Source organism: Sciurus carolinensis, chromosome 1 (assembly GCF_902686445.1).
Source record: "Sciurus carolinensis chromosome 1, mSciCar1.2, whole genome shotgun sequence".
Lineage (NCBI taxonomy): Eukaryota > Metazoa > Chordata > Mammalia > Rodentia > Sciuridae > Sciurus > Sciurus carolinensis.
The window spans coordinates 157,589,901-157,719,330 of NC_062213.1; the positions used below are offsets into that span (position 1 = coordinate 157,589,901).

At 43.0% G+C, this 129,430-nt stretch overlaps 1 protein-coding gene across 2 annotated transcripts; it reads right to left on the minus strand.

Annotated features, from left to right (window-relative positions):
- Positions 1 to 54,282: 54,282 nt before the first annotated feature.
- Positions 54,283 to 118,415, minus strand: Pgm1 (phosphoglucomutase 1). Of its 2 annotated transcripts, none has more exons than XM_047555551.1 (11): positions 117,981 to 118,415; positions 81,600 to 81,762; positions 81,128 to 81,274; positions 79,544 to 79,669; positions 77,488 to 77,678; positions 75,572 to 75,726; positions 72,564 to 72,679; positions 64,673 to 64,808; positions 61,812 to 61,995; positions 59,621 to 59,755; positions 54,283 to 54,928 (listed from the first exon to the last, which is right to left on the minus strand). In XM_047555551.1, the coding sequence occupies exons 1-11, from the start codon at positions 118,224 to 118,226 to the stop codon at positions 54,839 to 54,841; spliced, it is 1,689 nt and encodes a 562-aa protein (XP_047411507.1). In that variant the 5' UTR covers positions 118,227 to 118,415; the 3' UTR covers positions 54,283 to 54,838. The 2 variants fall into 2 exon arrangements, with proteins under 2 accessions (XP_047411507.1, XP_047411500.1); XM_047555544.1 differs by lacking the exon at positions 117,981 to 118,415 and adding an exon at positions 88,293 to 89,011.
- Between the last annotated feature and the right edge of the window lie 11,015 nt (positions 118,416 to 129,430).

A 129,430-nucleotide genomic window follows, 5' to 3' on the forward strand; every position in this document is an offset into this window, starting at 1 on the left:
AGGAGAAAAAAGAAAATCTACACTATAACAGTCATATAGTAATGAAACCTCCCAGTGTTCAGTAGCCTGATGCATGAGAGGTACCTGACAATGAGCTTCAAGCCTCCAGCAGGCGTCGCAGGATGGGATTTGCCCCACCTAAAGATCGGAGCTCCGGCTTCCAGGATTATACAAGATGGCTGCTCTGGCTTCCAAACGTGTTGGCAAATGGGGAGCTGCAGCTCAGGGTGTGGCTGTGGTCAGCTGGAGGTCCTGGAGGCGGGATGCGGTTGGTCAGGTAGGGTTCCTGGAGGTCGGGTGTGTTTGGTGTGGTTGTGGGATCCTGGAGGCTGGGTGCAATCAGTCGGTCTGAGGTCCTGGTGATAGGGCGCAGTCAGTTGGTGTGGGGGTCCTGGCGGCAGGGAGTAGTCAGTCAATGTGAGGGTCCCCGAGGCAGGGAGTGATCAGTCGGGCTGAGGGATCCTGCAGGTACTGTGACAGAGAACTTCCAGGCAACAGCAGGCAGCTGGTGCTCCACTGGCGGTTGGCGATCAGTTTGCTGACTGTTGTTGGAAGGATCGGGAGGTGAACCTCATGCGTTGGGTGATGGATAGGTGTAAGGCAGGAGATGGACAGGCGAGAGGCAGGCAAATGACAGATGATAGGTGCCTTTAAATAGTCATTATGGAACTGAAGTTAAGCCTTTGACAAAATCGTCTAGGAGAAAAGTTGGCTTGCACATGAGACTGGATGGTCTTCTGTTCCTCGTAGAGCTGCTGAATCCTGTCATTCCCTCCAGTCCCTCCCATGTCTCCAAGTTGTAATCTCAAAATTTCTTGATGATGACAATAAGCCAGGAATTGTACTAAGTCCTTTTGTGGATCATCTCATTAATCCTTGGAATACATTAGTTATTGTTCCTGTTCTTATATGTGAGGAAATTTAGGCTTAGAGAAGCTACGTGACTTGTCCAAGGTCACATAGCTACTGAGGGAAGGAGGTGGAATATGGACCTAGAAGCCTCACTCCAGAGCAGAGTTCCCAACCATTGTCCTATGCCACCTCCCATGTGATTTACTCAGTGTCTACTATGTACCAGGCCTTGCCCTGGGCCTTTGACATGGCTTTCCCTAGTCCTAAACTACCCTGCAGGGAGGTAGTATTGCCTGTTAGTAAAGAACCTTCTGGAGTCAAATGAACTTCACCTGAAATCTTTCAGATTTGGCCAAGGCAGCCACGTTGGATTTTGTGCCTTTCTCCTGTTCTGCCTTAATATGCTGCATTGAACATGGAGACAGGGGTGGGATACACCTGTGTTTGAATCTCAGCTCTTCCACATAGCAGCTTGCTGATCTCAAGCCTCAGGTTCTTCATCCATAAAACAGAGGTAAATAAAACCTTCCTAAGAGGGTTGTTGGCAACTGGAGTTAATTGAGATAATGTAAGTGAAGTGTAATACCTGGTAATAAAAGGCAAAGGTTGGTAGAAATGAATAATGAGTATGAGAGCCATGATATATAGTGAAGACTTTTTGGTTCCAAACGCCAGAATCTCTTCTACTTTGCCAGGTACATCGTACTCCTGGGGTCACTGCATGTGTCCCAGTGATACATCCAGAATTCCTAATTCAAAACTTTTTTTTTTTTTTTTTTTTTTGGTGCTGAGTCTTCCCCATTTTAGGCAAGTGCTCTGCCACTGAGCTATGTCCCTGGCCCCAAATTCTGTGTCTTTTGAAAGTCTTGTTAGAGAGCACACCTGCAGTGCCAAGGAGCATGGGCCTTTTGAGCTTTTCATAAAGAATAAACTTCCAGTTAGTCACAATTTTGCTGCAGAAGTTCAATAAATCGGGCTCAGGATGTGTTAGAAGTGAATTTAGTGATACTTAATCCAACATACCTCAAGCTATAAGGATAAAAGTTTATTATGGGTTTTGCTCTTTGCCAACTTGTTCCTTTAAGCCCTTTGAGTCACACTGACCACTTACAAAATGAGAATGATAATAGGCCTATTCAATTTGCCTGATGATAAGCTTCCTTTACTAAGGAAAAATAGTCAGTGATACTTGTTAAAGAACAATTAGAAAGACTATTCAGGATTATTGTTATAGGCAGAGGGAGCACCATAATGGAATTTTTCAGAGGGAGACAGAAACTGGGATCGATTCCAAATTCAGCAAGAACATTTGGGACTTCATGGCCAAGGAGCAGGGTGGGAGTTGGTGGAGAGAAAAAACTAAGAGGTAGCATCAGGGATAAGGAAGAGTCTGGCTAAATAGACCTACCAAGATTCTGGACTGGGGGTTGACAGAAGACATGGAAATTGATCAGACTTGAGGGTGGGGGTCCAGGCTAAAACTGGATTTATAAGGAAGTGTGCAGATGCGCTGGGGGAGGGTACAGAAGCCTGTCTAAAGTTTAGTCAACCAAAGAATCCTTGTCACCTAACACTGCTCTCTCTCTCTCTCTTCCTCAATTTCCACAAAACAGGTCTCTTTTGTTTTGTTGTTTTGTTTTCCCTGGAGGTACTCTCAGGAGGAAAGCAAACTGGTTGAGCCAGCACACAAATTTCAGGACTATTTGCATTTAAAAGGAAGTATAACATTTGCAAAAGGTTAGGCATTGGTAGGAGTATTTTGAATAGCGACAGTGGCAATGCAAAAGCAACCATTTCTCTTGCGCTGTCACAGTCCTTATGAAGTAAAACTGACTGCAAGTAGCTCCTAGCTGTGGTGCAAAGAAAAGTGCTGGATCTAGCACCCACTAACCTGCCTCTGAACTTCAGCCTCGTCATCTACTAGCTAGTACCCTCTGGACAAGCGAATTGATTCCTCTAAGCCTCAGTTTCTCTCTGTATAAAAAAAAAAAAAAAAAAAAAGTTGGGGGGCGCGAATAATACCCACAGCCTGAGCAGCAGCGAGTACCAAAGAAAGCAATGGACATGCAAACGCTTTGAAAACCCAAGGTAGCCACAGAGATGCAAGATGCTGCTGTGAATGTTAATAATTAAAAACTGGGTCGTTGTTGTTATTACACTTAATACTAATGTTAACCTCAGTTTGGGTTAATTCCTGGTAAAAAGCACTTTCCAGAATGGCATCTAGCTTTGGTCTGTGGTCAGATAGTTTACTGGTGAATACTTGTGTATGGGTGGCCAGTAATGTCCCCAGACACATCTAAAGCCAACTGTCATCAGCTCAGTGTCTGTCCCTTCTCTCTGAAAAACAAAACACCGGATTATAACAAATGTCATCCATTTGTCTTGCTTGAAGAGTGGCAAGGAAGCCAGTAGGGCCAGAGAGGATGAGTAAGGGAAAAGATGTATAAAAAATGGTTCAGAGAAGCAACAAGAGCCAAGGGCTGGTCAGGCCATTAGGAGGGTGTGTTCTCCCTCTGAGAGGGAGGGAGGCCACTGTGGGGCGCTGCACAGACCGTGAGGTGATCTCCCGGAGGCCGGGGAGGAGACTGGGAATACTGACAAGGGCATGCTGGCTTGGGCCAGGGAATCAGTGGTGCATTGGTGAACAGGGACAAGTCTCCAGATACAAGAAGAGATGTGTAGGAAAGAATTGTATCAAGGATCCCTCAAGATTTTGGTCTGAACAACTGGAAAAAAAGGCCATGGAGCAGGTCTTGGGAAGACCAATAGATCTGCTTGCAGTTTTGTTTTGTTTTTTTTAAAATATTTCATACAATTATACCTTTGAGGGTTATTAATGAATTTTTTTCAATATGTGATTTTTTTTTTTTTAAAGCATGCATACGCATAATCTGCATTGTAATTTTTGTAGCAATTTAAAGCAAACTTGTGGGCTGGGGTTGTGGCTCAGAGGTAGAGCACTCGCCTAGTATGTGTGAGGCACTGGGTTTGATTCTCAGCACCATATATAACTAAATAAAATAAAGGTCCATTAACAACTAAAAAAATTTAAAAAAAAAAAAAAAGCAACCTTGTGAGGTTGTGGCTACTGCCCCCGCTGTGTCAGTTAGAGCTTGGATGGAGCAGAGAAGCAGATTCCCTCTGCTAGAGAACACAGGATCTAATGAAGAAATTAGGCCTCATGCAGTGGTGTGGGCTGCTGGAGAAGTTTCTGCCGGGTGTTGTACTCAAACTTGACACAGGTCAGCCAGACTGGAAATCAGGAAGGAAAGGTGGGCATAAATTGATGGGGTGCAAGGAGAAACCAGAAGCCATCCGGAAAAGACAAACTGGATCTTGCATCTGTCTCCCACCACCTCCAGTGGCAGCGCTGGGAATGACCTGGGGAGATGCAATCCCTTTGCCTGCAACACACACACCTTGGACAAGGACTTGGAAAAGCTAAAGGATGTAGCAGAAGCTGAAGCAGCCTGGGCCTGGGTGCAGCCCACACCAACAAGCAGAGTTGGCAGATCAGTGTCCTGCCACTGAGGCTGCTGTAGCATAAAAATGGCTGCTTCTTCATTCACCTTCCAACTCTAGCACAAATCTGTCTTGTGGCCAGCTTGAAAACACATCCACACAGGGAAGGGAGTTCTGGAAAACATGACTCTAGCTTAGCTAAGTTGGCCTGGTATAAACTACCACACCTACTTTATAGATGAAGAAAATGAAAATCCAGAGAAGTTAAGTGACTCACCCAGTGTCTTGCAGACATTTATAGCAGACTCCTTATTAGGACTCAGTGTTAGGAATGATCTGGAATGTCCCTCAAAGGCTCAAGTGTGGAAAGCTAGGTCCCCACCTGATGGTGCTATTGGGAGTTGGTGGAAACTGTAGGAGGTGGGGCCTAGATGGAGGAAGTAGGGAACTGGGGTCCTGCCCTGTGTGGGGATACTTTGTCCCTGGGTCCTTTCTCCTCCCCTCCCCTCCCAACACCTCCCCTTCTTTTCCCTCCCTTCTCTCCCCGACACCCACCCTCTCTGCACATCTCTCTGCTTCCTGGTTGCCCAGAGCTGAAAGCTTCCCTTTGCCACGACCCTTCCACCACAATGTTCAGCACCAAAGGCCCAAGGCAATGAAATCAGCCAACCATGGGCTGAAACCTCTGAAACCATGAGCCAAAAAAAAGACTTTTCCCCTTTAAGTTGATTTTCTGAGGTATTTTTTCACAGTGGTGAAGACTGATCTAATGCACCCAGGTTGGCTGACTTCTAGCCCAGTGACTTCAGTTAGCATTTTTTGAAAACTTGCTATGTGCTAGACACCGAATCACCTTATCCATAATGACACTATGGAGTGAGTCTATCATCTCCCATTTAGAGATAAAGAAATGGAGCGTAAAAAGATAAAGTCAACATCACTCAGCTACGGAAAGATGAAACCGAGATTCAAAGACAGGTTGGTCAGACCCCAGCCCCACGTTCCACCTGCCTGGTGTGAGGTAGACCCATGTCTCTCAGGGCCCCAGAGTGGGGGATCAGACAACAGCTCATGCTAAAAGAGCCTTGGTCCCCTAGTTTCTTCTTTGTAGTCTGCGATGCTGGCCTGAGGCCAGACAGGGACAATGTAAGCACCTGGGGTAGGGGATGCCTGATTGCTGCCCTCAGAAGCTGTGCTGACGGGAACATTCCACATGTGACATGGAAAAGGTACCAGCGCACAGGCCCTGCCCTGGGCAAAGTCATCTAGCTCTCAGTCAGAAGTAGGAAAGGCAAGCAAGTGCCTTCCTTGACACTGAGAAATCCACCATCACTGCAGAGAGACCAAGAAGTAGAGGTCCAGCCACATCACTGGGTGTGGGCAAGGGAGGGCCTGTTGTTTTTGTAATGAAACCTAAGATTTGTGACTTTATAGTTATCAAACAACTCTACATTCATTTAATCATTGTAATAGTAATGATATTTATAATCCATAGTCAATATTACTTATTGTAATTAATTGCTTATGTTGTGCCAGGCACTGTTCTAAGTTTTTCACATAAAACAGTTCAGCTAACCCTCCCAACAAGCAGGGATGGCAGGAAGTATCCTTGTCCCCACTTTACATAGGGGGGAAAGGGCGGCACAGAAAGGTTAGGTAACTTGCCCACAATTGCAGCCTGCTCCAGAGCCTAATCACCAGTGGTATAAGGAAAGGGGATAGGAAGGGAAGGCGGCAGGATTCCCATTTTGCTGGAAGGAAACTGAGGCTGGGATTGTTTATTAAGTTGCTTAAAACCCCCTTACCAAGCCCAGACTCGAAGCGAGAGCCATTGAGCTCCAAGACCTGCGGTCTTTCAATTCTCCCACTCAGCCCTGCTAAGTTAGTGGCACGTTCAACACTTGAAACCAAGTCTTCTAACAGCTACTGAAGCCCAACCGCATGTGCCCACGGTTTGCTACAAAGACTTGTTGCTGTGAATACCCAGGTGGGCAATTGGATCACGGAGGTCAGCCCAGAAGTCAGAAGCCATCTGCCTGGTGAACAGAGGGTCCTCTCACATTTGCAGGCAGGAGAGAACCAGCTTTGACCTTCCCACCTTGGAACCAGGAGAACAAACATAGTTTCATTCTGGAGATTAGGCGAACCCAGCGCCAATCTGTGGCCATAATTATAGTCACTGCAGGGTACAGTCCCTTGGAGGCAACAGTGTAATCACCCATCTGTGATTCAACAAACTCATTTGCCCAGCATCAATTTATTAGGCATCCCTCCATAGGCGCGCATTGGGGGGGGTCTCCTACACTAGGGAGCACACGCAGAGTTCCAGCCTTCAGCCATTTTAGGGGGTACTGGGAAAACTTCAGTCCCTTCCCACACCTCCTCCAACACACATATCTCAATAGAACCCAGAAACAGCCCCAAGAACAGGGAAAGCTCGTAGGAAAACAGCCAATCAAAGTTTCTTTCATCATTCACTCAATTAACTGAAGATGTGTTGAGTTCCTACTACTGGTCAGACACCGTGCTAGCATCTCTGGGTGTGAATCACACAGTCTTCCTAATACTCCAGTGTGGCAGGTGTTATTATCTTTATTTTACAGTTAAGAGAACTCAAGATACACGAAACAAAATGACTTGTTCAAGATCATCCTGTGAGACAGTGTTAATAATTCTAAAACCCAGATCTTCAGGCTTACAGTTTTTTTTAAACACATCATCCTAGAAAGGAACTCAGAAGATCTTTGAATAACATATGCAAGCTAAACAAAGATACAGAAAGGAAGGAACAGGGATATCAGTGGGAGCTGATGAAAGCCTTTCACCTCCCAATGAAAGGCACATGTCACAAAGATGGGTAGCTGTCCAACAAGAGTCCCTGTTCCCTTTCCACAGGGGAACTGACTGCTGCTTAGTGGGAAGTCACTGCCACACCAAGATCTCCCTCCACTTTGCCTCTTGGTATGGCCAGGTGACTTGTTGTCACCAATGGAATGAGAACAGACGTGATGCATGTCACCTCTGGACTAGAGTGTGTTCTTCTCTGCTCCTGCTTTCCCAAGCACCTGGCCAAAAGCAGAGGATCCTTCAAACACTGGGCCCCAACATCCCTGCTCAGAGAAGAGCAGCTTGACAAACACACTTGGACTTGAAGTTAGCAAGACTTGAACTTCTACTCTGTTGGTTCATTATACCTTTGGGGGTGTTGTTAAAACATCTAGGATTACCCTCGCTAAATACAGCAGCTGTGGAATGTGATTTATCCCACCTTACAGAGAGTCAGGTACGTACAGGTCAAACAACTTTTGAATGGGTACCTACAAGTGAATCAGCCTTTAAACAGGTACCTACAGGTTAACCATCCTGTCTGAGAACAGGAAAGGCCTAGAGCAGAGGTGAGGTCTTGGATGGGCTGTGTGCACCTCCAGGGCTGAGACCCATATCCTTCCCCTCTAGCCCAGCGACCAGCTTGAGGCGGACGCTCAATGTGTGATCCAACAGGAGATGGTCCAGGTCCTCCCTGCCACCTGAACACAGTGACTGCGAGGCCAAAACTCAGGGGCAAACACCCTGTCATCAGAAACACGGAGTATTCCTAGAACGTGCAGGGGAGAATCTGAACTAAGCCTGAGCCACTCCCAGCCAGCAAGACGAGACGAACACTACGGCAGATGGCAACACGGAAATATTTTGCTTAAAGCAGAGTGACGCTTAGAATACAAAAGTTGAACTGGGAGTGATGACACACGCCTGTAATTCCAGCAGCTAGGGAGGCTGAGGCAGGAGGATCACAGGTTTAAGGGCAGCCTCAGCAACTTAGTGAGGCCCTGTCAATAAATAAATAAATAAATAAATGGGCTGGGGATGTGGCTCAGTGGTTAAGAACCTCTGGGTTCAATCCCCAGGACCAACCAATAAATAAATATATAAACACATATTTTTTTAAAAAAGTTGAAATCTCCCCATAAAATACCCTGTGAAAGCCTCACCAGAAAGGTTCCTACCTGATGAATCGGAGTGTTTGGATCCCTCTTCTAATCCATGACTATCGCTCGGATTCCCAAGAGGTTTTTCTGGCGAGGAAGTTTTATGGGGAAGGCCTTGAGATACCCTGAGGGAGGGTGGATGGTAAATGTTTTAACAGGGTACAGTAGCCAAAATCCGATACTTGATGTAGAAAGAAACCCAGATGGTGGCTGAGATGTCAGGAAATGCAATTTTCTACTTTACCTGGGGAAAAGGTTTTCCCTGAATTTCAGAATCTACAGTGATCTGGCCTCACAGAGTCTCTGGTTAGACGTCTCAACACAAAAGGATCTTTCTCCACGTTAGGGAGAGAAAGCTGGACCGTTATCTCTGGGGCCACTCAGCTACTGGACTGTTTCAACAAGCTTCAAATTCTTCAGCCAAGAAAGAAACTCATCATTTGAAAATTCACGGGCTGATAAATACTAATAAAATGGCGAGAACCTGTACTAGATGACGAGAGTGCTGCACACCTTACTTCTGTGCCACGGGTGCTTGGTGAGTGATTATCTTCCCAGCAACCATGAAAAGCAGGGTCGTTACTATCACTTTACAGATTTGAACTGATGCCTGCCAGTCGCCTGTTGGGGGATGGCAGACCCCGGCTTCAAATTCAAGTCTAAATAGATGATGCCAAAACCACCATGCACGACACATACTGTTCAGGTCACAGTCCTCCTGGCTCCCCATCCAACAAGCATCCTAGCATGTCACCATTGCTCAGAGGAAATGGAAAGACATTTTTGCTTAAATGACCACAGGGCCTCTCTACCTCAGGATTTTGCTTTGCTGAAGGGACAGAGATACACCATCTATAATTTAAAGAGTCAGGAGGTGCCCTATGGGCTTGCCCCTTCAGGAGCGCTTGCTTTGGGGCCTAGTCAATTCAGCTGCCACCACCAAAAGCAATAACAGAGATCCCTTCTGTTTTGCCTCCATTCTTAGGAGTACAGTACTAACTGTTCTGTAACCTTCATTTACGATGAGGTGCCTGAAATACAACACTGTCAGCAGTTTAGAGCACAAAACTGATTTTAACACATTATAGTACCTTTGGGGATTTAAACCCTGTGGAAACGGGTTGCACGCAGGTACGGGGCTTTGCTGTAGACTTCAGCCAGCAGAGTGGGACACATAAAGCCGCCTTTGCATTCCAACCTGTTCCACCTCTAAGCCCAGCCAGACCATTTCCCCAATCCCCAGTGCTCGGGATGCCAAGCTCATTCTGGCTGGAAACCAAGTACCGCTTCCTGAGTTCAGACCAAAATTGTTTGTTCCAGAACCTCTTGACATGCCTGTGTCACCTGCCTCCCTTTCTGGGCCCCTCCAAATTCCTCTCTTGCTGGACCAGCTGCGCTTGTTCTTCACCCGACACCCACCACAAGATCTCCCCTACCTGTTTTTTCTATCTTTGCTCTGTAGTGTAGTTATTTTTAAAATTTTACAGTGCTCAGGCGTTTAAAATGCATGCCTACTTATCTAAAAAGTATGACAAAAAGTTCATCCATGGTCCGCTTGTCCCCAGCTTGTTCATTTACAGGTACAGAGCTATGGATTTGGCACCATCGTACTACGACACTGTTTTGGCTGTTGCTATATTTTGTATGGTTGGGATGGCAAATGGGTCTCATCTCTTGCTCTGACTCTGGCCAATCTGCCTGAGGTGCTGACTTGATAAAGAACCCAGGCTTAGTGGGTAAGTTGTGCTGTAAGCAACCTGTGGTTTCTGCACACAACCAAGGGAGAAGGGATCATGGGGACACACAGACAGGCAAGCTTCACTCCAGTGTTAATGCTCATGGTATACTGTCTGAAAACACAGCCTCCAAAAATCCCCGCATCCCTGGACAGGCATGAAGATCAGGTCTCCCTCCAGAGAGGCTTGGCTGCCCTTTTGTTTGGATTTGACCAGTGAAATGCAGTGGAAATGATACTGTGACTTCCAGTCCTTAAGAGACCCTGCAGCCTGGTGAAGTGTGGTGCCACATACCTGTAATCCTAGCTGTTCAGGCGGCTAGGGCAGGAGGATCACAAGTTCAAGGTCAGCCTTGGCAATATAGTAAGACCCTTGGCAACTTAGTGATCTATCTAAAAATATAAAATGAAAAGGTCTAGGAATGTAGCTCAGTGGTGAGTGGTGATGGGCTGATGAAAGTGGCTCCATGGAAATGTTATAGGCCAGGCTATATGGGCAATAACTAAACAGACTCCATTTTGCTCTGAGACTCCATGTTATGTAGGAAATGTTTCTCCCCTGGGAACACCCCGCCTCCATACCCATCATCAGTTGCTTAGCATGACATGTTTTGGCAACACAAAATGGCAATTCTTGTATAATGAAAAATTGTTCTCTTTTTGATTTCTATTTTCCTGAACAATGTATCATGTCAACAGTGATTGTCTAGTTGTTAGTAACCATTTTTTAATTTGTACCTAAGTAAGTTCATTTTGACCCACTCCCCCCTTCTGCTAATGATTTTAGATCTCATGATGTTAGTTTGTGATTTTAAATCATGCAACAGACACTTATGATTGATGTACTGACTGATGGTATAAAAACCCCTGCAACCTGTAGTCAGGGATGTTCTCCCAGTAGCCATTTTTGGGTCATTGTGTGAGACAGTCAGTCGGCCAGCTAATAAAGACTCTAAAGACTCTCAAATTCGGACTTCTCAGTGGTGATCGGTCTGTTCTTAAGTTGTACCCCACAACAAAGTGCGCCTGGGATCAATCCCCAATACCAGGGAAAAAGAGAGAAACAGAGAGACAGACTTTGCAGCCTTTATTTACTCTTGAATTCCAGATAAAACGTAAAGAAGTTCAGATGACAAGAGATCTCAGAGGAGATGGGGCATGGTCCAGTCAGCCCCAGATGTCCCAGCCAGCCCAGTGAGACAGCAGACTTGAGAAACCATGAATGAAGCCGAGTATCCTGCCACATCCTCAGCTGAATGCCCCTACACAAATGACCTGGTCAAGACCACATGCATCTGAAGAATTGTCCGGCAGAGCCCAGTCAATCCACAGAATCACAAGAGATAATAAAATTTGGTCTTAAGTCACAATTTTTTGTTATACAGCAATAGATAATACATACACTTTTATCTTTTTTTAACTTTATTTTATTTATTTATTTATGTGGTGCTGAGGATAGAACCCAGGGCCATACACGTGCTAGGCAAGCACTCTACCACTGAGCCCCAGCCCCAGCCCTATACTTGTATCTTGATAGCTAATTTTCTTAATTTCCACTTTATATCATCAGCCTATTATATAACATCTTCTTTGACTCTTTTCCATCCAGAAGAAAACTATGACTCTTTTTTTTGTGTGTGTCTCCTTGACTCCTATCTTTTCATTGTCCTTATTGGCTGCAGGTCTGTCCCTCCTACTGCTCTGGAGACCGCTGGAGGCTGCTGTCTGGGTTTCATTCACGTTTGTGTCACCAACTCTGTAAGAGAGTGCCTGGCATCGTGTTAAAAGCTTAATGGGAATTTTTTTTTTTTCCGGCATGGAGGATTGAACTCAGGGCCTTGTGAATGCTAGGCAAGCATTCTATCACTGAGCAGTATCTCCAGCCCTTTCATTAAATTTTTTTGAGACAAGGTCTCACTAAGTTGTTCAGTCTGGTTTTGAACTTTCGATCCTCCTGCCTCAGCCTCCTGAGTAGCAGGGATTACAGGCGTGCCCAACCTCTATAAATGTTTGATGAATGAATGAATTGACCATTCAATGAGTCTTCATTTTGTCTATAATATCACCCCCCTACCCAATGTATCAGCATGTCAGTCTCATTTTATAAAGTTTCTTATTAGCAAGAACTTCTACTACCACATCCAAACTAGCAACTTTTTCTATCCCTCTATCCTTTAGCCCTCTTATTTTCTTTCATAGCACAAATAAACATCTGACAATTTATACACATATTATTGTTTTTCCTTCCCCAGTGGAATATAAGCTCCTGGCATGAGGGATTTTTAAAATTCACTGCTGTGCCCTAGGACCTAGCGCAATGCTTGACACCTGGTGTGTGTTCTACAAATATTCAATGCTTAGCACCTAGTAGGTGCTCAGCAAATATTCATTGGGTGAATAAATACACGATCATGTTTCACAACAAGAACATCAAACTTTGGTAATGTCCCCACTTTTAATCTGTTCTCTCTTACATTTCATGTTTTATGATAGGCAAGATCACTATGCACCAATATCCAGTCCTCCCTGCTTTCCTGGGCACAATGAAACTGCTCTCCCCGGCAATCTTGTGGTTGAATATGGCCATGTGACTCAGCCACAGGGCTCTGGGGAGAAGTGACAGGAAGCACTTCTGAGCTGAAGGACAGCTGAGAGGGTGGTGGCCTCCACCAGCTCCTGCCCTCCCTTGTGTTGAGATGATGGAGCCACCAAATCAAAGGAGTCTGGGATCACCAAGCCACTGTATGGAGAACAGCTGTCCTGGAGAGCCGCCCACAACCACAGGGGACATTGCATGAGTCAGAAATAAACTTTTGTTAAGTTAAGCCGCTGAGATTTTAGAGTGAACTGTTATAAAACACAACCTAACCCAACCTGATCCAAAAAAGCTTAATTGCTTGGAATTTCTGTACACTTGAGAAACAGGAGAGGCAAAGGCAGAGGGAAAAAGGAAAGAATGAAATCTTTCCATCACCCAAATACCGATTTGCCATTTCCAAGTACCAAAGTGTCAACTCTGAGCCAGGCCTGGTGCCAGATATAGAGCTGGGCCCTGAGGGAATAGGGAGGGATCTTCTCACAGAGCTCACAGGCCAGTGAGAGGGACAGGCATGCTATCGACACACGGTGGATTCTGGAGGGTTAGAGTTACTTTGTGTATTAAGTGCTGGGGGCACAAGGGGGTGGGACACTTTGTTCTGAATGATTAGACCCTGTTTCCATGTTAAGGTCGCTCTGGGTTCAGCCAGACAGGTTCACTCCTAGATTACTCACAAGTGTGAGGCTACGTCAGACTGATTAGGTGTTGGCTAAAGATGGCAAATGAAGAAAGAGGAACACATGCTGGTTCCTCTTTCCCAGTATGGGAGTCTTCTCCTGACTCTGCAGGTGCTCCCTGAGGCCTGCCTTCTAAAATCAGAACCTGAAACTGGTGACATTTGTCCTGCCTGCTTTTCCATTGAGTCAGTCAGCCCACCTTTGGAAGCAGAAAGGAGAGGAAAATAATTCAATAGACAAATACACAATCATGACAAAACACAACACTCATGAATCTAGAGGTTACTAAGAGTCAGACATGTTAGACATTCTCTTTAATCCTTAAAATAACTCTGCTTCACGGGAAGAACTAACCCCATCTACAGACAAAGAATTTTAAGATCAGAGAGGTTAGGTACCTGGCTCAAAGTCATATTCAAAGTAAATTACACTGTTTGACAATGGCTCCTAGGGGGTCTCTGTAGCAAGGGCCTCCTCTTCTAATTCCTGCCCTGTAACCACATTCTGACTTTAATGTCTAATTTTTTTCTGCCTGCTCCCAACACTTTGAGTTTTTGTTTCCTTCCTATGTGTTTGCAATGACAAAGTAAGAACTCTCAGCTACCTGCCTTTTAATAAGAAGGACATGGCCACGGCCATAGGCATCAGATCAGCTGATTGCAAGGACCTCACAAACCCCTGTCACATCTTTCCTCACCAACCTCATCTTGCTGCCTCTGCATGAGGAAACAGGTTATGACTCTGAAGAGCCACCAAGGACAATTCTGAAGCAGGTCACTGATGGTAAGGTGTCCTCTAGATCTCCTGTCCCTGAGACTGAAGACTACTACCACATCCTCTCGTGGGTTGGTTTTAAAATTTCTTGAGAACCCAATCCTTCAATGTGGCACCTTGCCTTTTATTCAATTGGTCAGTCCAAGCATGTGATCCAATTGCTTCTCCAATCAGGATCAAGTAAGGAGGAGGGGAAGTCTGCCATCTGGGTACATTTCCCAGAAAGTCAGAGAGCTGCTGCCATTGCAGCTGTGGTTAGCAAGTAAGTTAGGAAAGCCCAAGGAATCAGGAGGCAAGCATCAAAGGACAGAAGATCTTTAGAAACAGGTGTTTTCAATTCTCAACTTCTACTGAGACATTCCTAGCTCAAGAACTAGGATGTTTTCTTGGTCACAAATTCAACTTTATTAGGGTAGGGACAAGACAGACATGATGTTCTAAGAGTTTCCAAGAACAAATGCCAGTTATGTGTTTGTGAATGTGTGTGTTAAAGTAGGTCTTACCTACAATTATAATGACCCAAGATTTGTGCCCAAATCACCCTTACTCCAAAATCCACACAAAACCATGCATTCTCCATGTTATATGTTGAGCATGATAAAATACTTATTCTTCCAATCTGTGTCACAGGCTCCTGGATTTTCACAGGAACCTTGAGGTCAATGGTTTAACCAGTTATTTTAACCTATCTTGTATTATTGTAACAAAATGCCTGATGCTAGATAATATAAACAGAAAAGAGGTTTATTTGGCTCATGATTTGGTGGCTGAAAAGTCTGAACAGAAGGACATCAGCATTTGGTGAGGGTCCCTCGTTGCACCACAGCAAGGTGGATAGCATCACATGGCAGGAGTGCATGTAAGAGAGCTCATGTGAGCAAGGAAGCAAGAGACCAAGGAAGGGTCAGGCTCACTCTCTGATAACAACCAACTCTTGAAGAAACTAATGCACTCATGAAAGACCTAACTTGAAAGATCTAGCCCATCTTTCAGTATCATCAGCATTAATCCTTTCACAAGGTTGGTCATGACCCACTCACCTTCCTCTAGTCCCCACCTCTTAATGATCTCACCATTTCTCAATACTGCTGCATTGGGGACCAAGTTTCTAGTATTTGAAACTTTGGAGAACAAATGATATCCAAAGCATGGCACCAGTGATCTTCAGTCTTTGGTTTTGACTACAAACAAATCACCATGTCATAGGCATAGAGTGAAAGGTGGGGATGGTACCTTGCACTCAAGTTCTCTCTGATTCATGGTTGCCATATCTTGATCTGCTTTCCTCTACCATAACCTTCCGCCATGATGTTCTGCCTCATCTTGGGCCCAGAGCAATGGAGTCAGTCAACCATGGATTGAACTTTTGAAAGCATGAGCCAAAATAAACTTTTCCTCCTCTAAGTTGTTCTTGTTGGGTATATTGGTCACAGCAGTGCCAAACTGAGTAACACAGAAATTGGTATTAGGAGTGGGGCTGTGATTGTGACTGACCTGACTATGTGGTTCAGAGGCATTTGGAATTAGTTTGTGGGAAGAGTTTGGAAAAGTTTGGAGATTCAGGCTGGAAAAGATTTAGAATGTGGTAAGCAGAACTTAACACTAGTGGGAGCTCAGAAAACTTGAATGCCAATAGGACTGCAGACAGTAAGACTTCAGAGGGGAAGAAGAAATTGGAGTAGAGTTTATTCATGTTACATTCTGGCAAAGAAGGTGTCTACAGTTTGCATGTCCTGAGATTTTTGTGGGGCTGAATTTAAAGGTGATGGACTAATTAATTAATCTATTGGAGGAAAACTTAAGGCAACACAGAATTCAGAGGGTAGCATGGATGTTGCTGGTGTCTCTTAGCCAAATTTACTGTGATAATCAGGAATAGAAATTAGTGGAAAACTTTGAAAAACTTGGAACTTGGACATAAAAATGCATATAAAACTAGGACCAAAATGGCATGGCCATTAAAGAGATTAGAGCCACTGCAGAGATGCTAAGCACTTTACATTACACAGAGTCAATAGGAAAGAAGGCTTGAGGGCAACTCAGGAATTGACAGGACCATACCTATCACAGGCTCAAGGGTGTAAAAATAAAAATTTATTTGAGACGAGATCATAGGGGCACCCTGCTTGCACAGGTGGCCTAGAAAGTCATTTCACTGTGCTCAGCTGTCCAGGCATTCAGAGACTGCTGCAGCTGTGACCCCAGAAGGTCCTGCTACTGCTTGAGCCAGAGGGAAACCTTGGCATTGTTCAAATGGTGCTGGTTCTGCAGAAATGCAGGGTGCTAGAGTTAGGAGGGTTATGAAAGTTTACACTGAAATATCAGAGGAAGACCTGGGAGGTCAGGCAAAATATATCAAGGTTGGAATCTCTGAAGGCAGCCCCTGAGAGGGCTATTAATGAAGGTGTGTAAAGGAAGCTAAAGTTTCAGTGAAGACATTCAAGATTAAGAGACATCAGAAATATGGAATGTCTGCTGAAGAAGGTTATAGAAATCAGGCAGAAACAAGTCAAGAGAGAGGACTTGTGGGCTGCAATCAGCAAGGCCATAGTGGGTGGAGCTACACAAGTCATTTGGAGAGAATGTCATGATGCCACGTGCCCCCAATGATCTTGCTTTGGTTCCATCCCTTCTTTCCATGCCCCAATTTCTCCCTTTTGGAATGGAAATGTTTACTGTGTGCCATCATATATTGGAAATATATATATACAATATATATAAAATAAATATATGTGCACATGTGTGTGTGTGTGTATCACTTGCTTTTGATCTTTACAAGGGCTTACAGCCAAGAGTTTGTCTTGAGTCTCAGATGAAATTTTTGACTTGGACTTTGGGGCAGTGCTGGAACTATTTAAACTCTGGGAACACTTGTACATGTATTAAATGCATTTGTGCTGAGAAATGGGCATGAGATTTTGGGGGCTGAGGATAGAATGTCACGGTTTGGGTATGAGGTATCCCCCAAAAGTTCTTGTAAGAGACAATACAGGAATGTTCAGAAGTGAAATGATTAGAGTATGAGAGTTATAACCTAATCAGTAAATTAATCCATTTGATAGCTTAATAATTTGAATGAATTAATGGATGATAACTGTAAGCAGGTAGGGTGTGGCTGGAGGAAATAGGTCACTGGGGGTTTACCCTTGGGGATTATATTATCCCTGGCTCCTTGAACTCAAGCTCTCTCTCCTGATCTGTTTTCCTGTACCACACTCTTGTGCCATGATGTTCTCTGCCTCAGCTTTGGCCCAGAGCAAGAGTCAGTTGACCATAGACTGAACCTCTGAAACCATGAGCCAAAATAAACTTTTTCTCCATTAAGTTGTTATCATGAGGTATATTTGGTCACAGCTATGCAGAGCTGACTAACACAGTTGGGATGAGGAGGCTGGTTTGATTTTTATGCATTTGCTAAACATTGGTTGCTGACTGCCCTTAGGAAAAGGTATGCTCAGCTCCTCAAAAAGTCTCAAGACAAGAAAGAGGAGAAAAATGGAGCCACAGCCTGAGGATGTTTTATGGCTAAGGAAAGATTTCTTTAAATGAAAGAGACTTTAACAGTCTTTAAGCTAACTGGACGAAACTGGAGGAGCATTTCAGCCTTGAGGCTGTCTGAGGTCTGGCAATGGCTGAGGTGTGGGGGAGGTGATGAAGGAGAATAACACATACCCTCCTGCCTTTGCTGAGAACTGGCCACACCATGAGAGAAGCAGCCCTGACAATGACGGACCTTTCAGGAAAAGGTCTGTGTGTGAGCACAGATGTGTGTGTTTAAAAGCTACTCATCATCACACTATCGTGAGAATGGTGAGGGATGCCTGAAATGCACACAGATGGGGAGATCTTGAGGGGAACCAGACCTGGAGGAGAATCTACACTTTGAGAATATTTGCAATTAAAACAATCTGTTCAACTTATTGATTCAGTATTTCCCAAACTTGCATGACCATGGAGCTTTTAAACTTTTCTGAAATACCCATTGACAAACTTCAGAACATGCCTCAAAACAGTTCAGCAAAGGAAAGGCTAGGTAATAACCTCAAGGTTAATCAATCTCACAATGGCCCATTCTTAATCAGAACTTTGCTCATTGATTTCTGTTGATAGTCAGGAAATGGAATGAAATAGGAGATTGACAAAAACCTTCTTATTCAACAGTGTTCCAACTGGGAAAACATTTACAGAGTGACATCTACTATGTGGTAGATTCTGTTCTTGGGTCTAGGGACATAGATGACAAAGGCAAGGCACTGTCCTCAGCTGGTCACCTGTGAGGGGATTCAGAGGCTCTGCGGGGAACTATGATACTAAGTAGTAGGCTCACTGAGAGGGAGAGGTGCTGGGTGAGTGGTCTGTTCAACCACGGCCTGAACGCCTTTCTCTTTCTGAGAATGACCCTGAGAAAAAAGGCAGAAGGTGGGCCTGGGACTCTGAGAGGGACAGAAAGATTCGGAGTAGGGGCAGGATTCAGGGCAAGGAATGGCCAGGAGGGACTCATGGCCAGTACATGCTGACCTAATCTTAGCCCAGGACAGTCTTTCACTCTCTGAGCTTCTGTCTCATTTGCAAAACAAGGATAACAATCATCCACACCTCACAGGACTCTGAAAATCACACAGGAGAAAAGGACTGTAAAACAATTATGCAAACAGCAAAGCTCTCCACAAAGAGGGATCTTATGACTTACTTATTCCTTCACAAAGTACATTTCAAAGAAAGCTAAACAAACTCCCCCAAACTTTCCACTCTCAGGGCTATTTTTATTTTGCGATTTTCCAAGCCTCAAAATGAAATTGAAAAAAAAAAAAAAAAAAAAAACCTTCAGCGGCTGCTTTTTATATGGTAGTTTATAAGAGTCAGGATGAAATAGAAATCATGATAGCACGAGGCCCCAAGTTTACATTCTCCAAGGGAGGCCGAGGGCTGGGGCGCTGATGACTTTAGGGAGGGCAGCTGAAATCACTAACGCCAGCCTGCCTCTAACTAGCCTGTGTAGTTTTAAGTGGTCTAATCAGCCCTGCTTTTCACAAACACAAATAAATAAAAATTGACATTACATCGGGCAATAATATGGCATGCCCCGTGCAATTAGAACCAGCTGAGTTTATGCACCCACGGTTTACAGAGAAGGCAGCCATGCACTGCACTCTGGGGACAGATGTCTCTGTGGCTTCTTAACACACACGTTCCAGGGCAGCGGTTCCCAACCCCTTGAGCCCCTCCGGGGGATGCAGAGTTCTTTCAGATGGCTCCGGGGATCCATATGTTACCGCAGCCCTGCCCGCGGATGGGTTAAATACCGGCTTCCACAGTCTGCGCACTTCGACGTCCACCGGAGGCTTTGTTCTTTAAGTCTTTTCTCAATTAGCAGATACTAAAACCCAGCGACGGTGACGTGGGGTGAAGGCTTTTACGTTCACAAAAGGTTCTTGCGTTCGCAAGGGTTGGATCCCATTGTTCTAAGGCGACGAAAGCTCCAGACTTTATCGGGATCACGTTTGAGAACGCCATAGTGGCATGGAAGAGAAGAAAAGGGGCTTGGGAAAGAACAGGAGCCAAAATATGTTCTAAAGTTCCAAAACCTGCACCTGATCGTGGAGCCAAACTGTTCTCTTGCCCAGACTCCAGGCTCTGGCTTTCCAGCCTGGTCTTCCACCAGGCGCTGCTCCACACTCTGCAGCTCAGGAGATCTTCCTAAAACATTAAGCTGAACGTGGTCCTCCAGATCCAGTGATCCCCGCCACCCCGGGCACAAAGCCCAAACACCTCAAGTGGCTTGCACGATGGTGAGACCTGGCCTGCCCTGTTCCTCTCTGGCATCATCTCTGCACCCTCTTACTTGACTCCAGCTGGGCTCTCTGCCTTCTATGGCAACACCCACCCTTCCCTGCCCCAGCCTCCCCCTCCCTCTGCCTGGCCTCTGCATTTACACACATTTTACCCTCAGCCTGGAACACTTTCTCCCTCCTTTCCTTCCCGTCTCCCAATGTCAGATCTTGGTTTAGATACCATTCACTCGGAAAGATTTGCCAGACGTTTCCCCTCCAGACTGAGGTTGGTGTTGGTTACCCCTCCTGTGGATATAGCACCCCTAAGTTGTGTCACAGGAGCATGAAATGTGGCTGACTCCTTAACCATCTGTCTCTATCACCCACTGTGCCTTAAGCTTCAGGAGGCTGGGCTGAGATTCGTGTCTCTGTAAGAAGCTCAACACATAGTCGCTGGATAAATGTGTTTGGCGAAGGCCTTCCCATGCTGTGATTCCAGAAGCAAGAGAGGAGCCTCTCAGCTTCCACTTCCCCTCATATATTGTTCTGGACGCAGGTACTAGCTCTTGTTAAAGAACACAGCAAAAGCCCTCCGAAGCCTCTGGCTTTAGTTACAAGCTCCCTGAAAAAGAGATGCTTGAAATTGAGGATAAGAACAAAGGAAAGAGGTCACTCAATGGAACAGACAGAAGAAGGAAGGGATAGTTAAGTTAAAATACTCACAATGTCCTCCACCCATCCTCTCTACCTCTGAGCCATTTGCTGACTCATTTGCTTACCCGGAAGTCATTGGTATTCTTTCATATTCTCTCTCTCTCCTTCCTGTCTTGAACTCATAGGATGCTAAGGACAAAAGGGTCCAGAGAGAATGATTAGTTTCCCAAATTTGCACAGCAAGCAAGGGACACAGCTCAAACAGAACCCTGGTCCCCAATGCCAGGTTGCCTCCTCTTTTCGGAATGTCCTGCTGCTCAGGCAGACCTGTGTGCACACTTCCCTGGAGGGATTGTGCCACTTCCCAGAAGCAGCATATATGCCCTTCAGTCAGACATGGCCTCAGTAAATGCATATTGCTTCTTGACTTGCAAAGCAAATATTTACTCAAAACCCACAGCGTGGTGCATGAGTTCCTAACAGCCCCAGGCACTTTCTAACTCACTTATCGTTTATTTTTAATTTGCTTTTTAGTGCATATATATTCTGCATTAGACCTGGAATAAACAAAGTTCAGAGTAGAGGCTGGTGAAGGGAAAAGTGGTCTGTACTAAATGAACAAGCAAACATAAAACCAAACCCTAGTCTCTATATTAGCTCTAAATTCCAATTTCTCACAAGTCTAGGAGCCAAATCCATCAAGCTTAAATGGAGTCAGTGCTCCATTGAAGGACAGTCTTTCAGACAATGTGATGTGCTGTCCCTTGGGAAATGGGCTGAAGAACTATGTCTCACAGCACATGCATCTTAGTGTGGTTCAGGCTATCTGGCCTCCGGTTAGGACCTTATCCTTAACCAGTTGGGGACCCTGGGCAAGTCAACCTCCCCGAATTTCACTTTTCTCATCTGTACAATATGATTCATGATAGCTTCCTACCTCATTCCCTATTTATTACCAACAGACCAAATTAAAGGGCAAACCCGATATCTAACCACCAATTATTTACTGAAGGCCTAGCAAAGGCCTGGCTGTTCTAGGAACCCAGTAGACAGCAGTGGACAAAACAAAATCCCATATTCTTGGAGCTTTCCTTCCAGAGGGGGCCAGGCAGATGAGGAGCAAAAAACAAGTCATAAGTCTGATACTAAGCTCTAGAGAGAAGTTGCCATGAAAAGGAAATAGAGGGTAGGTCACCATTTTCTAGAGAGCGCTCAGTGAGAGTCTTCCTGGAAAGGGTCCTGAAGGAAATGATGAAAGAGGGTCCCGGGCAGGAGGAAGAAGGGGAACCAAAACTGCAGGTGGGATTGCTTGGAGTATTACAGTATGAAGACCAGGGTGACGAGCAGAGTGAGTGAGTGGAGAGGGACAGGAGGTGAAATCGAGGAGGAAGGATGACATTCCCAAAATTTAACATACGTTAATGCACCCTGGAAAAGGCGATCCCCCTTTATAATGAACACTAGCCTAGGCCTTACATGTGAAAGGTTCCCACAGTAAACCCCATCCCAACCCGACTTAAGAATGTAGGACAGCTTCTTGAGCAGGCTTGGGTTCTTCATGGGAAGTCTGGCAGAGGCTCCCATCCTTCATCCCTTACCTGTCAGTCTCTTGCCCGCTGTTCTTTTCAAGAATCAGAAGAATACATCTATTGGGCCTGGGTCCTGTTCATAGCATAGGATCATAGCCCCTGCCTGGTGGGCTGGTGCCCTCAGTTGGCTCACCCAGGACATGTGTAGAAGCCCGTGCCTCGTGAGCAGGCTGGCCAGGTGTTATACTGCAGGGCTGTCCAGGACCTCACAGGCTTAAGCATGAGAAAGCATTGGGTAGGGATTAGGAGAAAGGGAAGGGAACATTTAAACTAAATACCTACTGCTTTCTGAACAATGTCTCACTCAATCCTCACTAACCTGCAAAATAGAATTATTATGGCAATTGTATAAAAGAGGAAACCGAGGTCCAGAGATGCTGAATGAATTGCCTAAGTGCACTTAGAACCCACTGACACCAAAACCCAGCCTATTCCCATGACACCATGGCTGTTGCTTTGAAACAAGTGACATCTTCATGAGACAGGCCACAGTACTATCTGGAGTTGGGTTATTGAGGCAATTTATCCTCTTTGTCACCTCAGGAGCATGGAGAAATGACCAGATTCTCCAAAAGAATTGAGGTTCAGGTAGGGGTTGGGGGGGTGCTTTGTTCCCTGAGAACTCCTTTAATCTGATCCTTTGAAGATGATACCCATCTCCTTGCCACTAGAGCCCTCATCTTAATAGGCCTAGTTACCCTGAGCAGGCTGGTAGGGCTCCTGGCACTGGGACCCCCACCCCTTGACGTTCACTGAGCACCCTGCTATCCCACCGGCTGCCCTGCACCAGGCTGAGCAGGTGGAATTTGACAGCCCAGCCCCATGTCTGCACAGGTCTGCGACACAGGTCTGGCTCATTTTACAAGCGTCTGCCTGCTTCCTTGTTCCTTCTTGGGCTTGTTGACACCCTCTCTCTTTGGCGGGCACTCTTATTCATGAAATATCATCTGCAAATAAGGGAATCTCTGCACCAGCCCCACATTGTTGATAGCTCTGGAGTTGTTTATAAAAATATCCCTGGCATTCCCTGCCCAACATGGTTCCACGTCACGCTCCGTTGCAGGCCAGCTTTGCCAGCCCGATAAGGAGCCCTTTATTTGCCCTTTAGGGAAGTTATGACTCATATCACCAGATTTCCTTCCTTTTCTAGAGTTCATGATATCCATAAAAAGAGCCATTATAAAACTCACGGAAAAGATTAATCCCAGTCTTGGGTTTTAAATATTCTCAGCAGAACACAGTTGAATCTGTGGTACTTTGTGGCCAGTTGTTTTGATTAGGAACTAGTTAGATTAACTGGCAGACTGGTTTGCTTGATTAGTGACTTGTCTATTCATCTTGGTACTGGCTAGTTTCACAGGGGGTTGGCAAGTTCAGGTAGGTTCTGGTTAGCAAAATCAAGGGTGGGTTATCTCATACTTGGGTTGGAAATTGTAGTTGCTAATGTACTTGTTGGATGATTAGCTCAACTTCCTATAGCCCTGGGCCTTGGAAGAAAGACCCTGATCATTATCTCCCTAAGAACAAATCAGTATTACTCTGCCAGGTTCCCTAATCGCAGATTTTAGGTCTAACCCCAGGCAGCAAATAGACAGGTGTAGAGATTTTGCATGGATGCCCACATCATATCAGCAGGAAGAATAGTTAGTTCTAAGCATAAGCTCAACCTTTATCTGATATTAAGGACATTAGGTTTGATGTCATCTTTGAAGGTCAAAGCAGGGCACCAGTAGAGAGTATAATGGTAAGGAGTAAATTAAATCATGTTCATCTATGTATTTATTTAATAGTGGTTACTGAACATACATTTTAGACATCATGTCAGGTGCTAAGGATGCAGACCAGATAGTGTTGTGCACAGTTTGATGATACTTCCAAGACTCCCTTGCATTAGGAATGGTCATGTGACTGATGCTTAGCCTTGAAGCATGGACAAAAGTAAGGTGGATTATAAGATGCCCTCCGTGATCCTCCAGAGTTTTCCCCTTTTACTGCATTTGCCAAGGGGTTCAAAAGATACAGAAAAGAACTCTGAGATCCCACAGGATGAGGGAGCCATGAAACGGATGGGTCCTGGTCCTTGATCAGAGCAGAGCCCCTCCCAACCTCATGCTGTCTGGACTTAACCTCAAAAGAAATAAACTGTCACTATAGTGAGCCTCTAGATCTCGAGGACTCTTAGCATTACTTGCCTCTTACTCTTCCAAGAAAGACAGACCATCCAGAGGCCCTTGGATTTCATTCAACGACACCCCTGGCTTGTCTTCGTATCTTCACCCTTGCTTTCTCCATCCACAGCACCCACCAGGACAAATCCTCCACTTGGGTCTTGGATCCCATCCCCCATGTTTCCATCTGCATTCTGTTGACTGTCCTCTGTCCAATATATATGTATACATACTCAACTGTCCTCTCTCCTTAAGTAAAAGGAAGTCCCATGCAAGAGTTGGGTAGTTGAGATGGGTCAACCTCCTGGCATCCCAGGAGTCTGGAAAGATGACCAGATTCTCCAGATAGATTTGAGGTTTAGGCAGGGGTCTGTGTTCTCCTAGAGTTCCATTGATCTGACCCTTGGAAGAGGAGGTCCCATCAACTTAAATAAAGTATGTGAGAATGTGTTTACTGATCTTGAATACCCCTAAAGCAACCCACTTATTTGTCTCTGACCCTTCATTTCTTACTCTTTTCAGGTTGCTATCACAAAACACCACCATCTGAGTAGCAGCATATAAGCAAAAACTTGTTTAACACAGCTCTGGAGACTGGAAAGTTCAAGATCAAGGCTGATTCTGTGTTAGGCGAGGATTCAGTTTCTGATTCATAGATGTCACCTTTTTGCTGTGTCCTCACATGGGGCAGGGAGTCTCTCTCTCCAACCTCTTTTTTAAAATTTTTATTTCTTTTATTGTTTGTTCTATTTAGTTATACATGAGAGCAGAATGCATTTTGATTCATCATATGCAAATGGAGTACAAGTTTTCATTTCTCTGGTTATACGTGGTACAGAGTCACACCATTTGTGTAATCATACATGTACACAGGGTAATGCAGTTCATCTCATTCCTTCATCTTTCCTTCCCCCTACCCTCACCCCTCCCCTCATTTCCCTCTACGTAATCCAAAGTTCCTCCATTCGTTTCTTACCCTACCCCTATTATGTATCAGCATCCACTTATCAGAGAAAATATTTGGTCTTTGTTTTTTGGGGATTGGTTTATCTCACTTAGCATGATATTCTCCAACTCCATTCATTTACTTGCAAATGTCATAATTTTATTCTTCTTTATGGTTGAGTAATAATCCATTGTATATATATATACCACAGTTTCTTTATCCATTCATCTCTTGAAGGGCATCTAGGTTGGTTCCACAATCTAGCTATTGTGAAGTGAGCTGCTATAAACATTGATGTGGCTGTATCTCTGAAGTATGCTGATTTTAAGTCCTTTGGGTATAAACCAAGGAGTGGGATAACTGGGTCAAATGGCAGTTCCATTCCACCTTTTCTAAGGTATCTCCATACTGCTTTCCAGAGTGGCTGCACTAATTTGCAATTCCACCAGCAATGTATGAGTGTACCTTTTTCCCCACATCCTCGCCAACACCTATTGTTGCTTATATTCTTAATAATAGACGTTCTAATTGGGGTGAGATGGAATCGTAGGGTAGTTTTGATTTTCCAGCCTCCTTTTCAGGGCACTAATCCCATTCATGGAGCCCCACCCCATGACATAATCCCTTTCCAAGGCCCACCTTCTGCTGCCATCACCTCGGATGTCAGGATTTCACAGCATATGAATCTGGGGCACATGAACAGACCAGAGTGCTCCAAAATCTAATTTCTGAAGAAGAGCCACCGTTACTATTTCCACCTTATCACCCACTGACTCCTTGATCTTCAGCAATTGGACTTCCTCTCCCACGGCCAGCAGGACACTTTTCATTCTAAGGTCACTCATGATGGCTTACTGTCAAACCTAAGGCCTCTTCCAGGTTAACCCTTCAGAAACGCCTGGCCCTCGACCAGCCTTTCCTCTACCTCGCTCTTGCCCTGTGTCTCCAGTCCTGCCTCTCCTGGTTCCTGCTGTAAGCTCTAACTGGAGGCATGCCCCGCACAGTCTATTCTCAGCCAACTCTTTGCTCTCTGAATTCTCTTTGTTAGCAAATAGGACGATTATTCTACTGATAATAATAAATAGTATATTTGAATACATGTCTGAGACAAGTGCCTACCTTCAACCAACCCACTCTGACAAGAGTCCTTTGAGGAGGGCTCTAGCCTCATCTGCAGATGGGAAGTCAAGGCCAAAAGTGGGTGTGAGTAACTTTTGCAAGGCTACACAGCTGGCAAGGGGCAGAGCTGGCTAAGATCCGTGTTTGCCCATAGGGTGGAGCCCCATTTAGAGTGCTTGGCTTGGCCAAAAAAGGGAAAATCCAGCTCTGCTTGCCCCCTTAGCTAAGCCCCTTCTTGCAGGGCACAAAATACGGGAGTGTACAATGAACGTCTGGTGCCAAAATCCAAACCCTGGCCTCTCTGACTCTAGAGATATTATCTCTCACCAAACTCCGAGGCCCCCACCTCACTGTGCATCATGAGGATTAAAACTAAACAGATCAGAGATGTACAGCACTTGGCTCCGAGTTTGGCATGTAAGAAGTACATGATATAAGGTAGTCGCGATTAATGTCATTATTATTCACATCATCATCCTGATTCACTTCCAAAGCTTCAGTGAACTCATTCATCATAAACATAAACTCTCTCACATGCCAAGCAGTATGCTAAGCGCTGAGGTTACAAAGATGAACGAAACACAGTTCCTGCTTCACTGAATTGAAAGCCGAGCAGAACAGAAATCCACGCCAACGATGAACTAAAGTAGTGACAGATACAGGGTCAGAGGTGGCAGGAAGCACCGTGGGAGCACAAGGGAGGAGCAGTGCGCTGGCAGGGGGTATGATGGGACCAAGACAGGTCCAGTGACCGCTGCAGAGAGGAAGAGACATTTCAGAAAGCGTCTGGACTATTAGATGTTGGCTGGTCTGGATCACTGGGATGGACAACCGGAGCGGGGAAGCTGCATGGACTATAGCAAGGAGGCCGGGGAGTACCTTGGGCACGAGGCCTGGAGTCTGCACTTGGCAATTGGTCAGCTTTTGTGCTGCTGTGACCAAATGACCCAACCAGCACAACTGTAGAGGAGGAAAGGTTTATTTGAGGGCTCATGGTTTCAGAGTTCCGTGTCCATAGAAGACCAGCTCCATTCTCATGGCTCGAGGTGAGGCTGAACATCATGGTGGAAGAGCGTGGCAGAGGGAAGCAGCTCACATCATTAGGAAGCAGAGAGAGAGAGAGAGAGAGAGGAGAGACTCCACTCTCCAGATACCAAATATATACCCCAGAGCCATGCCCCAATTCACACCTCCTCCAGCCACGCCCTGCCATTTCAATTAATCTTATCAGGGAGTAATTCACTGACTAAGTTAAGACTCTTAAAACCCAATCATAAAAAATGGCAGAATGAATCAAACAACATTACCCTATGTAAATTTATGATTACACAAATGGTATGCCTTTACGCCATGTACAGGCAGAGAAACAACATGTATCCCATTTGTTTACAATTAAAAAACAAAAACAAAAACAAAAAAAACCCAATCATTTCTCCTCTGAACTTCCCTGCATTGTCTCACATGTGAGTTTTTGGGGGACACATCACATCTAATCTACAACAAAGATCATGGAAAATAACCAAGCAGCACAGGGATGTGGTCAGGCCTTAGATTTAGAATGCAAGTCCTGGTATCTAGAACTGTATTTGGTACACAGTAGGTGCTTCATAAATGTTTGGTGGCTGAAAGATGGAAGAATGAAAGAATGGATGACTGGAAGGAAACTTCTGTCTCCAGCTGTAAGCACGGGGACACTCACATGTGAATTTCAAAAACCTCTGGGGTTGTATAAACATGCACACTCATCCGTTTATCTTAATCCACTGTGGAACAAACTTGGGCTTAGATGGAGAATGTTAGTGCTGAAAGAGTCCTTGGTCAAGAACCATCGCTCCCCAGCCCTACAGATCCAGGATCTGGGGCCCAGATGGGGAAGTGGCTTGTTGAAGCAGTTTGTGTCATGACAGCCACAATCTAGACTGTGATAGGTGACCATCCTTGAGTCTAGTGGGCTTTCTAGGTTTCTGATTTGAGCAGGTGCTTCACCCCTGATTCCACCTTCTCTGGAGCATGCCTTTCCTATTTTGACCTCCATGCCTCACTTGTCTGTCCAGGCCACAACTAGACTGTCTCCTTCCAGATTCTTCCCAAAGACTGTTCATCCTTCAGATCTCTTTCCCTGCAGGAAGCCTCCCCTGATGACCCTGGCATGAGGTGCTGGGTCTCTTCTGCTAGCACTTGTTCTGGATACTCTCATGCCAAGAACTGTGCCTGGCAACTTCCATTCTTTATTCCCTACACTTCGGCCTTCGAACAGCCCCATGAAATGTGAATCGTCATTACCCCCAGTTTACTGAAGAAGGAACTGAGGCACTACCAGCATAATAAGAGTTAATCGCCACTGGACAGTGGACTCAACCCTCTTCATGGTTACACGATCATCCTCATAACCCCATTAAATTAATACTGTAGCTTCAATTTCCACATGATTGATAAGAAAATTGAGCTTCAGAGCAGAGAACTTATACAAGTCTCCAAAGGCATGGGGTGCTGATTCCAGGATCAAACCCAGCATTCTGTCTCTAGAGCCCCACAGGCTTCCTGGTGAAGGTGATGACTTGCCTGGGTCCACCTTCCAGTACAGGAGAGCCATGGTACCAGCTGTCCTGAAAACCCATCTTCATCCCCTGTGTTAGATAACCTTCCGTCACTGGACTGTCCACTCAAACCACCACCTGGCTCTTTTTGTGGTTAATCGATAATGTGTTTTTTACCATTTGACTTCTCTAATTGGTTTGCAATTTTCTTCTGGACAGAGTTGTGCTTTCATGATCTTAGTACCCCCAGGATGCCAACCAAGAACTACAAACACATAGATGCTTATGCATCATTGATTAATTGATAAATTAATGAGATAACTATGGAAATAATCTTGCATTTTCTTGAGTGTGGACATGTTTGCATAAATCAGTGACTCAAAATTGTATTGTAGAAGCAATAACTGCAGATCTCATTCACTGTTTATAGCCTATAAGGTAGATCCCAGAATAAAAAGTGTTAAATTCAACAAAACAAAGACAAACAAACAAAAAGGAAAAAACCCTTGACATATTTCTCTTGAAGGAGGGTTGCCTTCTTTAAAGTCCCCTGAATCCCTAGAATACCACCAAGTAGTTGCTCTATAAATACTGCCGATCACTCGACTCATAAAGACACATTATATCTTAACACTAAGAAATATTTTTGTTAGGTTTTTGATCCCTTGACTCTTGTTATTTTAGCCTAAATCCCATTGATTTTACATTGGACCTGATTTTTTTATGTGAATTTCCTCCCTCACTAGTAGAAGGACCTACTCCCTAAGAACAGACTGTAAAGTTTTGAAACAACTTTCTGCAAGAGGGGGGAAAAAAAAAGAATTTACTGCCAGACTATTTTTCCAACTCCTTCACAGGAGTTTAGATGTTTCCTGGAGGTTGAAACGTGGGCAAGAACCAGCTTCACGCCTTTGTGTTGTCGCCCCCTACTGGTGACAATGGAAAGTGCCTTGCTCTGTAAGTTCAGGACAGGGGCAGTTTTGCCTTGAAAACATCAGAGACTGTAGCTGCTAAGAACATTTTGTTTTTAGTAGTAAATCTGCCAGCCAGCTGCAGACACGCTTTATTCACCTAAATAAAAAGCTTTCCTCAGTTCTCAGAGCCCTATAGCACTAACCGTACTATAACTTACTTTCATGGTTATCACAATCCTATCCTGCAATTGCTTCCTCTCAGACCCCCCTCCCTAGGAGTTTTATCTTGTTCATTTTTGTTTCCTCTGCATCTAGCATTGGTCTTGAGACGTAGCAAGTGCTCATTAGATGATCACTGAATACAGGCATAACAGGGAGGAAGGAAAGAAGGAAGGTTTTTTTTAATATGTCCCTCAGTTCATAGCAAACTATAGCCACATTTGTTTACAGAGTCGTTTGGTTATCAAAAAGTATCTCAAAGCTTTTTCTAACAGATTAAAAAATAAGTACCTCCCACCTCTGGCCTCTTTCTCCCTTTTTTTCTGTAGCAGAGTAGAAGAAAAGTCCTGGCGCTATTTCAGTGGGGGTCATTAGGCTCTCAGACTAAGTTGTACTTTTCACGTTTTCCTTTGAGGTTCTCAGTAATTGCAGGGCAGTTGAGTTATTTTCTCTTTTCTAGAAGGCAGAATAAAGGAGGCTAGCTGTGCATAGCTGCAGGGGACATCTTCAGGCTGGGCTATCCAGCACTATCAACTTTTCTCCTAGAGGAGTGTCCTGGACAGGTGACCTGCAAGGGACAGTGTGCTCTTCCTCCTTCTCCTGGTCTTCTGGTGGCTAGGGACCAGGCATGTAACTCCAAATCAGCCAACTGAAATTCTTGCTTTAGACATGGGCTCATTAAGGGGTAATGAACCATGGAAGGTCATTAGGATTCTTTGATAGTAATAGTTATGAGGCTGAAGTGGCCATGTTTGAACCCAGAGGAAGTGTCCCGGTCACAGCTCCTGCTAGAGGATGATAGTTTTGGTTCCAGCTCTTGACCCTTTGGAGCGGTCTTGGTTCTAGTCTCTCTTCCAAGCAGGATCCTCCAGGGTATCTGGAAATTCCGTGACTTCCAATCAATTCCTCTTTGACTCGGTGAGATAAAGAAAGAAAGAGGGAAGTGAAGAGGGAGGAAGAAAGGACAGAGGAGGAGAAGGGAAGGAAGGAAAAGAACCTGGAGTTCTCCTTTGGTTGGCAAATAGGTGCCTAGCACATGCTCAATGCAGAGTAGGAGCTCAATAAAGTTGGATGAGAGGAAAGTCCCTTTATTAAAAAATAAAGTGCAGAATACTTTCTTGGTAGTCTCCTTACCTGATCCCTGTCTCAATGCTAGGGGCCCTCTCGGGGTCAGATAAATCCAAATCAACAGCTCAAAGTGTGTGGTCCGCAGACCAGCCAGAATCAGCTGGGAACTTGCAGAAATAGACTATCAGCACCTTCTCAGACCTACTGCATCGGAACCTGCACTTTAATAAGGTCCCCAGTGATTCCCATGCACATTACAGTTTGAGAAGCCCTGGTCTATGAGACCGGGGTTAGGTTACTTCCCTCTCAAGTTTTAGATTTTTTTTTCATCTGTACAATGAGAATAATAAGACCCAACCCATGTGTAGGGCAGAAGCATATGAAATTGTTAATATTTAACTATTTTGACCTATAGAAATTGCAAGTCCATATAGTTCACCCTAATACTTGTTTTTAGAATAAAATAAAATTCTCCATAGAAAGTGTCTACCATAATGCTGGCACAAAGATGAGATGAATAAATATTTTCCCAGTCTGGTCTCTAGCAGAATATTTTTCAACCCAAGTTCTACATGTTCAGGACATTGGAATTGAACCCCAATATATCTTGGGTAGAAGGGGAGAAGGTGATGAGCTGATTGACAGACTCAACTCAAGTTGACATTCTTTCTCACGCATCTACTCTTCGCCCATTGCTGTGTAGGCATGGGGGGTACTGAGAACCCAGCAGACCTGTTACCACCAGATGGTGGAAAGGCTTTGCATCTCTTCTTTCATGTCATTCTCACTTCACAAAGCCTTGAGGTCAGGACGAGCCTTCTGCATCATAAGAGAACAAAGGCTGAGCTTACAACCCCCAAGGCCAGCAGCTAGCAGATAATGAAAGCAGACTTAGAATCCAGACAGAGTTGGCTCACCATTGTGCTCAATTGCCACCATATGGCCTCATAGCACTTTGGAAGCTTCCTGAAGGCCACAGAGCTTGGAAGTTTTCTTTCTCTCAAACTCTTTCCTCTTCTGACCCCATCCTCTCCTCACCTCTCCTGACATCCAGTTCTAATTTGGTAAGCACTGCCTCCTACACCAAATGAATCCGTTCCCAAACAAGGGGCTGCTTGTCATTCTGGGTGTAGGATGCAGAGACATCTGTCTGGCAGTGTTTCCTGGATGGCTATAGAAAGCATTCTGGACCTTGGTGAGTGGTCCTGTTGCCACTCCAACTGTAGCTGGTTTAAGAATTTTTTAAAGTCCTGTCTTCATCTCCATCACAGTTCCAAGCCCCAACTCAAAGCTGTGCTATAGTTATATCCCAAAGCCTCGGGCATGGAGAAGGTCCACACTTGGTGCCCTGCCATTGCTTGTCGCAACCATGGGTTACCTCTTCTCCATTTGCTGTGGCCACTCCAAGATGGAGGCAGCTGTGGATTCATTCATACAGTAGAAGATACGGAGTGCCTGGTTGTGCTCCTCAGCAATTGTGCAGGGTATTGGAGGCTGCTGTGTCCCCCAGAATTCCAGCTGCAGGGTGAACTGGCCCCTGTTCAGCATCTGTATCTCTTTGCCTTAAGACCTTTTTTCTCTCTTGCTTCTTTTTTGAATGGAGAACCTCCTCTGAGCATGTAGCAGGCAAGACAGACAGATCTTTGAATCAACACCCCCTGGGGCAGCCCTCCACTGGTGATTCATGGAAGCTGGTGTGTAAAAGCCTCCCCCTCGCTGCTCAGGCAGGTTGACCCTAAGACAGGTATGTTAGCTCCCAGAGTTTCCCCACTGGAGCCAACTTCCCACAGAGGTAAAGTGATTCAATTTGTGTCCTTTCTAAGTCACCTCCCATCCCTGTTTTCTCTCCCCCATCCCCACTTGAGCTGCCTGAGATGCCTCCCATCTGCACTTGGGTCTGAGTTGGAGTCTGCCCCCAGGGAAACCCCATCAGGAAGGCTGGGTAAAAAGCATCCATCCCTGCTTGCCAGGGGCACACCCAGTAGCAATCACTTGCTGGGTCTTCAAATCATTCTTCTTTAATTATTTATTCAACAGTTATTAGGTGGGGCTTAGGATTTCCTTTGCATAAATATTATGAATAAATACTGACTTCCTATGAATAAATACTGTTTATAGAAATAGCCTAATTACAGATTCTTGTCTATTGGCTAAAGCAAAATAAATGTACAGGAAAAAATCTGACAATATTGCTACCCTTCCTGGGGTTCTGGTTCTCCCATTATCTTTGCTGACTTCTAGAAGTAGACTTCTTAAAGAATCACTTAAAAGATTTTTAAAATTAGATGATAAAATAAGTTGTCAATTTCCAATCAGTGGCTCTAACCAGGCATTCATTCCACAGCTTTCAGAACTTCAGCAGATTATGACTCTCATAAACTGTCAGTTTCACAGAAACTCAACAGAGATGGGCCTGGGCTAGCAAGTGTTTTTCATTCCCACTGACAGATACTATCTCTTTCGGTAGAAGTAGGACCGATTTCTGTTTTGCCAGTTGAGTCCAGTGATGCTTTAGTCCCTGTGTAGGGCTGCTCCCTGGCCTGCCCCTCCTCCACCAGCTTGGTGCTCAGTCTGACTTCTTTAGTTTTGGCATTAAAAGACACTGAGGAGGCTGGGGGTGTAGCTCAGTAGTAGAGTGCAAGAAGAAGAAGAAGAAGAAGAAGAAGAGGAGGAGGAGGAGGAGGAGGAGGAGGAGGAGGAGGAGGAGGAAGAAGAAAAAGGAGGAGGAGGAGGGAGAGAGAGACTGACGGACAAGAGATTTAGGATTCTAGGTGACGTTTATTCAGGACATGGCTTCTGCAGTTGCTTTCCTTCTCACTTGGCCTTTATCCTTTCCCCACACCTTGGGGGAAGCTACTACTGCCAGACCAACCTGGCAAGAGTCATCACGATGAAGAGGATCCCGGGGTAATCTTGCTGGGGCTTTAGAACTAGCAGGCACGTGGGAGCCCCAACCTGCACAGGGGCCTTGAGGACCTCCTAAGCAGATTCCTGGCTCCTTTGTTTCTTGACAACCAAAGGAAGTGGTTACATTTGACATGACAACTGTTGAGGGGGCATCTACTCTGCCATCTCCCTTGATATAAATCCCCACACACGGAGAAAGATGTGTAAGACGTGGCTTATGTATTTGAGGAACTGATAGTCTTCTTACCAGGGAGGTGATCTATGCTTGTTAAATAATTAATCATCTGGATATGAGTCAGTTGGTCCTCTTTTTGGAAAGGGAAGATGCATCAGAAAGAAAGAAGGAAATAATGTTTATTAAGCATCCACCACTTGCTACTTTACATTCATGTTCTTAATCTTCCAACCATATTTGAGATTGCTATTATCATTATTACTGTTTTCATTATTATTTTTATTATTTCCATTTTATACATGAAGAAAACAGAGGTTGAGAAAGAGCAGTTTGTTATACAGCTGTGGAGGGGGCAGAGATGGAATGTGAAGTCAAATCTGTCAAATTCTAAGACTTACATTCTTTTTTTTTCCAGTTTTTTAAAATTAAAAAAAATTTTAAAGATTTTTACAGCCTTATTTTGATTCATTGTACACAAATGGGGTACATCATTTCGTTTCTATGGTTGTACATGACGTAGATTCATACCGTTTGTGAAATTATACATGGACATAGGGTAATGATGTCTGTCTCATTCCACCATTTTTCATATCCCCCTCCCACTCATTTCCCCCTGTGTAATCTAAAGATCCTCCATTCTTCTCTTATCCCCCAACTCCACCCCTATTATATATCATCACCGCGCATCAGGGAAAGCATTCAGCTTTTGGTTTTTTGGGATTGGCTTATTTCACTAAACGTGATATTCTCCAATTCCATCCATTTATCTGCAAATGCCATAATATTATTCTTAATAGTACATTCAATATGCAGTTAGATTGTGCTTATTTTGGGTTAATATAGTAAGAGAAGACTTCGAAGAAGATGAGGAATTTGAGCTAGCCGACTTGTTTGGTTGGACAGAGAAGCAGCAAATTGTTCTGAGTGTGGGACCTGACAAGAAAGATGGTGTGTTATGGGAATGGTTGTGAGATGACGGTCACCTGGCATAGGGCTGACACGTGGAGGGCTGTAGGACGGACACATGGACGGATACATGCATGGCTGTGCGGGTGGATGGAGGAATGGGTGGATGATTCCACTGCCTAGACAGCATGACAGTCGCTTATAAAACACGAACACAAAAACAGAAGAATTTTTTATTAAGCATATCAAGATCTTAGCTTGGTGTCCCTCAAATGCATCAGCTACAAAAGTCTGTGGAAATTTTGCTGGGAGGTTTTACCTGCCTTTAAAGGTAATATTTTACAATAGTTAAGATTAAATACTTATTTGAATCTGTTCTTCACCAATTCCTAGCAACGTGATCTGGGGCAAGTTTCTTACCCTCTATGGACCTTGCTTTCTTCATCTGTATAAAGCAAATAAAATCTTACAACCTTCTTCAGAGGGTTAAAACAACATGCAACTCTTAACCCAGTGCCTGGCACACAACAAATTGTATGTAAACTTTAAAAACAAATAAATAATGTGGAGTTGATTCATCCAACGCCTTTTTGTGGCCAAGAGGCTATCTAACAAGCATAATCAATCGGTTGTAGAAGCCAATTCTAGCAGACAGAAGTCATCTAGATTAAAGTGTGTTGATTAAGCATCTAAATAAACACAGTAAAACCCAGAAAATGGAATTTAGAGCCATTCAGATTCTAAAATCCAAAAGATAATTTTCGTACAGCTGAGTCAGTTCAAGGACTGGAAAGAGAGAGTCATTTTGAAATCTGAACGTACTGGTTGCTTACTTGCATGACAAATCAGTGGGCAGTGAAAGAATTTCACTTTTCCATGTGAACCTTCAGGCTATGGCCACTGCAGCTGGATGCAGCCACAGTGTGAAGCTACTGTGAATTTACTCAGGACACAGGACAATGCTAGGGGCACAGTCAGGCTTGAATAGCCTGGGGAACTTCATCCAGTAAGAAATTATATAGTAGTCTCCCCGTTATGCATAGTTTCACTGTTCAGCATTTCAGTTACCCAAGGTAATATTAAATGAAAAATTTCAGAAGTGAAATAAATTTTAGATTGCTCACAATTCTGAGAAGCATGATATAATCTCATACTGTCCCGCTCTGTCCTTCAGGGATGTAAATAGATTCTTGGTCCAGCAAATCCATGCTGCATACATTACCTACCTGTTATTGACTTAATAGCCACCTCAGTTATCCAATCAACTGTCATGGTATGGAAGTGATGAAGGGTTTGGCACTATCTGCAGTTTCAGGTGTCCACTGGGAATCTTGAAACATTTCCCCCATAGATAAGGGAGGGATACTTCATTATGATTGTGCATTTTACAAAAGCAGATATGCACATTGCTAAGACCCTTCCCAGATCCTTAGAGGACCAGAGTGAGTGAAGCTTAGTTCTCACTAACTTCATAGTACATCTGCCTCTGGGTTGAGGGGTGGGTGTGTGTCCCCACCTCTAAGCAGGGCTCTGTTTGCCCTAGCTGTAAACACAACCTAGTCTTGCATACAGACCCACAGAACCTCAGTACTGAAATGCACTTCAGAAAGTATTCACCTAACACACTGATTTTATATGAGAGGGGAACAAGAAGTAGAGTATTCTGGTTAAGTTCACACAGACGGAATCATTAGAACTCAACAAGCAAATGAGTTCTGTGAGAAAGCACCTTGCAAATTTTAGGCATGCAAATCTAAGTTATCCTTTCATATGGATATTACCTATTCAAATGAAAACTTATTTTAACAAAATGGAGCAACATAACAAAAAAATATAAATCTATAGCCATAACAAGCTCTTGATTGGGCATGTAGCTCTGGTGGAACACTTGCTAACATTTGTGAGATGCTGGGTTCAATCTCTAGCACCACAAGGGGAAGAGTAGAAAATAGCCTTTAATGATACTTCCAAGCATGTGGCAGAGCTGCATCTTAAATTGCTTTAAAATTGTCTACCATGATTGAATCATCCATGCATCAAGAAACTATTAAGTCTTATCTTACTTTGGGTATCCCTGAAAGTAGGGCCTAGGACTAAGATTTGGATGCAGGTAGTTTGAGAAGTGAGCCATAAAGCAGGAGGGAGGGGGAAGATAAAGTAAGACAGAAGAGAAGCAGCCCACAGAGGGTGTGTGAGCAGATCACTACTTAGAGTGATATAGAAAGGAAAGGACCTTAGTGAATGGAAGTCACTGCTGTAATCTGGGTGGGTGGGTGGGAGAAGATCACACATAGGACTGCAGTGGCACCAGAGGAGAGAAGAAAAGTAGAGAAGATATGTTGCTGAGGTAGGATTGATAGCATTCTCAGGTGCATTGGATAGAAGGAGCTGAAGGATAACTCCAAGATTTTTGGCTTGAGCTTGTGAGTGCCTGGGTATTATTTATTGAAATTGGGAAAACCAGATGTGTTAGCTTGGGTTCTCTGGAGAAACAGAACACACATATATATGTCCTACTGCAGGAGAGAGAGATTGATTTACTATAAGGAATTGGCTCATGCAATTACTTAGGCTAAGTCCAAAATATGCAGGCAAGCCGGAGACTAAGGAGAGCCAACATTGTAGTTCCAGTCCAAGTCTGAAGGTCTGAGTACCAGGATTACCCATGATTTGAGTTCCAGTCCAAGTCCTAGCCTGAAGACAAGAGAATACCAATGACTCAGATCAAAGACACTCAGGTAAGAAAATCTTATTTTGCTTATTATTCTATTAAGTCCTTCAACAGATTGGATGAAGTCCACCCTCATTTAGAAGGACGATTTGCTTGACTCGGGTGACAGATTCAAGTGTCGATCGCATCCAGATACACCCTCACAAATATATCCCCAAAATATGTCTAAACCAAAACACCCCATGACCCAGTCAAGTGGAAAAATACAATTAACCATCACATCAGGAGGGAAAAAAGATGATCATGGTAGTAGACAAGATCAATACTTCTATTTCAACCACACTGAGATCCTAAAAGTCACACAAGTGAATGACAAATGGGTGACAGGAAGCTCTGGGCAGAGCCCATGGCTAAAGATCTAAATTTGGAATTTATTGATTTAGAGATGGTTTTGAACCAAGGAACTGGATGATGTCACCTAGTTAGAGAACTGTGATAGAACTCTGGGTCAATCCAATGTACTCCACATGTATTTGTTTTCTAAAGTTCCTATAACAAAGCACAAAAACCTGGGTGGCACAGAACAAGAGAAATTTATTGTCTCACAGTTCTGGAGGGTAGAAGTCCAAGATCAAGGTGTTGAAAGGCTGATTCCTTCCGAGGGCTGTGAGGGACCACTGGTTGCATGTCTCCTCTAGCTTCTGGGGGCTGGCCAGCAACTTCTGGTGTTCTGTGGCTTGTAGACCCAACACCCCAATCCCTGCCTTCATGTTCACCTGGTGTTCCCCTTATACCTATGTCTGTCTCTATGTTCAAATTTCTCCTTTTTATAAGGATATCAGTCATATTAGATTAGAGCCCACCCTGATGACCTCATTGTAACTTGCTTGCTTTTCCATAAAGATCTTATTTCCAAATAAGGTCATATTCTAATGCACTGGGAGTTAGAAGTTCATCTTTTTGGAGAGACACAATTCAACCCATAACCATGCTCACCCCACTTCCTCTTCTCTTACTCTGGTTTTTCACTCATCCCATTCCGTTTCTGCCAGATTCTGACCCCTCCGGCTCCTATTCTGGGGTCCAGAAGAGAGTTTTTGCAGTTTGAGCCTGAGATAACTCCTAGAGCCCTGGCTCAGCCCTTCTTCCAATGATTTGCACTCTTTTATCTCTGTGGTGAGAATCCTATGCTGAACTCTGACTTCTGGGATCCAGAACTTGACATCAACTCACCTGGGCTCCCCAAGTTTCCACTGAAAGTGGCGTGATCCTCAAGCATCAAACACATCTGATTGGTTCTCAGAATTAGCAATCTACTCAGGGTGAGAAAACATAATCATGGATAGATAACAAGCTAAGGTTTGGATGTAGTCTGTCTACTGAGACAAGGTCTGGACAAAATGGGTGAAGACAGCTTTGGAAATAGTGGTGAGGGGGTGCAGAAAAAGGAACCCCAAAGGGTGTCACAGATGTGAGTTTTCAGGCTTGCTCTGCCACTAACTCTCTGGTGTCCTTGATATAACCCACTTCCTCTTCTTGAACCACTCTTGCATTATCTTTAAAATACAAAGGCCCTTCCAGTTCTGTCCATCTGTGATAATAAGATGACCCTAGAAGCTTTCATCTCAGGTGACAGGAAATGGCTGTGGACAGAGAAGTTGACAGCAAAACATTTTACTGAGTGATACAAAATGGGGTTGGCTGGAAGGGGGGTGAGGGCAGTGGACCCCAGAAGCTCTCCTTATTCCCTCAGGCAGCCACTTTGATGCTCTAGGAGGAGACACACAAAAAAGACAGACTCCAAGTCTGCTCTTGAGGAGCTTTTTAGATCCCTTGGTGCTGAACTGGGACATGGGAACACCTCAGTCTTGACGCTGAACATCTGTAGTTCCCCCAGGACACTGAGCTCTTCTTACTTCCTGGTATTTAACCAGCCTCTCCCTGCACCTGGAACTTCTTTCCTACTTCTCCTAAGAATTCCAGGGGTACCAGCTCAAATATAGGACATCCTGTTAACATTTAAATTTCCAATAAATAATGAAGACTTTTTTTTCACTTTTTGGTGGTGCTGGGAGTGGTACCCAGGGCTTCACCCATGCTAGGCAGGTACTCTGCCACTGAGCTACGTCCCAAGTCCCCTGAATACATTTTTTTTGGGGGGGCGCTGGGGATCAAACCCAGGGCCTTGTGCTTACAAGGCAAGCACTGTACCAACTGAGCTATCTCCCCAGCCCCCGAATACATTTTTAATACAAGTATGTAGTATACATTATTGGGGACAGGCTTATACTCAAACAATTATTTGTCATTTATCTGAAATTCAGATATTACTGGACATTCTGAATTTTTATACAGGACTCCACCCTCACCAGTGGATTCATGCTTTAATCCATGCTGACGGGAGAGGGTTAGTTCTTGCAGGAGTGGCTTTGTGCTCTCTAGCTCCTGCCCTCGCTCACATCCTCTCTCACCCTATCATGTCCTCTGCCGTGTCATGATATAACAAGAAGGCCTTGGTTTTGAACTTCCCAGGCTCCAGAACTGTGAGAAATAAATTGCTTCCTAAATTGCTCAGTCTGTGGATTTCTGTTACAGCAACACAAAACAGACAAAGACCATTGCATCCCAGTGGGCACATAAATATTTGGGGAAGAAAGGAAGAAAGGAAAGAAAGAAGGAACAAACGAAGGAAGTTAATTTCTCAGAGATCTTTGAAAAAGGAACAGAAAAAATGGGCACATCCTTGTCCATTGCATCCTTACATCCCACATGATTCCCCAAACGGATCCCCAATACAACAATGAACAACCATTCCATAACTGATTGTTACTTAATCCCACTAGTTAGGATAATTAGAATGAGAACAAAACTTAAAATGCCCCGAAAAGAGCTTTGCAGATCTCCTGCAGGGACTCAGCCATCTTGATCCTCTTCTTGGCAGCATCTTGCATCAGCCTTTGGGGAAATGAGTAATGAAAGACTTTGCAACCAGGTCCAGGGGAAGGCCTAGGCCAAAACCAAAGAGGAGTGTCCTAAATCCCCTGAATTGGGTGTCAGGAACTGAAGTCTCGGGAAAAGAGGGAGTCAAAAGCCAGGAGAACCAGTAAAGGGGTAGGGGAGGGAGGTATGTGAATGCAGGGCACTGCTCTGGATGGATGCGGGAGGCTGCCCACGACAGGGCTTCATGTGCTACTGGCAACACTAGCTGGACGTGCCAGAAGCCTGTGAAGGTCTCATTCTAGTCAACCTGGAGAGGCAGCAGGTTCTCTGCTCTTTTTTTTTTTTTTTTTAAACCAGGGATTGAACCACTGAGCCACATCCCCGGCTCTTTTTTATATTTTATTTTGAGACAGGGTCTCACTAAGTTGTTGAGGGCCTCGTAAATTGCTGAGACTGGACTTGAACTTCAATCCTCCTGCCTCAGTCTCCCCAGCCACTAGGATTACAGGCATGCACCACCGTGCCCAGTGGGTTCTCTGTTCTTGGCCTGAGGTTCCTCTTCTCCATTAGTATTCCCTCTTTTCCCTACCAGATTTCCTTTGTTCCCTGCTGCAGCCTTATAGCCTCATTCTCAAGGGAGAAAACTACTGAGCCCTCGTTTACATAGGCACTAGGGCCTTGAGTCAGTCATTTGCGTTAGTCATTTGCTTGCTTGCTCTCAGACCCTTTCCCCATTTCTGCTCTGAGTCTCATGGGCCATCCTTGCAAATATTTCTCAGGCTCCTTTGTCCACAGAATTCTGGCTGGGTGCAGTCAATGGGAGACACAGTGGGAAATGGAAGACTGGAGTAGTGGAGAGTGGGTGTGGCAGATGGTGGGTTGCCAGATGCGGTTCTGTGTAAAGGCCTGGGATATCTGTCCAAGTGACAGAAACTCAGTTCTGAGGCAACTGTATGAAATAAAGGTGGAAAAAAAATAGTTCATAGAACTAAATCTTTTTATGAGAAATTATCAAAAACTTACATAGGTGGGCCAGGGCCCTAGTTAGATATGGCCTTCTGTTCTCCATGCCATGTTTGTTTATTGTGGGGACATGTTTGTGTCTACTTGTGGGACTAGGCTATTTGGGCAAAGAAGAAACTGGTTCTTTCTTTCAAATTTAACTTACCAAATGTACAAAACTCATTGTCATTCAAAAAATGGGTGACTGAATGACACTTATCTACTTAGCCAACGGGTCTCCTGAGCTTAGCTTGGTTAGACTCTAGTCAGAGGCTTGGCTTCTCAGGCTGACGTGCATTCAGATCACCTAGGAGCAGGTCTGGGGTGTAGCCTCAGATTCTGCATTTCTAGTGAGTTCCTGGGCTCTGCTGCAGTGCTCAGCTGAGCTCAGTACTTTAAGCAGCAAAACTCTAGAGCAGAATGGTTTCTGAGGACAAGTTCCATGAAGGTTTTTAGAGGTGCCTCGAAAAACAACTGGGAGAGAATTTGGAGAAATAGCTTGTACAGTGAAGTTGACTGGCTTCCTTTGAGGACTCTTTGCCCGGTAGCTCTAGGAGGCCTTGTAGCTCTGGGAGGGATCAGTTACATGTTGTGGTTCCCAAATTTATTTAGCCACAGGATCTTTGTTCCCACACATCTCAAAGATGAGGCTTTTAAAATACACTCCAAGATGTGCTCTTCTGGGAGCCTGACCCTTGACCCTTGCTCTCCACTCAAGACTCCAGGGAGAATTCGTAACAATGGAAAGGAGCAGGAGGATACTGAGGTCTTGGCTTCAGAGCTGGACTCTCCCTTCAGGCAAAGACTTTGGTCAGAGAGATAAAGAATTCCTAAGACGAAAGGATGGTTAGTGCCATGGTAGGAGTAGCACAAACCTAAGTTTCCATCCTTTTTCCACCACCTAGTCACTGTAGGTGAGCCAGGCGTCCTCTCTGAACCTCAGTTTCCTAATCTTTACAATGGGGCCATTAGTACACGCTGTCTTGTGGGGTTATGGTGAGAATTCAGAGTGGAACACATGTGGTGAACTCAGTGCATTGCCTAGTGCACAGTAAATGCCCAATAGGAGCCCTTTTTATTACAATGATGCAGAAATGTCACAACATTTCATAGGCACCCCATTTTTACTCCAGTTTCTTATTGAGGGCGAGAGGGAGAGGAGACGGGGAGAGAGAAAGTGCAAATATTCTGGCTTGGAAGGGAACTTTGCTTTGATGCTGACAAGTATAATTTGTCTTGAGACTGCCAAGCACTCGGGTTCAGCCTTCATATTGGAAAAAAGAGACAAGTGAGATTAATCTGGGGCCTCCAGTACTTACTCCATCTGGCTTGACTTGGCACAGTCCATCCCTCTACACACCGATTACCCCTTCAAAAGCCTTAGCAGAAGGGTCTCTAATGGGTTCTGACGTGACAGGAATGGGGCTCAAACAGCACAGAGATAAGGGTCCCAGCACCAGGGCCAAAACACTTCCAGCACTACGGCCCAGATGCTCCATCATAAGAGAAAGAAATGGGCTAAAAAGGAGTCAAGGCCTCCGGGCCAGGGAGAAGCCTAGAATTCCCAGGAGCACCTGGGGCCCCACCATGGGGAGCATTGGGAGCTGGGCTGACATGCATGGGGCCAGTTACTGGGATTTCCTGACTGGGACACCTCCCAATCACATGGGCACTTGGTAATCTGGTTTTCCAGTCACTCTGGGAATAGGAAGGTGCCTGGGGGAAGTGAAGAAGGCTGTTGTTTTTAGACATTTTCTAGTTAAAACCTGCCAGGGAGGCCTCTCTGGCTTGCCCCTGCCTGTGGTGGTGGGAGGGAGGGAGCGGGAAACAGGGAAGGGAGCGAAAGGGATAAGGACTACTGTGCTCCAGGCACAGAGCCACGGGGGCCTACACTGCAGGTTTAACCACTCAGCACAAGCCTGGGAAGTTTTCATGAGAAAAGCTAAGGAAAGGATGTGTCCTGGGCCACACAGTAAGTGATAGAGCCAGGACTGTAACCACCCACCCAAGGACCTGTGTGGCTGTCATGCTGGTTTGCACTCACAGAGAGAGATTGTGAGTAGAGAGAATCACTCACAGTCCCAGGAGATACCAACTCTAGAATCTGAAGTCTTCTTTCCTGGGAGACTGGAAAAGACTGAGGGTGCCTTTGAGCCATCTTGGAAAAGACTGAGTTCCTGAACAGAAGACTAAAGCAGATCCATCAATCAGGGGCTTGTTTGTCTTGGATTTGGGAACTTCCATTGCTGGAACAAAGGCTCTGCTTCTGAGCTACTTTGAACATACACTACTCTTTCAGAGAACCATGCACTTGGCATTCCATGTCTTGACGGGACAAGGTCCAGCCCGAAGCGCCCACGGCCTCAGAGAAGTATTTGGGAGCCTTGATGAGCCAGAGGCTATGCAACACTGCCATCTCCTGGGAGCAAGGTCCACACTGGCATGGGCAGACCAAACCCAGGCCAGAAGACCCAACTAAATTATGTGTTAGGCTGTCTGGTCCTCTCTGTGGTCACATCATGACTGGGGATGGCCAGTGTTTGTTCATTAGTTAACAAAGCCCACAGAGCTCAAGAGCTTACGTGCTAAATATTCCATCTTTTTTTTTTTTTCATTTCACAAATATTAATGGGTATATTTTGTGCCCTGCACTGGGTTACACACTAAGTACACAGTACGTTTAAGACAAATGATTCCTAACTTCATGAAGCTGATGGTCTGGTGGAGAAGAGGGACTCTGAACAAGGAGTTGTCTCATTGCAAACCCCCTTTGTTTTTCACTTGCATGTGACCCTTCAATGACTTCTCATGGCCTTCTGTTCATTATGATACTAGTTTGTATATCCCACACTCTTCTCCATTTCTCTTCTGTAATCAGCACTCCTTTTCCTTGGGGAAACTCCTCCCACATTTCTTTTTTTACATTTAGGAGTTGGGAGATGTTTCAGTTTGCCTAGAATCTGACGTCCTTTCTGCTTCTGCTCTTGCCCCCTCCATTCTAGCCTCACAATAACCAATGTGATCTTTAAAGATCTCCCAACTCCCTACAAATTACCTAGAAATGCTCAATAAACCATACCAAAGGTCCTTTTAAATACACATTAGAACTTGAAAAAAAGTATGAGATGTCTTCATGGATCAAAGACAAGGAGGAAACAGAAAAATGAAGGGTTACATGAGTGGCTGAAGGTCCTTGGGAACCTTCCTTGGAAAATTCCTCCAACCTTAGATAAGCAAGGGACCTCAATTTTAACTAATCATGTGGGAGGCAAGGCCTTGGGCCTAAAACAGACGGGTACTGGATTTGAGAACCCTCCCTTCCCGGAAGCCCACATCAGCTGGGTACTTCAGCCAGGGTGGGCGAGACAATGAACTAGGAATAAAGAATGCACCCATCACCAAGGAGAGAGAACAAGGAGCGTTCTGGCCTGGGTTTGGGTGGAAAAAAAAGACTTTAAGACTTTATAAACATGAATATTTTCATGGGTTTCAATTAAAATTCATCCCACTTGCATGGTCTTGAAATCCCCCAGTTGATAAATTAACCTTAAAAATAGTAACAGACTAGTCATGCTCCTGAGGTCCCCAGAGAAAGAAGCACAACTTTTCTTGACACTCTCAACCTAGGATGCACAGAATTCCCACATAAAAATCCCCCCGGGCTGAAATCATGGCTCACTGGTAGAGCGTTTGCCTCGCACATGTGAGGGACTGGATTTGATCCTTGGCACTATAAAAAATGAATAAATAAATAAAGGTATTGTGTACATCTACAACTAAAAAAAGAAAAAAAAAAAAAATCCCCTGGGCAGATGCCACAATCCCATGTTGGTGTCCTCAGCTTTTCTCCCCTGTGATGACCACATGGTCGTTAATGGCTACCAGCCACCTGGGAGCTCCTGACCCCTTCCCAACCTGTTTCTGTTCTCATGACTGCTCTTCCTTCCCATGGTCTGAACAGAGCCATCCACAGTCTTCATATTTATATCATTTTTCTGGCTTACACCTTCAGCCTCCCACTCGACCTAGTTGAGGGTCCCTTTTCAGTTTTGAGCCCTTCATCTGTGCCCAGTAATAATTTCCTCCACCACTTAGGCCCAGCCTGACCTTGTGTTCCTACGTCCTGGCACGACCCCACAAGGATGATGCTCCTCCGGTTTGCTCTGGCCCGGCAGGCTGGAGCCAGACAGAGGGAATGGGGAATTTGGAGTAGGCCAGCTTGGTCTCAGTCTGTGGCATCTTGTGGAGGTGGTGTGGCTCTGTAGGGACCAGGCTCCTTCTGATGTCACAGCCCGTTCACCCGCTTACTGACTGGGCCGCAGTCAGCAGGTGTAGAAGCCTGTCCTGGCATCTACCCCTGAATTGGAGGAGTGGATCCTGCTCCAGGAATCCAAATTCCTTCTTGCACCACGGCCTGTGGAGGCAAGGCTGGCAACACAGAATGCTGGTGCTGAGTTCTGAGGTGGAAATCAAATAACTATCTGAATTAGAAAAGCAGAGCCAACTCGGCAGGCTTTGTGAGACGAGAAGAGTCCTGAGTGGGCCAGAAGCACCGAAGCAACCAGGTTGGCAGCTGCGCCCTGCCCACAGCGAAGACAAGACAGCCACTTTCTTGCAAGAGAAAGGCAGGGCCTTGCTAGTCAATGCCAGGGCAGGACTCACTTCCTGGGCCCCCACAGACCAGGAACATGACCCAGGTCAGGCACCCTTCCCAGGCAGCCTCTGAGGGTATGGGGTGGGCAGCACTGAAACCCCACAAGCTTACGCATGGGGTGTGCCTTATAACCACAGGGACAGAAAGGTGTTGCAGCCCTACACAGGTGTCTCCCTGTCCCCACAGTTCTCAATGCACACAGACCTCACCCCAATGCCTGGTGCACGGAATTCCCACTGTGGGGCTAATTACCTTTGTTCCTGGCTAGTCTAGGGCCTCCCAGGAAGTGCATTGGCTGCACATTGTGGGGAGATCAAAAGAGAGCTGTGAGGACATTGAAAACTTCAGTTGCTCCCGGGAGAGAGGAGGCTGGACCCCAGCTCCTAGCGCCATGCTGGGCTCATAGCGAGCACTCAGCAAGCCTCAGACTCTGAGCCTAGAGTCTCCAGACATTTGCTTCATGATTCACTGTGAATTCAGAGCACTGCGAAGACAGAGATGAACAGGCTGTCTCCATGTTAGAGGAGCTGAGTCCGGGACATTTGCTTTGTGTTCAAATAAACAATCTACTGGTGCAAAGGGCCACATATTTCACAATTCCACTTCTATGGAAAGTCCAGAACAGGCAGATTCACAGAGAAAGAAAGATTTCTGGAGGCCAGGAGCTGGAGGGCAGGGGCCCTGAGGAGTGACTGCTAATCAATGGCACAAGAAAGTGCCCTGCCAAAGAGATGGATCAATTAAATATGAATGCGATGAGTGCTAAGAAACACCAAAAAGGAAGGGACCAATTGATGGTGGGAAGGCTTGCTGCTCAGAACAGCATCTCACGCATCCATTCATTTGTGCTTCGCAATAATGACTGAGAAATCTGAGAGGCAGTGATTAAGAGCAGGAACATGATCTCCTTGCTCCTGCAGTAAGTTACCTAAACTCCCTGCACCTCTGTTTTTTCATCTAAAAAATGGGAGTAGAACTCATACTGCTTCTTATTGTTGTGAGCATCAAATTAGTAACTTTAGGTGTTCGATTAAAAGGAGAAACCCCTGACAATGTCATAGGGTGGAGGTCAGAGTCAGACTTAAACTGATTTAAGGTAATAAAGGAAGGTGAATTTTTCTTGCCGACCTGAATTTGTGGACTCACTACACATCTCTAGAGCCCCTGCTCAGGGCCAGGAATCGATCTAGACCCTAGGATTATCATGCAAGATACTATTGTCCTCTTCTAGAGACTCTGGTCTGTAAGGAGGTATGAAGGATTGTGACCACCCAGAGGAGAGTATTACTCCTGAGTAGGTAAAGTAAGCAAGTTTGTTTTTGTCTTACTTTAAATTCCTGAGAGCCTGATCTTTTTGAACCAAGCCATAGGTCCTAGGTTATGGGGGTTGACTAGCAAATGGATGGACATCAGGGGCTCACTTTTACTCCAGTTAGCTATAACCAGGAAATGAGATGGTGGCTTGTGGCACAATCCCTGGCCATGGGTCCTCCAGCAGAAGTCAGTTTCCCTTAGGAGGGAACTTGGGTAGAACAGACCCCAGGACACTGGGGATGAGTTTTGCAAGAGAAGAAACAGTGTGCACGAACTCAGGCCATTGTGGAAAAGCAAGGGATATCTGGGGAACTGGGGGTGGAAAATGGAGACGTCAGAGTGTGACTGGGACAAAGCTGGAAAGGGAGGCTGGGCAGGGGCTGGCTGGGTGGCCTTAATCTCCCTGCTGTGAAAGTCAGGATCTCTTTCCTTGCAGAGTGGCGGTGATGGAGACATGGGTCATCATCTGAGAGCAGCTCACCGTGGGCCTACACTGGGTCAAGGACTGTACTGGGCCCTAAAGTGGAAGCCTCTGGTCGTTGCTGCCAATTGTTGCCCCATCCTCCCTTAAAAGGTACTTTGAAGGTAATTCTCCATTCTGTGGAAGTTACTTTATGGCAGAAAAGAAAATGTGCCTGAGTGAGGAGATGGCAGCATAAGCACGGATCTCGGGGTCCTGTGATGAACTGGTCCCTATGATGCGCAGCACTACCCAGTGAAGCATGCTGGCTCAGGAAGCTTGAGCAGATGAGGTCGAGCCCCTCACCTTTCCTTCCTTCCATGAATCATCCATAGAGCAAGGGGTCATCTACTGAGGACACCTGGGACCTGCGAGCTTGGGCTTCTATTTTAAAACAGTCTTGACCTCTCCCCCAGTATTAGTGGAGTCAATGTTTCCCCACCTCTACCACCATGAATGTAAAACATGGGCATCAAATTATAGTATCAGCTCTCTTGCTAAAATCATCACTTTAAAAAACTAGATCTGAATAAAATTTTATTTCTCAAAGGAAGTAACAGAATGCTCTCCTTCTGGATTTTATCTGGATTTTGTGTCTAACTCACCTGGGTTCAAATCCCACTTCCACCATTAGCCAAAATCAGTCTTGGGTAAATTATTTCATCTCGTACATCCTTCACTGCCAGCATGGGGCTAATGATATTCACTTTGGGGTTGTGATGAAGATTAACTGACATAGTGTGAAGTGATTAAATGATAACTGGTACCTAAAAATTGATCAATATGTATTATCAGTGACATATGATTTGGGGCATATATTTGAATCGCTAAATGCCATTTTTATTGCAAGTCTGATTATCTCTTAACACAGCTGTGAAGCCCAAATGAAAGAATGCAGGCTGAAGTGTAAGAGGTATAAGGGGCTTTGAGATCATGATGTCAGATATGGGAACTGTTACAGTCAAGACTGCAAAGTGGCAGGTGGAGAGAGCCAACGTGTAGGGAAAAAGAGCTAATGCATGACAAAACAGTGACATTAACTTTTATTTCTGAATTTTAAAAAAATCAGTAAAGTTATTTTTTAATGTTTTGAGCCAGTTCCCAAATCAATTGTGATTCATTTAATAATGACCACTGATTATCTCTATACTGGTCATATATTTTTCATCAATTTATGATTATTTTGTCTATTTTCAAATAGTTTTTCACAGTCACAAAAGTTTGTAAAAGTAAGGAAGTTAGGAATATTCCCCATAAATGGAAAATGCTTTTTATTCTCTACCCCAACTACAATTGATTAATATTTCTTGTCCAGCACCTTGTTTGAGGTTTCTGGATTCCCATCTGGGCTTAGTAGAAATAGTGCAGAAATTGATTTGTTATACCTGTCATACACATGAGATGAGATGATAGTGCATGTCCGTGCCTAGATCAATGACACAAGGATGTCTCTGGTAAAAATGATTTCTGAATCGCATTCATTCTCAGAATGGTATATTTTCTGGAGTGGGGGAAGGGAATACTAATCGGAGTATCCGACATATTTTCCAAAGGTGACCACAATAGCTCCCTTCTCACGTTTCTACAACATTTCCTGGTTGCTCCTCCAGCTAGAGGTAGAATGCAATTCCCTCCCATTGACCCTGGGCTGGCTGAGTAGGTTGGTGGGAACCAATTAGATATGGTGAAAGTGATGCTGCAGGATTTCCCAAGCGAGGTAGGAAAGGGAAAACAGCTTCCACCTGGCTCTCTTGGCACATTGGCTCCTGGAAGCCAGCTATGCTGAGAGACCACACTACATGCAGAGGTCAAGTGAAGGCTCAAGATTCAGCAGTTCTAGCTGAACCTCAACTCCAGTCATCTGAGACATGTGAGTGGTGTTGGTTCCAGGCCCCACCATTTAGTCTTCCCAGATGTCCCAGTCTTCCCAGGTGGGGCCCCTGACATCATGAAGCAGAGACAAACTGCCTCCACCATGCCCTGTCTGACAAATGCTCAACACCACCAGATTTGGAGGTGCTTTATTTATAGAGTAATGGTTAATCAGAGAAAAATCATCCCAAACTCCCAAGGGTGGGTGGAGATGGTGGGTCCACTTTCTCCTTCCTCATGATTGTGGAACTCTGCACAGGCCACAGAAACTCTCAATAAGCGCACTTCTTTATCTGGGAATGGAACAGCTTCCTATCATGGTGTAAGATGAAGTCAGAAAGCAACGGAGATAGCGTTCTTCCGAAACAACTCATGAAAAGCAAGTACTGCAGACTGGCTGCCCCTGAAACTCACCTGTCAGCTGGAGGGAAGCAGGCAGGTCCACGTGTTCCTGGGAAACACTAACCCGCACCTCAAATCCAACTCCATAGGTCTAGGCGGCGCTTTCGCACCAGGTGAAAACCCAAACTCTGAACAGTTCCCAGAGGGCAGAGAGACACGGGATATGCTCAGTCCACAGTGAGCCACTGACCTCACTTCTTTTGTCTAATAACGTGCCAACTTGTGGGAATGCTCTCGTTCTGATAACAGGAGCCAAGAAGAGCCTATCAGCCTTCGAGAAGGACATACTTTGTGCCCTGTAGCAGGAGGCCCAGGGCACTGCCCTCACCCCAGGCTTCCATGAACCTGCTCAGAGGAGGACTTTGGGGCTTGGACCTGGCTTTGCTGAAGAAAAATAACCCCTTTCTGCATTCAATAGAACTATTCCCCAATAACACCCCAATTAATTTTTATAGCATTGGGAGATAAAATATCTTTTCATATTTAAATTAAAAATTGTTATTGTCGTTGTTGTTTTTCCAGTCAGGGTCTCAAATGAACTTCCAGATCCAAGCAATCCTCCCGCCTCGGTCCCTTGAGGAGCTGGTTCTACAGGTCATGCCACCATGTTGGGTACATGAAGTTTCATTCAAAGTGATCAAGGTACACAACTGCCACCTGTCGTCACAACTCCCCTCTCCCCTGGTGCTTTCTCACCTCCAGCCCAGAAAGTTGTCAAGTCACTTGTTGCCTGTAAAATTAAGATAACCCTATTTTATGGGGTCAGAGAAGTCATGGCATAATGAAACACTCGGTCACGTAACAAGTCGGTTTCATTCACTCAATCCAAAAATACTGAATGAGGTTTTTGCTAACTGCCAGATGTGAGCCCAGATCCTGAGAAAATGCTGGTGGAAAAGCAATTCGGCCCCCAAGGAGTTCCCAGGGCAGCAGGAGAGAAATACGTGGTGACTAACAGTGTGATAAGGGTCACCAAGGATGAACCAGGGTGCTACTGGGACACTATGCAAAGCTCCCAAATCAGACAAAGGAGGCTGGGAAGCAGTCTTCCTTCTTAGAGGAAGTAATGTTTAAATTGAGACCTGGGATACTAGCAGGACTTGAGGGGATGTGGTGGTAGGCAGAGTGCAGGGAAGGTGACTGGGGCAGAGAGACCAGGAAAGAAGGCCCGGAGGCAAGAGAGAGAGGGAGACACATATTTGCTTTAGGGGAAACTGTGGCCTGGAAGCCTGGAATGTAAGGCAGAAAGTAGAGGGCGAGGGGTTGGTGGGGTAAGTGACAGGCAGGTGGCAGGGAACTTTGAGCTTCAGCATTTGGAAGAGCATTTAGCAGGTGATGTGGAGACTGGATCCCTGAGCAAGAGTGAAGGCCAGGAGGCCAGGAGGCAGCCCTGCCAAGCCCAGGGGGTTAGTGACTCTCTCACGAAGACTGGAAATACTCCTACCTCCCACCCACTGCTGTTGGGGTTCAGAACACAGGGGCATGCTGGGTGTGTCTCTGATGCATGGTGATGGCCTTTCTGGAGGATTCTTATACAGCAAGGCCAGCTTCTAATGAGTCCAGAAATGCAGCAGAAAGCAGTGTGGATGAAATCTGGAGCAGAGGAGGCAGAAGGACCCAGTCATTAAAGCCCGGCCTGGAAGGGTCAAGGAAGTGACACCCCCCTCTCAACCAGTACTGCAGTGAACTTGGCCTCTACTTTCCTTCTCAATGAGGCAGGGCTAGTCAGAGAAGCCTGGTCATTTTCTGGGTCCTGGGGAATATCCTGAGCAGAAAACGCTTCTCTGAAATGACAGCTGAATGTCAAGAGGGAGGGGAAAAGTGATGTTTCAGAGCTGGGCCCCAAAATGTTTCAACCCATTTCCTCACTTTCTCACCACACCTCCAAGAAAACAAGCCTGACTCACCAGCTCCATCGGTCCTGGAGGAGGGGAAGCCTGGCCAGCCTCTCAGGGCTCCAACTCCTGGCACTCCTCAGGACTCAGGTGTGGGGGTCACTCTGGCATTCACAGAGGAAGAGTGGCCCTTGTCCGTGCCCACCCCCACCGTCCATGGTTCCGTTCCAGTCACCTCCTTCTTCCTCCCCTGAGCTTTTAGCCTCCAAGTTGTAGTCAAACGGGGTCAGGAAGGGCAGCTGAATTATGATCAGGGACGAGGAGGACATTTTTGAAGCCCTTCCAGTGGCCACAGGACTGGGAGTGTCTGCAGCTGGTTCAACAGATGGGGAGGCAGAAAAGGGTCACGGAACATGAACGAGACTCAGGGCCGACATTCCAAACCCTCCACGCGGTAGCTGAGAACCTGGGATAGATTACTTGAGCTTCTGTTAAGCTGCAGTTGACTTGTCTCTAAAATGAGAATTGTAACGTCTTGCTCTGAGGTTACTAGAAAGCACCTAGGCCAACATCTGAAAGAGAACGAGAACTTTGAAAATATGACCCCTAACAGCAGGGACTGCCTATCCAACTCATAACCTTCATCCTACTGGTCTTCTATAAATGCCAGACTTGACTCCACTAGCAGGACTCACAGGCGGCTGGAGGGAGGGATGGTGTCATGTCCCCTCCTTCTCAGGCCTCTCACACTGAACATGGGCTATACAGACCTCCTGGCAGACTGACACATCCAGATACTGAGCTCCCCAGGGAACAATAGTGCTGAACAGTCTCTAGCCTCCAAGGCATTCCTCTAATAAGTAAAATACAGCAGCATTTGCACACCTTCTTTCATCTCTTACAAGCTGCTTAGAATTGCCAAAGCAAAAGAGGAAGCTGTGGTGACCGAGCAGGGCTGGAGCTGCCCTGTGTGGAGCATCCACCACTCTCCATTGTGACCCAGGCTGAGTCATTGGGACTCATCTGCAAAATGGGGGCATACAGAGCACCTCCCTCATGTCTAGAGTACGTGAAAAGTGCTTAGAATGGTGCCCGGCACCAAGGTGACCTTCCGTGGGGGTCATCACCACCACCATTGGTCAAGCTCAGCTCTGCTTGCTGGGCTGCACTCCCTTGACAAATGGCAACATTGAAAATCTCACCCCAGGTCAAGATCCTGTGACCTAAAACAGGGAGTCCACACTAGGCTGCAGATGAGTGCAGAGCTGGGCTACCTTTGGGCATAGCCCACATGGCAAGGTGACTTTGTGGACATAACTTGCCAGGAAGTTTCTGTGTTATAGTTTTTGTTTTTCCTATACTTCACAGTCTCAAAATAATATTGTAAGTGTAATCCTAGTTCCTGTTTATTTGACAATGTACCATGAACTAGGTCCTGTGCCTGCTGCTTTTCACAGGTTTACTCACCTGATGTTCTCGACAACCCCATAAAGTTAGAAGTATTTTCATCCCCATTTTTAAAATAAGGGTAATGACACCCTCAAATCACTCAGGGTCTCAGGTGGGATTCAACTCAGGTTTGTTGGCTCCCAATTCTATGCTTTTAGGTACTAAATTATATTTTGAGTTGAATATGAATGTTCTAAGGTGAATAAGATGCCAGTGGGCTCAAGATTTCCAGTCAAGTGACCATAATCCTGCTCTTGAATTCTGAGAGTTCTCCCTCTGTCTCTTAAACAGGTATGTGGCATCTGAGTATTACAAGGCACATTATTGCTTTGCTATGTAAGATCTCCTGATAAAACCATCTTCTTTCCCTTGTTCCCAGTTAACCACGCCAAGCTGACTTTGTTGACCTTGGGAGGATCCAGAACCCAGTTGACCCTGCTCAGTTTTAAACTTACAGCCCCTGAGTCTAAGGATTTTCAACCTAGGAAAGAAAACATTTTATTTTCTGGCTAGGACATCAAAACAAATTATAATATCCTCCTACTCCAAAACAAAACAAAATCTGTTTTCATTCAGAAATCAAAAAAAGCACTTTGTTAAGAAAAAAAAAGACAACATGCAATAATAGCTTATTCTGCTTTAATATCCCAAAATATCTGTGCAAATGGGACTATGCTGCAAAACAAGTCAGAAATCTGTAGACAAGTACGGCTCCCTCGGAGGAACACTGATTGGAGAGAAGGCACCAGAAATTGCATCTTGTTGTTGGATTACATGTAAACAGTAAACTGGGGGAAAGATTCACCAAGGGAAAGGAATTTCTGCTGTCATTTTGTGGACACATCCTAAGGGTGAAAGCTGCTCACTCAGCCTCCACCTTGCACTGTCATGTAAACAGTGCCCGATGCTAAGGAGACAGATACCCACACAGCACAGTGCAGAGGGGCATGAAAAGGAACTGACATAAGCCCGTGGGTCCTCTTCCCTCTCCCACACGGCTCCCGAGGGCATGCCAGTTGGCAGTGCCTTGCAATGCACTGTTTATCAACAACCAGGAAGTGCAGAAATCAAATCCTAAAAAGCCTGGGCGGATACACATTGTTTCTGTCCATGCTCTTCAATCAGATGACGTAACTAGGTCCTGGGGTGGAGGGACGTACCACATCTGGCGGGTCTTCCTAGGTGATGACGGTGGGTGCAGTGCGTCCTGTTCTCTCCTGGAGCTGGGACACCTTCAGAGCAATAGAAATAAGGGGAGCCAACATGACCTGCGGGAGACACAAAGAGAAGAGTGGTTCCCATCACTTACACACAGATCCGGAGCTCTGGCCCTGGCTTTGCCCCTGAACTCCAGAGCCACAGGTCTGCCTGCCTACTACCAGTTTCCCAGGCCCCTCAAGTTCTGTGAGCTTAAAAACAAATGCATGTTCTTTCCCCAAAAACCTAGCTCCAGGATAAAGCAAACTAAGTCATTCCTGACATCTTCCCCTCCACATTACCCTTGTCTAATCTATGAGCAAGCGGGAGTGACTTTCACCTTTCAAATATTTCTTAAGGGCACCTGTTTCTCTCCACGCACTGCCATAACTCTTGCTAAAACAATGTTCTCTCTTACCTGAAACAATGATGCCTCCATATGGACTTCTGGATTCTCTGATTTATTTCTCACACTGCACCCAAAGATCTTTCAAAATGCAACCTCCCCTCACAAACGTCTACTTCTTGATTAAAGGAAAAAAAAAATTCTGCTGCTTAAATAAATATTTTTGATATTAAAAAATGAAAACTACTTATTGAGTAGAACTGCCATTTTATAGAAAAGGAAAAGGATCCCCAAATGTGAAGTGGTTTGGCCAAGTGGTGGAAGTACTTTTACTAACTGTTGTTTTCTCATCAAAGTCTCCATCAACACTCTTTATGTCTAGATGAGAGGAAATAACATTTCCACCTGCTGGGACCATACTTGGGGCTGGGACAGTTCCAACACAGTGCTGAGGTTGTGGCACAGCAGTTTCAGAGTGAGGGCAGGCATCTCTGTCCCCAGCGGGATCTCCCTAGCCATCCCATCTCCTGAAGACTTTCGTTCAAAAGAAACCTGTCGTTCATTCATTCTTTCCATCTGCCAAAAGCCAGGCTTTTATCTTGAGGATACAAAGAGAAATAAACACAGTTTCCTTTCTCTTTTCCTCTTGCTCTATTATCCTAAGTTTGTATGATGCAGACTTGGGTTAAGTTTTAGGGATGCCAAGAACACAACAGGGATCTGGGGAACATGGAAGTTGAAGCCTGGCTGCTGGAAAACATGCAGAAGTGAAGTATTCTCTCGCCTCCCCTTTTAGTAATAAAAGCAACTGTAACACTTAAATGAAGTATCTCATCAAATCCCTAGACACAGAGTGGAGTGGCGGCTGCCAGGGCCTGAGGAGAGGGGGAGTGGTAAGTTATTGTACGAGGGGTATCAAGTTTCAGTTTTGCAGAATGAAAACGTTTTGAAGATCCGTTGGACAATAAGGCAAATACACATAACATTACTAAACTGTATACTTAAAAGTGGTCAAGATGGCAGATTTTATGTTATGATTTCTTAGCAATTTTTAAAAACATTTTAAGCTCAAAAATATAAAAAGAACAACTGGAATAACTGCTCTTCCTCAAAAGGGAATCCCATGTTCCCACTAGTGTTTAAGCAATCTGCACTCATTATCTCCCTAAAACCCCATGACTCTATGACATTATTATCCTGCCATTTTGTAGACAAGGAAACCAAGACTCATAAAAATGAAATGACTCATCCAGGGACATACAGCCACTTAAGGGGCAGGAATAGAATTTAAAAACAAGACCTAACTCCAAAACCTATGCTTGATTTTTTTTTTTTTCTTTCTTTCTTTCTTCTTTTTTTTTTCTGGAAGATTTTCTTTAATTAAGGGGAAATTCTCTTATTTGTCTGGAACACAGCCGGGGTTGTTGGAGTTCAAGTAGCTATCAAAAACATAGGGAGGATGGTGGAACATCATGTTAGGAGCCTGGACCCTTGATGACCATAATGCTGCCATACCAGCAAAGAGTTCAGCTTATATTTACATATGAAACATTTTTGCTTTAGCCATAAAGTCTTGTTTGTTTTATCTCATCCACAAATCAATTTAATCCTAACTAGCATTGGTACCATTTTTAGTTTTCTAGCCTTATTATGGTGTAATTCTTATTCTTTTTTTGATAACTACAATGGAATTTTAATAATAATATAGTAATAACATCAGTTTCTTGAGACATATTTTACATTCTATTTGTGATATTATTTCCTAGTAATTTTATGCATTTTGTTCTATAGAAAGTAGATCATTTTCCTATACTATCCTTTAATTAGTAAGCATACATAAAATTATTTACTTTATTGGTATATCACCATTGAATTAACTTTATGTTAATTCTGGGAGATTTCAGGTTGATATATTTAATATAAGACACACACTTTAAATAACAACTTTAATTTGTATTTTCTATCAATATGCCTTATTTATGGCTTTGTATTATTTTTTGACTAGAATTAACTTCTGTGACAATGGTCAATGATAATGGAAACAAAATTTCTCTTTTTATTAACACTGATTATGATATTTTCTGTTCACTTAAAATATGATCTTAATTCATTAAGCATCTGCGAGGAATTTCCTAATGAGTTTTATGGAATTTGAAATAGGTTAAAGAAGAAAAAGGCTTTTTGGAAAAATAAGCGTGAAAAAAATACTATTTATTTTATTTCAAAATTTTTATACAAATTATTTATATTAAAGGTATAAAACATGCTGTTTTTATATACATAGCATAGTGAACTGAGTATTAGAGTTAAGCTAATTAACATACCACTCCTTTGCACAGTTACCTTTTCTGATGTGGTGGTGGTATTGAGGCACTAAAAGGTCTACTTTCTCAGTCAATTTCTTTTTTTTTTTTTTTTTTTTTGGCATGGTTCTGGGGATTGAACGCAGGGCCTTGCTCATGAGAGGCAAATGCTGTACCACTGACCTATATCCTCAACCTTTCCTAGAATTTTGTATTTTGAGACAGGGTCTAAGTTGCCCAGGATGGTCTGGAACTTGTGATCCTCCTATCTCAGCCTCCCAAGTCACTGGGAATATAGGCATGAGCCACTGTGCCAGGTGCTCTGAGTAGATTTCAAGTACTCAGTGTAGTATTATATCATTGTACCATGTTGGACATTAGCTCTTGGGAACTGCTGCAACCAAAATAACTGAAATTCTTTCCTTTTTAACCAACATCTTCCCATTTCCCCCAACCCTTCCCTGGTAATTACTTCTCTATTCTGTTTCTATGAGTTGAACTTTTTTTTTTTTTAAGGTTCCATACATACATGAGATCATGTAGCATTTTTCTTTCTGTGTCTGGTTTATTTCACTTATAGCATGTTTTCCACATTCACTTGTATTGACACAAATGGCAGGACTTCCTTATTTTTTCAGGGATATCTGTATATCTCTACACAGAGATATGTACCCATCTTTATCCATTCAAATCTTGATGGACACTTAGGTTGGTCCCATATCTTTGCTTCTGTGAACAGTGTTGCAATACATGGGCATGCAGCTCTCTCTTCAGGACAAGGGTTTCAGTTCCTTTGGATATGTACCCAGAAGAGGGATTGCTGGACCATACAGTAGTTATATTTTTAACTTATTCAGAAATCTTCATACTATTTCCCAAAATGGATATACCAATATATTCCCAACAACACTCTATGAATGTGTTCCCATTTCTCCACAGCTTAACAATACTATCTTTTGTTTTTTGGACAACCATCATCCTGACAGGTGAGGGGTTATATCTCACTGTGGTTTTGATTTCCACTTCCCTGATGACTAGTGATATTAAGCACTTTTCATATACCTGTTGGCCATTTTGATGTCTTCTTAGAAAAAACAATATTTAATAGGCAATAGAAAAATGACTCTTCAGGTCCTTCATTAAATGCCATTTAAATGGGCATCTTAGGGCTGGGGAGATAGCTCAGCTGGTAGAGTGCTTGCCTCGAGAGCACTAAGGCCCTGAGTTTGATCTCCAGTACCGCAAAATAAAATAAAATAAAATAAAATAAATTGGTAAAAAAAAAAAAAAAATGGGCATCTTTCAAGGCTTCTAGGAGCCTTTAAGGTGCAGCATGTGCTGTGAATCACCATCTAAGGGCTGATATCACACTTCCTAAACATTTTGTGACTGTGACGCTCTGGCCAGGGAGCATCTGTCAAGAGATATGCTGTGAGGTACACACTTAGGGTAACTCTCCTCCATATGTCACTCGTTCCCATGTGTCATCTATTTTGGTGGCTATTTTGGTCTCAACCTTGGTTCCTGTGGTCCATTCTTACTCTGATATACTCCTGGAGACATTGTGGGTATGGCTGGGAACCCAACCCACTAGGCTGCAATGGCAGACTTTTCCATAAAGAAAAAACAACTTCTCCCTGTTCCCCACCGAATCTAAAACCATGCATGTTCCGCCAGAGTGGGTGATCCACCAAGCAAACAGACAGATGATCAGTGACAGCAGAACACCATATGAAGTGTCGATATAAAATTAGTTATCCTGAATCTGCCACTTGTTAGGTATGCAAGCCTATTAATTGGTATTTAACCTTTCTGGGCCTCAGTTCCCTTGTCTATGGTAGGGACGATAATAGAATCTACCTCATTTGAGAATTGAATGAGCATATTTATATAATGGCTTAGAGTTTGGCAGATAGCAAATGCTCAGATAATTGTTTATCAGTATTTTTATGTTTGTTATCATCTACTATGAATGTGATAACAAAAGACTCAGAGGAAGGTATGCACAGCTGGGGCCTGGGGTATCACTGAGAAGTGGGGGCACAGGCTCAGTGGAACCATTGTCATTCCCTTCAACAGAAAGAACCATTCAGGGCACAGGGCTTAGGCGTTACCTGGGGGTCCTGATTGATTTTGGCGACATCTTTCTCATAACTGTCGATGTACAGTCGAATGGTGGCCCCGGCGCTCCCAGTGCCACTTAGTCGGAAGATGATGCGAGAACCATCTGCAAAAATGAGCCGCAAGCCCTGGAGAAGATAAGCAGAGGTTGTTTCCCCACATGCTGGAAGGGAGGCGAAAGACTGGAAAACCATGAGGGGTCCATTTGAAGACCTAATCTCACTCATGCCTGTTCAATTAGAGGATTAGGTCCTTGATAAATGGCAGCCACTGGGCCTCATGGGTCTGCCTGCTCATAGCATCCAGGTGATGGAGCTTAGCTAAAGTGGGAGAAGTATTTCCAGGGTCAGAGGGAAGACCTAAGCTTGGTGTTGCTGGGTGACATGAGGGCTTCCCTGTGATTTATGAATTAGCCATTCTTGTTTGAAGTTTAATAAAGAAGTCAAGCTGCAAGATGCAGAAACTGGACCCTCAGCTCAGGAGGGAAACATGAAGAGAATGGGCTGAAGCGAGAGCAGAAAAGTTCCAGGCATACATGGGGTAGGAAGCTTTACAAAACACTGGTGGAGAGCCTCAGAACGAGAATAGGAGGCATGTTCCAGAGTGCAGAGAGCAGCTGTTCCAGACTTATCAAGCAGGATCCAGCAGTCAATCTTCTGCCGACGCCTGTTGACTCAAAGTGGAGTCCATGGGGGTGTGCCATTTTCTTGGCTACTCTCTCCTTCCCTCCTTGGCAATACCTCTGGCCCTCAATGATCTCACTTTAGTGAAAGGTCAGGAACTTTCAGATAGATATTCCCCAGCCTGAGGGTAGAAGACTGGGCCAAATCATTGCCTGAGGATACTTCAGTCCTCATGAGTGTCTCTCAGTTCTTCCACAAAAAGATGGACTTTGCATAATGCAAAAGACCGACTGGAAAGAAACACACTATTCCTCACCTGCTGCTCCTTACCAATCCCCATGTGGTTTTAACCACTCCCTTCTTTAGTGTTCATTAGTGAGGCAGCAGATGGAACACACAGTACCATCTGCAGTTGGTCAGTGAGGAGGAGATAATAGTTCATTCCCACTTACCATGTCTTGCTTTCTAGAGACATACCAGGGTTAATCTCCTTCCCCCACAGTTTCAACTTGAAGCTTCTGAATTTTTTTCACTTGATTGCAGCAGCTACATCTACTTCAGAACACTTTCATTCCTACCTAGTCTCCCACCTAAATGCTCAGGTTTTCAAATTTTACAATATGGCGCTGATGCCTCCTTCCTCACATGGTGCAGAGAGCAAGCTCACCTATGCTGAGGCCTCCTGCCTCGCCTCTGCTCCCCTCCTCCCTCCCTGCAGATGCTGGATACAGAGTAGAGTTGGGGTTACTTTCCCAAACCTCCCTTGCAAAGGACCAGGCCAAAACTCTGGGTCTGTCGAGAAAAAGCTAAATAGGAGGTTATGACAGAATCCTCATTCTCTCCTTTTTATCTCTGCTTCTAAATTCCCAGAGAGATTTCTATTCCGTGACCACAACAGACAACACACCCAGAGGCGAGAGGACCCTGATCCCCGAGTGTTTGTGAGAGGCTGGGAGAAGTCCTGAGCAGCCTGCAGCTCCAGTACTGGCACATCAGGGAACCCTACAATTCTGTCAGCACCCAGGATGGTCTGGGTTCCCAACCGTGGTGTCCGGCTACACGCTGCTGTCAGGCAGGCTGCAGACACTAACGGTTCACAGTTCTACATCCATGGATGCCATATTTAGAAAGGCATCTTCTTATTTAAGATTTATGCATAGTAATGCCATCCTTGTGTTGTCATTTTGCCACAATCTCTGGAGAGAAAGGGGGCGGGTGTCAATATCTAAGGTGATAGTTCATTTGTTTTTAGATTCTAGGGCTTGTTTCGGTACATACCTTCAACTTGACACCTTGCAACTTAATTCCAGAGGGTGTAAAAGTCCTTCTGGCCCATAGGTTAAGAATCCCAGAATGGGGGCATCCAGGACTGCAGAACCGGGGTGAAAATCATTCTCCCTACAAGTGCACCTGAGAGCCACATGGAACTCAGCAGAAAACTGGTTGAGAACAGCTACCCCAAAAAAAGAGGACAGCAAAGGGCCTCTTGTGTTTTTCTCCTAAGGCTTCAAAGATGATGTTCTGGGAACCCTCTCCCACATGCACATAAATCTGCTCCTACCTGATTTCTTGAAATGCTTCCATCCACAGGGTCACTGTATTCAAAGTTATCAGCTTTCTCCACAGTGTAGACTTTGTCACCCGCAGAGAACTGCTTCCCCACAAAGGAGCGGTCGAACATCAGGGTCTCCAGGTCCTTCATCATCTTGTTTGCGCCCTCTGCTTCCACCTCCTCGTAATCATACCTGGGGGATCATGGAGTTGAAGCCCGGGCTGACTTCAGATCACACTTAGGTGCATCAGTGCTGTCTTCATTATTTGATCGGCCCTCTCCACCCCCAGAGCCATCTGACTTCAGAGGAGGTTACAGAACTACAAACGTTTCATCGATGGGGATGGAAAGAAGTGTTTGGAGGATTTCAGGGAAGGGGAAACTCCCTTCTTGGCTCTTCTACAGAATCAAGCACCAACCCCCCTTCAAAGGCTTTGGAGAGATACAATCTGACATTGACTCACCACATCCCAAGGAGGTAGGATCAGAAGCTGTTACCTCCAGAGAACTCCACATAAAGGAGCACATGGCTAGGGCATTTGGGTTCCAAACTTCTGGAGCCCTCTTGGGGCGATGCTGGGACAGCTCCCAGGCTGAGACCTGCCTGTGGCAGCTGGGGTTTGGCTAAGGAGGATTCTGAGTTCCATAGGAGCTTTCAAAAGCAAGACCAGGGTTTCACCCAACAAACAAAGGAGTCAAACCAAATTCTTTACATCTGACATGCCACCCACTTTGCAGAGGAAGTAGATTCTGCTCTAAAGTGTTTTGGATTCACTCTGGCAGAGAAGGCCTGGTGGGGATGCAGCAGTGCCAAGAAAAGAAAAGTGAACCAGAAATGAAATTCTGTGACAATTATTTTTCCTTCAAGACTTGCTCCTGACTTCTTTCTTAGGAGGTTAAAGACTTGCAGGTGGCTTCTCCCAACCTAGTGGCAGGCACCCTCTTGAGGGAGTTACTTGTTAGAGGCTCAAGAGAGCCAAGTCTATATTTATTTGTAACAGTGAAACAAATACAAGATGTGCAAGATGACACCTCCGAGACATGAGAAATACTGGGGAGTAAGGCCAATTTATTCTGGCTCCTGGGTTCCATGAATCAAGGACAAAACAGTTCCCCTAATCTTGAAGTCAGCTCTTTGCCCTAGATAAAATGATAAAGATCAAGAAATTATAACCGGGTATTTGAGATTTATATCTGTGACCTTTGGGCATCCAGGGAAAATGTTTTTATGAATCCTAGGCACAGAGGGCAAAATGGAAGCAAGAATCTGGGTCTTGCAATCAGAATGTGGTCCAGACCCTACTGGTGGCACGACAATGGTCAGTTGGTCCATCTCTGAATTTCAGTTGCCTTATCAATAACTGTTTGAGGCTCTCGTGAGACAATGAATTTAATAAATGTAGGGTACAACAGAGTCAAAACTAATCATAAATGCAAGTTCTCAGGACCTGATTTGTAATACTTGGTTAGCAGTTATATTTGATAACAAAACATGTGAAAATAGTTTTTATATGGCAAATTCTAATTGATTGAAGAGTGACTCTTTCCCTGAACAATTGCTCCTAACCTTATTCCACTCTGGCTTTTCACGAACTCATTTATTTGTCTACTCAAAATATATTCATGCAGTGTCTACAGTGAGCTAAGTGTTGGAGGATATAATGGGGCACAGAACCAGACACGGCCCTGTTTTTGTTTTGTTTTTGGACTGGGGACTGAACACAGGGGTGCTCTATCACCAAGTTACATCCTCAGCCCTTTTTAGTTGTGAGACAGGTCCTGTTAAGTTGCCCAGGCTGGCCTTGAACTTGAGATCCTCCTGTCTCCTAAGCAGTTGGAATTACAGGAGTGTGCCACTGTGTCCAACACACGGTGTTTTTGTGGAACTCCAGACTCCAGAGAGTTCATGACTGCTGTTGAATTACCAGGTTTTCCTGGCTTCTAGAGAATACATTCTAGCTTGGTTCCCAGGACTACGACGTGGTACCAGGGGGCAGTTTTTATTTATGCTTTCAAAAGAGTAACTTGAGGGAGGAAGAGATCAATGAACTTGTGCCAAGTTAATAAAAGGATTCTGATTTAAAAGCCCAAGCTGCCTAAGGTTGAATTCTTTCTTGACTATTTGAAGTCATGGATTATTAAATCTGGAATATAGTTATACAATCATCTAATCTAACTCATTTATTTTACAGAAAAGGCAACTGAGGTCCAGAGAAACTGTATCCATACATTTCTTACACTTGATCTAATATTCTTTTTATCATACTTTCTTTTCATAATTAGAATACTAAGGTCTAGGAAAAACATTTTTTAGATTTTTACACTTATTAGGGGGCCAGCAAATTATAATTAGTAAAAATATTTCTAGTAAAATATGGTTAGTGGTGCTAGAGATGGAAACCAGTGCTCCAGATTTTACAAAACACTTTCTACTCCTATTTCACTTAATCCTCTCAATAGCTGAATCATTATTCCCATTTCTACAGAAGAGGAAACTGAGTAAAGAGAGAGGTTAAGTGACTTCCCAATTTAGTAATGACCAGAAATAAAATTCAAATACATGTTTCTAAATCCATATCCAAAGTCATTATCGTGTCTACCCAATAAGGACATTTCAAAATGCTTATAAAGTAGTTATTCTTTTGATTATGTTGGATATGATAGCTAAATTTTATTTTAGCCCTATTCTTTATGGGTGACATAAAAGGTGACTTCCTCTGATTCACTTACTTTAAAAATCCCTAACTGGTAGAAACTGTATGAACTAGAGTTTTATTATCATTTTAGATAGGAAAGATATTGCACACATGAGAATTCCCTCTGCCCAGCTCCTCCACCCTACCTGGAAACCCAGCCAGGCTATGCTTTACCTGGTGAAGAAGTTCCGGCCATACTTTTGCCAATGATCTTTGAGAATGTCCTCCACGCTTTGTTTGCGGGTGGCCAGAATGGAGAGCCAGGCGAGGACAGCCCACAGTCCATCTTTCTCACGGATGTGGTCGGAACCTGGCAGGGCAGAGCAAGCTGCTATGAGGAATGGGACTTCTCCAAAATGTTGGGGAGTAAATTCAACAGTGCACACACAGATTCGACGAAAATAGTCATGAAATTTACCTGAATTCATGAAGGGAATTACATATTCAATAAGGCAACACAATAGTGATAAGAAGTTGATGCTTCCCAAAGTAATTCAGAAATGCAAGGGAAATGTCAGTAAAAATAACAGTGGGATAATATGGTAGAACTTGACAGATCTATCACAGAGTATTAATGTCAGAGGGAAAAAAAATAAATCTTAAACAGCAAAAAATAATGACCACTAAAAAATTTGGGTAAATCTTGGGGCTGACAAATATACACATTCAGTATTCATAAAGGGAAACAATTCATGTATTTATGTACTTAAAAATTCCCATTTCTATACAACAATACTACCACTGATAAAATTTAAAGGCTACTGACACATTTTGAAAAGTAAACACAGTCACAAATTTTTAGTTTAAGGTAGATGCTTAAATACACTCAATACAGGAAAACATTCTTATGTATTGGGAGGTCGGGTGGCACACTCCCGTAATCCCACCAACTGGGGAGGCTGAGGCAGGAATGATGGCAAATTCAGGGCCAGCAGTAGCAGAGTGCTCGCCGAGCATGTGCGAGGTCCTGGATTCAATTCCCAGTACTGAAAAGAATCTTAAATGAAAATGGGCCAAGGATATACCAGGCAATTTGCCAGAAAATATATACAGGTAATGAATTAACATAATAAAAATCTGGCACTAATTTTAAGAAAAGAAATTAAAGGTAAAACCACAATAAGAAACTACTACTTGCTTGACAAATGGTCACAGATTTTAAAAGTTAGAACGCCTGGTACCAGGGGAGGCGTAAGGGAACGGGGACTCTGTCGTGATGCTGGTAGGAGTGGAAAGCAATTTGGCAGAAAGTATCCAAGCCTGCTCATGATTCCAGTTAACTCCCTCTCGAGGATGTCTTTCTTTAGCCAATAAGGACCTGTTAAACGAACTGGGACACATCTGTCTCCTGCTCTAATCTTTACCAAAATTCAGAAACTGACTCTTTGGATGTTCCTGTCTGCATGGAGACCCTTTCCCAAGAGCCTGATGTGGGGGCAGAACTCTCATTTTCAGCCTTTTAAACCCTTCATTCTAAAACAAAACAAAATACAGATGATACTGAGCTCTGTTTTCTGAATAGGACTCTAGGCAATCCCTCTGCAATCAGGCTTTGCATATTGTCACATCTTGAATTCTTTATGTCCCTCCTGCTCTGCTTGGCTGCCCTTTGGGTCTTCTTTTTGAGGCTGTCAGGCTACCTAGCACAATGCTGGCCATGTCGCAGGCACATGGCAAGTGTCTCTCCTTCTCCTTTCATCCTTTTAATACCTTCTCCTCTTCAAAACTAGCTTCCAGATACTCTACGCAACTATGCATCCTTTGTCTTCCATCTCCTACGCAACCTACGCAAAACACCTGGGGTGGTGCCGCCCTCCTTGAGTCCCAGTCAGGTCCTCTCCATTAACCTTGTGCTTCTTAGAGGCATCTGTTATTTATCTTTGTAACCAAGTCTGATGATTAGCTTAGTACATGGAATACAGTGGATAACTAAGGAAGGCATGATTGAATGTATCAGTTTATTAATTCATCTACTCCGACATGTTTTTCTCTTTTTGGTTCATAAAAATATACAACACTTTCTCTCAAAAATTTTTCTCTTCAATGGGATACCACTCTTAGAACTAACAGTCTTCAAAAACTGGATGCTGGCAAAATTAGAGACAACAGGCAGGATTTGTAGTGCTATATATAACAAGTTTTGGAAATGTTTACCCAATTTTATCATCTGTAGACTTTTATTTGCCTTTCCTGCTATTTTAAGAAACCAAAAGTTAGCTTTCTGCCTCTTTCAGCTTTTGCAAACGATGATATGTTTTGGCAACAGTTCATCCTGAGGAGCAGGATTCTGGCAGCTTTCTCGATATATTGGGGATTCATGACAGCAGTATACAGCTTGGAATTATTTGTGCTCCACTAGATTTTTTTTTCTTCCTTTAAAAGATTTTTTTAAGTTAAAAATAACATAAAAATTGTCATTTTAATTTCTTCTTCATTTTGGATAGACCTAAAGCCCAGAGGTAATATTTCTCACTCTAAATAAGGAATTTGGCTTTTTATTTTATGTAGAAATAAAATAAAATCTAAAAAAATCTTGCCCAATTCTGACCAAATTACTCAGAGATTACTAAATCACACACCTAGTATTACCAGTGAAATACCTGCCTTGAATAACAAAAACATTCCATTCCATTTTCAAGATCCTCAGTTTCTCTGGAAATTCTGATTAATCTCAGTGATCATGTTGGATGTACCAAAACTTGAGATAATTCAATAAATACTGAGGAAGACTAGGTAAATTTCATTTCCTTCAGTGCTCTGGTGAATATTCACGGTTTTCTAGTGAAAAGGGACAATGGAGATTACATGTGTCTCTAAACTGCATTTACTGTTGTGGCTCCACAGAAACTGATTTATACTTACGAAACAAAAAACCTGAATCTCAGGCTTGCTCTGTTACTTAGAAGCTGTCTGAATCTGGACAAATGACTTAGCTTTCCTCAGCCTCAGTTTTGTCAACTGCAAAATAGGGTAACGTTAACTTCTCACATAATTTTAAGAAACTACAATGATGAAGAAAGTGGAGGTATTTTGTAAAATAGAAAGTTCTCTATAAAAGCAATATGCCATTATGAAAAAAAAATAGAAAAAACCTTTAGGGAAAATATGTTTTCCACTGACATTATTAAGCTTTCAACAATAATATTCCTTAACTGTACATATTGGAAAAGAAAATGGAAAAATAAAATCCAATGTGTTTTTTCTTCTGGGCAGTGGGAACATAGTTTTTTTTTTTTTTTTACTCCTTTTTTATTCTCACAAAATGAACATGAATTAACTTGTATCATTATGTTTTCATTTTAAAAAGTAAAGGAAGCCAAGCTCACTTAAGTGTGAGCAAAGGGCAAACACTCTGCACTGCTGGGCCCAGCCAGTGTGAAGGTAATGCTGGGTTTTGCTGTGGGTCTCTTCCTTCTTGCTCCAGCTCAGAGACCCACCCCACGGAGCACATGGGCGTTCTGCCCCTTCAGCATCTTCAAACACCTGTCACTTCACTTTGGCCTAATCAGCACCTTGTGATAAGTACAAATGGCTCAGTCAGGGCACAGTCTGGGTCTCAGCCAAGAAAAATGTCAACCCTTGCTAAGGGAGCCAAGAGCTAACAGCTTAGGGATCAGGTTACACCCACCAACATGGGCACCTCAGGGGCTGCCCTGGCATCTGCCCCTACCAAATGACAGACTATGGAAGGGGATACTGAAAAAGAGCTACAGGGAGTTCTCTGAAAGTCCCAGCATCTATCTGTCCCTCTCTCTCTGCTCATTTCTATCTCTCCCACATTCCCCTGAACACACTGTTCTCTCTGCCTGAAAATTTTCACCCCACATACCCATATCAGCTTGGCTAATATCTCCAGCAAGTACTTTCAACTCACCCTCATCCAGGATGCTGACCTTACCCTGCTCTGTCCTGCTGTCAACCGCTGTGACCATACCCACCCTCCAGACTATGTGTTGTGCCCCCAGCTGGTGCTGGGTCACCTGTCAGCTCTCAGGAGGGGCTTTCCCCAGAATGGCCAGGCCCCTGCTCTGCCCATTGACCTGTCCTCTTTGCCTTCCAATGCTCCAGCAACTCCACTCGGAAGGCACAGGAGGCCTTCTCAGCCACCTCAGGCACCAGGGGGCTGTCCCCAGGGGCTCCCAGACTCTCCACTCAGCAACTCCTGCACTGCTTCTCTGGAGCTTTGTTTCCTCTCCACAAGGCACCTCTGGAGGGACGAAGGGAGGTAGCGAATGGCTGATGGGCTGCAATGGTATCGTAACACAAACTTCACCTTATACTCAACCAACGTGAAACTGTGTGATTCAAGTACCAAGATGGTCAGATAAGTCTCTTGCCCTCAGAGATGAACAAAGACACACAGATGAGGAGACAGACCTGCCGGTATCAGTCTAACTGAGTTAGTTATGACCAGGGCATAAGCCTCATTCTACTGGGGTATTTTGTCTGGGATATGTCCAGACCTGGGATGCTGAAATCTTCCCCTAGGGGGGTTTACCTATGGGGAAATGTACTCAAAAGCCAGGTAAGTCAGCATGGGTAAGACAAAAACTCTGATACCCTACACCACAGAACAAAGTTAGGTACCCTGAGTACAAAGCTCCCAGACACCTGATGTGTCATCTCCTTTCACTTTACACATTTGTAATGACCTGGCCAAGTCAGTCTTCCTTTCCCTGATGAAAACTCATGGAGCCCTCTGAGAGGGTATCTTGCTCACTGTCCTGTCCCCAGAGCTTAAACCAGCATCCATATTTCTTCAAGTAATCACTTGTGTATAATACCTTATCACTTAAAGATGGGAGACAAGGAAAAATTTTGCTAACCTTTAGATCTGAACAAATGATAATTTACTGGCACATCTCCAACTGATACCAAGTTCATCTTCAACCAGATTTCCTATCACTCTTTCCCAAGCCTCCCATTTTCCTGAAGAACGGTTTAAAACATAGTGACATTCTATACTATTCAGTGATTTACTTTCAATTTCCTGGCAAGGCAATGGTGGGACAGAACAGACTCTCTGCCCTCTGCCACTGACTCAGGTGCATCACTATCCAGTCAGGAGGAGGAAGCAGCATGGCACCATGAGATTAGCCAAAAGCAACAGGTCCATCTGTGCAGGTCTGCCCCTCGTTTCTGACTCCCTATCGAAAAACACATTTATCCTTGGTGTATATCATGCTGATGTCTGAGGACAAGTCCCAGACTCTGTGGTTATGATAATCACACAAGAAAGGTGCTGTTTTTCCATCATAAGCAAACTGGTGTGTATTTGGTAATGTTAGTTATACAGTATTATAGGCTTGTTCTTTAAATGCTAGTGGTTTGTTTTACTTGGTGAGATAGTTCTAAAGTCAACTCCTCTGCAACTCTTAGCAAGTAAACTTCTTTTCTTTCCACAGGAACTCATTTCTTACTGCAAAGACCTTGGGGTTTCTGACCCTGGACTCTAGAGTAGGGGTGGCATTGTATCCTATGACAGTCCCAGTGCAAGAGGCGAGGTGAGGACTCCCCAAGGAGGTGGGTGCTTAATCAGGAAAACACTGACAGGTCACTTGTGGCTCCAGCCTCACATGGGAAATTACATCAAATGACTTTTAAAGTTCTTTCCTTTCAACAGCAAGATTCTGTTTGTCCAAATAGAAGGTGCCAAGGGAAGTTTGCTCTTTCATTCATTCAATAAGCATTTACTGTGCACGCATTCTATGCTGAGTTCTACAGGAGGCTTTTAGGACACAACAGTGAATAAGATATATAAGACCCCTGTCCTCATGGAACTTATAGTCTAGTGGAGGCAGCAGATACTAACCAAATGATCATAAATAATTGTCAAATCCCAGCCACAGGAAGTCCAACAAAGGATAGACATGTGGTGCCACAAGAACAAGTAATCAGGGAACGTGGTCCACTCTGGAAGGTCAAAGAGGCTTTCTGGAGAAATTGCCTCAGCTGTCACTCAGAAAAATACAGAAATAAAGCACCTTGCATTCAACTAAACTATAGAATTCAAATATTTCAAAGCTTATAGGATCACTAACGTCCACCCTGGGAAACTCTGTAAAGGAATTTGGAATCATTCACCAGCAAGGGCCGTGGCAGGTGGACACCAACACCTCCATGATGCAGATCAGGGGTTCAGTTACCTTGACTACAGGAAGCAAGAAGGGAAGCCTGGAGAACGCAGGCCTGGAGCTGCTGCTAGTTCTTGAAGTCCTACTATGCAAGACAGAGCAGCTTCTGCTGTTCTGCCCTCAGGCCTGTACCCACCCAGTCAGTACAGGGGCTCCTGCTTTACTGCTGGGGTTCTGATGTCCTTGTCCAAAGCTTCCCACTCAGGCTTATGGGATAAGACATGGCTGGATATACTCCTCAATAAGTAAGTAAATAAATAAGATAAAAAGATATTTGGGTTACTATAGATAAAACTGTATTAACAAGAGTGCTTATGGTAGAATGTTCTGGAATATTCAAATGCTAATATCATTGTGAAGATCAAAGATAGAGAGGTAGAGTCCAAGTTTCCCAATCTCTGTTGACCCCCAGAAACCTCTCATAAAACTAGCAATCTTCCACAAATGCACACACTCTTGGAAACCTAATTCTAGACTTCTCTCATTTCACCAGGCTCAGCACTGATATAGGTACGTGGGGGCAGGAAGCCACAGGGTCAAAACAGTGCCTGGCTCCAAAGACATCTTCATCCATAGAGAAGAATGACAGAAGGCAAGTCTGGGTTGGTTAACAGGGGGAATTTCACAGGCAAAGACCACTTCAGAGGTTCAGTGGGTATTCATATAGTATCTCAAGGAATAAAGTAGCACCATCCACACTTTATGAAATAGTTAAGGACTAAGCAGTAGTCTTTTATTCTTTGGTTGAAGACTTAAAACTATCAGAAATGATCTAACATTCTTTGTGGACATCGCTCAACCCACAAACTCATTCATCTTTGTTAATATCTTCCAATTCTATCAAGTCAATTCATTGCCCAAGAGTATTGCAACTCTCCCAAGGATATTAAATTGCTCAAAACTTTGTGTAAACATGCATCAAATTTACCAGTTCATCCTACCAACACTGAATCTGGAATTGTAGAAAAAGAAAGGAAATCAGTACTCTGTTCTGTTTAGCCTAACATGAATTGCAACTCAACTGTCAGGCTGAGGGAGTGCTTGGTTTGGGTCTTCTTTTCTTTGCTAACGTGTGGCCAGTGTGCACTACAGGACCAAGAAGATCAATTCCTTTACTTCAAAATGTTGGGCAGACAGAATAGAAGAGATATAGCCATGGAAGCACCTTGCAACCTGATTGAAGACCAACACGTGGGCAAGGGCCAAATGCTTGAACAGATGATTAGAAAAGAAAATTGATATAGGTAGGATGGGGTAGTAGGGAGTGGGTAGGGTTCAGTTCAGTATTTGGCTGGGCAGAGAGAAATACAGCCACAGTATAGAAAGTGGGGTCTAAAGGTCTTGGATCACACATGGAGTATACCCAATCACACTCTTTCACCATGCTACAATTTACTCATGCACAAGGATGTATTTTTAATTTCCTACCAACTTAGTTCCACCCTAATAGTCTCCCTTAATTTAGCCTTGATAAATCATAACTTGTAGCTATAGAAAACTTGGGCCTATGAATGAGAAAGATTTAATGCTGTGCTGAAATTCCGTAAATAAAAACGAAAAACTGACTTGCTCCACCATATTTCTTCCCAGAAATGAAAACATTTCTGAAGGTTTCTTTGGCCACTGAGTGAAGAAAAATATGTTTATCACTGTTTAATCCCCACAGACTCAATGACCATGCTGCCAAGGAGGCCCCCAAACTTCCTGTCTCAGTGGATGTGATCCTCTGGAAGTAAAATTAGCTGTCCTGGAGGAATGTGCTCACTGCTTTTCAAATGTGTATACTCCATCAGGGTTGTTATAAATAAATAGTGTCTTGATTCAGGACACATCAGCTACTGTTGCTATTTCAGTGCTGTCTTAGCGGTCTAAACTTTCACTGGACGTGGCAGTTGTGGGGAAGAAAATGCTAGCACAGGCCTGCAACTTACCAGTGCCGAAGCTCTCCTCCCCACAAAGCGACAGTTTGCTTGCGTCCATCAAATTCCCAAAAAACTTCCAGCCAGTTGGGGTCTCGTACAAAGCGATCTTTGTAGCATTAGCCACCCTTCAAAGGCACGAAATCAAAGTTACATCTCAGCAGGACTGTGAGCAGGGCCCGGTGAGGGTGGAAAAGAGCAACCGTTATTGTAATCAAGGGTCCCATCTAGCATTGCTCAGAGGTGTATATGATTCTAAGGTTCGTGGAAAATCATAGGAGAAAACTTGAACGCAGTGGGCTATTCCATAAGGATTCAGAGGAAGGGGGAGAAGAGGAAAAAGAAAGAATTAGTTCAGAACACACCTTAATAGTTAGGAAGCAATAGCAATAAGATACATAGGGCTGTTTCGGGGACCATTTAAACCCAGGTGTCTTGGTTAAAGACTGCATCTATAACCATTCTATAAAGAACAAAAGAATGATGTTTTGATGCATTTATAATCACAGAATCATAAATATTGAGTCTAGGAGGTCAGTATTTTACAGAGGAGGGAAAAGGGTTCAGATTAGACCAAGGTCACACAGGCAGGATGACTGACAGCCCAGCTTTGAGCTTCCCAGCAGTGTTGCTCTCATCTCATCAAAAGACCCAAAGGAGAGCACCCAGCAGGGTTGTCATCGTCATCGTCTTCTTTTTTTTTTTTTTTTTGGTACTGGGAATTGAACCCAGGAATGCTTTACCACTTAGCTACATCCCTTTATATTTTTGTTTATTTTGAGACAGGGTCTTGCTAAGTTGCTGAGGGCCTCAGTAAGTTATTGAGGTTGTGCTTGAACTTGAGATTCTCTTGCCTCAACCTCCTGAATTGCTGGATTTACAGACATGTGCCCTCGTGCCCAGCTAGGGGCTCCTATTTCCACCAGTTTTACCCACTCTGGTCAGTGGCCCCCTTTCCCCTCAAACACATTCTTTACTCTTCCCTCTATATCTTTAGACTATTTAAAACATTTGAGTGGGTCTGGGGTGTAGTTCAGTGGTAGAGCATGTGCTTAGCATGTGTAAGACCCTCTGGATTCAACTTCCAGCATCAAAAATAGATACATAGGGCTGGGATATAGCTCAGTTGGTAGAGTGCTTGCCTCACAAGCACAAGGCCCTGGGTTCAATCCCCAGTACTGAAAAAAGATACATACATACATACACAAATACATAAGTAATAAAATAAAATCTTTAAGTGAAAGTCCTTGTCCCTTTGAACAGGAAAAGTTACCTGGTGATTATACCAATTTAGTGAGATTTGCTTTTGGAAATGCTTGACTGATTCCTACCAAAGCAATAGTATGCTTGAATTCCAACATTTGAAGAAAATCAAATATATGATTTTGAAAACTATGAAAGTAATAAAATTTTCTCTGGGGAATGAGATGTTTTAGTTGCAAGTATATGTGTGAATTATCAATTTTTCAGAAAATTTAATTAGACTGTCCCTGGATGATACAGAAGGTATTCCAGGGCATGGTTGGCTAGCACAATAGTGTGGCCACGTACCAGTTCTTGACTCCATATGCAGCATCCAGAGGCAGAAGCCATGGGCCTTATTCTTGCTCCAAATTAGTGAGATATTGGACAAGACTGCTAACTCTTCTGACTTTCAGTTTTCTCTTTACAGTAAGCATGGCTACAAGGATCAACTGAGATAGAAACTGTCAAAAGCACTTTATAAACTATCAATTGTTAGCTGGATATTAGTCCTTAGTTTCTTGCTAGCTGAAGTAAGGTCAGCCCAATTCTGTAGCTATCTCCTCTCTCACAGGAAGCTATTGCATGGCCCCATAGTTGGAGGCTAAGGTTATGGGTTCAAATCCTGACTCAGTCATTCACCAGCTGGGTGACCCTGAGCGAGCTGCAAGCTGCATTAACTTCTTTGCCTTTTGTCTTCCATCTGGAAAATGCAGTTACGCAAAGCCATTTACCTCATGGGGTTGCTCTGGGAATTAAATGACTTAAAATATGTAAAGCACTGAGAGTCTAGGACATAGTAATATTCTGTGAAGATTAGCTGTTGTTATAACAGCCTAATTTATACCTTCTACTTTCCTTCCTGGCCTTGACCATTCATTCATTCATTCATTCATTCTCTACTATCATTCATTCAGCAAGATTTCCTGGGCACCTGACAAGTTCTAATAATATTTTCCCTGGCCCTCACTTGTTATTTATTACTTTTTATTTTTCAATTGTTTTAGCTGTGATCTCATAAGCTACTTTAAAGGCTTCATGTAATGAAGTGATACATACTAAGCAGACAAATATATAGGAGCAAGTCTGAGCTATCAACTGTTTATGGTCAGTGGTTTCTTTCTATTATATAAACCTGATTTTTTTTTCTATTTTACCTATTTGAGCTTTCTGTTTTAGATTTTGGACAAATGAAGAATTGCTGTATGTGCAGGTGCATGAAAATCCAGTTCTGTTCAAACTCTAAAATTATTTAGAATTGAGCTTTTGCTCCAAGTCCATGTACACTGCTAAAGGCAAGTGATCCTCTAAAATGTTGTCTTCAGTGCAATGAAAGCACCATCCGTGCATTTATTCATTAGCATTCAAGCATTGATATATATGTATATTTTTTTAAGATGGTTATGTGTGTGTATGTGTGTGTATCCTATACGTGTCAGGAACACTACGGCCAGGCCGAGTACAGGATGGTGAATAAGACAGTCCTCTCTCTGCAGACATATACAGTCTAGCCGGGCAGCCAAACAAGCCAGCAGGCTATTAGAACACAGTGTGGTAAGTGCCAGGTGGAGGAAGGTGGGGTGGTAGGGAGCTCGGGGTGGAGGGGGTCTAATCCTGAAAACACTTCCCCCATTCCCTCATATAAGAAACACCGAGTACACACTGTGCACCAGATGGCTACAATGGAAGGGGAAGAGAACTGTCCTAGGCACAGCAGAGGGCAAGGGGAAGCCCAGGATGACCCTCAACAGGAGGGCTGCAGGAATGGGGAGACCTACCGATCCAGAGCACCACTTGTGGGCATGCTGCGTGCAAAGCCGCGGACCCCGGTCTGCTGGAAATATGGAATGCTGAAGATGTTGGCAGCGATGACAGCCACAGAGTCTGAAGGGTTCACAAAGAACCCATGCTTGCCCAGAATCATGTTTCGATCCTTTGGAACAAGGGAGATTTTTTAATTAAAAATATTTTTTTTTTTACATTGTGAATGTATTTTATTTTATTTATTTATTTATTTATTTTTTTATTATTATTGTATACAAATGGGATACATGTTGTTTCTCTATTTGTACATGGAGTCAAGGCATACCATTTGTGTAATCATACGTTTACATAGGGCAATGATGTTTGATTCATTATTTTTTTCCCTTCCCCCCCACCCCTCCCACCCCTCTTTTCCCTCTATACAGTCCTACTTTCATTCATTCTTACCACCCTCCTTATCCCTAACCCTAAACCTAACCCTAAACCTAATGCTAACCCCTCCCACCCCCCATTATATGTCCTCATCCGCTTATCAGCAAGATCATTCGTCCTTTAGTTTTTTGAGATTGGCTTATCTCACTTAGCATGATATTCTCCAATTTCATCCATTGCCTGCAAATGCCATAATTTTATCATTCTTCATTGCGGAGTAATATTATTTCTTTTTAAAAATTTTTTGATTAAAAGGAAGACCTTTTTTTAATCAAACTACTGAAGCAATCAAACTATCTTTCTCATGGAAGTTTTATATAATTTAAAACTGATATATTTATTCATACTGGGCTTTAAACACTGGATTTTATTTTTAATGGATTTGTACAGTGCAAATGGGACAAAGGCACCTCCATTCCGAAAAGTTAAAACTGTTTCCAATTGAAGTACAAGCACAAATTCTTTGTGCGCCAAATCCTCTGTTCTCCCTTCAGAGGCCAGTTAACTTTAACCTCCTAGACCTTTCCCAAACTCTGGAACCAATCACCTTTCTCCCAGAGGAGAGGAGAGAACACATGAGAGAGGAAATGTTGGCTGTTTACATAGTTTGATAGGTCACCAGGCATCCTTTGAGAAACAAAGGCAGATCTCTTTGAGGAAGTCCCATGATCTGGTATTGAACCCAACAAAATATGCTGTCACCTTCACTGCTCCTTGGTGCTTAGCTGATACACAGTGTCACTCAATTACCTAAGTAGAGGAAAACCCCCCAGCATCAGAAATATGTACTGCCAGACAACATCTGCTATGAACTGCTTTTGTTTCCCCAAATGCTGATATGGGAAAAGTTACTTTTCAGGAAATAGTGACTTCTAGCTTGTTCACAACAACAGTAACAACAAAAATAAAATTTCAACTTAATAAACATGTACAGTACCTACTATTTGTGAGATGACAGGGTTACAAACATAAGACACATTTCTTCTTTGTCATTATGTGATCACCAATGTAAATAGAACAATTTATTTCTAAAAATTGTAATGCTTGAGAAAAAATAAAATGTTGATTTTCTCAATATAGCCTTCCTATAGGCTATAAAGATTATCGTTTCACCATTCAGCTAATGTAAATGGGTAAAAGACCAAAGCTTTTCCCAGAGATTAATAATTAGTCAGCTACTAGTTAAAAACAGAAGCTTACCTTAGAACAGGCATCTAGAACTCAAGCAGCTCATGAAGTACAGTCATTACATCATAACCCAAACCTAATAACCCTGCTACCCTTAGTAAATATGAATGAATGTGTAAAATTAAAGGCATGGGTTATATTTCAACACTACTATTTCCTTCCAAATAATTTAGTTCTGACTTCAGGTCAGATGAGGGATCCTTGCAGTCACTCATCAGTCTCCTAGGGCCTGGCAGAAGCAGCCCACCTTCCCATCTGCATGATCAGGCCTGGCCTGCATCAGAATTCACATAAAGGCCCTTGTACCCACCCCATCTCCATCAAAGGCAGCCCCAAAGTCATGCTCTCCAGACTTCATGGTCTCCACCAGGTCAGCTGCATAGGTGAGGTTGGGGTCAGGGTGGTGGCCTCCAAAATCCTCCAGGGGAACACAGTTTACGGCTGAGTTTGCTGGGGCACCGAGTTCTTCACAGAGGATCTTCTTTACATATGGCCCCACAACTACATAAAGCATAAAATAAAAGCATGAAGAATCAGAAAATAAAACTGATGAAAGCATGTAAGGATGGGAAGGGGAGCAGGGTGGAAGAAGAATGGCATGAGCAACGGTGACAACATGCAAACTGTACTCAGGGGCTAGTGCAGAGGTATGTCTGACTGAGACAGAGGTTCTAGAAAAAGGAACAATGAGAGATTAGGTGGAAAGGTGGGGCTAGTTCACAAGAGAAGGATGGGCAAAGGAAGGGAACTACTCATTGTGAAGGCCTTACCATGCACCTGAGCGAGGTGCCTCAACTGTTTTCTCATTTAGTTCTTCAGGAAAGGGTGCAGCTTGGTGCTTTAAAGACCACACTCTGGGCTCAGATTGCCTGGGTTCAAATCATAGCTTTGCCAATCACTGTACAACTTTGGAAAAGTTACCTAATCTCTCTATGCCTGTCCCATCTGCAACATGAGGATGATAATAGCAACAATGTAAAAGGGTTGATGCCAGGATTAGGTGAGCTAGTAGGCAGGAAGCACTGAGAACAGTACCTGGCATGTAGGTCATAAATGTTTACATTATGACTATCATCTCCAATGTATAGATAAGAAAACAGAGGAAACGAACACTTGCCCAGACGTTTGCCCAAACCTACACAGCCAGAAGAAGTGGGAGCTGGGATTCCGGGCTCTTACATTCCTATTCTAGCAAGCTGCAAACAAACACCAGTAACAACAGACAACAAGGAAACCAGTCACATATTTACAGTGGTATTTTGTGTAACAAGGTCCTAATACAGTCTGTTGAATGGATGAAAATAAAAGAATCCTTCCCTATTAGTAAGAAAGTAGACCACTCCATGGGACTCCTGAGAGCTGGCAAGGGCTCCAGGGGAGAAGTTCCAGGCCTGTCAGGAGGTTTTCTTGCTAGGTTTCAGGGTAGCACAGGCCCAGACCAGCAGCACTGGGCAAAGGCAGAAAATCTTGCCCAACCAGGCAGCAAGTGCATGAATTCCACACACGGGAGAATCCTTGCCACTCACAGAGTCCAAAGTTTTAAATGACTGCAAAACACACAGACAAATTAAGTGCTATGGAATTCTTACATTCTTATATGTGGTTCTGGTTCACAATCATGGCTGCCATTGCTACTGGCCTGGTCACACAAGCCAAGGGGAAGAAGGGAGGAGATGCACATCCTCTTGTTCCTAAATTTAATCCTCGGCTTGCTCCTGCCCTCTCCTAAGACAAGGAGCATGTGGGGGTAGGTTAGGGGAACTGTGGGGCTCAGGAGCATGTTTACATCCAGCAAATAGCCACACCCCCCCCTCAGAAACACATGGGGGTGTGAAGGAAGAATGTGAAGAATCTTCTGAAGGGCAGGAAGAGGGCAGAGCAGCAGGTGCATGTGATTCAAAACCTGAGGCTCAATGTGGAAACACTGACCTTCACACAGGCTTACCATCAGGAATGTCTACTATTCTGGGTGCCAGTGATGAGATTTTTATCTGTGTGAATATTGCTCTGAAATAGTTACAAAATAACTGTTTAAAAACTATCTAAGTGGGGCTGGGGCTTTAGCTCAGTGGTAGAGTGCTTGCCTTGCAGATGTGGGGCACTGGGTTCAATCCTCAGCCCCACATAAAGATAAGTAAGTAAGAAAAGGTGCTGTGTCCATCTAGGACTAAAAATATTAAAACAACAACAACAAAAACTATCCAAGGGTTGGGGACGTTGATCAGTGGTGGAGCACTTACCTAGCACGCATGAGTCCCTGGGTTCAATCCCCAGCATCACAACAGAAAGAGGCAGAGTGGAGGGGGGTAGTGGGGGTGGGTAGGAAAGAAAGGAAGGAAGAACAATGGAAAAGACAGGTGTCATACCTCCATGCATGGCATCTATACGGATCTTTAGTCGGTTTGGACCAGAAAGAAGTTCTTTCAGTGCATTGAAATCAAAGATGTTTCTCAGCATGGTGGCATAAGCTTCCACTGAATCCACAATTTCCACTGTACGAACAAGCAACATTTAAAAGACAGAAGAATGAAACACACTTAGAAATGTGCTTTGAAATGATTATATTGCTATAAACCTGAAATAACTACTTTAAAAGGACAATTACTGAGCAGTTCCAATATGATCGGGCTGTTAAATGATATCTTATCCAATACTAATAATTCTCCTCAGAGGTAAATGTTATTAGTCCTATTTAATAGACAAGGAAAGTCTAAAAGGTTAAGGGACCTGCCCACCCAGCTGGGACAGGCACACACAGGATTTTTGTTGGAGGTTGTCAGCTCTGCCACACTGCCACGCTGCTTCCCCATGCAGCACTCATAACAGGTATATTTTGGTGTCATGGATAACAGAAAACATAATGTTTATTTTTTTTCTTTTTTTCAGGCCCATTATCATTAAGACTTAATGGTAAAACATAATGCCTATTTTTCTTTTCTCTTTTTCAGGCCCTAATAGTAAAAAGCAGGAAAAACAGTCCTTTAATGAATCACTTTTCACACATACAGTCAATGGAATAAAACCAGTAAAGAAATGTAGTGGTGGTGTTGTTCTTGTGATTGTATTTTCAGGGAATTTTCAATACATGAAGAGTTTAAGAGCTTACTGCTGGTGTTTTCTGAACCCCAAGAATGTCACTGAGATGTACCAAAGTGTCATTTTATCTTCATTAGGATGTAACTGTTACCTCTCGATGGGTAAGTTAAAAAAAAAAAAAACAAAAAAAAACACCGCACTCCATAAAGTTGCAGCTCGGAAGAAAGAATACACAAGGGCAAAGTCAAAATGCAGGTCTCACTGCCAACCATTTCATCCTCATTCTATTAATATGAATAAATTTATGAACATTTATTCTGTCAGTTATTGCAATACCTTGGCAACCAACAACAAAATGTTAACCACAGATGCTTCTGCAGTTCCAATGCAGTCCAAATGGTCTAACTGACTTTACTGAATATTAGGGCAGGGGAACAAGAAGCAAAAGTCTAAAATTAAGAATTTGAGTTTGAATCCAGGTTTTAACCACTCACTGACAATGTGACCTTGAGTCTGTTACTTAGCCTCTCTCAGCCTTTGTTTCCTCCTCTGTAAATAGTGAATGCTGATGGTGCTGCCTTCACAGGACTAGAGTGAGGATAAAATGGAACAGTGAACGTAAAGAGCTTGGCACACAATAAGAGCTCAACAGAAGTTAGCTATGAATGTAATATTATAGGTCTTCTAGTCGAGGGGTAGAAATTGAGGCCTGGAGAGTTGGAAATGAGTTTTCTAACACCACTTGCTCATCACTGGCAGGGCCCAGAGGGCTCAGATCTCTAGACCCCCAAATTCTATTACAAATCTGACCACAGTCTTTCCAAAGCTGAAGACCAACTTGAATAAAACCTTGAAAGGAAAACCACTCAAGTTGGAAACAGGACAGAGGAGGAAGAGGAGGAAAGTAAACATGCCTGTGAAGGGCTTAAACTTGTTTTCCAGGTCAAACTGTTGCTTGCCCAGAACACCAAGGTCCACTTTCAGATCAGGGCAGATGGCATACTCTTCGATTGTCTTGCTGATTTGGAAAATTTTATCAGTTATCGCTTCTGGAGCAGGACCTGCAAATCAAAGAGCAAACAATGGATCATTTTGTGCAATTCATGTGCAAATAACAAGGACCAAAGTGCAGTAGTTCTTCTTCACTAACACATTTACCACTGCATCACTTAGACAGCAAAGTATCAGGATTTTTCTAAAAGACAACCTCATGCATGACTCTTCATATCCAGGCACAGAAAATGAGAAGCATCTCTCCAAACCTAAGGAGGTGAACAGCCTCCCTGCAAAAGATGAGAACCTGAACCCTGGTCTTGCAAGGCTTCAGGAATTGGTTTAGCCCATTGACTACAAAATCGTCTGTTCTCAAAATGACAACAAACTTACCTCCATTAGAAATATTAAATTTGATTCCAAAATCTCCATTGGGTCCTCCTGGGTTGTGGCTGGCTGTCAGAATGATCCCACCAATGGCTTTGATTTTTCTAATGATGCAGGATACAGCAGGGGTGGAGAGGATTCCATTCTGTCCAATAACCAAGCGACCAATCTAGAGGAAATCCAGAACACATACCTTAACATCCATAAATCCAGAACTACACACAGAAACACCAGAGCAACAGGAAGATGGACAAAGAAAATATTCTATCGGGCCAGAAAAGATTTTAATGACAGCTCAGCTGTCTCCACCGTATTACTGAAATAGAATTATCACTATTGAATAAAGCAATTCCTTCGGATAGTTTTGGGGACTTTGTAGTTTTAGAATAGTGTGTAGTCTGAGGGTGCTATAAGACATTCTGGCAAAAAAAAACAAAAACAAAACAAAAAATAGCATATTTCTAACAGAGCTTTTCCAAATCAGCTTCATAATGTGGATACACTGAAGGACCCACATTTTTATTCAACTGAGTCATACTGTCAGTCCACAATGGGAGAAAGGATGTAGGTTTAGCTAGTTAGAGGGATTCTACCCAAAGAGAAGGCTTTTTATGTAAAATTCTTAAAAAGTAAAAAGAGCAAACTTTATGCCAAGAATAATATGAAATGGATCTCATAAATTTATCTTTCCCAGCAAGCTCGGATTTTTCATGTGGTGGCTCACCTACCCATGTTAGGGTGTACCTGGGTCACCTCCTGGGCCTAAGACAAGAATGCTGGAGAGGTTACTGAGTAAACCAGCCAGAGCCATCGAAGGGCAACAGCTGGGTCTTTTGCTGTATTCTTAACTCCTATATCCCTCACAGATGGCATCAGTCTAGCTCTTAAACCATCCTTTGCTAATGACAATAATATACCTCTGTTTCAACATGATCCAAGTTGTAAAAGAAGTTTTGTCAGTTCCTCTGATGAACTTAAAGAAGATGGGTCGGATGTATTAAAAGGATATAACATGAGGGAGTTTGAATGTTTCCTCCCTTCTCCATTTTTTAAAATTTTCCATTAGTTATTTCTTTTGGTTCCACCTAAGACAAATACGGTTGAAGAAAGGAAGTGATGGTGGAAGATGTGTTTCATATGGAAAATGCCAGTGAGGCACCTGATTCCCTGGGAATGTCTTTCTGGACAGCTTGGCACTACCCCCATCCCTCCCACCCCAACACAGGTCGGTGAAAACTCGACCTTTCAAGAAGCAGCTGGCTCATTTCCCTCACCTCTGGGCTCTCAACATCTACCTCTGAACAAATTATTGTGGTACTTTGAATTGAACCTAGGGCATTCTACCCCTGAGTTATGTTCCCAGCCCTTTTTATTTTTTATTTTGAGTCAGGGTCTCCTAAGTTGCCCAAGCTGGACTCAAACTTCAAGTTTAAGTGACTGGGATTATGAGCAAATTTTCTTGCGGTTACCCTAATGTGTCTGCTATGTTCTGCCTCCCCAGGGAAGGGAAGCACCAGGATAGGTGCTAGAAGTAGACTCCTTTCTAGGCCAGAGGAACCTGCAGATGGTACAGAGTCAATACTGATGATTATTCCTGAGCTGCACGTTCTCCGCACATCCCATGACGCTTTCAGTCCCTTCTCACATTTGCTCTTCCCAAGTACCATGCACACAGACCCTGCCTGTTCCTTCACTCTTACATCCATCTAACACCCATGATAACAGGCACTGATGGAAAGGTGCAATGGCGGACGCGGGAAAGGGGACAAGATAGGCCACACAGCAAGTCAGTCAAGGCAGAGAAGGCACTGAAACCTCCTGACTCACCGTTCACTGACAGCTCACCGTTCCAGGAGTTTTCTCTTGTGGCTGTAATGAGACTACAAGTCTAGGGTTGAGCTCTTCCTGAATTTCCATAAGAGGAGCTTAGGGGTGGCAACTTAATCAGCCACAGTGGCTGGTGGCATTATCTGAAAACTGCCTTTGCACATCGAGCACACTAACTTACTTAGACTTTGTATATATTTGATGTGGAAGGAGAGGCTCATGAACATTAAGTTATCCCACCCAAGTCACCCCTTAAGTCTATCATTCCTCGATGAGAACTGCAGTAAGCAACAGCCCCAGGCTGAGGGGACAATGTGTCAGGGTAAGAGTAAGAAGGAGGGGTGGAGGTTGTGGCTCAGTGGTAGAGCACTTGCTTAGTACGTGTGAGGCACTGGGTTCAATTCTCAGCACTGCATATAAATAAAGTAAAGGACCATTGACAATTTAAAAATATTTTTTAAAAAGAGTAAGAAGGAGAGACAGAGGCAAGGAAGATCCACGGTCACTCTCCCTCTCTCCCTTTCCCTTGCCTAAAAGGGGTACCACTGGCCAAAATACTTCCCTTCCAGAGCAGACTCGTTCTGCGAGTTACCCTCAGAATATCACACCTCAATCTGACATAGGGACAATATTGTTCCATGACCCTCCTTTCCTTAAAGATGCCTGGACCATTGTAACAACTCTCCATCCAAACTTCCAAGCCTCCCTCTCACCTGAACCTCCCTTCCTCTACTAGGTTGAGTCCATCACAGCTACGAAGGACCACCTAGTTCAACTTTCTAAACATAATTCTGTATCCCTCTATTCAAAACCCTTCCCTGTACCACATGATCCAAAATTCCCCTTCTAAATATATCCTTAAAGAATTGACAGCAATGAATACATGACCAGTGAAACTCCACATCATGTACGACCACAAGAATGGAATCCTAATTAGAATAAGTTATGCTCCTTGTATGTATAATATGTCAAAATACACTCTATTGTCAGGTATATCTAAAAAGAACAAATTTTTTAAAAGTAAAAAAAAAAAAAAGAATTGAAAACAGAACTCAGGCAGACACTTAAACACCAATGCTTTCCAGTGGCTCAGGAGGCTGAGGTAGGAGAACTGAAAGTTCAAAGCCAGCCTCAGCAACTCAGCAAGGCCCTAAGCAACTCAATGAGACCCTGTCTCGAAATAAAATACAAAGAGGGCTGGGGATGCAAGAAAGGGAGGGGGGATGGGATCAAGAAAGGCAGTAGAATGAATCAGACATAACTTTCCTATGTTCATATATGAATATATGACCAGTGTAACTCCACATTCTATACAACCACAAGAATGGGAACTTATACTCCATGTGTGTATGGTATGTCAAAATACATGCTACTGTCATGTAGAACTAAAAAGAATAAAGAAAAAAGAGTCAATAAACAGTCTTCTGTTTATGGTCATGATGAAGCAAAAAGACTAGATTTTTAAAAAGATGGCAAATATCATGCTAATCTTTTTTTAAGGGTTGTATGTATTGCTGAGTGGCTAAGCACCCCAGGTTCAATCCCTGGTACAAACAAACCAACAAACAAACCACATCAGTGCTCAAAACAGTATCATTCACAATAGTCAAAAGGTAGACACAGCCCAAACACCTTTCCTCAAACGGATAGCTACACAAGACGCTGCCTATACATATAAGTATGATTCAGCTTTGCAAGAGAATAAAATCCAATTGAGGGTATCACAGACTGAGTGAGAGGGAAAGTGTGAAGAAGTGGAGAGAGACTTAAAAAAAGAGGGAAACCCTATCACATGCTACAATATGAATAAACTCAAGGTCTTTATAAAACTACGTGAAATAAGCTAGTCACAAGAAAACAAATACTGCAGAATTCTATTTAGTGAGGTACCTAATGGAGACAAGCTCACAGAAACAGAAAGGAAGGGTGGTTGCCAGGGGACTGGGGCGGGGAGAAGTGGGAGCTGTTCAACAGCTGGAGAGTTTCAGTGTGGCAAGAGGAAAAAGTTCTACACCTCTGCTGCACAACAGTGTGACTACAATAAACACTGCTGAACTTAAAACACTTAAAATGGCTTAGATGATAGATTTTATTATGTTTTTACTACAACTAGATTTTTAAAAATTGGTTACCATTCAAAGATGACATTGCTATCTATGGATATGGATGTAAATGGAAGGACATATATGGGATAAATCTTCTTTTAAAAATTCAAAAAGGGAATGAAATTCTGATCTATGCTACAATAAGAATGAACCTTGAAAACATCATGTTAAGTGAAATAAGCCAGACTCAAAAGGACAAGCAGTAGGTGATTCCACTACAATGAGGGACCTAGAACAGGCAAATGCAGAGACAGAAAGTAGGATCGAGGTTACCAGGGGCTGGAGGCAGGGGCAATGGGGAGTGACTGTGCAAGTTTCTACTTGGGATGATGGAAAAGTTCTGGAGATGGATGGTAGTAATGGTTCACAGAACTGCAAATGTAAGTAATGCCACTTTACTATACACTGGAGACTGTTAAAATGACAAATCTAATGTTATGTGTATGTCACCTTCCCTGGCTCCCATGCTAGAGAGAATCCCCAGGCTGGAGCTGGAAGTCCCTCACCACACAACCTCTGGGTGGTCCCTTCCCCTCCTGCTACTCCCTTCCTCACCAGAAGGGCACCTTCCTGTTGCCCACATTCCAGTCAAGCATAGGAGGGAGCAAAGCATTCAATTCTCTCTTCACTGAGAACAGGGCTTGGTATTTTGTTATGTTTCCTCAAACACCAAGCTCCAGTTCCATTGTCCTGCTACTCACAACCGTTTCTCTAAATTTAGAGCTCTGGGGACAGAGTGACACATCAACATTCTAAATAGGACCCACTGAGGTCTTATTTGGTGGATTAAAATGTATGCAAATAAGAACAAAGAGAAACTTTCAGGGAAGCCTGATTATATTCCATACTCCATCAGATAAAAGTATACCAAAAGGGGATAATGAAAGGGTCTCCATTTAGTTCACCAGCCTGAGAATCCTTCACAAATCAGCTCCAGCTCACAGGCAGAGTGAGTACTGACAAAGGTGAGGAACACTGCTTTTTGCCAAAATCTGTGGCAATAATTATCCTCCCTGCAACTCTATTCACAACCAAATGGAAGTTAAAATAGTCAGATATGTTAGAAAAAGGAGAAACCAAACCCTTTAGACCTTCACAGCTTTTATCAGATTAAAGTGCTTTATCAGTCTGCTAATGGTTTCAAAAGATTCAGGTGGCCAGCATGACTGCTTTAAATGTAACACTATTCTTAATAACAAATGTCCTTGAAAAGATTTGAAAATACTGCTTGGGCTGCAGCAGCTCTAGCAAATAGGCAGTTACATATTTAGTCAATTATTATCCCTTAAATGTATTATTTAGCAAACCTTCAGACAGTAAATCTGAGCACGTCTATAGGGTCTGCCTGAATTACACATTCCTACCACCTCTTCCACACCCTTCAGCTCCACACAAAGATGAAATGAAGCCAAATATATCACAGCAAAGGGGACAGTGTACCAGATTCCCTCAATAGCCCAGATACACGTGGAAAAATAATGTTCCATTTGTCCCTCTCGAAAGATTAAAAGCATCTTAATACTGTTCCTATGCGGCTCTCCCCAAAGGTGAAATTTATGACATGTCACGTTTTATCTTAAAAATGTGTATGCTTCATAATAATTTCACATATGAGTGCTTTATCAGCAATTTCTACATGAAAGGCATTCAGATTCTGAACCAGTATCAAAGGTAATCTTGCATTATAAACAATAGGACCCACAAACACTTTTAAATTAGTTTTTTTTGTTTTGTTTTAATTTTGGCTTTGCCAAACACACCTGTGTGGCACATTATTAAAATAGACTGAAAATGAATGCCTGACAAATGTGGTTGCAAGGATGAATTTTACGTTCTCAGAACCAGGATCTCTTCCAAGAAAAGAAACACAACAGACTTTAAAATGTACAAGTACTGAAGGACTGTGTGCTCCAAATTCTTGCTAAGCATTATCCAAAACACTAAAAATATTTTTTTGGTCCCACAGAAGAAAAACAGCCACATCCTGATGCCCACCTTCCTGTAGATGAGTGGGTTGTGCAAACCACTAGGTCACCAAGATGAGGGCTGTTAGGTGCAAAATTCCTCCTGGTTTGCTCAATCCAGTCGACATGCCTTTTCATGCTGCAGTGCTTCAGCAGGGCCTACTTTCATTACTGTCTTACAGGAGCTATTATCTCTACCCTGCTGCACAAATTCACCCGCACAGGACTTCTTTGTGTCCGAGGTCATTATAAGTAGGTCCCTCTGTAACAGGTCTGCTTGGAAGGCTCACACCTAACATTTTCCAATCCCCTCCGTGCATTTCTGCTTGACTACTAGGATCCATCAACAACAGCATGCCCTGGCTTTTGTTTTCCTGTTTGACAAGTGACTGAACTTCAACAAGGAAGCCATTGAAAGAACACCAAACCCTCCTCTCTCCGCCATTCATCACAGTCCCCTTATGTAGGACAAGGGTGCCCCTTGAAGCTAGTTAGAATGTAGACACAAAAGCTTAAGGCCAGGAGTGTGCTTTAAATGGCTAAAAAGCAACAGGTACTTTTCAAGCAACAGTGACAGAGCACAACACAGATGAAGCTGAACTTACATTCCCAGATCCCAATGGAACTAATGTAATTCTGTAGGCTTATCACAACATTCAATCTCTGAAGTCACAGTGAATTTAATTGAATGTTAATAGAAGTGAGATAGATACTACATACATCTTTGTACATTTGTATATTTCTGCAAAATCAAGAGGTTACTTGGAGAGCCAGAGACATAGCAATACTTATCATATACCAACCCCATTGGCAGCTGCCATCTGCACTATTGTTTCTATTGCGGATTTATTAAAATACCGTCCATCTCCACCAACCACCAGTGATGATCCCTGGCGATCTTTTAGGTCTATGGAAAAAAATATACTCTGGATGAAATTCTCCAGATAGCATGGCTTTGCCTCAAAATAATAGGTTTTCTTCCGTAATCCACTCGTTCCTGGTTTCTGGTCGTGGTAGGGAGCTGTAGCAAAAGTCAACAGTGGCAGAGGACCTTCTTCCATTTTTCTATATGTCCCAGAAATCCATTCTTCAAAATCGCTCATCTTTCATTTCCACCCCCTGTCCAGAAAGTAGTCAAGGATCCTCAAGATTCAAGGTAGTCTGTCCACCCCGAAGCTGCAATAGTGCCTGGATAACTGACAGAGGTTTTGCCTGGACGATCTCTCTCAATGAGGTCGCGTGGTTAGTCCTTTGTGGTTGTTGTCCCTTGTGAAAAAGTTATGCAACACATGCCCATCCACACCCACCCACAAAGCAGACCTTCAAAGTTGTTTTGATGAGGATACTTCTACCCACACAACCAAGGCAAATACCCTTCAATTATTTTTGCCTCGCTTCCCGTGAGGGCAGAGACAGCGCCCGAGTGCTGCATACGGCAGACTTCAGTCACAAACACCAGCTGGCTGCCAGACTCCACTCTTGGAGCAGCCACAGCTCCAAGAAGCAGGTTCATGGACAGGACACCTGGTGTGGCTCTCACTGCTGCTGTCACCCTGTAAACTGGAGCCTCTGGGCACTCAACACTGAAGCCATCTGCTGCTAAAGTTGCTCTGTGCCATCTAGCAAGTTAAAGGTCAATCTTAAAATGGATGTGAGGGATCTCAGTGACCTCTGGTTTTCTCATATCACTGTCATTTTGATACCCAAGGGATTCTTTACTTCCCACATGCAATCCCAGGTAGAAGGGGGAAATCATCTAATGGAATGGGTTTGTTCATTAACCACCAAGAATTTTGAAGAGCATTCAGTTCTGGAAGAACAGACCCCCTACAAATAGGCACTGAGTGATCAAGGGCTTGGTCATTCCCTGAAATTTACATAAAAGTGAGGATGAGGATGCACCAAATCCTTGAAAAATGGAAGCAGAAAGAGGGAAAAATATATATTTTTCTGAGTGCATGAAGTTTGATTGAAATTATTATTTAGAAAAATAATATGAACATAAGATTAATTTATTTTTTTCTGTTTTAAATAGACTCAACTTTCTTACTTTCTTTTTTTTTTTTTTGGTGCTGGGGATTGAACCCAGGACCTTGTGCATGCAAGGCAAGCACTCTACCAACTGAGCTATATCCCCAGCCCCTAGACTTGACTTTCAAGGAAACATTTTTAGTGAAGTAGATTTGTCTTCTTCATTTGAAGAACCTAAAATGTTTAAAGACATTTCACCTGAATAAATTTAGTATCCAATCCCATGTGAACCCTGAAATTTTCTTAATAATCCATTTAAATATATACATGTGTGTTCTTTATCTGGGTCAGTACAAGTTGCCAGTTAAGGAGCTCTGTTGTCAAAGTCTTGGCAAACTTAAGGATGCTTCAAAACTGCACGAGGACTAGTCATACGGCATGTCTGGGGAGTCTGACATGATGAGTCAAGGTTTTCAAGGGAAAAGTGAATCATCCCTAAAAAACAAAATCCGAGTATTTTTCTACTAATGTGTCAAGCAAGTTCTGACAGTCGACAGGCTCTGGGGGCAGCCAATTGTCCTCTCCAGGAAGAACATCCCTGTGTGTTGGGGCTGCTCTGCACAAGACCAGCAGAACTCATGCAGAAAGCAGGCTTCTGGTAAGGGGGCCTGGTCCCTTTCAAAAGACAAATGGAGCTGGCCCAAGTACAGGGAACACCTGGAGAGAGGAAAACAATTCACAAGACACACCTATTAAGTTGAAAACCAGCCAGTCAAAACACAGCTACTTTTTATAGCTTATATGGGGCTCTGATTTAGTTTTAAAAAGTAAAATTCTTTAGAAATTAAGCTTAAAAGCAAGCTTACTTTATCAATGGCTTCCATACCCATGATTTTCCAATGTGCTACAAATGCATTTTTTTTTTTTTTAATTTTGGTACCAGGGATTGAATTCAGGGACACTCAGCCACTGAGCCACATCCCCAGCCCTATTTTGAACCTTATTTAGAGACAGGGTCTCACTGAATTGCTTAGCACCTTGCTACTGCTAGGGCTGGTTTTGAACTCTCCATCCTCCTGTCTCAGCCTCCGGAGTCACTGGGATTACAGGCGTATGCCACCACACCTGGCTACAAATGCATTTTTTAATTCATATTTTTAATGTTCTGCACCAAGTTTTCTCTAGGCTTGCAAATCAGGCTGATGTGTGTGTCTTGATCTATTCAATAAGAGGTTCAGATTTATGAAATATTACTTCAGTAACCTCCTCATTGGAATTATAGAACAAACAACCATGTTATTGGCAGTTTTCCTAATGAGATCTCAAAACTCCAGGGTAGATTTGGGGTACCCAGGCACAAAAGTGCTCCAACATCCCCCACCAAAGCCTCTCTGCCCACCCAACACATCACATGCCAGCATGTCCCTGCTACTTTCCACAGAAGTTGGAGCTACAACAACAAGTGCATAAACTGGGCCTGGTGTTTGTCAGTATGCAAAAGGAAACCAGAAAGACAGCCCTTACCCTAGAAATCTTCTATTCTAAAACTGGGCTGAGGCATAATTTTATGGACACCATAGAACTCAACCCCATATAAAAATATTACCAGAAGCAGCAATGGTAGATGGACTGTGAAGTATGGTAAAAAAGAAGAGGCATTAAAAACATTAAGCTTCCTAAGACGCACGGACTAAGTGGGACAGCTATTAAGAAACTCATTTGTTTTAGCTCTCCAGCAAAGGTTGAACTTCATCTTCAGAAACGTTACTGTCGAGCATAGCGAGCCCAATTTGGCCTAATGAATTCGCCTGCGTTGCCAGTACTCCTTCACAATGACACAAATTACATTTAAACCATATGGGGGATTTAAGGATTACTCCCTGCAGACAAGGAACTTTCATACTGGTCTTGGGTCCAATCAATTTCACAAATGGCAGAGTTATGAACCCCTTCACTCCCAGCTCCAGGCCTTGCAAAGACGGCTCCTGTCCTGATCAGCAAAGATGCTTTCCTAGTGGGATGCAGCAGAAGCTATAGACTCGCCAATCCTTTCTGTCAATGAATATGTACTGGGATCCTAGGCCCTGCCTGAGGGCTGGACCCAGGGTGCAGTGGGTTCACCTCTTCACATCAAGAGCTCTTTCTTCGGAATTGTCAGCGGAATGGGCAGAGGGGATGGAGCTGCTGACCTTATCTCTGGACACAAGCACTAGAAAGCAGGCTACTAAGTTGGCTAACAGCAGCAGGGTTACCCTGGTGATGGCGTCGGATGCTCACCTAAGTACCCCAGTGCTAGGAAACAGTCATTCAGTTCTCCAGCTAACAGTAACTAAGCATGCAGCTAATGCCAGCCCCAGGAGCTGCAGTCTGTGGGGAGAGCACAGGTTGAGGAACCAGCCCTCTCACCTCTCCCAACCTGTTTCTTCATCTCTAAAGTGGGATCATAAAATAATATCTGCCTCACAAGGTTTCAGTGAAGGTTACCTCACCATATGTCAAGGCAAGTTTCTGTGAACTAGAAAATGATGTCAAGATATGAAGTTATGATTTTGTTGCACATTCTGAATGTGGGTGGGGAATAGAAACAAGATGGATGGGCCTTTTTTCTCAAGAAGTTCATGTCAGAAAGAAGTCACCATGGTGTGGTGGCCTTGGTACTGTCCTAGAGGTACCTTTACAGAATTGTGGCTTTCAAGAGGTTGTGGGGACGGGGACAAGACTGAAGAAGTTGGAGTAAGACTATCAAGTCACATGAACCATAGTGAAGTTTATTTTGTAGGCACTGGGGGGCTATGGAAAAGGGAAGCAGGAAGGATCTAAACCCATGTTTTTGGAAATTTTGAATGGCCAGTGGTGGTGCATCAGACAGCTTGCAAAAGGAGAGACTGAAAAAGATTAACCAGCGCTTATAAAAAACATCCTTGGGGCTGGGGTGTAGTTCAGTGGTGAAACACTTGCTTTGCATGTGTGAGGCACTGGGTTTGATCCTCAAAACACATAAAAATCAAATAAGTAAAATAAAGGTATTGTGTCCATCTACAACTAAAAATTAAAAAAAAAAAAAAAAGCATTCTTCCTCAGCTGTGACATTAAGGATCCCGGTCAATGTGATCCTGTCCAGCACTATTTGTCTGTTGGCCATGTACATACAGCTTCGCCCTCGGTCCTTGGGCCAGTTTGGGCACTGTTGCTTTTTTCCACTAAATATGAAGAGTCTTCTGGAATGACCTCTTTATCCTGACCCCGTCTACATGTAGTGTCTTCTACTCATTCTTTTTCTTCTCTGAGAACTGTCCCCCATCTGAGAACTGTTCCCCAGATTCAGTTAGCCCTCGAACCAGGAAGACAGACAAATGAGGCAGCCGGAGGGCAAAAACGGCAGTGTCATGAGAATATTCACAGCATTGTTCCTGACAGCAGAGGAGGGTGAGGATAGAGGAGTGCTGGGCAGGATCCAACTCTGGATCATCCATACATTGTGGCCCTGACGTATTTTTTCAGAAGAAAATTCAGAATAGAATCAAGCAGAAAATAGGTCAGATGGCTCTTCTCAAGTTGGTATTCAGATTCAGACATGGGAATTAGGAAGATGTGCTGGGAACACAGGTCACTTGAGACTACCTATTGGCACTGGTATTCTGGATCAGGGTGCTCCACATCCAGACCTCTGGCCAAGATGCGTCTCCTCCAGCTGACGCTGTCACCCCAATTCAACTGGAAAGGTAACTCCTAATTACTAGGGTAAGAGATTTTTTTTTTTAAAGTGGTCATTTTTAAACAGATTTAGAATAAAGCATAGAAAGGATGAAGTATATCTCATGGTGTACAGATGATAAATCAAACTTAAGAGTATGGGTTGAGTATTCCTTGTCTGAAATACTTGGGGCCAGAAGTGTTTTGGATTTCAGGTATTTTTGGATTTTGGAATATAAGCCTCTCCATAATGATATATCTTGGGGATGGGACCCAAGTCTAAACATGAAATTCATTTATATCTCACAAATACCTTGTACACATAGCCTGAAAGTAATTTTATACATTATTTTTAGTGCACCTGTGTTTCCACTGTGACATGGCACATGAGGTCAGGTACGGAACTTTCCATGTGCGGTGTCATGGTAGTGCTCAAAAAGTTTCAGATTTTGGATCATTCTGGCCTTCAGATTTTTGGATCAGGGATGTTTAATCCTAATAATATTTTTGGAGTAAGTTTAGGGGGAATCTAGGTATATTTAGTATTTTAAGTACATTTAAGAAATTTGGGGTATTAGCTTATCTATTTGCCTTGTGGTTGCAGTTTATAATAAACAGTTGCATAACCTACTTGGACTGGCAATTTAAGTTTAACAGGGTAAGAGGATTTTTATCAAAATTGCAAACACTGATGGAACATTCAAGAAAATTTGGAAGGTACTACAAGTTTAACCCATTAGATGCAGGCAGTATACTCTAATATTTAAGGGAATGATCTTTAAAGTCAGATTCACAGAACCTGAATCTCAGTTCTACCAATGACTACCTGCATGACTTTGGACAAGTGATTTAACTTCTCTGTGCTTCCATTTCCTCATTTGTAAAATGGGATAATGACAGTTCCCCTATCTCACTTTTTTCTTATAGTCGTGATTGAATGAGCTAATAGAGTCCTCCCTTGATATCTGCTGGAGGTTGGTTCCAGGAACCCCCGAGGATACCAAAACCTGCAGATGCTCAAGTCCCTTATATTAAATGGCATTGTGTTTCCATACAACCTATTATTATAAATAATCAACTCTAGATTATTTATAATATCTAACACAATATAAATGCTATGTAAACAGTTGTTATACTCTATTTTTTAGGGAATAACAAAAACTCTGTATATATTCAGTACAGATACATTTTCTTTCAAATATATATTTTTTTATTGTAAACAAACGGGATACATGTTGTTTCTCTGTTTATACATGGAGTAAAGGCATACCATTTGTGTAATCACAAATTTACATAGGGTAATGTTGTTTGATTCATTCTGTTATTTTTTCCCTTCCCCCCACCCCTCCCACCCTCTTTTCCCTCTATAGTCCTTCCTTCCTCCGTTCTTGCCACCCTCCTTAACCCTAACCGTAACCCTAACACTAACCCTTCCCACCCCCCATTATGTGTCATCATCTGCTTATCAGCGAGATCATTCATCCTTTGGTGTTTTGAGATTGGCTTATCTCACTTAGCATGATATTCTCCAATTTCATCCATTTGCTTGCAAATGCCATAATTTTATCATTCTTTATGGCGGAGTAATATTCCATTGTATATATTTATGCCACAGTTTCTTTATCCATTCATCAATTGAAGGACATCTAGGTTGGTTCCACACTCTGGCTATTGTGAATTGAGCAGCTATGAACATTGATGTGGCTGTAACTCTGTAGAATGCTGATTTTAAGTCCTTTGGGTATAGACCAAGGAGTGGGATAGCTGGGTCAAATGGTGGTTCCATTCCAAGCTTTCTGAGGAATCTCCATACTGCTTTCCAGAGTGGCTGCACTAATTTGCAACCCCACCAGCAATGTATGAGTGTTCCTTTTTCCCCACATCCTCGCCAACACCTATTGTTGCTTGTGTTCTTGATAATCGCCATTCTAATTGGGGTGAGATGGAATCTTAGGGTAGTTTTGATTTGCATTTCTCTTATTACTAGAGATGTTGAACATTTTTTCATATATCTGTTGATTGCTTGTACATCTTCTTCTGTGAAGTGTCTGTTCATTTCCTTAGCCCATTTGTTGATTGGATTATTTGTATTCTTGGTGTAGAGTTTTTTGAGTTCTTTATATATTCTGGAAATTAGCGCTCTATCTGAAGTATGAGTGGCAAAGATTTTTCTCCTACTCTGTAGGCTCTTTCTTCACATTACTGATAGTTTCCTTTGCTGAGAGAAAGCTTTTTAGTTTGAATCTATCCCAGTTATTGATTCTTGCTTTTATTTCTTGTGCTATAGAAATCCTATTAAGGAAGTCTGATCCTAAGCCGACATGTTGAAGATTTGGACCTACTTTTTCTTCTATAAGATGCAGGGTCTCTGGTCTGATTCCGAGGTCCTTGATCCATTTAGAGTTGAGTTTTGTGCAGGTTGAGAGATAGGGGTTTAATTTCATTTCTGATACAAGGTTGGTTGAACCTGCCAAAGCAAAATCTGCACATATGGAAGGCAGACTGTGTATAGAAAGTTCTAAAAGCAGGGCTGGTATATGCTGCCCTACACAAGTGCCTGCCATTCTCACAATTAGATCATCTAAGAACAACTCAAATACTTCAAGTGTTGCTTGTTAGACGAAGAATTTTAAGAGAAAATAAACAATTTATAAATTTGAAATATTCATAGCAGTTTAAATAAAATCACACACAAAAAAACTCCAGGTTACACTGACAAGAGTGCCGGCAGAAGGAGAGGAAAACAAAGCAGCTGTGCTGAGGTCAACAGACCAGAGACAGAGAGCCGCGGCCTGAGCTCCGCTGGCTCAGGCTCTCCAGAGGCCCACCACCCACCCCACCCTTGGCCTTCAGGAGACCCGGCCTCACAGTGCAGTCCTCTGAGCAGCTCCCTGTAATCTGACTGGATGTCAGTTACTTGCAGCCACCTACATCTCTCTTCAGTGTTGGCCAGGACTCTGTAGTGCCCAGTCCCGTATGCCAGCCCTGAGTCAGCCTTCACCTGCTGCCCCAGACAGACAAGGAGAGAAACTCCCTCCACCTCTCCTTTGAGAAACTTTCAGTGCAGGAGAGATAAGTGATTCCAAAATCTAAAACAAGTAAAGAGTAACGAGAGCTCACCTAGGAACTTTCAGGGGCACTAAGTGCTCAGAGAGAAGTGGGGACAGCATTCCCACCTGTGCAGATGACCTGGTTATCCCTGTGTCAAGTCTCAAAACTGTCTCCCCAACCCAAAGACGCGCAGAGCTTGGGAACCCTCTTCCTAAGTAAAGCCCTTGCGAAGACTCTTGTTTTCATGAGAAGTGACCAATATTCAACCACCTTGACCAATAAAAACAGTAATTTATATGGTTCATATAAAATTTTCATACTGATCTTTTATTTCCTTTTTGGAGTACTCTCAAGGAGATTTTCATTTAAATACCATAGGAATATTCATTGGAGAAAATTTTCTACATTCTGGTTATTACCAGGAGTTAAGTATTAAGATTCTTTGGTAAAAAGAGGTCCAAGTTCAAAGCTTCCCAACAAAGAAATGGTAAATATTCAAGCAGAGGGAAATGCTAAAAACCATGACTTTATCATTGCACACTGTATACGTGAATTGAATTAACACACTCTACCCCGTAAATATGACAATTATTATACATCACCAATTCAAAAAATAAAAGGGAAAAAAAAGAGGTTTAACTGAAGAATTGCTTTATTTTCAAATCATTCGCAGTTATATGCTTCCCTCTTGTGGTGGAAAACCAAAAAACACAGGATTTCTCAGCCCCACATGGGGGCGTGCTCACTGACCGGTGGCAGAGACTCCCGCCCAGATCAGCAGTCTTGCCCAACTCTAGGGGTCTCCCTTCACCAAGACTGCGATGGGCATCGTGCCCCGTTATGTTTTCTGGCAGACAATGGCTGGTCCTCTATCAATGCATTAAAATGTGGCAGTATTCCTGGGCTTTTAAGAAGAGGGACGAGATGGTGACATTATTCTGTCCATCTCATCATTAGAAAGTCTTTTCCAATTATATGGTCTGGCTGAACTGGGATGTCCAGTTCACCACATAGGAATCCTTTCTATGGGGTGTTTGTGAGCCTGAGTTTCTATAAAGCAGGAACAGTGGAACTTCTCTTAACAAGTTCTGGATGTAAATGAGGAAAGACAAGTAAAGTACCCATCATAATGTCTGATCCTACACTAGCCACTCCATGAATGTCATCCAAAGGACCAAAAATAGGAGGAGCTATTGATAAGGGCTGCATTCCTCTAACCCGTCTCCTGCGTTCAAGAGCAGCTGAGCCCAGGCAGGAAAGAACTGATTCTGCAGGCTGGCCTCTGGGAAAAATACTGTTCGCACTTCTCCAACGGGCCCAGCTCCTGAGAAAGGGAAAGGTGGAGAAGGGGATTTAAAGGTGAACGGAGCACAGTCCTGCTGTAATGACAGGGCCCTGGATCACACAGGCCTGGGTCTCAATTCTTCTAGCACTTTCTAGCTGTTATGGCCTCACTGGCCCCAGGACTCTTATTTGTAAAATAGGGACAGTGGCAGCTCCTAAAGGCTGTGTATTGGAGGAGATGGTCCAGGAGGTCCCGTCGGGCAGGACATTGTTTCCAGCTGTATCAGCGTTCACTCAGTTAATCTTTACACGACTTTGTAAGGCCAAGGCTGTTATTCTTGGCCCTATCTTAAGGATGGGGAAACTTGTGGACCCAGCAGTCCTGTCCTACCACTCCTGAGCAGACCCCTGGACACTGCAGGCAGAGACCAAGGAGGGGTCTTCATTGTAGAGCAATGTGGGGCAGAAAAGTGGTTTGTGGGAGTGAGGTGGAGACCAAAGGACATGAGAAAAAGAGGGTCACAGCAGACCTAGTATCCCTACCCCGTCAACAGTATCAGAGTGAGATCCACAAGAAACAACATAGCCACTGCCTTGTATTGTGTGTGTGTGTGTGTGATTTTTTTTTTTTTTTGCATCAGTAAATGTGAAACTTAAGTAAGTGAACTCTATGTATATCGTTTATTCTACCATATGGATTCAGGTCAACCAATCCAAGTAAAACAGCTTGCTCTAGTGAAGATATCAGGTCACGTGCAGATGTGTGACCTGTCACATAACCCACTGGTTGAAGAAAGAGTTGCAGCAAACTATAAAAGCTTTAATGCAGTACTGTGACCCAGTCCCCCACATGCAGTTTTTTAGCTTGCTAATCTATGTCTCCAAGACTCTCCCTTCCCCTTAAGGCCATGAGGCAATTCTTAAACTGGTCTTGGTTTGACTTTTATATAAAAGAAAGCCTGGAAAATCAGCATACTACAGTGATGCAGCCACATCAATGTTCATAGCTGCTCAATTCAAAATAGCTAGATTGTAGAACCAACCTAGATGCCCTTCAATTGATAAATGGATAAAGAAACTGTGGTATATATACACAATGGAATATTACTCAGCCATAAAGAAAAATAAAATTATGGCATTTGCTGGTAAATGGATAAAGTTGGAAAATATCATGCTAAGTTAAATAGGCCAAGCCCAAAAAACCAAAGGCAGAATGTTTTCTCTGATAAGTGCATGACAATAAATAACAAGGGGGTGTGATGTGGGGAAGAGAAGAATGAAGGAACTTTAGATGGTGTAGAGGAAAATGGGGCGGGAGGGCATGGAGGAAGGAAAGATAGTAGGCTGAGACAGATAGTATTACCCTGTGTCTATGTATGATTACATGAATGGTGTGAATCTACATTGTGTACAACCATAGAAATGAAAAGTTGTACCCCATTTGTGTACAATGAATCAAAATGCAGTCTGTAAAAATAAAAAAAGATTTTAATAAAAAAAGAAAGAAAGAAAGAAAGAAAGAAAGAAAGAAAGCCAGCCAGCCTGGGAATAACGTATAGTGATGAGGATGCAGAAAGGGAACTCCTATACACTGTTAGCGGAAATGTAAATTAGTACAGTCATTGCGAAGAGCTGTATGAAGTTTCCTCAAAACAAGAAAAGAATATCTACTATGTGATCCAGCAAGCCCACTACAGGCTGTACATCCAAAGGGAATGAAATGATTCCTGTACTTGTGTGTGTATTGCAGTTACTATTTGCAATAGCTAAGATAATCAACTGAGGTTCCCATCAGTGGATGAATGGATAAAGAAAATGTGGTATATGCACACAGCAGAATGTTACTCAGCCGTAGAAGAATGGAATTCTGTCATTTGTGGCAACATGGATGGAACTGAAGGGCATCATGTTAAGTGAAATAAGCCAGGCATAAACAAACACACATATTCACACTCATGTGCAGAAGCTAAAGAAGTTGAGCTCCTAGGAGCAGAGAGTAGCACAGTTGTCCCTAGAGGCTAGGAAGGGACGGGCTAGGAGAGGTAGATGGGTAATGGTTCCAATACAACCTTACACAGGAGGAGTAAGTGCTAATGCTCCACAGCACATGGGCAATCATAATTTACAACAATTTATTCAACGTTTTTTAAAGAACTAGAGAGGAGTTGGAAACTTCCCAACACAAAGAAATGTTTATGAAGGTAAAAATGGTAATCTACCCTGATTTGATCATTATACTCTGTAAACATGGATCAGATTATCACACTGTATCCCATAAATGCATACAATTATTATATGTCAATTAAAATTAAGAATTAACTGCAAAAAGGAAAAAGAAAAAAAGAAAGCCTCAGGGGTCAAGAACCTGCGTGGAAGCCTGTCACTGGCTGCTACCTCTTCTCCAATAATGCTGGCTAAGGCAAGGGCTAGTTTAATGCCAAAGGCTGTGGTCTTACTTTCCACAATGGCCTACTTGTTTTGTACTCGCTGTTCCTTCTCTTGGTGTTTTCCTCATCCCTGTCTTGACTTTGCCCTTGTTTCCTTTTTTATCAGCCTTCAGGATGTGGCTCAAATACACCTCCCCTGGTTTCCATCCCAAGGAGGCACTTCTCAGACTACATTGCAATGCCCACCCAGAGACTGTCTTGGGCTTTTCTGTGTGCACCAGATGCACAGCACCGTACTAAGCAAAGAGGAAACAGTAAATGTTCGAGGCATATAAAGAAAGCAGTCACTGAAATACTGTTCAGGAGAAGATCCTGGAACAAGCAGACCCAACAACCCATTTACCATAATCACTACCCTACAACCCTAAAGGGTAAACCTGGTGTGCAAACGCTAATGGTGAGATGGGTGCTTAAGCAACTCAAGGTCAATTCTGCTTACTTTTGGCTGCCTAATGTGTTCTTTTTAGGCAAGACAGCTGAGTATCAGGCAGATGATATATTACTGAAGACCTAATAGGTTCCCACCCCCCTCAGCCCCTGTGCATGAAATGCTCTCCATGAGAAGAACACTCCTATTCTGAAATTTATAGGTTAACAGGTGTGGAGCATCTTGAGAGGTCACTGGCAAAGCTGGAGAGAAGTGAAACTGAGAAGGCAGTAGCTGACTGGGGGACGCTTAGCAAGGAGTTAAAGTGTCTACATTTCCCATCAAAACCCCCACTGGCCCGGGGGGAAATCTGCTCTTTATGACTGTACACAGCATGTATGCAGGGCAAGGTGCTATGCCTTTTCTTATTATTTCCTAAACATACCTCTGGGACATATTATTTTAATTTCACAAATGAATAAAGAGTTCAAGCAATTTGCCCAAGATCAAACAGCTAATAAACAGCAAACCCAGGAATCAAACTCAGGCCTGTCTGACCATCAAAAGTATACTGCAATGAAATTCTAACATAAATGATGTAATTTTGGTATCTCACTAAGATCCTCAAAATGCACGACATCTGAACATTTTCAGTTACTCTTTAGTTCACCTGAGACTTTAGCACATGGACTTTGAGAGATGCATGATAAAACTGCATGTAGAGGCTTGTTTTTGACATAACTAAATTAGTTCAGTGGGTTGACTTTGATGACGCAATAGAGGAATTTCAAAAACAATCATCGCAACTCACATTTAGATTGCACCTCAGAGTTCCCAAAATCTTTCCATGCTTATTATTTTATTCAATTCTCACAAAACCCTCTGATATGGCAGGAATTGGAATTAATCCTATTTTATAGGTGAGGATACTAAGTTTTGGATAAGTTAAAGCAGAGTGCATGATAATCCACAGTACATCACAAAACTGAGGTTTGAACCAAAGTCTTCAATTCCAACTCATAACTAAAACTTGGTAAAGTTACTTGTTAAAATTCAGGGTGCCAACAAGTGGCCTGCCTTCCATGTGTCATTATGTCAGAGGCAGAAGCAGTGTAGATAATGAAGTTCTGAAACCTTCTCTTCAATTGTTATTAGTATCCATTTAAACAGGACCACAGAGGTACTGCCTAGAGGCACTGAGTAGTATGCACTCTGCCCCCCTTCCAACTCGCCCCTCCTACCTCTTCATTTTGCCTCATTTGTGAGGACATCCTTGGTCTTCCCTCCCCGATCCTGGTGCTCTCCCTGTGTTCCCCTCCATGCTAGCTACCCTGAACTCTCTTCCCCACAAAGTTATGTTCCACTCAGAGCCTGTGGTTGTGACCTTGTTCGGTAAGAGTATTTGCAGATCTAACTAAATTTAATATTGAGATGAGATGACCCTAAATTCAACAACAAGGTACTTAAAAGAAACAGAAGAGAAGACATACACATAAAGAAGGCCATATGAAGTCAGAGACAGAGACTGGAATTATAAAGACATAAACCAAGGAACACCTGGAGTCTCTAAAAGCTAAAAGTGACTAAGAAGGATGTGCCCCTAAAGCATGCACTGCTAACACCTTAGTTTTTGACTTCCACTCTCCACAATGTAAAAAAATTAATTTCTGTGGTTTAAGGCCCTCAGTATGTGGTCATTTGTTGCATCAGACACAAGGCATTAATATACTGGTATCCGCACCATGTTTGTGTAACTACACATCAATGCGCCCATCTCCTCTGCTAGCACAAGCATCCTGAGACCAAGACTTTGTCTTACTACCAACCACTTCGCACAATGTCTGGTGCACGCACAGTGTCTGGTGCACACACACAGAGTTCAATGCTTGCTGAATGAACAAATTCGTGTGTCCAAGTTTGCAGCACCACCAGCACACATTCCTTGTGGCTTCCCATCTACAGCACAACACTGGCTGGGCCAGCGAACCATTCCAGAGACCAACGCTGCAACATCCATCTGGAGCTATCCACTGCTAGCTCAAGACTCCAACCAGGGGATGGCCTCAAATCATTGGGCTTATAGTTGCGTTCTACAAACTGCCTGGCAGATCAAATCCCAGGGACAATATGTGGATGGAGACAGAAAGGGACATCCAAGCAGAGGAGGCAGCAGCAGACACAGAAGACCCTCACTTAGACCATCCCCCCACCCCTACACTCCAATGGCCTCAGAATTTGGAATAATCATAATAATAGTTAGAATAACCAGAATTGTCTATTTACTGAACACAGTATTATGGTTAAGTGCTTCACTAATTTTGGTTCATTCTTCAGTGAGTCTTTCAAGGCAGGTATTATTACTCTTTTTCTATCAAATCTACATGTGGGAGAACTAGCAATGCTGAACTGTGTGGTTTTTCTCACAGATTTGACCACAAAGAGCTTGGAGACAACTGTTGGCCCTGCCCAGAGAGGAAGTTTTCCTGATGGATGCCAATCTTACTCCTGAGTCCATCTGAGTTTTCTACATTTATTTCCCCCTTGTTTTCTTTTAATTTTTTCTTTAAAATTGTATTTCTTCTGGCTCTACAGAACACATTCTTCAAAGGCCCCATGGAGGCCACAGAACATATTTTATAATTAAATCAAAAGGTCCTTCTCTGTCCCCACTAAGTTATATTACCCCAGCTCCATTTTCTGGCGTCATTGCAACAACAAGACCCTCTTTGATTCAAGGTGGGCACAGGCTTAATGCTTGGGTTTTTGGTTTCAGAAGCTTAGAGCTGACCGGTCTCTCTCTTCCTGGGTCAGGGTCCAGTATTTACCCATCGGGTCTACTTCTGTTTAAACAAACCTCCCCATTGTGCACAGCTCCAAAATGCACAACCAAAGCACGTTTTGATGTTCACTAGAATGGAAGAAAACCGTATCCCCAGCCACCAGAGCAGACTGCAGGAGGAAAGCAGAACAGCAGCCTCCCTCAGCACGAGCCGGCTTCTAAGGCCCTCTCCAGGCAGGGTGCGGGAACGTGTAACATCCGGGAACTCGCTTGAAACAGTTATGCCAGCGCGTATGCATCTCAATGAGCGCTGTCTCTTTCAAAACAACCATCTTGGGAAGCAGCAAATTTATTCGAACAATGCTGACATCACACTCACTCTTCTTGGGTGAACTGTCTTTCTTTCCTGTCTGTGGCACTTTCTTTGAAAGTCCTCAGTCATAACGCATTTTACCCTTTGAGAATAGACTTGAACTTTGGGAAGAGACAAAAATTGGTCGGAGCCATATCTAATGAATAAAGTGGGTGATCAAATCTTGTTACATTGTTTTAGGTGAAAAATGAGGCATGACTATAAAATAATGTGACTGGTTTTCCTAGGTGACCCATAAACCAACTGGCTGAAAAATAATTCCCACGGAGGAATTTCAAAATGCTCTGAGCACTGGATGCATCGCTGGAGTAAGTGCACAGTTCCCAGGGTGGCCATTTTGTAAGGTACAATACTAATTGGGATATATAAGTTCAAGTATGTTTGTGAAAAAAAAAAAAAGAAAAGAAATTTGATTGCTTACACTCATGAAAATGAAGAAGCTACGCTCCTAGAGAAATCTCTCCCTTTTTTTTTTTTTTTTTGACAGCCCGGTCTGCTTTAGACAGGGAGCCTGCTGAGAAAAACAGACTTATCTCCTGTAGAAAGCCTTTACTGGCCACACTATTTGCGCACGCACACACACACTCCCATCCCAGGCTGGCCCTCAGCTCCCACAGGTATTTTGTTGTTGTTGTTGAGTGTTAGTTTGTATAGTACCTGGTGGTAGTGTCTGTTTATCATGTCTGACTTTTCCCAATTCAACTGGGATCCTTTGAGAACGAGGACCTCTTTAGCTCTGTACCTCCAATGCTCAGGATGGTGCACATGGAAGCATGAACAGTAATGTCATTTGGACCTTGAGTGTTCCCGGGGGGCAGGCACTATTGAGAATGTAACCTTTCAGAGCAGAGGTCTCATGGGAGGTCTTTAGGTCCTCGAGGGCATGCCCTGGGGGTGGTTTGTGGGACCCCAGTCCATTTCCTTTTTTGTGCTCCCTGATTTGTGATGTACATGGTTGTGCTCTGCCATATGCTCCCCCTGCCTATGATGTGCTATCTTAGCACAGATCCAAAAGCACTGGGTCTGCCTGATCATGGCCTGAAGCCTAAGCCAGAATAAACCTTCTCACTTTATAACTTAATATCTCAGGTTCTGTGTTATAGCAATGAGAAGCTGACTAAAACCAAGACCAATTTCACTGCTCTTCACACAAATGCTTTACCTTTGTTACTCATGTTCCTGGGGCTTTATGTGCTCTATGTAACTTCCCCTGGCTAGCAATCAAAACTGGCCATCTGGTTCATGTAAAATTCACCCACACGAATTTAGATACGGATAGTAAATCAATGATCACTTAAAACAAAAGGGGTCAGGGGAGCAAGGAAGATTGACTGCTCATATATGGGGGCTTTTGGGGGGTCATGGAAGTAGTCTAAAATTAGATTGCGGTGATGGTTGCATAACTTTATGAACACACTAAAATGTACTGCTGGGCAAGCACAGTGGTACCTGCCAACAGTGCTGGCAACTTGGGAGACTGAGGCAGGAGGATTGCTTGAGCTCAGGAGTTCGAGGCCAGCCTGGGCAACAGTGAGACTCGGTACCCCCTGCTGCAACCAAGACTGAACTGTACATTATTAAATGGGTTAACTGTATTGTATGTGGATCATATCTCGATAAAGCATTTAATTTCAAAGGTCTCCCACGGTGGGAATGTTTATGCCTTTGTTCCTTTCCCAAGGTGGTAGTTGGAATAATTGACAGTCACTCTCTTCCAAAAATCTAGTTAGCTATATAAAATTAAGTTCTGCCTCCTCTCTGTACCACTTGAAAATGACTGAGTTACTTCCACCAAACTTGGAAGATAATGTGATTGTCGGGTTTTCTTCAAAATCAATTGTCCCCTTCATTTACCTTGACAATCCTCTGTGTTTAGTATGTTGTTTAACACCCAACACAAAGTAGGTATTTCCCAGCTTCCCTGGTTGCTAGAGGTGACCTTAGTTAAGCTTTGGTCAGTGGGACATGAATGAAATTGATAGGTGTAATCTCTTCCTCTCTCCCCACTTCCTATTGGCTAGAATGAAGTATGGTGGTGGTCAGCATCTTGCATGGTTTGCCACTGATTAGAGTAGCACTGTACAGAAGGCTGAGCAAAAAAAGCAATGTGTCCATTTGCATGACAGAGCCACACACCAGCCCTGGACTATCCACATGCAGCCCATGACCAGACCAAAAGGGTTCGATTACTATAAGCTTTTATTTCAAGTACCATATTTTGGAACTTTGTTACAGCAGCCAAGTCTACATTTTAACTAACAAGAAAAAAAGTTAGCCAGGTGTGATGGAGCATGCCTGTTATCCCAGCTACTCAGGTAAGAGGATCACAAATTCAAGGCCTCGGCAACTTGGCAAGACCCTGTCTTAAAATATAATAAGAAAGAAAGGGTTGGGGATGTAGCTTAGTGGCAGAGCACTTGCCTACTAGGTATAAGACCTCAGGTGTTATCTGCACCTCTCCCCTGCCAAAATCAGTACCAAAGCAGAATCTAAAATACCTGGCATCAGCATGTCTTTTATGCTGTGACAAAACTGCTTCCTCTGACAGCTTGGAAGGCAGACCACTGAGCAACCAAACCTGTAGCTCAAGGTGAATGGCTGGGAGAATTCAGAGTGTGTCATTGGCTACTTCTTGCCACAATTCAGAGAGCTCAGGCCAGGGCTGGCCAATTAGCAGGCAGAAGTGGAGGAAGTTATGACTTTGCTGAGGGAAGTTTTCTTTGACTGTGGTCTGCAAGCAATGTTGCCCCTAGTCCAGTACTTGGTGACACTGCAGAGTTGAGACGACAGCTATTTGTGTTCCCAAACTAAAACAGCTACACATGAAGCAGCCGGCTAAGCAGAAGAGGTTGTGTCAAGTCTGCCTCAGGATTCCCTGTCAGACAGTGGCTAGTCCACCAGCAAATACAAAATGATGAATACTGACCTCTCACCCAGAATGTCCTTTCCTGTTGTCCCAAGTGGCCATTGGCAATGGAGAACCAAGGCAGAGGCCAATAAGCAAGTCAGTCAGTTTTCAGGCTTCAAAACTCTGTGTAGCTTAGAAACCTTACCGTGGTTCCCAGCACATGGAGTTGATCGATCACACTAGGCCAGACGCCTAATGAGTTTGTGAGGAAACTAGCTGCACAGGAAGGACACCGTAAGCCTAGTCTGCACAATCAACCCGTCCTTCCCCTGCCCCCGGCTCTCATCAACAGGAAGCAGGTTGCAGATGCTGTGCAGCCCCCAAAAGGGCTTTCAGCGCCTCCTCTTCAGTGTCCGTGACTGTGAAGAGAGGACAGATATGGAGAGTTCCTTCCTGAGGCAGAACCAGCGCTCTCTGTGGACGTACCCATTACCAGGGCAGGGAGTCTGCTGCTGCCCTCCAGCACAGTGTGACCTCTATGGCCGGTGGCTGCTGTATACACATGACTATATAGAACTACACAGAACTAGATCTGTGTGTGTGTTATGTAGAGATAGACAGACAGACAGACAGATGGTGGGGAGGAGGGAGCTGATAATTTGCCTTTAAATTTATTGGACTTTGAACCACAAGGAGCCACACACGGCCCAGATGGAGAGAAGTATACCCAGCACCCGGGACTCACAGACACTGAACTGAGTGACCAGAGGAATGTGGGATGCCTCCTCTCTGGAGGAGTGATGTGGTTTTGGGGGTGGGGAGGTGGCAAGAACAGTCGGCATAGTTATCTGCATGGCCAAAGAGGCAACTAACAAGGGCAGGGATTTAGAGTTTTCTCTCTCTTTTTTAAAGTAACAGAACCACCCATTTTAGCTGGTCACATGCTTTCCAATATAAAGTCTACCTTTTTCAGCCCTTCTTGCAAGTAACTATGGCTTACATGTTAGATCCAGCCAATGAATTGTCAGCAGGAGTCAGGTGATTACTTTCCAGATTCGAAGGGCGAAGGCACTTTGCCCCATTGCTATTATTTGAATGAGTGTCCCCTGAAAGGCCCATGTGTTAAAGGCTTGGTCCCCCAGTCCATGGTGCTATTGGGAGGTGGTGGAACTTTTAAGAGGCGGGGCCTAGTGGGAGCTTTTAGATCACTTGGGGTTTTCCCCCAAGGGGATAGTGGGACCCTGCCCATTCTTCTTCCTCTCTTTTGTGCTTCATCATGAGGTGAGTGGGCCTTTTCTAGCACATGCTCTTATCATGGTTACTTTAGGCCCAAAGCAATGGGGTCATCCGGTCATCAACTAAAACCTCCAGAACAGTGAGTCAAAATAAACCTTTCTTCTCTTTATGTTTATTAACCTCAGGTATTTGTTAGAGTAATAGGAAGCTGACAAACACACCCATCTTTTTCTCATGCCCACAGGATGAAACATGAATGTGGTGCTGGGGAGCCATCAGCAACCAGGTGGGCAAGTGCAATCCCTTCAAGACGGTGAAGCTCCTAGAGTCAAGGAAGCTGGCTTCCAACACCACAGAGCTATCACACTTGTCCCAGACTGCTTACAACAGACTAGTCCATGAGGGCGAAAAACTTCTGAGTTATTTGATTGTTGTTTTGAGTCTCTGTTACAACAGTGCAGTCTATATAATTATACAAAGTATCTGACTTAAAATACATGCTACATGGCGAATGCTGAATTCAGTTTGGGAGGCACCTCAAAGTGTTATCTTCCAGAGCTGATGAACAAGCTGAGCTACAAAGGGAGGACAAGCTTTGATAGAGAAATCTAGCTGAGATTTCAATATAACCCGGGTAGAAAGTCACAAGTGCATCATGTTCCAAGTCACATGTGTTGAATTACAACTGAGATGCTTCTCATATGTACAACTGAGTAGTAGCAGGCATTTGCAATAGTCACATCAGACAAGTATTTCTCTTGCACAAACTTAATTATATATAACTGTCAGGCAGACAAAGAGGAAAAGAGTGAAATTTAAATAGCACAGGCAATTCTGCTACCTTTCCACTCAACAACCACATGCCTTGCTCCGTCCTAGATTGCACACGTCTCTCAAAGTCTGAGCAGCTCGCTGTGCCAAATGACATTCTAGAATCTATAGACACACACATTGTGTTGTACATGTTCTTCAACGTGATAATTTACATAGGGATTGTAAGGGCGATTTTGATTATCCTGAAATATCATCTTCATTTCCAACTCCAGAATCCAATCCTTGGCAAATGCGGCTTCCCTATATTAGATGGAAGATAGGCAGTGATTTGTTACTGCTGATCCCACCTGGTCCTAGGACTGCAGTCTACTGGCTCAGCTCTCACTTTTTTTATGGAGACCATGAAAGGAAGAAAAACAGTTGTGCCTTGATGTGGATTTTGCCTCTTATTTTACACTGTGATTCCATAAGCTGGTTTTAATTCATTCCAATGGTGAGAAAAGTAGCTTCAAATCAAGTGGCAAGAACTACACTCCATACTAACTGCTTCCTTCCCTGCTTAACCCTTCACCCAGCTTGGCCGTACTCGACTGTAGAGGAAATGAAGCAATGCATGCAGGAATATCATGTAAAATATCAAACATGCAGTGTATTTTTAGGTGTGCTTGCCTTTTGTAAATTCTGAAACAAAAATATAAAGTTGGGGGGTGTGGCACCTCTTCAACAAAAATATAAAGTTGGGGGGTGTGGCACCTCTTCAACAGGTCAAGCTCTCTCACCTCTGCTTCTCTCTGGAACATTCTCCTCTCCCCTTCAGGTCTGGGTCGAGTGGGCACTCCTTACCTAGGTCAGCTAAACCTCTTTTCTCTCCCTGCCTGCCTTACTCACCCCAAACAGCACTGGTGTGCCCCAGCAGTTGTTGGTTTGTTGTCTATGACCCACCAACCCTCAAACATGAACCTTTCAACCTTAAGTCCCAAGTGGTGAGGACTGGGCCTGTTTTCTTTTCTGCTCTGTCCCAGGACAGTACAGTTGAACTATCTGGTGTGGATCCCCAAAACGGCTACTGCACCATGCTGACTGAGCCCACTGAATTCACACCAGAGAGCAGCCATTTTAATTCACTCCTGAGCAACAGAGGTGCTTGTGAGCAGGCTGGAGTACAGTGCAGGGGCCAAATATTTGGTCAGGACTTCCATTACTTACCCTATAACTCTACCACTCAGCGACCTGATAGGAAAATACACCTTGTGCTGGATCACTTGCACTCAAAATAGCCAAAAACAAATTCATGCCATTAGCTGCCAAAATAAGCCACCTGGTATGTATCTATAGGAAAACAGACCTCACCCTCCCTTTGTGCCATTAACACCAGTTTTAAAAGAAATCAGACTTAATTCTGGGAAGATTCTTCTAAGGTACAGATGGGCATATCAACCCAACATGGTATAGATTGGTAGTAGTTCCCCAAGTAATTCCATTTGGGATCCTCTTGCAAATTCACAGGACTCACTCAACGTTAAAAACTCTGAAAGTCATAGTTAACACTGCCCAATCTAGTTTCCACAAACTTTAACTGGGATATTATAACAATTCCCAGAAATACTTGCTTTGAGATACATTTATTCATGGAAAAGATCAACTGGATGAAATATCAGAAGACCAAAGATCCAGTTCCAACTCCACTAATGGGCCAGACAAATCAACCACATTTCATCTATCACATTTCATCTTTTCAGAAACACTTTGAGGTACTGGTTGAGTTAGTCCATTTTCTGTTGCTTTAATGCAACACCTGAAGTTGGGTACAGTATAAAGAAAATAAGTTTATTTAGCTAACAGTTTTGAAGGCTAAGTTTCAAACAGCATTAGAAGGCTCTGGAGAGTGTCCCCTAGCAGCACCAACTCATGGCAGATTGTATCATGGTGGTTATACACACAAGAGGAAGATCAAAAGGCAAGACAGCAAGTCAAGAGCAGGAGAAAGAGCCAGACTTCTAACACCCACTAAATCCCACCTCTTAAACATCCCATGACTTCTTTTTTTTTTTTTTTTAATATCACTGCACCAGGAACCAAGCTTCCAATCCATGAACCTCCAGGGGACACACCTAAACCATATTCAAATCATAGCACTCATGAAGAGGAGAATGGAAGGAAAATGTTTCCAATATGAAAAAATAATGATAAAGGGGATTAAAATTTTATTGGCGTGACTTAACTGGCAGTCCCTGTAGGGTTTCTTCAGGGCTGTCTTTACGCCTCAGGTCTCAGTTCAGTGGTGACTGAGAGAAGCAAAGGGAAGAAGGACTTTTAATTGTTGAAGTTAAAGTAAAACAGAGCAAGCAAACGCCCCCTCCCTCCAAAAAATCTCAGCTTACATCTATTTGCACAGCAAAAGGAAAGGACACATTCTTCTTACCATTTTAAACCATCCCATAGGGCTACCCCTTTGCAATTCTACTGCCCAAATGACACCAAATGAGAAGTTGCAAATCCTCCCAACTGAAGCCCATACTGAGCTCCTAATAACTTATTTTACCCACTCAGCAGCCATTTTTTAAAGGTGGATCTCAACTATGAGCACAGTTTCAAAGTCAACAGAATGACGAGGTATGTCTATGGAGACTTCATAGGAACTTAGAGGAGAATAAATGGATCAGTTCAAACTTTTCTGCTTTGGAAGTGTTAGGGCTGGGATGGAGTTCCATGGTAGACTGCTGGACTGGCAGGCACAAGGCCCTGGGTTTGATTCTCAGTACCATGATAAAGGAATAACGCAGTGGGGCTGGGGTTGTGGCTGTGGTAGAGCACTTGCCTGGCATGTGTGAGGCACTGGGTCTGATTCTCAGCACCGCATATAAATAATTGAATAAAATAAAGGTCTATCAAAACTAAAAAAAAAAAAAAAAAAAAAAAAAGAAATAACAGAGTAGGTCACTTGAAGTCATTCTGCAAATTCATCTGAAGTCTGAAGGGGACCACATTATGCTGCTGTGGCAAAAAAAATTTTATTTTGGGTTGAAGGCACTTGAGAATAGCTTCTTACTAAACTCTCTCCTCTATCTTAAAAGCAGGGCATCCCCAAAGAACTCAATTGTCATAAATCCCCCTTCCAGGAGATTCACAACCAGGAAAGATTAACTTTTAGTACTTAGGGCACTGTCACAAAACTATCCTGTTTCCCACCTATTCTCTTAAAGGCCCATTTGATTTTCCCAAAAGTCATGCTGTCCAGCAAGTGCCCTCCTGCCTCCCCCCTTCCTCTAATAACATGGTATATAAGCCACAAATTCTAACTGCCTCCAGTCACGTTTTTCTGTGAAACTCCACAGATGTATTTTTGTTGCTAATCCATCTTTTATAAGTTTAATTTGCAGACCCCCAAATATTTAACCTAAGAGGGTCGATGAAAAGTGTTTCCTATACTTTGAGTCCAAGACAGAAGTTTATTATTAAATATTTAATCCAAGATGATTATGCCTCTTATTATCCTAAGATCATGTCTAATACAATAATACTTATACTCTATGTAAGCCTTCATAATATCTTCATAATATATCGGGACCCTTCATACAATGAAACTGCACTGTGTTTATTTTCTTGGAGCATACGTTTACAATGTTAAATGAGTGAATATGCTTATCCTCTATTAACTCTCCCTCTGCCTGGACGTCTTTCACAGATCTGTGCCTGGCTCCCGGCTTCGCTTCACTCAGGTCTCTGCTCCCATGAGGTTTACCAGAGAGGCTTCCCCAATGACCACACTGAAGACAGCAGCTCACCCCAAAATGTTCTCTCCTTGCACCAGGTTTTATTTTCTTCAGAGAATTTCTCTTTATCTGACATATTTATCATCTGTCTCTCTCAACTACAGTCTCCCAGCTCTACTGCTGTGTCCTAGTACGAAGAACAGCATGCAGTAGGTGCTCAATATTTACCAAATGAATCATTTTTCCAAAGACAGTCTCTCACTCTTCCTTATCTAGTTTTGTTTACCAAAAAGGCTTTAGTTTGAACAGTCTCTGATGTTCTATGGGCATTAGATTTAAGAAAGGAGAAAAAAATTAGGCAACAAAATTAGTAAACCAAGAAAAAGCTCCCAATTTGATTTAAAGACTTTCTGTAACCAAGACTGTGCCTGGCTCCGAACACTAGCCCTGCCCCTTCCCTCTTCCTGGCTTCTTGCTGCTTCCCTCTCCTCAAAGGTGGCCCCCCTCTTCGCTTTGCATACACTCCTTCAGGAGCTCAAGTTCCACCTCTTCTTTCCCGGGTCCAGAGTGTTCTCCCCCTTCTCTGACCTTAGTGCTTTTCGGACTTCTGCTCTTTCTGTGCATATGTATTCCTTGTGTCTCATCTCCCTGCAAGGACTGTATACTCCTAGATGAAAGAGACAAATATCTTATTCATGCTGGTGTTTATGCTGATTCAAAATCAGAAAGGGAGAACAATCATTTAAAAAATTATCATAATTAAAAAACCTTTTTAAAACATGGAAGTTAGAGCATATTAAAAAGTGACCCAAAGATATTTCTCTGCCAGGTCCTCCCTGTTCAGGGATATCAGATTTTAAGGGGAGCAATGTGTCTCCTCTACCTAACACCAATTACCTAAGACTCCCTGAGCTTTCCCTCTTTTGCTCAGTACTCTTCCCTGTCCTTCTCAGAAGATTTTGTGAACTGTACCCAGAGATAGGATCCTTCACCAGTGCTTGCAACTGGGCCTATGAAAGTTCAAAAGAGTAATCCATCTCAACTGGAAGACAGTAGAGTTCAGATTTTCTAGCCCTCTCCCTTACAGTTCCTCCATTCTAAGGTGAACTTCTCAAAACCCCACAAGTTTGGTCTGAGAACATGAGACCTTAAATCTCTGCACCGAGTATTTGAGGTCCATTTTAATGCAGGCAGCACTTAATGCTAACAGGGGCTATTTTACTTAATCCAGGGTTCTTAACTCAGGATGCTTAGATAACACCTGCCCTGCTTGCCAGAAGGTCTATGAGTAGAATTCAATGGGATCCCTGAATGTGAATGGCAAGACAAATAAAACATTTTTGTTTTCACTAACCTCTAATTGAAATTTAGCATTTCATTCCATTATAAATGCAGGAAGCAAACCACATTATTATTTCTCTACTACTACTACTACTAATAGTATTGCTTCCTGGGACTTTATCATCAGTAGAAATCACACTACAGATTATCTCAACTTAATGAAACTGCAGATATTTCTAAATACCATCTACAATCATCCCTGCAAAAAAAGAAGCACATACATATTTTATCACAAATTTGTTTTTTTAACTTTTTAATACTTTTATTTCAGTATAATTTTTGTTTCCTTTAGGATCCTTTGGGTTTTGTTTTATTCACTTAAAATTATTCTGAAATGATCTCAAAGGAGTAGCAAAGGAGTCCAGGGCAAAGAACCCCTGGGAATTGATGAAAACCCCACTTACTTTCAAAGTATCTAATTTATTTTTCAAAGGATAATTATCCTTTGAAATATCGATCTGTTCATTTACTTATGAATTTGAACTCTCCCCAGTTCCTCCTATGGGTCACTGGCAGATCACTGGGCCCAGAGTGGTTCTTAGAGACCAGGAATAGTATGAACCAAGGAGTCTGCACTGAGCTTCTCTTGTACTTTCAGTGGCTCCATAAATTCCTTCCTCACTTGGACTAATCCTATTAGGTTTCTGTCACCTGTACCCTGCTGGTTCTACATGGAATCCCTCTATATTAGTTGGGGCTACTAAAGGGTTGCAGGCAGGTGAGGGGCAATGCTGTTATGTATGGGGGCAGGGATAATACCTGCTAATAGCAGAACACTGATCACACAAGTGTCATTCCAACTGTTTTTGTTGAAAAGGGGCTGCCAGGTAATGTTTCCTCTAATCCTCACAACAGCCTCTCTGGACATGTATTATCATTCCTAACTTTAACAGAAGAAGAAAAGAAGGCTCTGAAATTAAATAACTTAGCCAAGAGAACAGTACCGCGCTCCCATTCTGCCGGTTCATTCTGCCCAGAGTTCTTCCCCTCTGGCACATTCACCTCCTGCCCAGAGCATCTAACTCCAATGCATCTTTACGACTCAATTCAACTATCTCCCTCCTAGGAAGTCTTCCTCACTTCGCCTTCCCCTCCCAGGGACAGCTGCCTCTGGTCTTGCCCCTCAATATCTGGCACTTACCTCCATCACAACAGCTAACACACTACACTGTGTGTGTTCTTGTCCACCTACCTTTCTAGACTATATCTTCCCTGAGGACAGGGGCATTTTGTATCTCAAGTACAATGTCTGATACAAAGAAAGCACATAATAAATGTTTGATGAGAATAAGTTTATTGGTTATCAACTATATGCCAGTTTTAAGTTAAGTGCTGGAATACACAGGTCACTCACAATCAAGGGCAAATGAACATGAATTCATAAGATGTTATACTGTCCCATGTACTGCAGACATAGCAGGCTTTCTGTATATCAGGCTTCCAAATCCGGATTCAACCAAACACAGACTGAAAACATTTAGGAAAACAAATAGAAAGTAATACAAATAAAAATACAGTATAAACTATTTACATAGCATTTACATTATGTTATATATTTTAATTACTCTAGAGATGATTTTTGCAAGAGGATGTGTTTTGGGGTTGGGTGTGTGGCTCAGTGGTAGAGTACTCATGTAATATGTATGATACCCTAGGTTCCATCCCTAGTACCACCAAAAAAAAAAAAAAAAAAAAAAAAAAAAACGATGTGTGTAGATTATATGCAAATACTACCCCCCAAGAACTCTTTAGAGACAGGGTCTTGCTAAGTTGCCCAGGCTGGCCTAGAAGTCGTGATCCTCCTGCCTCAGTCTTCCAAGTGGCTGGATTACAGATGTGTACCCAGCACTATCCCACTTCATACAAGGGTCTTGAGCATGTACAGAATTTGGTATCCACAGGGAGTCCTGAAACCAATCCCCCAAGGATACCAAGGACAACTTACAGATAAAACATAGATCCTTTCTAAAGGAAGCTTATTCTCCAGTAGGGGTCTGTGACATATAAACCGATTGTTCACTGGCATCTTATTCATCTGTGCTGGAGATATCCATGGTAAAGGAGCAGTTAAGCACAGGAGAGCAGAGGAAGGCCTGTCAGGGAAGGCCTTCTGAAGATACTGTGTGAAGTGAACCATACCAGGAGAAAAGAAGTAGCAAATTTAAATCCCTGGTGGGTAGAAATATGAATGAAAGCAAAGAGCAGTAAGCTAAGGACAGAAATCTAGTGAAGAGCCAGGGGGTAAGTAGGGCAAGCAGTCCCTCAAGGAACTTAACAAAATATTCAAGTAAAAGTAGGAGAGTGGTCAAAGCAAAGGAGTAAGATCACTAAGAATGCAAAGTCAGTTGGGCAGAAGGTAAGAGAAAGGTCATGATAAGATCTAAAAGGGTTTAGCAACCAGAGAATCACTGGTTCTGGCAAGAGCACTTTTAGTGAAGAGGTACAGGAGGCAGAAGCCAGATTGCAGTGAGATGGTTAATGAACGGGAGTCAAGAATCAGAGATGGTTTAAAAAGAAAAAATCAGAGATGGTGAATACAGAGAACCTTTTCAAATGTTGATTAAAAGCAGGAAGAGTAGCAGGGCAGTAGGGTAAAGAGTGATAAGGTTTTAAAAACATTTTTGCAGTCTTAACTAATTCATTCCTTTCCACCCCACACTACTCCCAAGTGGACAGATTTCCATATGAACCCTAAAACTCCCATTATGCTCTAAGTTCCTTAGAGTCAGGTCTTGTGCCTGAATCATCCTTTCATTCTACACATTTCTCCCTACCAAGGCTCAATATCTGCTGAATGAATGAAGTGCAAATTTGGCACAAGTGGTCACAGGGCAATGAAGAGATCCACTGGGGATGCAGCTATTGCTTTTTCTTCTCCCATGGAAATCTGTAATTGTCTGAAAACTCAAAAGCATAGAGAAAACAAATCAAACTTCCCACACTGATGTTTATAAATGTCTAATCAGGGAGGCAGGTGCAGATAGGGCCCAGTTTAGACTCTGGAGACTAGAAAAAAGAACTTTAGATTCAAGGGTGCCTCTGTTCTCAGAAGTTGCTCAAGTCCTTGGGATTTGCAGTTCTGTATTGGATTCTCAGTGCTGCCATTGTAACTTTTGTAAATCATTGTTGTAATTCTTGTAAATTAATTTTTTTTAATGCTGGGCACCAAACCCACATTAGGCAAGTGCTCTACCACTGAGCTATACCTTCCAGCTCACTTTTCTTCAAATATTTAACCTGCCTAAGCTTCTAAGTTATCATAGTGACTAGAAAGTACCATAAAAGAGCATCTACCTTAGAGGCCTGCACAATCGGGTAAATGAGGCTCCGCAAGAGAAGTGCTAATCATGGTATTTGGCAAAACAACTCACAATGTTAACAAGAAAGAGTATCACTAAAATGACTAAAAATATTACTAAAGGGGATGGGTTCCAGAGAAGTTGGATATATGTCAAAATCTTTTTATAAATACAGAAAGAAAATTTGCTCCTTATAAGAACTCCTTGAAAGTGTTTTATAAAAGTGAGTGGAGGGTGGGGGTTGTGGCTCAGGGGCAGAGCACTTGCCTGGCATGTGTGAGGCCCTGGGTTCGATCCTCAGCACCACACATAAATAAATAAATAAAATCAAGGTCCACTGACAACTAAAAAAATATTTTTAAAAAAGTGAGTGGATAACCCACCCCAAATTATCCACTTTACAAATCCACATTTCATTCATTAGATTTATGGAAAAAGCACTTTTAAGGTTTTACTTCTCCAAGTGGACCTGCCCAATTAAGTCGGTTAACGTTCCTTGGCTGCGGGGCGGAACCAAGGTGTTGCGTTAATTTCCTGGCCTGCCCAGACTGTTTGCATAAGAGCGCCCTAGGGTATGTTGTTTCTGTTTTAATCAATATTCAGCTCCAGTCCCCTTGGTGGAGCAGATCCAGGGCATTGCCCGGCAGAGACCAGCCTTTTCGAAAGCCTCGCGCCCCAGCAAGCAGGCACAACACGAACTAGTGGTTGGAGAGGGAGGCTTGGCACCTGCCTGCTCAGACCCGCTGGCCTAACGCCCCCGGGGGATGGGTGCTCTTGCCACCCTAGCCTCAAAGTGCCAGGCTCTGAGCCAGCGGGAGGCGCCAGTCCCGGACTAGAATAGCAAGCCACCATGGCGAGGCGAGGGGGTTCTGAGCAAGGCGACGGCTGTCTAACCTTTCCCCGCTAAGGCCACTGCGCTCCGTGCTGTAACAGTATCTCCCGAGGCTGCAAAGGTTAATGTAAATGTCAGAGGCCTCGGGAGCCGCAGGGAGAGACTACCTCCAAGAAGGCGGCAGAAGGGAGGGGCAGCCGGGAGGGTCGGGCCTCCCAAGGTCAAGGCGGGCTCCCCACTCACACGTCTCCCCGCCCCAAGGAGTCGGACAAGCAGCTCTGCTTGGCCCAGTGGCCACTTCCCCGCACCGCGCCCGGCGACCTCCATGGGGCCTCGAGGCCAGAAGAGCCCGCGCAGAGGCCGCGGGGGTGGAGACTGGGCGCCGGCGCACGGAAGTGGCCGAGCCTCCAGCGAGACGGGCCGGGGCCCCACGTCGCGCACGCACCCCGGGCGCATGCCCCGAGGAGCCGCCGCGCCCCTTACCCCGTTGGCGGCGGCGATGCGGACGATGAGCTGGATGGCCTCCTTCATGTAGAACCTGCCGTCCCCGCCCACCACCAGGGTGGCCTCCTGCCGCTGCCCGGGCTCCACCGTGGAGATGATACTCTGGATGAAGTTCTCCGCGTAGTTGGCGTTGCCCTGGAACACCCTCACCCGCTTCCGCAGCCCGCTCGTGCCCGGCTTTTGGTCCGGGTACGCCTGGGTCTTAACAGTGACGATTTTCACCATGGTGGCGACTCGCTGCCTGGCGCTGGCGCGGACACTGCTACCCGAGGGGCGGCCGCGGCTGGGGCTGCAGTCGCTCTGGGCTGAGGGCGCGGGCGGGTTGGGGCCACGCGGGCTCCCTCGGCCGCGCTGGCCCTCCTCCTTAAAGGGACAGGAGACTGGACGCTCCGTCCACCGCCAGCCCACCTCCCGGCAGGTCGGGCAGGGAGGGGGAACCAGGAGCGCGCAGCGCCGGGGCTCGGGCGGAGTGGGCGGAGCCGCTCTGATTTACCCTCCCCTGGGTAAACCAAAGAAATCCGCCACTCCCCGAAATGGAGAGGCAGAGGTTGGAGTAGGGGCCCCGTCTTAGGGCAAGGACGTGAGGCGGGGTGGGTAAAATGTAAGAGTACAATGTAGTGATTTCTTTTGGCTTGATTAGTGTATCATGTATAAATAACTTTCTGGAAAACTGTGCTGAAGGACAGAAAAGCCAATCTCAGCTGGGTTCCATGACTCCTTATTCTTTTTATTCCTCACCCAAATGTGAGGGCTTTTGAGTGCAAAAAGGAATCCAGCTCAGAAAATCTCATTCAACTTACTACTTTCCACATATTGAAGATGGACCACACTATTTCTGTACATATTACAAATAACTAGGATTTATTGCATGTAATATTTCTAAACCTTAGTACAGTTTTTAATTTTCCCGGTTTTTTGTTTATAAAAACGAAATTCAAAAAATGTGTGTCTGGGCCACGTAGCCAAGTACATGCAGGAGGCCAACTCAAGTAGGTTGGAGCCTAAAATCAGGGCTCTTACCATGATCTACCTGTCAGTCATCAGGTTTGACACAGGGAGGCCAAGATAAATGTAGGTGCAAATATAAGGTAAAATGGAGTATGATTACCTTGAAAGTAAGCCGGGAAAGAGATGTAGGATTGAGGTACCCCAAAGGGTTCATGGAGGATAAGGGTCAACAGGAGTTATTTGATTATGAATAGGAATCTTGAGTCTTACCAAAAGGTTTAGTATCTCTCTTGATTTGGTGAGATTGTCTCCTGTGCTTGAGAAGGGTGTCATTTTGGTGCAGTGGGAAAAAAACAAAAAAAAAAAAACAAAAAACTTAGCTTTATAAGATGTGTAACCTTGGGCAAGTTAGTTAACATTTGTGGGCATCCATTTCTTTACTATGATTTTTGCAAGAATTAATGGGATTTTCTGTGTCATTCTCAACCATGGATGCACAGAATTACCTGAGATAATTTTGAAAGGACCCATGCTCCAGCCTCAGTTGAATTCCTCATAATCAGCTGATGTAAGTTCTCTAACATGGTGACCCAAATAGAAGCTCTTGAAATATTAGCTCTATTTACCCAGTTCCAACAGCAGAGTTTATCATTAACCTGTGAATTAGAGTCTATTCATGCTTCTTTTGGTGGTTAGTTGGTATATCCTGATCAAGCAGGGAGGCTGACAGATCCATGTGAGTGGTGCCTCTCAGCACAAGCATTGATATGTCGACAGAGTATGTGTTATGTAGATATACTGGGTTGATATAATCATTGTAAATGAGTTTCAGTGACAAACTATGTGAAAACTGAAGCCTGGACTGCTGGTAATAATTTCTAATATTTACATAAGAGTTCACAGTTTATAGAGTTGTATAATCTTGTGCATTAAGTAGTGTCATCAAGAGCTGGGGGGATAGCTCAGTTGGTAGAGTGCTTGCCTCGCAAGCACAAGGCCCTGGGTTCAATCCCAAGCACTGAAAAAAAAAAAAAAAAAAAAAAAAAAAAAAAAAAAAAAGTAGTGTCATCAATCCCATTTTATAAATAAATTGAGGATGGAATGGTGAATATAACCAAGATTACCTAACTGCACAAATTGAAAATGTAGTTAGACACTGTGCACACACCTGTAATCCCAGGTACTCAGGAGAGGGAGGCAGGATTGCAAGTTTCAGGATGACCTGGCAACTTAGCAAGACCCAACCTCAAAATAAAAAAAAATTTAAAAAAAGGCTGAGAGTGTAGCTCAGTGGTAGAGCACTTGCCTAACACGTAGAGACCCTGGATTCAGTCTTCAGTGCTGAAAGAAGAAAAGAAAATACAGCATAGAATCACTGAGCCTTAGAAATACTTATTTTAGAGTTGTATGGTTTAAATTAGATGCTGAATGTAGAGGTCCGATCACAGTGCTAATAAATGATTGCTCGGTAGATGGTAATTCAGAGTGCTGAGTTCAAATTTGGATCCCATGGTCTTTCTACATTCTTCACTATCTTTGTAAGTAGGGTGGGGCTTTTCACTTAAGAAGAATGACTCTACTTTTCTCACTTCAGAAGATGTAATCACTAGTTTCTACTGCATAGCAAATAGTCTCAATCTTAGTGGCATTAGACAACCACCATTTATTATTGCTCACTATGCCAGCCAACTGGGCCATTCTCCTGATCTGAGCAAGACTCCGGCAGGCTCCAGGATGCTAATCTGGTAATCGTGTCTTTATGTAATCCCTTCGTACTACTTTTCTATTGCTGTGTAACAAAGTACCACAAACTCATTATCTCTCAATTCTTTAGGTGAGAAGTCTGGGCAGGTTTGGCTGGGTTCAATGTTCAGGTCATATAACAAGTCTGAAATCAAGGCGTTGGCCAGGCTCTAGTCATAAAACACAAAATGTCCTTGTCATCATGAGTCAATGAAATTTAACCAAACAGCTATCAACAAATCAGTTTAAACTGCTTGCCTTAAAAAGGGATGCTAATGTAAAATAAAAAGTGAAGTATGAAGAGAATAAAAATACTTCCTCCTTTTGAACTGCTCTTAGTATGCATAATGAACTTTTTTTTTAATGTGATCTGATTGTATTAAAATTTGACCTAATTTTTTTTTGTACCAAGCATAGGACCCAGACGGTGCTTAACCGCTGCTTAACATATATAATGCATACATATACATACATATATATATGTGTGTGTGTGTGTGTGTGTGTGTATGTGTGTGTGTTTTAACTTAGAGACAGGGTCTCACTGAGTTGGTTAGGGCCTCACTAAGTTGCTGGAGCTGGCATTGAACTCAAGATCCTCCTGCCTCAGCCTCCTGAGCTGCTGGGATTTACAGGCATGCACTGTTGCGCCCGACCTGATTTAATTTTTGACAGCTTGTTGGTAGGATTAATTTTCTTGCAGTTGGACTAAGACCCCCTTTGGGTGCTGGGGATCGAACCCAGGGCCTTGTGCTTATAAGGCAAGCACTCTACCGATTGAGCTATCTCCCCAGCCCCTAAGACCCCCATTTCTTTGCTAGCTATCAGCCAAAGTTCACTTTGCCATGTTGAGTACTTCTCATGATTAAAATCTCAGACTTCTGCCATTGGCCACAGAAAATTGTTTTTTAAAGAGCTTGTGGGATTAGAACTACCTATATATTTGCCATGTAATGGAACATTCACAGAAGTGACATCATATCATATTCACCTACACTCAAACTGATTTGCAGAGACTTCTAAGTTGTATTGCAAAAGGCAACAAAATGATTCCCATTCCCCCCACAGGGTTGCATTGAAGTTAGAAAAGAAGCCATTGAACCTAAGAACCCATACTGACAGAAATGAGAATTCTGGGTAGTGTGGACCAATGACCAAGAATAAAACGGGATAACTGTATGCCTGCAAAGACAATTGGTATCAAAGGCCAGATGTCTTCCCTAATGCTTGGGTACTATATAAAATAACTGTACTTAATCATGGCCCAAGATGAGTTAACTCAGCAGAATAAAGTAGATATCAAGATGAATTCTCAAAAATAAAATTTTATTTCCTGAATCCCTAACTTTGTGGACTGATATTTGTACAATCTGCTTTTAGAAATCTAAGTCTCTACCTACCCAAGACAAAGAGAGTTTTGAAACTAAATTGTTACAGAAAAAGGAAGTTGTCTTTCCTATATAGTTACATTATGGTGAGATAATCTTTCACCTATTTTCTAACTCATTTCTTCATGTTCACATAGTATATCTACTTTTATTAATCCTTATAAAAAATCCAAGATGCAAAGATTTATCAAAAACATTCTAAACTCAGAATTATAGGTAATAAGTAATAGTATAACCTAAATAAACAAGATCATATACACATTATTCCACTTGAGCATTTTATTTCTTTAAGAAACCAACACAAAGGAATGGAAGGAAGTATAACAAGATAAGTAATAGTGATTACCTCTGGGGCAGGAGATAGAGTAATTTTAATTTTCATCTTTATGCTTTATTGGGATTTTAAAGGTTTTCTACAGAGAATTTGTATTTTGTAATCATGAAAATACACTATTTTTCTATGTCCAAGTACAAATAAACCAGTGAATCCTGCATATATGTCTGTGATAATGCACTAATTAACAACAGAAGAAGGGAGATCAGTAGAGTAGAGCAACTGGATGGATGTGAAGGAAGAATGGAGGGAAATAAAAGGTAGTGAAGGAGATAGAGTAAATTACATGTGTGTATGAATATGATATAATTCCACTATTAGGTATAATTATAATGAGCCAACAAAAAATTAAAAATACTATTTTTTTCCTTTTAAGTATTTTTAAGTTATAATCCTGTTATCTCATTAATGGGTTATTTACTGTTTAGATGGTTATTCATTCATTCACTCATATATAGATTCAGTCACTCTACAAATATTTTAAAATTTCTACTAAGTGCCTGCTGTCCCTGTTCTCATAGAGCTTGCAATATGTAGAAGGAAAGAGATACTGTGTAATAAATCATAATAGTGATGCATGCTACAAAGAAGCATAGGTGCCGTTGGACTACATAAGAGGATCTATCACTGGAGGGAGCCGGAGACAATGTCTGGGAGGAAGTGACACATGAACTGAGGACTAGAAGGATGAGTAGTGGTTGACCAGGTGAAAAGAGAGGAAGAGCATTTCATTCCAGGAGAGGGAACAAGAGGGAAGATGTGCAGTAAGAAGGAATTTAGTGTCATCAGGGACTTGCAAGGCAGCCAGTGTGACCAGCATAGAGAATGATGGGTGGGACAGGCACAGTGGTGCACACCTGTAATCCCAGCGTCTCAGGACGCTGAGACAGGAGGATCACAAGTTCAAGACCACCAGATTCAACAACTTAGCAAGGCCCTAAGCAACTTAGTGAGACCGTGTCTCAACATAAAAAATAAGAAGGGCTGGGTAAGGTGCCTCTGGGTTCTATCCCCAGTACCAAAAAAAAAAAAAAAAAAAACAAAAAAAAAAAAACTGAAGGGTGGAATGACAGGCCTGATCTCATCTGCCTATGACATAGTGTCAAGTGTTCGGATCTTTATGATATCAATATTGAGCAAACAAAAGTTTGTTTTTTTTTTAAATTATTGTGGCAAAATATTCCTAAGGTAAAATTTATCATTTTTAGCTATTTTAATTGGCCCTTCAGTGGCATGACGTACATCCATATCATTGTGCAATCATTACCACTGTCCAACTCTAGAACTTGTGTGTGCAGGTAGTGCTGAAAATTGAACCCAGAGCCTCCGGCATGCTAAGCGGATGCTCTGCCACGAAGCCACATCACCATCCTTTTAATCATCCCAAAGTGAACCTGTGTAGACATTGAAAACAATTCCCTATTCCTCCCTCTCTCTGCTCCTGGAAACCACTATTCTACTTTCAGTCTCTATGAATTTGACTATTCTAATAAGTGGAATCATACCTTATTTGTCCTTTGTGTCTGGCTTATTTCAGCTCGTATAATATCTTCAAGGGTTATCTTTGATGTACTATGCCAAAAACCAGAGCAACATTGTAATGACACCAACAGTTGTTCTAGAGATCACTCTAGCTGCCATGTGAATGAGTAAAAGGAAAAAAGTGGGTGAAGTGAAAGCCGGTAGACAGGTAGAAAACTGTGATGGACTGCATTAGGTTGAAGACAATGGAAACGGATTGAAGTGAACAGATGCAAGGTATTTTCAGAAACTATAGTCAACAAGACTTGATGATATGTTTACAGTGAATGAAAAGAAATGATGTTCCTAGCAAACTAGGATTAGGAATATTTTTTTAAAAGTTTTTATTTGTTCCAATTGGTTATACATGATAGTAGAATGCATTTTGACACATTGTACACAAATGGATCACAGCTTCTCATTTCTCTGGCTGTACATGGTGCTGAGTCACACCAGTAGTGTAAACATACATGTATAAAGGGTAATAATGTCCATCTCATTCCATTGTCCTTCCCATCCCCACCACCCCACCAGTCCCCTCAGTCCCCTCTGCACAATTCAAAGTTCCCTCATTCTTCCCTACTCCGCGCACTCCCACTATGGATTAGCATCTGCTTATCAGAGAAGACATTTGACCTTTGGTTTTTTGGGGATTAGCTTATTTCACTTAGCATGATATTCTCCAGTTCCATCCATTTACTTGCAAATGCCATAATTTCATTCTTCTTTAAGGCTGAGTAATATGCCATTGTGCATATGTACCACATTTTCTTTATCCATTCATCTATTGAAGGGCATCTAGGTTGGTTCCATAGTTTAGCCACTGTATATTGAGCTGCTATAAACATTGATGTGACTGCATCACCGTAGTATGCTGATTTTAAGTTCTTTGGGTATAAACCAAGAGTGGGATAGCTGGATCAAATGGTGGTTCCAGTCCGACTTTTTGGCGCAATCTCCATATTGCTTTCCATAGTGGTTGCACCAATTTGCAGTCCCACCAGCAATGTATGAGTATACCTTTTTCCCCACATCCTCACCAACACTTATTATTGCTTGTATTCTTGATAATTGCCATTCTGACTGGAGTGAGATGAAATTTTAGAGTAGTTTTGATTTGCATTTCTCTAATTGCTACAGATGATGGACTTTTTAAAATATGTTTGTTGATTGATTGCATTTCTTCTTCTGTGAAGTGTCTGTTCAGTTCCTTAGCTCATTTATTGACTGGGTTATCTGGTTTTTATATATCCTGGAGATTAGTGCTCTATCTGAGACCCATGTGGTAAAGATTTTTCCCATTCTGTAGACTCTCTCTTCATGTCATTGAATGTTTAAGATTAGGAATATTATAAGTATAGTTGGAGGATGATATATGGCCATTCTGTTTTGGACCTATGAAGTGTCTAACATACATCCAAGAAGTGATACAGAATCAGGTGTTGAATGTACAAGGTCTTAGAAAAGAAACTAGATCAAGTGATATGAATTGATAATTCGTTAGCATATAGATAGTATTTGAAGACATGGGAGTAGATGAGATATTCTACATAAAAGAATTAGAGTACAATATTACATTAGAGCACAAATATTATATTAGAGTATGTATAAATACATATCCAACACCAAACTCCAGTATTTAAAGGCCAGGAAATATGGTGTGAAACTTAGGCTTTTTTACCTTTCAAAAAGAATTTAATTAGAAATAAAGACCTAGGAGGAAGTAAAGTGAAATGTGTTTCTGCTATGTATTATTCAGCATAAACCTAAGCTTTGAATGTTAGGTTATATTCAAAAGCAAGGAAGATGTAAAACTTGAGCAAATACCCTAAATGCCATTTAGGATCATGTCTATAAACCAAATTACCTAGATTTTGATTAGGTTCTATCTCTGTCAAAGCAGTTCTGAATTTCTCTGCCTATATATACAAATATATACAGATGGGAGGTGGGTTAATTCCTAGCTATAAAAATGTATGATGTTGGGCAAACCCCACTTTCTAATACAGTATTCATTAGGGAAGTTTTGCCTTCATTCTTTACAAATCATCTGCATTTCAATTGTAATGATCAAAAGAAATGTATTTAGCACAGTTGTCAATCTTTGATAGTTGCAAAAAACAATAATATGTATATGTAACTTACAATGAAAAGATGTATATGGAATTTATAAGGAAAAAACTAGATGGTAAAGTGGGGTTCTTTAGTGGCATTAGCCCTTTAACATTTATAAGTTACCTGGTTCATACAGAACCTGATTATCAAAACAAGAAATATTGAAAAATCATTCATAATTGACATATAGAAAAAACCCCAGAAGGCATTTATATTGCATATAATAAAAGCAAGAATCACATTATTGCTAAAATACAAAATAACTCTACATTTGTGAACAAGCATATTCTCTGGTAATGTCAAGTAATGGTGGAATAATCTGTATGAGGAATATTAGGATAAGCTCCAGTTAAGACTAGACAGGGGGCTGGGGTTGTGGCTCAGTGGTAGAGTGCTTGCTGGGCATGTGTGAGGCCCTTGGTTTAAGACTCAGCACCGCACATAAATAAATAAAATTAAAAGATCCATTGACAACCAAAAAAATTTTTTAAAAAAGACTAGACAGATCACCTAAATCCCTCTCCTACCCACAAATTCTAATGGGCCTAAAAGACAATTTTTTAATTCAGAGAATGCTAACAAAATAAGTCAATTATAGATAATCTCCTAAAAGAATTTTCAATAGTTTATAGCTGGAAAATAAGCAATTGATGATTTTATATAAGGCCAAATTAATGCCAAAATGTTACAAATGTCATTTTAATTCTACTTGGTAGGCCTAAATCAGAGATTCTTCCTGAGTACAGATCTAGTTTATTACCTTAAATTCTGATCTATTTGAAATTTGCTAATATGACTAGTTCCTACACATGGAAGCAATATGAAACCACCCAATATCTATTTGTACCTCTAAGTTACTCAGGTATTTAAAATTTTTATTGGAATGAAAGTCAATGAATATTTGGAGCCATGATTCTGAAATTAAGTTTGTTCCTATGCCAAAATAGTAATAATTTCTAAACTCGTGTTTCAATGTCAAGTGGTTATTCACGAGGCTATACATGAAAAGAATTGATACATGATAAATTGGACTTTTCCTTAGAATTCATTTTTGGAATCTTCTATAAAGGATATCAGTCTGAATTAATTTATATGAATATTTGATATGCAAATATTAATATTTTAAATGACAAAAGATAAGATTTTTAAAAATACAGATTGTAAAGGACATTTTTCAAGAGATAATGAATGTCTTCGTTATTCCATTTCATCAATATTCTCAATTCCTTGTTAGATGTTGTGGTAGGTTAAATCATGGCCTTCCAAAAGATACCCATGTCCTAATTCCCAGAACTTGTGAATGCTACCTTATGTGGCAAATATGACTTTGTGGATATAATTAAATGAAGGATTTGGGGATGGGAGATTATTCCGAATGATCCAGGTGGGCTCTAAAGGCAATCACAAGAGTCCTCTGAAAAGAAAATCATGGGGGTAGGGTGTTGACTACATAAGAGAAGTAAATATGACTGTCAAGGGAGCAATTACAATGATGTAGTCACAAACCAAGGAATGTTGGGAGCCACCGAAAGAAGCAAGATATAGTCCCCTTTAGTACTTCTCAAGGGAGTACAGCCCTGTTATCACTGTAATATTTAACCAGTGATACTGATTTTGAACTCTGGGCTTTCAGAAATGTGAGTATAAATTTGTTGTTTAAAGACACTGGGTTTGTGATAATTTGTCACAGCAAGTACAGGGGAAACTAACAAAGATACTTTAATTTTCTTGAGGCCCATTGTGTGATTTCAGGTAGCCAGCAAGTGATGAACAAGAGGGGGCATGGGAATCTATACTAAAGCTCTACTAATGAAAAAACAGCAAAGAAAAGTATACTGGGTGTACCATAAGAAAGGAATCAAGAAACTCATATAGGTACTTACTTCTAAATCATTATTTTGCTTACTTATCAGAATATTTAAGGTCAAAAAAAATGTCCCCCCCCCACTTGAATTGTCTAAGAAACAGTTTCCAGTTTATCCACTAAGAGGAACTGGCTGCAGTGTACTGAGTATTCTGTATACAAACCTGGGATTCTGAATACTGCCTATGAGAATTACAGATGGTGTTACCAATTTTTCTTCATGAGAGAACTGTTATTATTCTTCCCATTGATATTACTAACTCAGTTTCTGTAATATACTTTTCTTAATTTTGAAGACAACTCTGAAGCAGTTTACATTCATGGCCTTCCTGTACTCTCCTTTCATCCATCTCTTCCCATTCAAACCATCCATCATATAATGAACACACAATACAAGATACTTGGACCCCAGATTAGTCACCTAAAATAACATCTTTGTACTGGGCATGGTGGTACACACCTGTAATCCCAGCAACTTGGGAGGCTGAGGCAGGAGGATCAAGAGTTCAAAGCCAGCCTCAGTAACTTGGTGAGGCCCTAAGAAACTCAGTGAGAACTTGTCTCTAAATAAAATATTTAAAAAGTCTTGGAATGTGGTTCAGTGGTTAAGGATGCCTGGTTCAATCCCTAATACCAAAATATATAAATAAAATAAGATCTTTGGACTCACGGAGTTTAAAATAGGTAGATCTATTCATGCACATAAACTAATAAAATATAAGACAGAAAGTATAATCCACAAAGGGTACTGATTTTTAAAGCCAATATTAGGATAAAAAGAAAGGTTTCAAATCAATAATCTAAACTTGTATCTTAAAAACAAACATAGCAAAAAAGCAAATAAACTGCAGGAAAGCAGGAAAAAGGACATGAAGATAACAAAATTGAAACCAGAAAAACAATAGAGAAAAATCAATGAAATTAAACTTGGTTCTTTGAAAATATTAATAAAATTGATAAACTTCTAGCAAGACTGACAAAGACATATTCTACTAACAGCAAGTATGAAAAGGGCATATCATGACAGGCTCCAATTTCTTAAAACTATGCACATAAATTTGACAACTTAGATTAAATGAACCAATTCCTCCAGAGCCACAAACTACAAATACTAAACCAAGATGAAATAGAAACTGAATAATCCTATATGTTAAAGAAATTGAATTAGTATTAAAAACTTCCCTTCAAAGAAATCTTTATGCCCAGGTAGTTTCAAGGAGAAATTCAAACCATTTTTTCCATATTTTTATTGGTACATTATAATTATGTGTCAAAGCAACATTGAAAGAAGAAATAACACAAATATTATACATTTTTTTTCGCAGAAAACAAGCAGCAGCAGTGTTCACAGCTCATTTTATGAGGCTGGTATTGCCCTGATACTCAAATGAGACAAAGACAATATAAATCAATAAAACTACAGACCAATATCCCTTGTACACAGCCTCCAAAATGCTCAATAATGTAGCAAACTGAATCACAATATTAAAAAGAATAACATATCACAACCAAACGGGGT

Bases quoted from the DNA above. Each gene is read 5' to 3' on its own strand.
- Pgm1 (XM_047555544.1), bottom strand. From the start codon at position 88,592: ATGAGCGATTTTGAAGAATGGATTTCTGGGACATATAGAAAAATGGAA. The intron at 79,670-81,127 runs GCATGTTTACTT...TTGTTCGTACAG, and splicing joins CAAGTTTAAGCCCTTCACAG to TGGAAATTGTGGATTCAGTG. The intron at 77,679-79,543 runs GTATGACACCTG...TGCTTTATGTAG, and splicing joins TATAGATGCCATGCATGGAG to TTGTGGGGCCATATGTAAAG.